The sequence below is a fragment of the Manis pentadactyla genome, chromosome 14, assembly GCF_030020395.1.
Source record: "Manis pentadactyla isolate mManPen7 chromosome 14, mManPen7.hap1, whole genome shotgun sequence".
NCBI lineage: Eukaryota > Metazoa > Chordata > Mammalia > Pholidota > Manidae > Manis > Manis pentadactyla.
The window spans coordinates 40948221-41070116 of NC_080032.1; the positions used below are offsets into that span (position 1 = coordinate 40948221).

Here is a 121896-nt window from a genome sequence, read left to right on the forward strand (position 1 = left end):
TTTTGATGCCTGTTACTTCTTTAAGGAAAAGCAACTCTAAATTAATTACAAAGTTGGATTTGCTTTAGGGGATGTAACCAGCAATTAAAACAAAAAATGATTATCCACCCATGCTCTGTGACTAGTTCCAAATAAATAATTGAGGTAAGATACTTTCATGAACACTAAAAAGTGATTTGTAAATATGAGCAGACACTATGGGTAAACATTGATACTATCTTGAGTGGTGGTGTTCACTGAAAGTTCTTCATTTGTATTCTGCTGTTCTGTTTGTAGAGGCACCTGGGTTAATCATTTAGGCTGCAAGGTAAAAGACTCCTACACAGACCGTTTTGTCTGACTCATATAAACCTGATCACATTTTCCCTCAGGAATGTCCTTTTTGAACTGAAAAAAATACTGTATGGGCTGCAAGCTCTTCTCTTGTGAAGCCAATGCATTTTCAGAATGACCAATTATTCTGTCATTTATCTGGAAGAGTAAGTACAAAAAGAAAACCATTAACCACAAAGTTGTCATCTTCTTCAAATAAAATTTTGAGCTCTGGCTTGAATGTGAGGCAAAAGATTCATTGTTTCTTGTGTGAATAGGTGAAGTGAAATGATTTTTTTTTCTTTGCTGTCAGTTTGCGAAAACAGTTTATTCCATTCATTGACAAAATGTTAAGAAAGACAACTGGTTAGGTTTCTCTGGACTTTGTGATTGAAATTCTAGTGCCCAGAGTAGTGGTGTCAGAGTGATGAGATGGGCAGATAATGATCTCAGAAACCTTCCCAAACAATGTGATTGTTTCATTAGAAGGGGGAAGAGGTAAAAAGGACCTACTTAACTCTTCAGCAGGCTCCTAAGAGGCCATCTATCCTGTCTTGAAGAAACAAAGTACTTTACTGTGGGGTGCACTCTGGTGCATTGGCACAACTATTATAGAAAGATTAGAATTATTTTTAAATATTAAGTTTTAGGCACTCTGAGGAGAATGGAAGAAGTTGTACTTGTGATGACTGGCTCTTGGCAGTCAGCCAGTGGCACCGTTAAGACCCCCCTGGGATCGTTTGAGAACCTTGGCATTTGCCTGTCTTTAAGCTGTACAAAGGCTCTGTGTCTGGGTCTGTCAGCTGTTTAGCAAAAATGAGTGTCTTCTTCCTGGGCACTCAGCTGGACTACATTTCCTAGTCTCCCTTGTAATTAGTGCGGCCATGAGACCGAATTCTAACCAATGAAACACAGGCAGAAATGATTGATGCCATTTCTGAGCCAAGCCTTTTAAGAAATAGGCACGTGTTTTCCTTGTTCTGTTTCTTCCTTTACTGATTGGATGCTGAGGAATGGGAGGCCTGGGGTAGAGGGAGACACACCATAAAACAGAACATTTTACAAAGGGACCTGAGGCTGGGGTGCCCCCCCCCACCGCCCAGGAATAACTTATGAGAGCAGGAAGTGAACTTTTAGTAGGCTTGGCTATTATATATTTTGAGATCTACTTATTACAGCATCTAGTATGACCCCAATAGGAGATTTTAGTAGCTGGCAATTAAAGGCCTTCAATGAAAGGAAGCTGCACCAAGAGATGATGTGCCTTCCCTAAATGCATCAGAAACACCATTTCAGCAATACAATCCTTTCACCTTTTGGTTCTCATTTTCTATTTATCATCGGCTCACTTCCTATTTTGATGTTTTAATTAATTAATTGGTAGGGAATATCTTTCTTTAAGTTTCCCCTCCACTTCCAAATATGACTAGATTTGGAAAAAGTTACCAGGGAAGATTTTCATAAATTCTCCAAGGATAAGCATGGGAATGATGATATGGGAGCGAGGTGAGATGTCTGATGTTTAATGGGAGGGCCTAGGGAGCATTTTGGGCATTTGAATGGTTTCCGTCATGATGATGATAAGAAAGAAACAGCTGCCATAAAGGATGATGGTGGAGATTATTTTCAGGTACGTAAATTTTGAAATCCTCATTCAACAAAGTGAACATTGTTTATATTCCATCTATCTTTTCAATTATCAACAAGTAGATGTATGTATCACATGAATAGCCAGCTAGATTACATGAGCCATCTTACTTATCAAGTCTTTCTTTCTGGATGATCCTTAGGGATTTTGATTTTATGAAATATGGTAATTGATGGTAACTTAGGGAGGGTTCAGGGAAAGAAACTAATCCAGAGGGCATGCTAGATGAAATTGATCTGATAATTTCTGCACTTAATTTATTTTAAATTGTGTTGGTTACCTGGATATAGATTAAAATGTGAACAGTCTCATTAAAAATACACTTATGTGCAATTAAAAATCTTTGAAGCACTGAATTATAAGACAAGTGCAAATCATATTTTATTGTAAGAAAACTGAGTCAAAGAGTCAGGAAGTATTTGTTGAGCTCCTCCCACCTATCAGGTGCTGTTACATTTGTTTTTTATGGTTCAGCCAAATCTATGCACCTTATTTTTCCATGCATTTTTAGTTGTAGAATATACAAATATATACTGACACCTGCCAAGTTCCTGTGACACCATCTTAGACATGTTAGACAGAGGGCATTGATGATAGTAAATGTAAATGAACACACTTTTATCCCTCTTGATCTTCTGATTTCATTTGGAAGTGTCAGGTCAGGTTCCTGGGAAACAGACTCTGAGATTTCGAGATTTGGGGGGAGAAGTTTCACTCAGGGATGCTCTTGGGAACAATACTTGTGAAGAGGAAGGAAAGCAAGCTGGGGCAAAGGAGAAGGTGACTCTCTTGCCAATGGGTTTCAGCCCCAGGCAAGTTCACTATGGATTCAATGTGACCAAAGAAATGACAGCAGAACATTCTTGGGGTGAAAGGGTTATAAACAACTTTATTTCCATGGTGGCAGGTCAATCACTAGAATCCTGTCCACTCAGAGCGAGTCTGCATTCAGCAAGCCGGTCTCTGCCTCTGGGCCTCTCTGTCCACACAGCTGTTCTCAGCGCTGCCACCACTCCAGCCTCTGCTCTGCTCTCCAGCCTTGCCACTGTGTCTCGCAGACCACTGGGCGGAGCTCTTTATATAGCGTCAATAACAACATATTGCCCACACGTGTGTAGTGAGCTAGCCAACCAGGGCCAGGTGAGAATCTTGGACACAGGAACCTTCATTTCATTCACAGTGAGCCACAAAGCAATCATAGGAGAGGCCCAGCGAATCCTCCACAGAGCTCTGGAGCTGGGATGGGCCTGCAGAGTTGTTCCTGAGACACAGAGTTTGGGCCTTTGTGGATGCTGGCTGTCCAGGAAGGTGTATGACCCTGAGCAACATGGTTTCCTTCAGTGGAGGGCTATTCCTGAAGAGCCAGTATGGCTCAGCATGGGGAGCAAGGTCCTTGATCCAAGAAGGATCTGGTGGGTACGTAGCATCTGCTGTCTGCGTGTTCTGTGGGACCGTATCATTTTGTCATTAAAAAGAACAGTGACAGGATAGAAATGAACAGGGGGATAAAAAGGGAAGAGAAGAAAAATAATAAATCAGCATTTGAGGAATAGGGAAGATTAAGAATGGTGAAAAAATACTGAAAAATCAAATGTATGTGTACCGGCCACTCTGATCTCTCAACACAGCACATTCCAGTTGAATATAGACATTAAATGGCCAAGGCCACTTGGTGCATCAGAATTAGAGTTACCGAAAACTCCTGTGAATTGTGATTCAGGGGCTTGTGCCATAACCTTCGAAGCACATTAAAATGATTGGAAACACATTCTGTTAAACGATTTACCAGCAAAGGTCATTCAGTCAGAGGAACACTTTCAGAGCACCAAGAAGCAAGTGTGATGAATACTGATGCTGCAAGTGAAGGAGCTTTAAGTGTAGCAGATTTGAGTCATCATTCTATAGATGACTCAAAAATTATGTACGCTGTATATGGCTTTAAAATCTATTGTAAGAATTGTGGGAGGAGCCCACTGACCATCCTCGTTTGCATTTCCCCAGAAGCTGCCCCTGAGACAAAAACTCCAGGGCTAGAAGAGTTGATTTGGGAGTGGCAGGAAATGTTAGCCACTGGTAACAGGTGGTGTGTGAGCAGGGGGCATATTCAGGGATGGAGAATGAAGCTAAGCAAAGGAATGTTAGGAACTTAACCCTACTGTAAAACATAAACACACCCTTCAGAATTATCTCAGCTGAGGTGGGGAAAGCTGGGGCATCAGTCACTAGTAATGGCTGCTCCTGGGCATACTGATTCTCCCAAACTGCAGGAGGTATTTATAGGTAACACACCTTTCTGGGTTTAAGGAAATGGCCTCAGGGACAGAGGCAGATGCTGAGTGGAAGCCTGCAAATAAAGCCAGGAGGATATATTCAGGGACTTGTCAGTGTGGCCTCAGTCACAACGATGGTCCCAGACATTTTTCCTGCTGTGATATTACTATTGGCTTCCAACCCCAAGAATGTACCAAGTTGAGACTCATGTGTGAGCTGAGAAACCAGAGGAAACCATCCTGAGATCAGACATTTGAGTGTGGGCTAGGCATGGAGGGAAACAGAGCTGTCAGTAGCTTAACCATGCACCCGATGCTCTTGTGTGTGAGGACCCACAGAGGCAGTTTCCACCATTTATCCTTCTGATCATAAGACTCCTGAACTGGAGCAAAACAGCGGAGTGGAAAATTTCCAGGTGGCAGTTACGTTGGTCCTGTGCCAGGTGTATTATTCACTGCTCTCAAAGCCCCAGCTGGTTATTTACCACCCAACAAAAGGGGAAGAAAAGAGAAAAGTTCTGCTGATTTAATGTCACATTGTGCATGAGGTGTGAAAGATGAGACGATGTGATGGGGAAGAATGAGAAAAATTTCCCATGGTCCTTGTTTATTTTTATCACAAGACATCAATTATTTCTACCACTTTAGGGAAACAAGAATCTAAAGTGTTTTGATTCTTCCACGAAATATTGTTTGTTAAGCTCATATCTGAGGAAATAACATTTAATTGGCTCACTTCCTGAAGGGCTGGTTTCATATCCTTGACTCAGATTAGTGTTGTGATCGGGGACGGCTTTACTCCTTCCTCCCACAGAGAGCTGAAGGGCAGTCCTGGACTTCCATCACACACAACAAATACAAAAACAAGAAATGTCCTGACTCCAAAGTCCCCTTACGTTTTTACTAAGAAAATCCCCCTAAAAACAATCTGCGGAAAAAAATTCAGCCAAATCATATTGCTAAAGAGGAAGATGTTTATTTAATTCATTCGTTTAAGAAATCTTTATTACTGTGTGTAGTGTACAGGGTGCTGAAAGGGACATAGAAATGTGTAGACCGTATTTCTAGTCTTGTAGAACTTACTAGGTATTCAACACAGAAGGCACGAAAGTGATCAATTATAACCCAACTCAAAATGAACTGGTGCTCTGATGTCCTCTGAGGACATTAATAGTGCTGATAGCCCTTGTTTCATTAAATTTTATGCCCTTTATATTTCATGCCACAATATTTAGCAGGTTTAAAAAATTCTGCCTTCAATGGTTTTTATGACTTTCCCAACTCAAATGACAACTTTCTTATGGTCAGGAAGGGGATCTGAAGAGCTGTGCTTCCTAAACTTTAAGTGTGTATGACTGTCCACGATTCTGCATGTCCAAAAAGCTCTTCAGACCAGCTCTTGTATCCTCTATAGCCGGAGCTAAGGTGCTCAGCCAATCAGATTCATGATTGCCAAATTACCTTTGAAACTATCCTTCACATCTATTGCACCTGAAAGACAAGCTAGAGACTCATGCAGTACGGTCACACTTCATGTACTCAGAAAGTTGTAGGGTAAATGGAATGTGTTAGGATACCATCTCCCCAACATTTACCAGCCCATGACACCATTCTACATGCACAGGCTGAAAGATGAAACATAGGCATATGACCTGTGCTTTTTAAAGGGGATGAAACATGTGTGTTCAGAACTGATCCCTGGGCCATTCGTGCAATTGCTCATTAACATTTCCTCAGGGTTATGTTTGCTTTGTGGAATTAAAGTTCTTTTGTAAGGAAGGGTGTGGAACTGGCGCTCTGATCATGGACTCCAGAACCACTCTCAGGTCTCAAAGCTCTGTTAACAATTTCAGAACAATGAGTGGTGAGAGGCTGCTGCCAATCTGGTCTAGGCCAGCATGCTCAAAGCAGGCTTCAGCCTGCTCTGTTTGGTGCCTCTGGTCCCCATCTACCAGACGAATGTTGAAATGAACTCTACATGCCTCAGTCTGTGGTATCCCAGGTCTTTTTGTCCCACTGTGAGCCCCTCTGGTTGTCTGGTGCTTCCCATGCATGCCCAAACCACCCTCTGCATTCTCTCCTTTGACCCTGTCTTCTCTCCCTACCACATGTCCCACCCTTTGGAACTTTTCTTCCTCCCATTGCAACTCAAGTGATTTTACACGACACAGGTCTGTTCAAGTCACTCTCTGTCTTAAATGCCTCTAAATGGCTCCCTATTGCCCCCAGACAATATTGAAACTCCCTAACATAATGGAGAAAGCTCCCACTCCCCGCCTCCCAGCGCTGAAATGTGCATTCCCACTCCAGCCAGCCCCAGGGCTTGGAATGCTCCATGCTCTCCACCCCCAGTTCTTTGAGTGCTGTTTCCTCTGTCTGCACCCCAACTCTGGTTTTCTATCTCCTATACATTAGGTCTCACTTAGCAGTCTCTGTGTTTGGGACTCCTTCTTTGACCCCAGGACTGAAGCCACCAGGCTCTGCCTCTACTCGTCAACGTTCTCATACACTGCACATTAATCTCTCCTTGTTGGCTCTCCCTGTTAGAAAGAAGGGTCCATGGGGCTGGCACTGCCCTGTTTGTCCCATTCTCACAGCACACTCCCAACCCAGCACAGTGTGCTCTCAGTAGGGCTAGCTTCAGGAACATCTGGGAGACTGCCATGCATTTGGAGTTTAATATTTACCAATTGCTGTCTTGAGTTGCTTAGCCATTGGTGTTTTATGCATGAGGTCCAAGAACAATGGAGCATGCACCAGGGCTCGGAGGCCTGGCTCCCACCTGGTCCCACATCTTGGTATCCTCCTTCACCTCCACCGAGTGACCACCACTCCCTTCCACAGCCCCCTCCCCGACTTGGGTGCAGGAGCAAGGCGGGGTCAGGCAGGTTCTTGTGTGTGCCCACGTGTGGAGTCCTGCTCAGGAGCTGTAGTGCCTGTGAATCCCTGCACTCTCTCTGCGAGTACCCATGTGCCCAGGGGAGCACAGGGCTGCGTAGCAAGTTAAGACACAATGACAGGTTGAGAAGGAGACTGCAGAAGAAAGGAAAACACTTCTTTCCTGCTTTTTGACCAAGAGACCCTACATTTTCATTTTGCACTGGACTTTACAGGTGATGTACCTATCCCTAGCTGTCAGTGGGTATTTGTTGAATACCCATTCAAAGAAATGACTCAAAGAAATCTGATGAACCAAATGCATGTTTCTTCAAAGCAATCACTGAGAGAGATTTTCAAACAGTGTCATCATTTCCTAAATCATTTTTGGAACTTCTTTTTGAGAAAGTCACTCATTTGTTCAACAGTATTTTTTGCACACTTACTATGGGCCAGGTTCTGTTATGTTGCAGTGAGCTACTCAGACAAGGCTGTGGAAAATCTCTAATCCTTGGAAATGTCATGGGCTGGGTTTACTTTTCAGAAGAATTCAAAAGTCTGTGGGACCCACATCTGGTGCATAAAGTGGACCATAAAGTGAAATAATATTAACAGTACCACTTGGGACTAAAATAAATTTTATAACTATGGATCCATACATTTAAACATTGGGTTTTCTATGTGAGTAAACTGGTTCCGAAGGTAATTTCCAAATACATATTTTAAAAAGATTTTGAATTATTTTTAATGAAGCAAGAGTATGCCAAAGGGACTATGTTGGAGCAGAAATTACAATTTAAATGTAGACACTTTGGAGTAAATACATTTTTTTAAGAAAGCATTTTTTTTGGTAATCTCTATTTTCTTTTTTTGATTTCCTTACATACTGTTTTTCCCGTCTAACCCATACCATACACAAATATAATCCACACCTGATCAGAATGTGGTTATTAACAATAACCTTCCCTGATCACACTGGTCTTATGATCTTCACCATGATTTGTTTGCTGTTCTAGTACAGATTCCAAATTACAATTCTGTTCATCATTTTTGAAAACCAGTGATCACCTATTTATGTTACAGTACTTCTCCTATCTAGGCGGGCCCTCACTGGCTGTGTTATCTTAAGCTCTTTGTACTTTACTTTCCTCATAGGATTGTAGAGTGGACTGAATAGGTTAGCATCTGCAAAGACCTTAGAATACTACCTAGCATATGCTAAATGCCACATGAGAATTTTATTACAACAATTATTTTTATCTGGCCCTATGCATCTAGGCTAGGAGTAGGCAAACTTTTTCTCTAATGGGCCAGACAGTGGATATTTAAGGCTTTGTGAGTCAGATGACCTCTGTCACCACTACTCAAGCCTGCTGTTGTACTGCCAAAATCAGCCATAGACCATAAACAAATGAATGGGCATGCTATGTTCCAATAAAACTCTGTTTACAAAAATAGGTGGCTGATCAGCTTTGGCCTCTAGGCAATTCATTTGCTAACCCCAAGCTAGGCCTTTTTGATGAGCTGAGTGTGAATGGCTGGTGAAGTCTTAGCCAGGTCTCAAGAGTGGGGAGCAACCGTGACTTCAGGCATATGATATCCACATCCCAGTAGGAACTGTCTTGGAACAGGTTTCTTAAGTGAATAAACTGGCCCAAAGTGAGGGCAGAAGGGGCATCTCCATGGACTGTGCAGCTGGGGTTGGTGGAGGTAGTAGAGTAGATAGTCTACAACTAAAGAACTCCATGTATTTCACTCTCCAGAATTAGTATGGCCTGACAAAATGATTCAGTGATCATTTTATAGACACCTACCTGCTCAGTGCCTATGTATGTAAAGGTTTACTGTAATTCCACAGTAAGTTTATTGCATACTCCTATATACCTACACAAATGCCATATTTCAACCAGTTAATATTCAATAGTTATCTCTAATATAGTTACTTTTAAATAGAGAAAAGTTTAAGGGGGGAGTTGTACACCCCAGATTTCTATAACATTATTTGCCCTTATAGTTCTTGGTGAGCCTAAATATTAGGAGAAAGTAGAACCCTTTTCAGTCATACTGGCCCTTGACCTGCTTGACAATCACAACCCCCTGGACCTGGCCTCAAACGAGGCAAGAAGTTGTCTTGTATTCTTTTTCCTATATCAGATCAGCATGCCATATGCTTACTTAAGTAATAGATATTATCTATATAGATAGGTAGATATGGACAGAATATTTGTTTTCTTTATGAGTTTGATGTCTTAATGCGTTTGGCAGTCAGCATGTCCTCTTTTGTAATGTACTCTTCTCCTCAAGGTGACAAAAGGTCCCTGCCAGAGTACAATGCATTTTAGGTTCACATTATGCTTCCTTGATATGGGGTTTTTCCTACAATCCTGAGAATGATTCAGACTTAAACTGGACTCTTATCAGATACAGCAAAACGAATTTTGATTCACTGATTGGTTGATTCAAAAAATAGCTACTCAGCTCCTAATCACATATGCCAGATACCATTCCAGTCCCTGGAGGGGCAGAAATAAATTGACACTATCTCTGCTGTCATAGAACTTACTGGTTGGTATTAGAGGCAGACATTAAACAAGTCATCCAACAGGTAAGGATAGCATGTAATTAGAACTAACAGGAAGTGCTAGAAAGGAAATGAGAGTTTATAATAAAATTTCTCAAACTTGCTGGTCATAAAACTCATCCAGGCCCCTTGTTAAAATGATGAATTCCTTGGCCCCATCCCATATCTGCTGAATCATAATCTCTAAGGAAATCCATATATTCCATAAGTACCCCAGAGAATACTATGAACAAGCAGATTTGGGAAACCCTGGTCTAAGAGCATTTAAAACAGAGACAAAAACTCCAGCTTCCAACCAGGCAGTAATCTTAGAGGCTTTCATTCCAAAGAAGGATTATTTGGCAAGTCTTTGAAGATCTGTAATAATAATTGGTAGAAAGCTTCCAATTCAGATTAGTGTTTGCTGATGCTGATGACCTATGGACTTAAATAACCACCTTTATGAACCCCTCATTAGGTTACTAGGCAATGAACTACCCTACCAACTGGGTTTAGTTTCCTAGACATGAGACTCTCTGAAGCTTCTGTAGTTTTCTTCATTAAAATACATATTTTTTTCTTAGCCAGAAAAGATATCATTGAGAATATTTACTCTAATAACTTGATAGTCTTCTCCTTTCGGAGCCCTGTAGTATCCTCAGCCGACCGCTTGGCAGGCCTTTGTTTAACCCATTCAGTTTTAACTTGGCCTCAATGAGAGAAGCAGTGCCTCTTAAAAGGTTATGATTATCCATTTACTGCAGTCACACTAGTTTTAGCTACCATGAACGTATTTGGCTTTGTAAAACTGCTGTTTAACTGTGAAATATTCCTATTGTAAAACATTGTAAGTTTTCCATTAGCATTTTAACGTTTTCCCTTAACAACACTGTCTACAAAAGGAATTTCTTCATTGTGGAAATTTGTAGAAACCTATAAAAAGTAAAACTAAAAAGTCACTTGTAATCCTACTACCTAGCAATAGTAACGGTTAACATTTTAGTCTGTTTCCTTTTAATTGTCTTATTGTTATTTTTTAATTTGTTACTTTCAACTGATCATTCATTGATAATTAGTTATTATACTCTGTATCAAGTTTGTTTCCAGATATTTTAACAAAACTTGATACCATGAGTATTTTCTTATTAAAATTCAGAATGTCTTTTTGTTGAGTACTTTATATTCCATCACATGGATATGTAAACATTTATTTAATAATTTTTCATTGCTTCACTTTTATATGGTCTTTAATTTTTCACTTTCATATATAACATTGGCATAAACCTCTTTGTATATAAATCTATGCTCATGTCTATGACTCATCTTGCAGAACAGTCCTAGTCAAGAAATTACTGAGTTGAAGGACATGCTTTTTTTTTTGACTGTTAATACATGTTGTCAAATTGTTTATTAGGAAGATTGTACCAATTTAGGTCCAAAGAGTGTCTTTAGAGGGAGAAGCTAGAGATTATTCTTGACTAGATGGATCCACTGGGACCAGGAAGCAGTAGGAAATGAATGTGACTTATGGATATAGGAATTAGCTTCCTTGTGTTCTGTGATTCCAGCCTTGTATTCCTCACAATATATTTTCACAAATGAATATCACAGATAGAACATGGAAAGAACCATATCAACCTGTCTCTGACAGTGCAGCAGAGCCTTGAGGAACATGTGCTACCGATGTTACTCATGGTTACCAGTCATGCCATCTTTATAGACAAAGGGTAGCTTATGCCTGGAGCCATGGTCTGTATCTCCACTCATATTTTAAGCACTATTACTTGGCATTTAAAAGGGAGATAAACTGGTGTGTCATTGGTGAATAATAATAGTGGTATTTGCAGGGGATATATTCTTAGTCTTCAAATGGAAACATTCCCAAATTCTCTGTGCTTTTTCTGGTTAATGGTCTTTAAGAAAAGATGAAATGCTGGTGTGTGTATTTTCATACTTTGTAAAATAACTTTTTCATCATTCCCTCTCCACTCTCAACTTCCAGTTGTGCATAATGTCTCATTGGACATCAGTTATGAAAAGCAAGGAAAAGGAAAGCTTACCACTTCTCAATCCTAGTTAACCCTAAGTTTTAAGGAGTTGTCAGCATGCCCAGTAACCTGTGAAGAATTTGCTATTCCATCAAATGAATCAGTTAGTATAAGAAAGGAACCAGAATTTAAGTGAATAAACATATTTATTTGAATAAGCTTGTGTTGCCTGTTTGTGTATGTGTATGAGAGAGAGAGAGAGAGAGAGAGAGAGAGAGAGAGAGAGAGAGAGAGAGAGAGAGAAAGTAGGCATTCTGTTTCACACACAAGCACAGGTTACTTGCTTGAATCCTCTTGGAATATTCATAATCATCCCATTTTTAAGATAATCTAAAAACTAACAGGAAAAAGGAGACTTCAGTTCTGAATTACATATGCACAAACTTGGCTTCAAGCAGTGAAAATGACAGTCATCTGCAGGATGCCTACAGAGCATTCAGAAGCACCCCAAGGGCTTAAGTGCTCTCTTGATCTGATTTCTCTCCACTGTCTGTTGGCAATTCATTACCAGCCTGAGTTTAACAAAGCTACAGAACAAAAGATATTCCAACTGGTGTAGGTTGGGAAGGACCCCTAATTATAGGGAGCAGTCTTTAAGAGAGGTCCTTCAGGAGAGGTACAGCATAGGTGTGGGGCTGGAGTAGAAGCTGTAAGACAGGTAGAAGCTGCTTCTAGCACAGGAGGAGGCCTCCACACAGCAAGAGCCCTAGAAAGCACCATCTCCAGGGCTTCCTGTGGTTAAAGAAGGCATAGCATCAATTTTGTCAAGGTTTTTTTTTCAGTCTATTACCTTATTTGGCCTTTGCAACAGCTTTGAAATAAACAGAACAAATAGCATAGGCCTATGATCCTTTATTCAAAACCCTTAGAGCCAGATATTTTAGATTTCAGAATATTTCAAAATTTAAACAAGTGATATAATGCCAATTATCTATGTCATAAACACCCTCAAGAGGGTCTGGGACAACATCCTGTTATCAGACAAATTGATATTTCAGTAATAAGACATTTGGGTATTCACAATAAGGAAGTAAAGACTATAAACAGCCTCATGTCAGTTTAGGGTAGATTTTTGCAGCCAAGTGATTTACGAAAAACTACTAATTTTTCAGAGATATATGGAGTTTGCAGTTGAGAATAAGAGATTACGGCCTCAATTAGCCCATTTTACAGATGAGGAAACAAGTCCAGAGGCATTAAATGGCATGCTCAATGTCCTGTAAGTAAAGTTTTTATTTGCTTATTTATTTATTTTATTTATTTTACATCCCATTTTAGATTATCTTAAAATGGGATGACTGAGAATATTCCAAGATGATCTAAACCAAACCAAGTGCTTATTTTAACATTAATGCAGAGTAACATTTTAAGAAATTTACTTCCATGACAAGAAATGTTTTCTTCCATCTCTGCCTTCCTAAAAGTCTATTATATCTTTATCTATGTTTCTCAGAATGGGACCTTGGGATTTTAGATTTCCCCCCTTGGTTCAGATGAGTTCTTCTCCAAAATTCATTGTAGTCTCAGTCATGGACCTGGTTGAAAGGATTATTTCCATAAATGAGGTATTCATTGAAATTTAACTGTATATAAAGAGTGGTCCTGAGAAGAAGAAAAAAAAGAGCAACTAGGATCTTTTAAACACTTCTCAAGCCCAAGTGTTAAGAGGAACAGTCTTTGGAAAACAACCAAAATTTAAACCACACCCAGGTGTACTTAAGGTGTGACCAAAAATGACTCTGACTTCTAAAGAACTCTGCCTAAATCAAATGTGTAACAATGTTTTAAAGAAGTTTGCTGGCACATCTCAAAGTGACAAAGTACATTATTCTGTATGCACTTGTACCTGTTACTCAATGGTAGATTAGTTTTCCAGCCAATGTCTGAGCAAACTAAATGATGACCAATGACTTGAACTGATTCAGAAAAAAATCAGTGTTAGTAAAGAAACAGTGAACTGAGTGGTAGCCAGTCTAGAATTCAGTTCCAGGAGCCTTACTAATTTGCAGTTATTTGACCATGATAGTGCTTATAGTCTTTGGTTTCCATAATTGTAGTTTCCCTATGAATATATATGTGCATCAAAGAATTCAGGAACATACAAATAGTTTTGCATGCATTACTAAGAAACCAAAATAATTGAAAAGGATCCATTGAAGCACTAAAATTATTATTCTATTATGGATGCTGGGATATATGGTGTTTAAGCGCAACAACACAGAACTACTGTATAATCATAAGTATGTAAAAACCATCCACTAATTTCAGATTACAAAATCTGTGGGTGTGTAGTATACATATTTATTGTTTTATGCCAAGTTTATTGAGGTATTGCACATTACACAAAATACATCCTTTTTAGTGTAGAGTATTAAGTTTTGACAGATGCGTACACACAATTGTGCAACTACCATCATGATAGAGAAATACAACAGTTTCATCACTGCAGAAAGTTCCCTCTTGTCCCTCTGCAGTGAATACCCAGTCCCTAGCCCTAAATCCTGGCAACCAGTGATTTGTTTTCTGTTTCTTGTTTTCCTTGAGAATGTCACATAAATGGATTCAGACAGAATGTAGCCTTTTGAAGCTGGCTTCTTTAAGTTTAGCACAATTCATTTTCTATTAATCTATATTGTTTTGTCAGTAGTTTTTTCTTTTTGTTGCAGATTGGTATTCCATTGTTCGGATGTACCACAATTTATCCATTCACTCTCATTTGTCCATAATTCATATTAAAGGGCATTGGCATTATTTCCAGTTTATTCATTCCATTATGAATAAATTTTCTATAAACATTTATGTATAGGTTTTTCCCTATGAAAATAATTGTATTTCTCTTGGGTAAATACTTGGGAGTAGGACTGTATTTCTTTTTTCAACATCCCTTGACTAATTTAACAATTTAAAGACGTTGTATCTTTCCATACAAGTAATGGGGAAAGACTGACACAATTATCTGTGAAATTTAAACCAAAGAAAGTACTTTGCCTAAATTATATTGATATTTGAAGTTAAGGTGATATTAAGGGAACTTCTGAAATACCAATTCAGGATTCTTCCAAGTAGATTATCCCTAAAGACATGTTTATAAGAATAAACCAAATCCCATTGCCTACATAAAGTTTAAAAATATGTAACATTTAAAATTAGATTTTTTAAATATAGAGAAATATAAAGAAACAAAATATGACCCTTGTTTTTATTGCTCACATAGCTCTCATTGATATTAAAATACGAAGAATAAAGCAATAAAGACAGGTACTTTTACATTGTCCATTGACATCTATTAGTAGCAGTGGCTTAACTTCCAGAGGTAACAGATATACTGATGTAAACATAAAATTTTTCTTTTTACTTACAAAAAGAATCATAGTATACCAACTGTTACTCAGTTTACCTTTTTTGGGGGGAGGGCAGGAGGGAGGAACTTAATAATATTGATAATGTATCTTGAAACACTTTCCTTATCAGCACTTACCTAACTCATTCTTTTGATGCTGAAGAACTTTATTTCATCATTTGAAGTACCAAAATATATTTAACTGATCCTCCTTATTGACATACTGCCAGTTTTTCTACCACAAATGTTTCAGTGAACATATCTGAATACACACTGTACCCACCACTTTTAATTAGCGAAAGCAGATTAAAATGCCTTTTTTAAATTTCCTGAGGCATCGACTTAAGCTTTTTTCCTTTGGCTACTTTTTATTAAGACTTTATTTCTTAAAAGCAACTTTAGGTTCACAGGAAAATTGAGGGGAAGGTACCGAGATCTGTTTCCTTTATACCCCCTGCCTCTACACATGCATGGCCTCCCCATTATCAACATTCTCCATCAGAACGGTGTTTTTGTTACAATAGACGAATCTACATTCTACATCATTGTCACTGAAAGTTCATAATTTACAGGTTCACTCTTGGTGTACATTCTGCGGGCTTAGGCAAATGTACAATGTTATGTCTCCATCATTATGGTATACAGAGTAGTTAGGTGTGCTAGATGCTCTCATTTAATCTTCGTTGCAAATCCATGAGGAGAGTACCACTATTACTTTCAAAGAGGGTTGGAGAGGTGAGGTAATTTGCCTAAAGACAATTAGCATGAACGGAATCAGCCCCAGGCAGTTTGTCTCAGGAGCAGGAATGCTTCACCTTTGGGCATCCTGCTTCTACAGATCAATGCCCTTTATCTTGCCGTTACCTCTGCCTGTATTTCCTTCCCCCACCCTACCCCTTATTTGGTGAAGTTATACCATTATCATTCATGACTCAGTTCAAATCTACTTGATTTCTCTGCAGATTTTCAGCTTTTTCCCACAGCTGGCAGCCCCCATCTCCTTCTGCCTCTAGCAAAAGTCATCTCATTCTCTTACAGTGAAATCCCCATGACTGTATCAGAGCTGAACACATAGTATTGCTGGCAGTGGTTTGTATATTCATATATTCTCCTCTGAACTTCATCAGATCAGGGACCAGGGCTGGTTTTTGTTTTAAATTTATCTGTGGGCTTAGCCTACAGAAGTAAGGAGCAACATTTTTTTTTTTTTCAACAATTTACCTTCTGTCTTTCCCCTGGTGAGGCTGCCCTGGTGCTCTTACTAAACCCTATTCCAAGGACTTTAGCTTTCCTTATAGGAGCAAATGATTGGGAACATTTAAATTTCAGCTATGACCAAGAAGAGGCAATGAAGAAACACATAGTTGTTAAAGAATCCTCTGCGAAAGGTCAAGGATGGTTCCAGGTTTTCCAAAGGACAAAGAAGCTGCTATTTGACTTTAGAAAATATGCCCTGCCTCATAGAGAACTGTTGGAGGAAGATTACTGGATGATTATTTGCTCCTCAGGATGAAGATCTTGCCAAGAGGTTGTATCCAAGTCCCTGTTAGTATTACCTACTGCTCCAGAAACTGAGGAAGTTCCTGAACTTGGGATATAGCAAAATGTCATTAATTTTAGGTGCTGCAAGTTCATTATTAGCAACGTATTTAGGTTCACATTCACCTTTGTTTAGCAAATGTTCCCCCATGCTACATTTTGGATGAATATTTAAAATACTGAAGAGGACAATTTGCTTTTCAGCACCTTGGAACATTTTATAGCTATCTCTATTTGCACAAAAGCAATTTTCACACATTATTTTCTTTACTCAATACACCCATCACCTCAGGATGAACTCTGGCTGAGTCTGAATTAAGTGGGTAATTAAGAGTAATAATAAATTCTATAATTCAGGTCTTTCCTACATTATCTTTTTAGTAGTTGGGATGAAGTGAGGAGTGGAAAAAGTGTATGGCAACACAGAAGTCACTCAAAAAAGGATTGTGGACTAAATAAACTTGGGGCTTACTTATTTTTCGTAAGATGGAGGAGGAGAAACTCATTTTCTAGCATGGTCTCCTGAGTGTGTATTTGTGAGGCCTTCAAGGGTCTTGGCTCCTGCTTTGTTCCCATTGCTCCTTTGGCCACATCCTCAGCTGTCACATAGGATGCTCTTAGATCTTAAAGGATGTTAGGTCCCCACTCGCCATATTCATTCAATTAACACATGTGCTGAGAGCTTACAAGGGCCAAGCACTCTTCTAGCACACTAGGAATGTAACAGCAAACAAAGTAGACAAAAAAATTGCTGCTTGTGTGTTTACATGGAGGACACACACACCTGTGTGTGTGTGCGTGCGTGTGTATACAGACAAGAAGCCATAATTAAGCATAAACTATATAGAATGTTGTAAAAGAATAAGTGCAATGCAGAAAGGGGATAGACCAATTATGTACACCAATTGCAATTTTATGGTAGGGGAGGTTCAGAACTAATTCTTCAATATAAATCATATTTACTGTAGAGAGTGATGGTATGGGCACAAGTGACTGGTGCCTAAAACAATTTTAGGAGGCTTTTTTTTTTTTTTTTAATTCCAGCTCTCCTCTTTCTTCCAATTCTTTACTTTTCATTCTGGTTTCATCTTGTATTCCTTTTATTGTTGTTCATTTGTCCTTAATGAGGCACTAGAATGGTGCAATAGAAAGAGTAGTTACATTAACCAGGACCTAAAACCAGTTATCTTGGTAAGCCTCAGCTTCCACATTTGTAAAATGGAGATAGTAAAACATTTTGTAGTGTGTGAGGATTAGAGATGAAGCATGTTTGCAAAACGTCACAGTCTCTAATTTCAGGCCCCTTTAAATGGTAGATATTATTAATAGCAGCACATACTCTGCTCTTTTGCAAGTTAAGTGTATAGTGTTCGCCAGCCTCAACGCAACTCTCTGGGAAAGTTAGAACAGGAGGGGACTAGAAGCCGAGCCAGGAACGAGTCATCCAGCATCCTTAACTTTCTGACAAAGACTTTACTAATATCCTCTAGGAGATGGGGAGGATATGCGCCCCAGACCTACCGTGAAACTGTTTCCTTCCACTTCTCAACTAATTCTTTTGTCATCTTTAAAACTTTGCACGGTAACTCTGAACAAGAATGTTTTTAACAAGCATGCTATGTGTCAGACACGTTCACGGAAATGCACTGGATCCTTGACCGAGCCTATGCGGCAGGTAGCGTTACCCCCCAGATGAGCTGTGGGTATTTGACGGTGGACTTCGGGGTGTGGCGCCCGTCGAGGGCGCAAGCGCACGAGGAGGTCTGGTCAGGAGTGCCCCTCTTTCCAGGCCCCAACTGGCGTTCAATCCTACTGAATTGAGAAAGAAAACCTTGCGGAGTCGCGAAGACCCGTTAGTTCCGTGAGGGTTCCAGTGAGCGTCCATGAAGAGTGGCGACCGCCTTCCCTCTGCCTCTAAAGTATATAGTTTGTAGCAAGAGGCGGGGGTGACCGTCACCCCGCTTCCGAACCCCAGAGGAACCTCCGACGCCAAAAACGAGTTAATTAGTTTCGGCCGGCTAAGATTTTACAAAGAGGGGCGGGGCCTCCTGAGGAGCTGCCGGGGGCGGGGCGCCTGCGGGGCTCAGAGAGCCGCCGACTGGGTGGGACACACGCCCGTTCCGCCTCCTCCCGCCCCGCCTCCGGGAGGCCTAGCGGAGGAGCCCGCGGGGCCACACGGCAGGGTGGGCGTGACGCGGAGGCGGGGTGGGGGCGTGCCGGGGCGGGACCGGTGCTGCACGCGTCACGGCCTGCGGCCCCGCCCCCGAGCCCTACGCGGCGGCCTCCTTTGCCCCCGCCTCGTCTCCCGCTCACTCGGTTATCTCTCCACGTTCCACGCTCCGGCCTCTCCGCGCGGCGAGAGCCAGCCCCGCAGCCGCCGTGCGCACACGCGCGTTCCGCGTTTCGCGCGCCCCGCTCTCCCCGCTCTCCCCACGCACGCGCGCCTCTAGCCCGGACGCACGTTCGTTTCCCCGCGCGCGTCGGGTCTCGAAGGCGGCGGGCGGACCGCGCGGGGAAGTAGCGTAGCGGCCGCCGCGGGCTGACCGGCGGGCCATGGAGGCGGATGGGGCCGGCGAGCAGATGAGACCGCTACTCACCCGGGTAAAGAGCAGGGTGAGGGCGCCGCGGGCGGCGGGGGCGCGGAGCTAGGCAGACAAAGGCGGGGGCGCGGCGGGCGTCGCGGTCCGGCCACCTCGTCCCGGGCCCCGCGCCCTGCTGCCTTCCCGCAGCCGGCACGCCTCGCCAGCCCCTTTGTGTGGCCGCCCGGGGCGCGGGTGCGAGGGTCGGGCGGCCGCTACGCCGACGAGGCCCGGCCGGGGGTGGCTGGCAGCGCGCCGCCGGCATCCTCGCACCCGCATCCTCGGCCCGGCGCGGCCGCGACCCCGACCATCCCTCCCCCTTCTCTCCGCAGTGCTCGCTTCCCTCCCCCGCCCGGGGCAGGATTCCGGTTGCTTTGCGCTGGAGTTCAGATTAGCCCCGCGAACCCATCCTTCCGCTCCCTCTGAGGAGGAGCGCGGCTCCACCTGTCTCTAGCCCCGGGCGGTGGTGACGGGCCGGGGTGGATCTTCCCTCTTTCTTCCCGGCTCCCAGCCCGGCCCGCGCGGTGTGCTTTGTTCGGGGAGTTCTCCCGCCGCGTGGACGACCCGCCTTCCGTAGGGCCGAGGCTTCTTGTCGCTGCTGACTCTGCCTGGTCCGCCGCCGCCTCTTTTGGCGAGAACCGGAGGAGTGCCCTCCCTCCCCAGGCCAAGTAGAGGAGGAAGGCGTCCGGAGCCCTCTGTGCCGCTCCTCCTTACATCAGCCGAGCAGCGCCGCGGATCCCGGGAGGCAGGCTTCGGCTTCGGGGTTGGAGGGGAGCGGGGGCGGGCTTTCCAAAGGCTGGTGTCGCGGTTTGCCGTTTTGGACGGTGGCCTCTGCTCGAGAAACTGACTTCCTGCTTTCCTGTAGAACACACGTGTCCCCACAGTTGATTCTCTTCTCCCTTCGTAGTTCCTGACTCACAGGGCATGGAGGTGTTAGAAATTTTCCGGCTTCCAACTCTTACTCTGTGACCAGCGAAGGAGGGAAAGGAAGGGTACGGTGAAAAAATTTACAGGCTTTCGCAACTAACAGGGAAATTGCTTTTCACGTGTTTTTATTAAAAAGTTTTCCTTAAACTAGACCCTTCCCCCACCTTTTTAAAGATTATTGTAAGGCCCTGGAGAGTAGTCATTCATTGTTTCAGTGTGTTCACTTACAAATTCTCAAAACATGGAGAAAAACTGAGTCTCCAGACAGTGAAGTCATTTAGCAGTGGTTTTTGGGAAAATCAGTCACAGTGACAGTAATGGAATACGGAAAGCTCGTCCTAAGGAATCTCCTGTAGTTAGTTCTTTGTGTGGCCTTTGAATGACCTATGTTTTGGTGTGTTTTTTAGTACCTTCTGTAATAGTGTGTGTCAGATATGGTGACGTCTGTGCTTACCTTTATTATTTGCAGATTTTCAGTGCAGCGCAGTAAATTAGAGCATCTGAATTGTCATAAATCTGGATAGAATCTATTCTGTCTTCTCAAATATTGCCTATTTAGCTAGCAGAAGAAGCATATATCCCATTGCCTTCCAAATCATTCATTCATTGCAATAACTCTTAGAAAATATTCTGTAGTGTCCAGCAAGACAGAACCAGGCAGTTCTGCTCTAACAGAACATACATTCAAATGAGGGAGACAAATGACAAAGGAATTATCAAACACTGTTATTTTTAACGGCATGAAAAGGGAGCACTTTGGAAGGGTATATGTATACCTCCTAAATCTTTGGGAATGTAAGACATGGCTGCTGCAAACATAAATCAGTAATAGAAATCAAATGCAATACGCTATTACATAGTCTAAAAATAGAATGAGAGAAGTGTTGATTGAAGTAGGGAACACTGACTCAAAAACTGGAAAGAGGAACTGTTTGCATTGATAAAGTTACATCTTTGCTCACTGATTTTTCCCTTGGTAAGCGAAAGTCATAAAAATGGAGGATTATATATTCATCAATCATTGCTTCTCAATTTTACAACTAGTTGCTTAGCATAGTCAAAAAAGTAAAATGTAATTAATATTCAAAATACCGTGTTGGTTATGTAATCGTGCAAAAAATCTTGAATAAATTGGTGGCAGTTTATATTACTCAGAAACTGGAGCCCATCTGTTTTATATTTTAGTCTCTTAAGGTTTCTTCTGCTCTTAAAATTCTTTAAGTTTCATTGGTTATGGTTTTGGGGTAGAAAGAAAAGTCATCTATCTTATAAAAAAAATGCAACCTTTGTTTTGTTTCAAAAACTCATCATTATAGACCTCCCTTCAGAGCTGATTTGAACTGTCAGTCTTATTCTGTGGTATAGGTTAAATCCTGTTACAGCAAATAGCACTATTTAGACGTTTCCCAAGTTTTAGCAAACGTTCTTTCTTCCAGGCATTAACACAGTTCCATTACCACTGAAGTTTGGGGGCTGTTCTGCGAATTTTGGTGTTATACGATTTCATTTTATGGGTGTTTATTAAGTGTCTCCTAGGTGCCAGGCCCTGGGGATGTAGGTAAGCAAGGTAGACACAGTCCTAACCTCATTGAGTTTATTTTGGCATGTATAGCAAACACAGTCACAGCATTTGCATTCCTGCTAATTCCATTTGTGAGCACTAGTTAAAACATTTTCATGAGTCTGTTAGCAATACTTTAAAAGAAGCAGTCATCAGAATAAATAAAAGATATTAACAACCCAGTATGAATTCAGTGGTGATTGGCAAGTAGAAGGTTTTTTGGTAGGCCTTTAAATAACCATTTCTCTCTTTGGGTATCTGTGGTTGGGGTATTGACAGCTCTAGAGATAATATGCACATTATTAGGATTTTAGTTATTTTGTTTTTGCCTTATAGTTGGTATATCTGGGCCACAGTACACAGAGTTGTAATAAAGGGAAAGACAGCAAATCTGCCATCTGTCCAAATGAAATTGGGATATTTGAGTTGAAGAATTGTTTTATTTGGTCACTGAGACTGGGAAGTAGACAGGTTTTCATATATGAGAGGCTTAGGGTATAGAAGTTTGAGTATTTTTTTACATGAGACTCGTTACTTGAGTAGGTTAAAATCGAAAGCCAAAGTAACCTGGTATTGAAGGAACCTGGTGTATATTATTTTAGTGGTATGTGGTGTGCTAACCAGTATATTCTAAAACCTTGTGTTTAGACTTGTCAACATCCTGTAATGGGTTGTGTTTCTTCCTCTTTACTTCCTCTTCTTTCATACTGTATTTTGCCACAAATATGATCTTAAAGTGGATCTGCAACTGACAAAATGGGCCATTTATATAAAGGAGCATAGAGGTGATTCATGGGGTTCATGCTATAGGCAGTGTGACTTTTGATTTACTATAGCTTCCTCTTATTGATAATAGATTCTTCCATAGTGTCACTTTTTTATGGGCACAGTATTTTCAGTTTTGCAGTGAGCATGTGTAGTACTAAGGATCAGTGCATACACATGAAAAGGTGCAATTGGCCTTTTAGCCACCTGCTTTTAGCCTCTTGAAGGAGAGAATTGATTCCTGTACAAAAGCAAGTGGCTATTCCAACATTCTAGTGTACAATGAAGTTTGCCTCTGTTTTTGTTTAGCAGACGTCATGTATTTTGTTGATTGATACTCACTGGATTTTACAACTTGGGGAGACTTTCAGGATTGTATGTAATTGTAATGATAATGAACCATGAAGGGGTCCCTGGTTAGCATAGTGTTAGGATCTTATGACGGTGTTTGGCAGTGCTGCTGTTAAGGCTTCCTGAGGGCAGAGGACTAGTAGACTGGAGTAGTGCGAGATTTCTAAATTAGTGACTCCTTGCTTCTATGGACTAGACATTTTTTAAATGACTGGTGAAAGATGAGAATGGCCAAACACTTTTTCAGTGCTTTTTAGAAGGCTAATGGGATTATGGTGTAGATTTGCATTTTTGTCTGGAGTTGACATAGCTGTATAGAAAGGCTCTAGTTTGGCTATTTTAAACAGATTGTCAAATTTCCTCCAAAGGATATTTTAAAATATATTTTTCTTAAGTCATAGTCTGGATTTTAATGAGTTTACTTAAGCTGGTGTTTGGGGATAGTATCCAAGTGAAGGGTAAAGCATAATGTACCTTTCATAATGCAACAGAAGAGAGAGGTGCTTTAATATTTAAATATTCTTTCTTTTTCTACTGTAGAGAATGTTATGTGTACTGGCATCATTCGATTGTTATTCTGTTCACATGTTGGGCAGTATAGAATCATCCTCTCTGGACCAGGACTGTATTGCTTTTTTGTCAGATTGCTTGATTTGGAGAAGCTGTTATGTGTCATCTCTGGTTAGGAATTTGGGAAGTGGATATTCCTTTGAAAATGTGCAAGATGCTTATACTTTATTTTATTGTGGAAGGGAGTGTGGAATGGTTTCTTGAGAGAGCATGACAAGGGAAAAGATGATAACTTGCAACTTTTCTCATCATTTGCCATAACATATAATTAACACTTGGTGCTTTATGCTTGGTGCATGTTCTTTTGTATATAGAATATTTTCAGTGTTCTGGAAAAATACTGACAGTAGTTACACAGAACTACTCTTACCTCAGGAATTGGTGTATTCAACAAAAATAGATTAAAGCTAATTTATGTATAGTAGACTCTCTCTTCCCATTGAATTCCGTGGTAATATTGGAGATGTTTGTATTTTTTAAAAAAAAGTCCTCTTAAGAAACAAATTTTTGATAAGAATTTAAATTAGAAATTTCCATTCCATTATACTTTGGCCACTAGGATGTTATCTTGATCTAGGAAAACATACTTCCTTTTTCAAAAATTGAGCACGTTTTAATATTTACTGTGGGTGGGCTTTTGAGGGGAGGAAGTGTCATGGAAGGGAGGGAAGAAGGATGTTGCAGGACTGCATTTGTTGGAATTTCCAAAGATGCCCCTTTTAAGTAGATTCAGACTCGCACAAGGCTTGAGAGGAGTTGGTGCTGGGCTTCAGCCCCTCCCGGCCCTCTCTTCTGAGTGCCCTTCTGTAGGGTACCACCCCCAAAACTACATGTGGTATCCCTGCATTTATCACATTTTAAATTTAATACCCCTTTTCTTCTAATATTTCACCTATGAGACTATGATTATACTTGGGGATTCTTTGATCTACATTTAAAACTCTCATAAAATTTTCCTTCTCGGCACTCACATTCATTAAAATCTGCAGCAGAATTATATTTTTAGTAGATATTATTGTCTAATGTGAAATGTACTACATTTGAAAAATTCTGGGTATTAAGATTTCATATTGTGTAATGTGAATTAAAGGCCACCTTTTTTAATCCTGTAAGAATCTGATTTTATTTATTTGGAATGAGAGACACCTGTGTGAAAATCAGACTACAACCCTTTGTTATAGTTCCCACAGTTATTTACTAGGATTTACGTTGCTTGACATCATGAACTGTTAAACCTAATTCCTGTGAGTATGCACCAAGGTGTACTTCATGGGGAATTCCCTACTCTTCTTTTGTTAGCTTTGCCTGGAGGGTGCTCTGGGTTCTGTCCTAGCATTTGGAGTATTAATGTGCCATAGACAGTTCAGCACTGTGATTTAAGATTACTTCTAAAATAGAAAATGACCATGGGGACTGTGGATGGGCCTTGGGTCTGTGAATCCCTAGAAACTGAAAAATTTTATGTTTGCATGCATTCTTTCCAGGAGAGGGTCAAATAGCTTTACATTCGAATCTCGAAGGGGTTTATAATCCAAAAAAACAGCTAAGGAATGTCTAGTCTAACAGCTCAGTTTGGTTTCCTGCCATCCTTAAAAATAGAAGTTCTTACATTTAGCTTAAATGAATGACGATAATTATTGCATCTACCCAGCATTAGCTAAAGTTTATTTTACAGAATACTACATCTATAGGAGGTTTGTCAAAGAACCATTTTGTAGCCAGATAAGTTTGGCAAATGCCACATATTACACTTTTTGGAGATTCACAATGCACAATGCTCTGAGAGATCCTATAATAAATTCATTAAACTCTGATGGGGAAAGAATGTAGCCATATGAGGTAGAAGTTTCTGATGGTTCTTATAAATATGAACAGTAGGTTACTAATACATTGTATTATTATAGGTCTAAGACAGCAAATCCTCTGATATTGATAATTCACTTTGTTACATTAACAAAAGAGACTTGAAAAACGTGTCACTTAAGAAGATGCTTTGGAAGCAACCTGATAGGGCACTAGTTGAATAAATTACGTTGTATCCACACAGTGAGATACTACAGCTATAAAAAAAGAGTAAGGAAGATCTCTTTGTACTGATGTGGAGAGATGTCTAGGATAATTTGATTAAGAAAGGCAAGGTGTGGGGCAAAGGATACCACATAGTGCCTTTTCTCTAAAGTGGGGAAATAAAAATTTATTTCAATTTACTAGTATTTGTACAAATACACTGGAAAGAAACAACTAGTAAAAATGGTTGCCATGGAGGGTGCGGAGGAACAGGAATTGAGAACGGTGTGGGAGCAAAAGTTCAGTGTATACTTTTCTATGTAGTTTTGAATTTCGAACCATGTGAATATATCTATCAGTAAAATAGGTTATGTGTACTGGCATCATTTAATATTGCTTTATGTCATGTGTTAACGTTGCCAGCTGTGTTATGAGAGAGATGTGCGACTGTTGATGTAGTCTGATTCTATTATGAACTACTTAATTTTTCATGTTCTAAAGGTACCACATAATGCCAAAGTTACCCATTAGTAAAATCACATACTACATGCCTAATTATGATGTTAAATGCACGACTCTTTTGGAAATGTTGCGTTTGCATGTTGCTGATGTCCTGACTCTCCTTTCACTTGCAACTCCTTTCTATCCAGGGTTTAGTGTAGTGAGGAGGAAATAGAAGGTAGGGTGTGGGAAGAGACTGAGGTGCTGTGGTTGAAAGTGAAGTGCCTTAGGCCTAAGGAAATAACCGCTTGGTAGTTAGATGTATGTTTTTAAACATAGAATTTTCCTTTGTGATTTTTATACTTCGACTGAGGATCATAAATATTGTTAAAAAGCTATCCAGATTGATGACAGTTGTTGAGATTATGGTGGATGGTTGCAGGGGGCACCTTTTACAGTTTTCCTGTTTTTGCTCCGGGAGGCCCCATTTACCTGGAGTGCAGTGTGAGTGGGATCTCCTGGAGTTGAGAGCACAGCAGAACCGTGGGGAGACGTCACTGTAACTGCAGATACCATATGAAATGTCTATCCCTGCATTTAAAACAACAGTTAGTTAGAGAGCAAGTCTAAGAAATGGTCTCCATTTAGCCAATTTTTAGAAGCCAATAAATTTGGAAAAAATAGATAATCATTTTGTTTCTCTCTTGAAAGTGTTTTTGCATTTATATTTGAGGGTAAACCTCAGTGTATTCTGAGATTGTCTGGAACTTCAGATCAACTAATGAATCTCCATGGAAGATTCTGTTGCACTCCTTGAGTCTAGCACTGGGTGGGAGGGGATGTTTCTCACGGTGATGCACTTTACTTATCTAGGATTTGTGGTTTTGCCCTTTGCTGTCGGGCAGATTAGTGAACAGGTAGCTATTTAGAGAAAGCCTGCTTTGAGCAGTGCATTCTTAATTAAGCACCTTTTAATAACTCACAGGCGGAGAGGTTTTTCTAAGGTTTTCCAGGCCATACTGTCAGTACGAGGCTGAGATTTGATCCCATCATTGCTGTCAAATCACTGCTCATCCTCTCATTTCTCACTAGACTGGAGTGATCAAAAATCCCTGTTCCCCAGTACCATTTAACATAAGCATAGTAGATAATTTTACTTGTACGGTACTTGAAAGCTGTATTTGCCTCAGATAATTGAGTTAACTGTAGTTTTCTTCTATATTTAAAAGCTTTTATTACTATAATTTCTGTGAATTTGTTGCTAGTTTTATAGAAATTAAATGTTTCCGTGGAATTTGCCTCTGTCTCCAGATTCCCTGAGGGCTGAGATAGAATTTTCTTGATCATTGCTAAATCCTCAGTTGGGTCCATTCTTTCTATTCATAGAAAGCATTCAGTAGTATTTGTTCAATGAATGAGTGTTAAGATAATAATATCATGAAGTCTTAAGATTTGAAGTTGAACATACTTCTAATTAATTGTATAATCAATCAGTTAATAAATCATACAGCTTTTATTTGTGGTGTTACCATTAGGAAAGATTCCTACTTTGCTTGATGTAATTGCCAGTAGAGGAGAATGTTTCTTTCCTTGGTTCTGTTGATGGAGAATATTGAAATACAGTTTGGAACAATCCCAAAGTAAAAGTACTTAACGTTTTTTTAACCTGAGGTACAATTTTAGGCAAATGAGTATTAAGCACCATTAAATGAAAATTTTATAACTCTTAAGATATTTTTACATGTCTTAAATACATTTAAATTGATTGTTGGAAAACAATGGGTATTTTATTTATATATTAATACTCGTGGAATATTTGCTTTATGAAAATCAGTGACTTTTAATGTATATTATTATAAAAGGATCAGTGGCAAGAAAGGGATCTCAAACCCCAGATGACAATGTCAGCTATTACATATATTAGGTAGGACTTTTTTCTGTTCATCTGCTTTTAATTTTATGATTTTGGGGTTCCTGGACCCTGCCTCCTTATGTCCCAGTCCAGGCATCAGTGTTTGTACAGGTGCTATAATATAACTAGCTAGTGTGCTGATTCAGTGCAGTTCTTTCAGTAATATTCTGCACTTATTTTTATTTTGCTTATAATTGTTTCCAGATGCCCTCATAATATGTTCAGGAGGAACTTCCTTACCCATTTTTGCACTTGCCATTAGCTGTATCCTCAGGAGAAGTTTCTGTTGTTTATGAGCCTGCTTATATCTGGCCAAGTTGGTCTCCCTTTCTTAAGAATAAGAGATTCATTCAGACTAAAACTGACCTTCATTTGGCCTTTCATTTTATTTTATTGAACTGTTTTATTCAGTAATAGGAAATCCACTAAATAACCACAAGTCCAAAAACCTCATTTTCAAAACAAGGTAAAATTTGGAGATAACTTAACCTTAGCCCCTGGGGTAACAAGTACATGTTTGGGTTTCATACACACCTGGGTTTCCTAGCCCTGATCTGCCACCAGGTGGCCTTGGGCCACTAACATCTTTGAATTTCATTTTTCTAACCTATAAAATTATAATTACAATGCTTGTAGGGTTTCTTCAGGACCAGAGAAAAGAATATACTGTGTATCAAATGTTAAATGTGCCCCTGGAACCTTGTTATTAATAACCATTCTGTGTTCTTATGAAATATCTCATGTAACAAAATTCTGCACTGAAGAAATTGAAAATAATAAGTCTTTACTATCCTCAAACCCTAGCATTGAGATATTCTGGATGGCTTTTAGAGGGTGAGTAATGTATTAGGAAAGACTGTCTTGCTTCTGTGTTTCTCTGTCACTGTCATACTGCTACCACACTTGGCACTTCTGACACCAGATGTGTAGGGGTTTTCTTCACACCAGACAATTCTCTGACACCAGCTGGGATCTTACGTTTAACTCAATTCTGACACTTCCTTCCTGGAGATGGCATCAGATCTCACAGGTTAAGGGCTCAGTCTCACAAGGGTTCCCCCACTTCAGATGCCAGTTATAAAAGTTCAGGCTGTCACCTGTGCTTTTGACTAATCAGCTGTAGACCAGAGGTGATCAGTTGTAAATTGGAGGTTCCCACAACCCCCTCCTTGGCTTCAAGTAATTTGTGAAAGTGGCTCACAGACCTCAGGAAAACAGTTTGCTTTGCTGTTTGCCAGTTTATTCAAAAAGAATATGACAGAGGATACAGATGAACATCCAGGTTGAAGAGATGAGTAGGGCAGGCATGCGGCAGGGGACAAGGATCTTGCACACCTTCTCCAGGAGCGCTGCTACCTTGCCAACATCTCTGTGTTCAGCCACTCCAAAGCATGTGTTTTGGGGATTTTATGGAGGCCTCATCAGTAGGCATGATGATTGTTAATTCCATCTCCAGCCCTTCTCTCCTCTCTGGGGGATGGGGAATCGGCTGAAAGTTCCAAGCTTCTAATCATGGCTTAGTCTTTCTGGTGGTCAGCCTCCATCCAGAAGCCCACCTGGAGTAATCTTTTAGAACAAAAGATCCTGCTATCACCTAGGAAATCCCAAGGGATTTAGGAGCTCTGTATCAGGAGCCTGGGACACAGACCAACATACATTGTTTTCTGTTATCTCACAGGTTAGATAGCGATTTATTGCCCTAAGTATCAAATTTAAAAGAATATAATTTTGACAAAACGTTGAGAAGTTTAGAGCATAATAAGATTATTTTCATTTAAATAATTTTAACTCTTTTACAAAACACTTAGAATGTGACAGGTCTTTTTAAAAATAGAATACTGATCACTGGCTTTACACTATTGTGAGTTTTTAAAAATCTTCCATTATGTTTGTCATTGAATTCCTTATCTGTTTGTTACAGGTTTGTTATAGGTAGCAAATGAATTCACAAGTTATTAAGTGGGACTGGGGGGAGGAATCTTCTGTTACATCACTCTGAGACGACAGATTTTACCTCCGAAGGTGGTCTTTGGATTCTTGGCTGGTTACAGACAGCTGAGGTTGCTGGAAGCTTGGTTCTGTTTCAGTGAGATCTGACTTTATCTTGTTACTTTTGGGCTCTCAGAATTCAGTCTGCAGGGTATTGAGTTCAGCACACAGCTTGGTAGAGTAGGTAGATACTCCTAGTTCTGCTGATCATGCTGATAAATTATACTTTATAAAGAGTTCATAGTTTCATCTTCAATTTAATAGTCAATTATATAATTTTTTTTTTTCATCTGAAATAATAGGAATTACCATGTATTTTAAGATTAAAGTCAGGCCTCTGAATTTTGTTTTGCATTCACATAAGCACACACATATCTCTACATATATATGCACTCTAATAGTTATGTATATGATTATATATTTATTTGAATCACTGGATCATTAAACAACTTAGAGACATTTAGGAATTTTCAAATTATGTAAGATTGAATTTTAATGAGTTATAATAGTCAAGCTGCCATTCTATTTTACAAAAATGTGATTGCCCAAAGAAGTCATCATTGTTGGAATTTTAAGGTACTGTGATTTGTTTTAAGGCAGCCCTTAAATATGGACTTTATTAAGTTAACTGCTTTTTTGAGTTTGATGTGTTCTTAACCTCCTTTTTTATAACTACCTCAAATCTTTTTTTAAAAACAATTCTGATAGAGGTAAGATATAAATAAAAGTAATTTTATTGGTTAGAAATCAAAACAGTATTTTAGTATAATGATCTCATGACAAAGAATGGAGCCCCCAGAATTGGAATTCATATGGGCGGTGTGGTTGGGGAGAGGTGGGAGATAGGATCGTAAGGGGGTGAGGGAAAGGATTTTTAGATAAATTTCACCATTTCAGATCACAGTTGAAAAATGCCACTTGCATGTTTTACATACTTGCATTTACTCAGTTTTTGTGTTAACTTATTTTGCTGTCATCTCCTTTCATTGATTTAGTAATAAATTGGGTTTAAAAGGTTAAGTGGTGAATATTGAGTGGATTAGCCATGAGGGATTGTTTTATACTTAACAGGGCCAATGCTTCCTCAGCTATGGTTGTGTACTTCAAATAGGGCAGTTCAAGATAATAATTTGGTGGCAGTAAATTTCAGATCATTGGGGATTGCTGTATCTCTCTGCATCTACAATAGAAGTAATTCATGTTCACTGAGAAAATTTTTACAGAAAGCCAAATGATAACATTTCAGCTTTATTTTTCAATCCACACAAAAGAATGGCACATACATCATAGTAAATCTGCATTGGTAGATTAATTTTCATTGAGCCTGCGTTTAATGTCTTGAATCACTCTGGAGTCACAGCTTTTGCTGTAGTTTGTAGACTGAAATTAGTGAACTTGACCTTTGGTTTAGGGAGTGTAGGTCTAGGGCCTTTAATCAAGACTACTCACTGTGTTGATTGTGAATTAAAGTTTTAACTTTGCCCTTTTCACCTTGTCCTCCATTATTCAAAGTAGCTATGGAGCTAAAACCCTTACTAGTCTCTGCTTGTCCAGCTTTTGAAGTAGTTATTGTTAAAATTTAAGATAGGTTACCACAAACACTCATTCTCTGATTTTTTTCCTGTTTTCTAAACTGTAGGTTATGACTTACTAGGGATTTGCAAAAACAGTTTACGGGATTATTACAAGCCTTAAAGAAAAAATAACACCAAACAATATGCTGCAGGTGGTAAGAATAAATATTGTTTTGTGATACTTTTGTATGTTTTGTATATACATGGAGACAAATGTAAACAGGTATGTGCATACTGTATTTCCAGGGGCTGCTATTAAAAAACAAAACACTGGAGGTGCATTTCTATAGATTAACATTTGATTGTATTATTTCGGGAATAATACACATATATGTATGTATGTACATGCGTTTTTTGTCATTAAAAATTTTAACATACCCAATTGAGTATTTAAATGCTGCCATTTGGTGTCTAAGTTAATGCTACATCAATGAGTGTTTATATCGGAGAACTGAACTTCGGGTTTCATTAACAGCAGCTTATTGGTTCCATATTTAGCAAATGAAGTGTAATGAGGGAAGAACTGCCAACACATTTCCCTCTCTTAAGTTTTAAACTCTGAACTGTTTAAACCTTCAGTCTCATAGAAAACAAAACAAAACAAAAAAACAACAAATTTGCTGATTAAGTATCTTAAAGTGAAAAAAGAATATGTTCCTGTATGATTCCATTTTTTTTCTCTCGTGTATTTAATGGAAAGATTTAATATTGAATATTATTAATATTGAATGTTGAAGTAGACTAGAGGTTAATATAGAGTATCTGTCTCTTGGAGGTGGGATTTAGGGGTAAATAGATTATTATATTTCTGCTTTCAGAATTTTTACAATGAACATGCATTATTTTTGTAAGAAATATTTTCAGGTGTCTGAAGTTTCTCTTATAGCCACTTCCTCCACAGATCAGTAGAATGATTGATTATCCCTGAAAAGGTTAAGTCATTTTTCAGGGGTTGGACAACATGGTCGTTTTTTCCCTGAAACTGTCAACTTGGATCATCATCTTAGCATCTTAGCAATGTCTTTAATTACTGATCTGTGTGTTTAGTTTTCAACTGGAGAGATGGTCAAAGTGAAAACCATTTCCACACAGTGGAGGCTTATGCTCTGGGTGATCATCTTACTGGAAGTCCTCTAAATTACTGAAGTCCATGTAGAACTGAGTCCTGTTAAGATGTTTTCAAGCCTATCAATGTTTGAGCTTTGGATGCCTGTTAGAGAAGTCTTCAATGGAAACCACATAGGAGTTGATGCCTCTTTTGATTTATGGTGTCGTTATCCTACCAGTATACTCTCATAATTCTTCAAACTTCGAGGCTTTCTAGTTGCTTATTCTTTTTTTATTTTTCTTCTTTCCTCTGCTTATACTTCTTTAGAAAAAAATCTGTGGCCCATGTATATTTCATTAAAACAACTAAGCTGTTACCTATTTTTATCAAAATCTTTTTTTGAAAGGCATTATTCAAAATCTTTTTTTGAAAGGCAGATACTTATCAAGGCTTTTAAAAATAAAAACATTGAGAAGATGGTTTCTCTTCCTTTTTCTGTGTTCTTAACTGCCTGCCTGGGAACCCCTCCCTCACTGACTTGCCCCACTGTGAACAGTAGTTTACTACCTTTCTCATTCTTTGTATTTAAACATTCACTGTGAAATGCTGTATGTTAAGTTGTTTTGAGAGAGACATTTCATGAAGATTTACTCTTTATTGGTTGCAGTTAGTTCACAAGATAGTTGTAAACAGTTAAAAAGTATCATTTGTGTAGAGGTATCTGAAAGTGTTAGTCACTTTGAAAACTAAATTGATTTCATAATTTTCCATTTTTACTGTAAATGAGGGTGATATGCACATTTCTGATACTGCCAATAGTTTAAATGAATATTTATTCTTGTGAGTAATGTTGAGAACATAACATAACATAATGGGTTAGAATGTAACCCTGTCAGTCATGTGTGGTATTACAGCATTATTCCTATGAGGAACATGAGTCTCAGAAAGATGAGGCCTATGTTGGAGACCACACAGCTAGTGAGCGGAAGAATCAGAGTTCAGACCCATGCTGTCTGGCCCTGGAGCTGGTGCACTGAGTGCCCTTTATATCCCTCTGTTAGTGATAACATAGCAGAAAATGCTCACAGAGCAAACAAAGAATACCTTTTATTTTGTGCTCACTACTATAATTTTCTTAATGTGGATGTGAATGTTTATTTGACTGTGCTGATACGGCCTATGTCTTTCTAAAAGGTAAGAGAGAAAGTTTTTCTTGGTTTTCCTTGTTGGTATTCAGCCATTTTTTCCCCTCTTCCTGATGAGAGAACTGATTAAAAGAACATATTTATTACCTTAGACTATATATCAAACATAAAATCCTGTCCTTCTGAGGCTTCTGCTGTGTAGCTGTATCTCTCTGTATTTTCCTTCCCTGTTACCTGCTTTGTTTACTGCAGATCATGTTTTGAAAATGTTGACACCCTCCTGTACTACGTCTCTGAGGTTAAGGCCTGTCATCATAGGTTATTTGAGAGTGCAAATGGGGTGACCCACTTGACTTTGTTGAGTTTCTCATCTACCAAGACTGCTTCCATTCTCTAGTGTTCACGGCCTTATCTCCTGGAGCTCCTCTGTAATGTGAATCCCCAATTAGATATTCAAGTCCTGCCACAATCTCCCTTTTTCCCTAGCATTCTTACTCTACTACTCCCATAATTCTTAATTCTTTGGACCGTGAGGCTCTCCAGTCACTTACCCTGCCTTTTTTTTTTTTTCGGTTCGTTGCCTCCATTTTCCTATTCAGTTTGGAGTCCATGACCCATAACTTCAGCCTCTCTCTTTGAGGGCATTTATCATCATGTCTGTTGGTATTGGATCCCTAATCCTTGATCAGTTCATGGTGCTGAGGGTGCTCAGATGAGCTGGAAACATTGTTAAACAGCCTTACAGACGGGTACCCTTAGCATTCAAGTTTCCCTCTAGATCCTGAAACAAAATATTCCCACGTCCTGTTTTCTGTTCTCTACAATGAGCATGTTAAACATTTTCTATTCTCATTGGACTGTATCCTCTTTCCCATCAATCCCAGAAAATACTGCTATTTCCTCCCAGAGTAGAAGATACCAGAAGATAACTCCATCCGCTGGCTATTTTCATTTGGATAATTCAGCTGAAACTTGACATAGCTTAAGTAGAACTCGTCAAAACTTTTGTCCTTTCTGCATTTATCTCAGTGAATGATGCCAGTGTCTGTTGCAAATTTGAGAAATGTGAACATTATCCATGATTTTTCTTTCCCTCTATCCTAACATCAAATCCAGTAGCTTCAGCATCCTAAGTATCTTGAATCTATCAACTTGTCTGTGAACTTCCTTTGACTGCTGCAGTTCAGGCCTCTATCTTCTTTTGACTGGAATAATTAAGTTCCTTTCTAGTTAGGTTCCAATGCTTAAAGTAAAGAAAATACTATTCTAACTTAAAAAATTATTCAGTGACACTTGTTAAGGAACAGTAAAGCACACTGTATATGAAGGAGGCCATCCTGATGGGTGTAAAGATAACTATAGTGGGAGAGAGAGATTGGATTCAGCTCCAACTCTAACAAGTGGCCATTTATATCCCAAAAAACAGGTTGGGGTCAGTAGATGGAAAATTACCAAGAGGAAACAGCAGATTAGTAAGGGGGATTCTTTTTAGACCAGCTCAGCAGAATTGCTGAAGGCAGGACAGGGTGATAAAATGTTCAGTGTGGTCAGATAGCAGGGATGAGGGCTTGTTCTTAAAAGATATAGTAGGATTCTTGCTCAGACTGGATTCTACAAAGACACGAAAGCCCAAGGTTGGTTCAGAGGAGCCTGAATAAAGTTTGGTCAAAGGAGAGAGTATCACTAGTTCCTGCATACAGTTCTCTACAGTATTGCCTTGCTGAAGCAATCTTTGTGCCAGTGTTTATACTCCTTTGTTTAAAGGTCCTTGTGCTCAGGATGAACCTAAAACTTACCTAGGTCCTGAGAGAGGTCTGGCCCATTTACTCTTCTCCATTTTTTTTCTGTCTTGGCTGCTCTTCCTTCCTAGTTTACCTTTCAACAATGGTCAACTTATTTTAGTTACTTGAACATACTAGAATTTTCTTCAACTTAGGTTCTAGGCATATTATATGCCTGCTCCTAGCATAGTGCCTGGTACATAAGTAGGCACTTGATAAGTATGTGTTAAATTATCAAGTGAATAAAGGAACAAATGAAAGTGTCTTGCAGTGGAAAAGGTATGCAAACATAGTATCCAAATGATTCAGGCAGCAAGAAAATATACTTAATCTATTCAGTTGAAAAATTAGTTGACAATGCTATGGCAATTTGGGTACTTAGAACAGTACATACTGTATGTTTAGGAAGATACAAATTTACATAAAATGAGTGGAAAATCAATTGCATTGAGGAAGCCTTTGATACAAAGGTTGGTGTGCTGCTCAAGTTTGAATGCTATTTCATGGCTGCGTTCTTGATTGCCTGCTCTGCTAGAATTCATGAAGGGGTGACTTAAAAGCCTATGAAACCATTACCACACCTGGAAAGGCAAGTGACAATATGTGTCTTACTTGTGCCAAGACCAATTTTTTTTAGCTTTTCAAAATATTTATGTTTTCAGGTGAATGCAGATAAAAGTTGTATGTGACTTGCTTGGAACCTGTCTAGCATGGAATATTGTATTTTGTTTTTACCACTAAGAATCCATTGTATATACACAGAATTAATAAAATTCTGCATAAAGAAAATCATACCTTCATGGAGCTTGAAATGAGTTGGAAGTGGTGGTAAACATGTAAAGAATAAATTCAATTTCATTTAAATATAAAATTAACATTGTATGACCGGTAAAGATGATCTTGTAGTAGGATGGTATTAATAGCTAATGTTTAATTGTTTATTTTGTGTCAGGAACTTTTCTTAAGCTCAGTACATTTATCATCTTTAATTTTTATAACCTATTAGGTCCTGTTATTATCCACATTCTACAGATAAGGATATGAGACCCAGTGAGATGAAGTAATTTGCCCAGCTGGTTAGTGGTAGAGCTAGGATTTGATTTCAGGCACTCTAACTCTAGAATCTATATTCAATAGAGTAAAATAAACTTGTTGACAGATTGCATTGTGTGTGTGTGTGTGTGTGTATATTGTTTTCATTGGTGTCTAGTCTTAATTTTATCCTAACATAATTCATAAGTAATTTGTTGGATTAGGTAGTTAAATCAGAAGCTGTATCTCAAATACATATATATTAATTATCTTGATCACTTAGTAACATTTTATGCAAGGTTTCCTTATTAAGCATGATTTAGCTTTGTGAGTCCTACTTTATTCCATAGCCACCTATCTTAAGATTGATGGTTATTTTTCAAATGAGATAACCATTCCTATGTCCACTTGACATCTCCCAAAGATTTATGATGTTCCTCATTTGTTGTAATTTCTTCTAGTCTCATTATTCTTGTTGGTTTATCCTTTTAAAAATTCCTTTACCATCATGTTGGTGAATCCTAGAGGAAGAGAGAGAATTCTAAACCCAGATCTTGATTTATCATATTCCTTGATGACCTCAGAGTTATTTTTCTTTTCTTTACTGCCTTTATGAGCATAGTGTTACTATTTTAAGGAAACCTTATTTTTATTCACATAAGTGTGTCTTCTATTGGAGAGGAAATATAGAAAATTTTGGGATAATATGAAATAAAATGTCTGACCAATTTTGTTTGCTTGAATTCAATTGAATTAGTTACTAACTTAGATTATATGCTATTGAGCATGAGGATAATTGCCTGATGAATTAATTTTCACTTAAATTTGAGTAGTTTGAGTGAAATATTATCTTGAATCTTTAAAAAGAACTAGTATCAAAGAATAAATGGCAGCAGACATTTGTTGTGACTGGTAAAGACCTGCCAGTTGACCCGCATAAAAGTTAACTTTGGCAATGCTTTAATCTTAAATTCTTAATCTATTTCTATTTTATGAAGGACAGCTTTTACTTTTGTAAGTAAAAACAAATAAGAATTGTGTGAGTTGTCCAGGCAGGGTTCTTTTGGTTGCTTGGAGACAGAAATGTATTTAAACTTGATGTAGTTAAAGACGTATTTGTTGTAAGTATATAGAACTTTTGCTGGGATCCGGGAGAAGCTGAATGAAAGATTCAGAAAGAGAAATGTGGCTTCAATGAGCAGTTACCTCTAATCTTCATCTTTTTAATCTGACATACGGCTTTTCAGGTGCTACTTGAAACCACTCTTACCTTTTATCTGCATCTGCTTCAATTTCTCCTAATTTTTTTACTGTCAGGCTGACAGAATTTCTAGTCTGGATCCTTCCAACAAGTTTAGGACTATGAGGTTTAATTTAGCAGATTAACCAAACAACTGCATTGTGGTGAAATGCACACAGTGACAAGTTACAGTGATTTCTAGCTTTTTCAGTTCGTCCAGATGAGTTAATGTAGAGGTGCTCTGCATTTCAAAAGCACTTTGAAACAGGAAGGTTTAGTGAATAAACAAGGCCTGAGGACTTGTTTTGTAATGTTTTATAAGTATGCATATATAAAAAACTTTCCACCCTGATTTTATTTATGTAAAAATGTTAAACTACAATGGAAGTATTTAATAGACTAAAATTATCCATATCACATCATTGTGATTCCTGTACACTGAGAACAGGTAACTTTCAGCAAAACGTTCTAACTGCAAGTGCAAGATGCATTTCTGCCTGTAGAGTTCCTGGCCAAATGCAGCTTTTATGGAAGGATGAAGGCTTTATGTTTGCTTATGTGCACGTTCATGCTACTTTGAGGAAGAACCTGTAGTTTTTCTTTTTTTTTTTTTTTAACAGGTTCTGAAGGTACAGGGAATCTGTAGTAGCTCCCACGCATTTCTGAATCTGTGGTTCTCAGTGGGTTTGTATGTTGGAGTGTGATTTTGCATCTGGAGACAGTTTATTTTTTCACAGTTGGTATTAGAGGGTATGTGTGCTACTGTCATCTAGTAGGTAGAGACCAGATAACGCTACTGAGCATCCCGCAATGCCCTGGACCTCCTACTACAGCGAAGAAGTGTTCAGCCCAAGGTATCAGCAGTGCTGGAGTTAAGAAGCTTGTGCTGTAGAATCAGGGGTCACAGAAGGGTTTAGAGAAGACTGAGTTTTGGAAGTTAGAGAGGTTACACTTTCGCTGATTGTGAATGCCGGATGTGAGAGAGGAGCTTGCTTCTACTCTAAGCCTAACTTAACAAATATCTGAATTCCGTATATTGCTGTTGGTAATTGCATATTTAAACCAGTTTCAGTGATATTTTAATTCTTAACCAATCAAGTTATTTTTTAATTTATCAGATAAGCTTTCCTAGCTAATGGTAGTCCAAGATGAGAACTACAAGAATGAAAAGTTCTTTGTAATTAACATTTAGGAATGCTGTAATTAAATTGTTTTTTTCTCAGTGCAAATTTAAATTGAACCACTCTTTGTCCCGAGCATTTAAATGTGCAGTATTATTCTTAAGAATAGGAGATATACTTTGCCAAGTACAATTGTTACCTTTTATAATGATGTATTTGTTTCTGGAAGTTTTTGATAAAACATAATTTTACCCTGTGAGTATTATATTTGTCAATTAGATTCTTCCCAGCTATTTAATTTTCAAGAAATTATAGATACACCTCAAAATATGTTTAAAAACAAAATTTCGAAAATGCAATGGTATTTGAAACAAATTTTAAAAAAATGGCTGTACATCTGCTTCACTGTAACACATTGATTATTCAGTGGTACATGTAAAAATGCCCATATGAAAAATATAGCTCTGTTATAGCCTAAGTATCCTAATATATAAATGGAATGTTTATTCAGTATTCTTTACCTTCTTAATATTTAAGTTTTTCTGAATGAAATTGAACACCCAGGTTTCCTAAGGAAGCTGCCTGAGAAGTTTTTCAGACCCGATTTCTTTGCCTGAAACGCATTTTGTCATTCTTTTCCCCATGAGCATAGCAGCTGGAACAAGTCCACGTCTAATGATAGCCACCAGATGGCGATCTTACAGACAGATGAAGACCGGTAGCAAGTGGTGAAATTGAATCGGTTGCCCAAATGAAGTAATTGTGAACTCAGCAGTGATACTTAGCAATGGTGAAAAGTATAGACTTGCAGTACTTTCTTCTGGAACATGTTTTAAAAATGATATAGTTTTTAATGTGTTTTACAGGAGTTCTTCCTTCTTAGCTATTTGCTTCAAATTTATTTCTCAAAACTATAAGTATCTCCATATATTATATTGATGCTGATTTATTGTGTTAAAGTTTTTGATTTTTATGGTAGTTATCGTATTAGCTCTTAGTGAATTTCTAATAGATTTAAAATAATTTGGTGAACATTATTGTGATTGAAAAATTTATATATAACTTAGAGTTCCCTAAATAAGGCATGTGAGCACATAAAATGAAATGTAGAGCAAATAAAATGATGTGGAGTCTCACTTAGGGGAAGGTATGTGGCTTGGTGGGAAGAGCATACGCTTGAAGTCAGATGGCCTTGGGTTGATCAGCTGTTACCTTCCAGAGTTCTTGTGAGAATTAAAAATAGTTCGTAAGTGGCACACTGAAAAGTTCATTGTCCCTGGAGGCAGGCAGACATGGTTTTAAATTTTACATTTTAGCTTCTCCAAGTACAAGGCTTGGTTCTCTGGGAAAATTACTTAACTTTTTAGAGCCTAAATTTCTTCTATGTATTTGAGATAGTAATACCTATTCCCAAATTGGTTAGGGGAGTTAATGAAAGAATGTATGTAAAACATACAGGAGGTTTTAATAAATGATATGTTATTTGCATCCTCTGAAATCATAAAAGCTAGTAATTATAGCGTATATCTGTGTGGTAAGAAATACAACTAACATCCTTGCTCATTGTTAATAAAGGAGATTGTTCTTCCTACACCTATTCCTAAAGCGTTCAGGAAAATGTGAGCAAAGTAGCAATTCCAAATTAAAGAATTTTAAACATTTTTTCTTAATACAAAAAATAATGCATGTGAATGTACCCCCCACTCCTTTTTTTGTCATAGAGAAACTTTTATGGGTCCTTTGGTTTTTGTGTCAAAGCAGCACCATTTATTTACATCATTAGCATTTACACCCTGTGAATGTACTGTGTCCCTGTACAGCGGTGCCCCCACATCTGCAGTTTCACTCTCTGCGGTTTCAGTTACCCTTGGTCAACTGCAGATGATCCTCCTCTGTCCTATTGTTGGAAGATCAGTAACAGCCTGTCACACCATCACGGTGCCTATGTCAGTCACCTCACTTCCTCTCAGCACAGAGGCATTTACCATCTCACATCCTTACAAGAAGATAGTTTGAGAGAGGGACCACATTCGCATGACTTTTATTACAGTATAATTGTTCTATCTTATTTGTTACTGTTGTTAATCTATCACTGTACCTAATTTATAGATTAAACTTTCTCATAAGTATGTATGTATAAGAAAAAGCAGAGTATAGATAGGGTTTAGGACTATCCCTGGTTTCAGGTATCCAGTGGAACCTTGGAACATATGTCCCGCAGAAAAGGGGGGCTTTTGTACTGAGAAAAGTGACTTCAGTTGTAAACAAATGTAAGTGGATACTATATATATACTTTCTTAAGCATTTTAATTCCTGTACAATTGTCGACCTACTTGAATTTCTAGATTTTTTTCCCCTTTGGCTGAATGAAATTCATAATTAGAATTCTAAGTTATTTTGATATTTTCTTCCTGAGGTTAAGATTTAAAATAATCAGTTTTGTGACTACATAATTTTCTAACTGTGAAGCTGAGGAAATGTTTCTTTTCTTTGTGCCTATAAATTCATTTTTAGAAAATGAGAATGTGTTGAGGAAAATTTTGAACCATCTTCTGATCATGTGAAATGCACTTCAAAAATGTTGTTTTATCTTGTTAGCAAAGTTGTATCTGTTAAAACATGAATTGATCATAGGTTTGAGGAATTGAGTGAAACGATAACTTCACCTTTAATGACTTCTTGCTTTGATATTAAATCTTATACTATAATTGAATTAATAGATCTTTAACATCTTTAGAGAAGCATGATCTTCATTGAAATATAGACCAGCTTATTTATCTTGCAATACTTTGTGTATGTTAATATAAACAGACTCAAATGTTTTATCCATTGTATAACAAAAATGTGATCATATTCAACATAACTGTACAACTGTTTTCTTCTTAACAATATAGTACTGATATCTATTTAATGAGACCTCAAGTTCTGTTACATATCTTTATATCTTCATTACCAATATTCCATGGTAATCAGCCATTCCTCTATTTATTTGCTTTCAGGTTGTTTTCTGTTTGCCAGGTTGAACAGTAAACATTCTTGACCTTATCATCATATTTTAGTGTTCTTATTTCTGTGGAGTACGTACCCAAAAGTGATATTACTGCACAAAGGATATTCTTAAAAGTTAAAAAAAATGAATTCTCACTAGCTTACTCTCCTCACTAAAAAGTATGGCAGTGTTTGTGTCTCCCTACTTTTACTGGATTTCAGTGTTTATTATTATTATTGTTTACTGGTCATGATGGGTAAAATTTGCTGACCCAGTACTGAGAGTGTCTATGTTTCATATGGTTATTGGCCATGTATATTTTCTCTTTAGGAATTACATAGTTCATAGTCTTTGTCCATTTTTCTATTCCTTTTATTTCTTTTTTAAATGAAGTGGTTTCTTGTATTAGAAATATTTAATGCTGTATCATACTGCATATATTCTGTGTTTCTACCTCATCTCTTTATGGTGCTCTTTGCTTTAGAGAAATGTTTGAGCTTTTTTTAATAGAGTAAAATAAATCTGTAGCAGTCTTTATTTTTGGCTTCTAGGTTTGTTATCTTGCCTAAGAATATATCCACACTCTGATAATATAAAATATTATGCTAAGTTTTAAGTAACTTTCTTGTTACCTTTAATCCATCCAGAATTTACTTTTAACCTTTGGTTTGACATAGACAATTTCATTTCATCAAATTGGAGAGTACAAACAAGTCCTTTCGTTTAGTAAATAAATCACCTCCTTGCAAAATTTATTTCTTTTTTGATTCTATTTTGTTTGTAAAATACTGAATGTATTTAACTGTTTCTGTGTTGGTATCATGCTGCTTTGCTTACCATAGTTTTATAGTATATTGGGATATTTATTAGAGTGTCTCCTTATTTATTTTTTATGATTTTATTGGGAATTCTAGTTTTTATGGAAAATTCAGAACCATTTAGTTCAGTTAAAAAGTAAACATAATTCTTTGGGATTCTGATTCACTTTATAAATTTTACATTAATTTGTAAAGCATTGTTAATCATTTTTCTTGGTGTATGTGAAGTTAATCCACTCAGGAGACTAGTCTGTCTTTACATTATTTAGTGTTCTTCAATAACTTTTCATAGTTTTTTTAAAGATTACATTTATTCCAGTGTAGTTTATCATTTTGTCCTTACTGTATAAGATTTTGTTTCCTGCCTTTATCTCTGTTACTGCTAATTTAAAGACAAGCTATTGGTTATTTATCTTGTAACTGTCATCAAATGAATCTTTTTTTTTGTGCACCATTTAGTTGAATCTGTCATATTCTAGGTACACTGTCATATCATCTGCAAATAAAGATAATTTTTTCCTATGTATTGTATCAATTGCAGCATACACACTGATGGATTATCTTAAAGATAGAATCCTATGACTTGGACTTGGGTGAAGAGTGAAGTCTTTAGTATTTTGCACTTCAATATGTTTGTTTGCTTTTGGTATCTAGTTATTTTACATTTTTAGGCAGGCTGTTTTTATTCCCATTATACTTAAGTCGCATTGACTTTAATGTTTGAAAGAGTCTCTCTTGAGCAACAGGGATTTAATGACATATTTTAATGGTTCAATCATAAATCTTAATTCTGAACTGGATAGTATTTAAAGTAGTCCTAGTACTCCAAATGCTTTTAATGTGGATTTTAAAAGTTTAGAATTATCCAGGGGACACAGGTTAGAAAGTTTCATTACACATATAGAACAGAATGTAAATGTTATTAACCTTGATATATAAAAAAAATCTGATCAAAACTGAGATGTGGGAGATTTTAAGTGAAAAGGGTGTATGTGGGTGAAAAAAATCTTACATTTCAATTATAGTTACAGTGGTAGCTGTAGCTACTAAGAACAATTATGAAGCAGAAACAAAGTAGTGTGTCTGGTGAGTGGAAGTGGAATGGGAGAAATGCTTATTTGGGAGATGTTTGTAAGATTAATAAATTATTTTAAATATACTTTCCATGTACTGATACAGAAAAGTTTTAGGATGTATTTTTAAGTGGGAAAAATAAGTTGCATATACAACATGGATTTGTAGTGTAGCTACCTTTTTTTGTAGGAATGTATATACTTCAATTTGCATTATAAAAATGGAGAAAAGGTTGAAAATGGGTGAGGAGACCAAGGGAATAATGAATCTTTTTTGATTCATGTAAATGTATTGTTAAATGAAATAACCAGACAGAGAATAACAAATACTGTATGATCTCACGTGTCTGTGAAATCTAAAATAGTCAAACTCAGTAAAGTGGAGAGTAGAATCAGTGGCTGCCAGTGGTTGCAGGGAGGGGGAAACAGGAGGTGATGGACAAAGGGTACAGTGTTTCAGTTATGCAAGACAGGTAAGTTCTGGAGGTCTGTTACATATCATAGTGCCCATAGGTAACAACACTGTATTGTGTACTTAAATATTTTTTAGCAGAGTAGATCTTATGTTAAGTGTTTTTACCTCCCCCCTGCCCAACATAATAATAAAGGGGTGGGAGGAAACTTTTGAGAGGAGACAGTATGTCTGTGACCTTGGTGGCAATGATTTCATATTTATCCCTAAATCCATTGAGTTATATATATTAAATATGTACAGCTTTTTGCATGCCAATCATAACTCAATAGATTAATTTTTTAAAAAAAGTATTGCTATTGAATAAAATCAAGCAGAAATTTTTTAAGAACTAGATTAAAATTCCTGAGCTTATATGTTAATATCTTTATTTTGTCAAGACAATAGTAGACTAAAATTTACTTTACCTTTCTATTTAATCTATAAAACTTGATTTTAAGAATGTCCTTTGAATATTGGTTTCGTAGTGCCTGGGATAGTGTCACAGTAGGTAACGTTGGAGAAATGTTTCTTTTGTGCTTCGAGGAAGAATAACATACTGTTATACAATTTGGGAAATTAAAATTATATATGCACCTAATTCCTTTTCCCTATGGGCCTTTCCCCCTTAACCATTCTTTCCTCTTTTTATCCCTCCCACACTCCCTTTCTTCTGCCCAAATCTCTATGCAGGGTTTTAATAATCCAGAGGGGGTGAGACACATGCCTAACCAGGAGGTTAAGCTCTTAAAATACTAGTGGGAGGGCCAAGATTTTCTTGTAATAAGGTCTAGTTGTATTTGAAGGCTAAGGCATGTCTTTTGTCTGGTAGCTATAGTCTCATATAGAGTGGGAGATTAAAACAAAGTGTTTTTTTCTATTTGATACATTATTTCAGTTTTAAATTTCTTTTTTATCTGGTATATGTCATCAGTCAAATCTACAGGATTAGCTGGTAGTAAGACTTTAATTTTGGGGTATAGATATTTCTGTTGGATGTTTCTATATAGATATTTCCATATCCAGATATCTGTTGGAAATATCACTTATTTGCTTTGTTAAAATACAGACTTTGATGGTAGCAAATTGGTCTTTTTAATAGTTTTTAGCTTAATTTAGATTACATTTTATGTGAATTTGGTAGATATCTGATTAATATTCATTTAGAATTTTGTTTTAATGAACTATAATTGGAAATATTTTTCTTATATTTCATTATACATAGTTGGAATAGAGGAAGAGCATGGACTGAGACTAGGTTTGAACCCTAAACGTACTGCTTAACAGCTCTGTTGACTTTGGAGAAGTGATTTAATTTCTCTGGGCTTTAGTTAGAGTGGGGAGGATTAAAGTATGTGAAGATCAAATGTGCTATATAATAATATATATGATGGTGTTTAGCATAGTTTTGGCACATAATAGGTGCTCAATAAATGTTTTCTCAAAACCCAGCATAACAAAATAATACTTTAATCTCTCTTTATTATACATTAAAATGTTCATTAAACAAACAACATAACAGAAAATAAAAACCCACAATGCTAATTCATTATTTTAAACCTATAGTTTTTTACAGTAGTTCTCAAAGTGTTATCCATGGGTCCCTAACAGTCCCCAAGATCAGGGATATGCAAGGTCAAAACTATTTTTGTCATAGTGCTAAGACATTATTTGCCTGTCTCACTGTATTGGAATTTGTACTGATGGTACAGAAACAGTGATGGGTCAGAGTGCTGGTGCCTTAGCACAAAATATGGCAGAGGCACCACATAGCACTAGTAGGCACTCTTCAATTTAAAAAACAAAACAAAAATGTTCACTTATGAATGTCCTTGGTAAGAGAAAAGCTATTTTATTAAACCTGAGACTGAGTACATACTGCTTCAATATTTAGAATGACAAAATAGGAAGCACACATGAAAACACTTCTGTGTACTGCAGTAGCGTGGCTGTCTGGGGAAGAAGCATCTATGTGGTTGCTTGAATTGTGAGTTCAGAGACCTGCTGTGTCTGGAACACCGTTCCCAAATGAAACAACTCAAAGAGTGGGTGTTCAGACTTGACATTTGACAGGCATTTCCTCAGAAAGAAATGAAGTGAGCTTGTCAATTCAAGAAAAAAAAATGGTAGTATTAGTTGCCAATGATAATGAAGTCTAGCTTTCATGAGAAGAATCGAAGTTTTGGGAAACGTGTATTTGCCAGCCTGACCTTGACAGTTGCCTTAGCATTTGAACTTATCTGATGAGATTATTGATGATGTTAACATACGTGATTTTTGAAATATTGTATAATGAAATGTGAACTTTGGAAAAGCTTTAACACTCTGTGAACACGTATTTTACAAGTGTATGTGAGACCCATTCAAAGTGCATGGTAGACCAATGCATTTCAGTATAACACTGTACAAAACATTTATTTGAAATGGTTTTAGATTCCACTTAGCACATTTACAAGAAATGACTACTTGTTGAGTTTGGTGAAGGATCAAAGAAGAACATCCCCAGTTACCCAACAAGAGTATTTGTGTGAGCCTGGGTTTTTTCATATAATTCAACCAAGTAACAAAGAATACCAGACTGATTACAGAATTATGTAAAAATCCAGTTGACTTCTATTAAATCAGATTAGAAATTTGCAAAAATGCAAAAGGCAGCCTACTTACTAAATCTTTCATGTTGAAAATGGTTATTTTTCGTTAAACTACTATTTATGTTAACACGCAATGGCTTTATTATTTTATAAATTGAATTTAAATATTTTAACACTTTCTCAGTTTGACTTCCAATGTGTTAAATACAGATGTTAAACTTGTGTAGACAAAGGCCCTTTGAGGTCTGCAGTATTTCAAAAACTGTAAAGATGTCTTGAGTCTGAACTTTGGAAAACTGCCGCTTGTTTCCTTTTCCCTTTTAGCTGCTGTCCATGTGAATACTTAATATTGGTTAAAATGATAATATAAACCATATATACTATGATTTATTAATCTTGTTAATATAGTTACAATAAGTTGGTATAAATACAGTAATAAAAAGCCAGAACTCTCTGTAGATGAAAACTTTGAATTTTTGTGAAATTAACTGAAAGGGCTAGATATAACCAACTATGTTGTTAAAAATGTATTCTCTAAGATACACACAAACACACAGTCACACAAACTTACACGTCCATCCTTAGAGTGTTGTCCTTTGAACCAATGTTAAAGAAAGGATCAGTTGAAAACTGGTGCTATAGTCCTCTTTTGGTATTTTTAGTTCCAGCTAAATGAATATATTACTTTTCAGATCTCTTATGCTGTGACCCTGTATAAGTTGTAGATATTAGCTTGGAAGATTAGGTAACTTAGAAGACAGTGATTGGCTGTACCATAAAAGCAACTTAGAAGAGTTCATCTGTGTAAAGCACAGTGACCTAAATCAGGTATGTACTCACTGTCAGTGGAATCTTCACGGGATTTACTGAATTTCCTTATCAAAATCAAGATATTTGTATATCACTATGGAAAGATTTCTTCTGGAGAAGAAGTTGCCTGTATGTACCTACTTATGATCTTGTGTTTTATTTACAAACAAATACAAATCTTTCAGAGTTTAATAGGGAAGCTTGAAGAAATGTCAGGCTTATTAGCACTGGCTTAGAATAGAATCATCCTGTGTCCTTGGCTGTGGAAGTCATCTGCTCAGAAGCGTAAATCATTCTGTAAAGTTAGCAGTATTTGTAGCATCTTTATTCTATCAAATTAGTTTTTTGGTGAGTTAATATTGAATGAGGCTTAAAAAAATCTGTTTTGCTAAGATCGAGGAAAGAAATCACTTTGTCTTAATGGTCAAGTATGTTTTGAAGCTAAACTGAAGTATTTGATAACTGAAATTGTTCCACAAGGTTAATCATAATTTATGGGAGGTGTTACTTTTGGGCTATAGCCATATCTCTTATGTAAAGAAGAAATTTTTTTGTGATGGGGTCTTCTGATGCTGTTTTAATAACAGATTTTATAAACCTTAGGTATCAAAGAAGGATATTAGACCAGGTTTATGAATATATTGTTAAATAATCTTTTAACACTTTTTTTTCTTAATACGCCTTTGCAGTGTGAAAGTCTAATTTTTGATCATTTGTCCAAGAACATACAAATTATAGATTTTGCTTTCCCAGACAGAATAAATGACTATGAGAGAAATGAGTAAAATGTGGTGTATAGTTAAAAACCTTTTTCAAACAAAGCTAGATTTGTTTGGTTTTGCTGGGAATTCCCACTTGTGAATTGAAGTTTGATTTTATCATATTGATGCTGGGCCTTTTAATTTGTAAACTGATTTATTAAATTTCAAAATAACCAATACCTTTCTATATTTGAGCTTTAATTGTATTCATAGGAGGTCCTAAAGTAGGTCTAATATACATTTTTAGCTGAGTGTCTTGTCTTTTGAAACATAGTTAACATTGAATAAGTATTTATTAGCTTACCAAGGGCCAGGCCCTGCTTAAAGCTGAGGATACAATGTGAACAAAATATAGTATTCCCCTTTTCTTAGAACGTATTGTTCAGGCTGGGAGACAGTTAAAGAAATAGTTACGTAAATATGTAATTATAAATTTTAATAAATACTATACAGAACAAGTACTGTGTGTTCTTAGCATGTATGCCTGTTATATAGTGACTTTGGTCTGTTGCCTAAAAGATAAAGAACCCATCTACCTGGGACTCTAGAGACCTGGCTTTTTCATTTTAGTTCTTTCACCAACTAGCAGTGTAATCAAGTTAAACTTAGCATGTGTGTGTGTGTGTGTAGTGAGCAAACTGAGCTGGAAAAATAAAATCCATCCATACGTATGAGTCTGCAAGGTCTTGTTTATTCATTAGGAGTGGGAAAGAGAATTCATTTACTTCTGGATGTCTTTCCAGGGGAAGTCCTTTTTAGCTGTAAATTAACTGATCAGCTGGACAATTGATTTTATTACTGTTTTTCATTCAGTGATATATCCCAGGTACCCCAAATAATACTCAGCACATAGTATGCTCAGTAAATATTTGTTGAATGAATGGATGAGTTCTTTAATTCCTAGTCTTTAAGGAAAAAGACTTATTTCATGATCCATCGGACTCATAGGGAGTCAAGGGTATGGTCCAGGGAAAAATGAGCAAACACTCCATGTTACTGAGGGATATCCTGGCTCTGCCCTGTTGGTTTTCCATAGAAAAATGCAGTGGAACCATAAAAATGCCCAGCTAACCATAATCCCTTGCTGACTGAAGATGGGGAGCCTTGACAGCAACACCTACTGGACTTGCTTTTGCTGAAAAACTACCAGTAGGTGTGTGTGTGTGTGTTCCCATTTGTGTGGAATGCCTGTGGTTTTCTATACATTTTAATTACTAATAATACATACTAGGAAATACATTTTATTATTGTTTTTGTTAATAGATTTATACCTGCTTGATAACCTTAAAATAAATGATTGCCATGTATTTTTTGGTGTGTGTACTGGATGAGAATGTATAATGAATGCATCTCCTCATGGAAATGGTGTAATAACTACCTGTGGTTTGTAATTTCAGGTAGAGCCCTGAGGAGGCTTTGCATTCGTGTCTTCTCTGCTTTGTAATGAAGCATGTATCATGCAGTGTGTCCCTAACAGTCCTGTTACTGGAGGCTGTTATTCCTTGGCAGGTTTATGCCTTATACCTCTTTGACTTCTCTTCCTATTAACATCCTTTGATTTCTTCATTTTTTTTCCTTTGAAACTTTTCCCGAAAATTCAAATTGTCTTTAGTTTTAATAACAGTATTTGAAATAAAGGTTTTTGAAGCTTTTCATTACAATGTCTTAATCTCTCCAGTATCCTTCTATCTGGTGATCAAGCATTTTTCCCAAGGCTTTTGAATTTTTTCGGTGGGAATCATATGATTACCTGAGTTTAAAGTTTGCAGTTCTAAATTTGCAGTGGCTTTCCATATATCTTTTGTGTCTCTTCTACTTACTTTAGAGTAACGAGTGGATCAAAATTCATTAGAAACTGAATATCATTCCTTTTTTTTACGAAATAGTAGTCAGCCATTACTGTTCTCTTTAACTGGATTAGAGTTTGCCTTACTCTTGAGTTTTTAAAGTTTTTAAAATTTTCTAATATAAAAGTTTAACTCTGGGTGGTAGGTGGTGGGATAAGATTGGGAATTGGGTTTGGGGGAAACTTGTATTTTTAGAAGACATTGTAATTTATATATGCCTGTTAGATTTGACCTAGGCATCTTGGGAAAATATTCTGACTTACAAATCAACTTTCAGAACACTATTTATAGATTTAGAATTGCTTGTATTACAGTAAAAGTGTATAGTAACTTTATAGTATTTTCTTGTGAATTGGAATGTACTTTTCATCTTCTGAAGGATTAAAACAATGTAAATGAAGTGAGAGTGGTCCCAGGGTGGCCTACTAAAATGAATAAGCAGCCTCTGTTGCAGAGCAACTTAATTATGTAGGACTTAAGGGTTTAACAAAATCCAAGGATGTGGTATTCAAACTTTGGTGTGCACCAGAATCACAGAGGTTATTAAAAGTACAGATACTTGGGCTCCACCTTAACCTACTGAATCAGCATCTCTAGTATATGCTGGGCAAGGGAATCTTTTAACAAGCTCTTTAGGTGTGTCTGAATTTACAATGTATCATAAAATCTCTTAAAGTAATACAATTTTAGATCCTTACGAAATTTTGTTGCAGTATCCTGGCATTTCATCCTAGATTCTTACGTATGCATTTCTCATGAACGGTTTGCTTATACAGCCATAGTACTATTTTAGGATACATTTTAAATCTTCATATCAGTTTTAATTAGGGAATTAACCGGTATTTGTTTCTGTACTCATAAGGCTTCTCTAACCTAGTAGATGAAAAAGCATTTTATAGCAAAATGGAATAGTGTCCTTACTCAGATTCAATACAAGTGTGGGCATCTTCTGTGGTTTTCCACATAGTGCCTCATTCCACAGCTCTTCCAGATGGGTGTTACACTCTTTGTAGATGAGGTGAGGGTAGGTGACGTGCCTTTTAGGGGATTGCATACTTAAGCCTACCCCTGTGTTCACATGGTTAAAATAAGTGAAAGCAATAAAAGAAGTAATAAATTCATAAGTCAGCTTTACTGTTAGAGGTAACCAGTTTTACTATTTTCTTGTATGTCCTGCCACTGTTTCATTATGCAAATTCAAATATTCCTATTCTGGAGATTTTCCCCTTTTAGTGGAAAAAAGGTATATATATATATATATATGGTTTCAGATGTACAATATAGTGGCTCAATAATTATATATATTACTAGGTGCTTGCCATGATAAGGGTAGTTACTCCATTACCATACCAAGATAATACAATATTATTGGTTATATTTTCTCTTGTACTTCCATTCCTATGTCTAACTTACTTTACAATTTGCAGTTTGTATCTCTCTATCCCCTTCACGTATTTCACCCATCACCCCATTCTCCTCCCTATGGTAACCAACAGACTGTTATCTATATTTGTAGGTCTATTTCTTTTTTGTTTATTTTGTTTTTCAGAACCCACATATAAGTGAAACCATATGGTATTTATATTTCTCTGCCTGGCTAATTTCACTTAGCATGATATCTCTGGGGATTTCTTAAATAAAAGGTAGCATCTTGTATATGTGGTTTTCTACTTTGTGTGTGTTTCATTTTATAATAGGTTTTAGATTATTCATGCAAGTACTGTGCCTTCGTTTTCGTCAGTATCTGGGTATTTCCGTGGGCGCATAGCCATTCTTCTGTTAAGGGACCCTTGGACTGTTTCCAGTCTTTTCCTGTTCCAAGTTGCAGTAAATAAACTTGTTATGTGTCATTTCATATACAAAGAATATAAACTTTATGTTCTTATATGGATCATTCTTAAAGCTGTTATCTTTATAATTGAACAGTTGTAATTTGAATAGCTACCTTATTTTATAAACACAAATTTGAAACTGAGGCAAAATAGTTTACTTAAGATTAGAGTGATTCAATCTTCTATCGAAATACTTTGGGTGCCTTTTTATTCTTCGTTTTCCCAGTGCCTTGGCTTTGCTCCATTTTAGGTAGGCTTTATAAGTACTAGCTTATGACTCATCAGAGGTTAAGAATGAGGACACTTTGATGTCAGGGGTTGTTCTTTGCTGTTGCTATTTTTAGTTTTTCACTGTATTCTTGAAATTAAAAAAGGAGGAAGAGTTTTTTCTAGATGTAAATTAAAAAAACCCTGACATAGTAACAAATTGAAACTTGAATTCTATTTAAAAATGACTAATATTAAAGTGTTTTTGTAACAAATAAAGTACAATATGATTGTGTTTTCTCCAGTGTTTTTATAATCATCAGAGTGAGACAGTTAGCAGTTTGATGTTTAGCTTTCCAAATGTAAAATATGTACATTATTTTTGTATATACTTTCAAAAAGAACACAAAGATGTACTCTATATAGTTTATTAACATACTATATTTGGGATTATGGCTTAAAGCATTATCCTAAAATGGTAGCATTTATAATCCAGTATTTGCTTCAGAAATGTGTTGTCTCCTGAAATATCAATGGCTTGATCCTAAGGGATTTTCAATATATAGCCATATGTACCCTACATACTTTGTTGAATACTTGTGACATGTCAGGATACTCAATTTGTGAGGCCTACTTACCATTTGCATTTATAGCAGACTGCCTTTCTGATTCATGTTTCACAGTCATTAAAAAGCTAGGTAATGTTTTTAAGAGAAGAGAGAAATGCAGGTGCTCCCCCAAATTTTTTTAGTGTTAGTGTTGTAAATTTTTAGGTTAAAAATTTTTTACTTTAGTTTGTTCTACAGGTTACACATGAAAACATTTTCATTGAAAACTCAGTCAATAACAGTAAAATAATATTCTCACTTAGCTTTCAGTTCAATGACTTAAGACTTCAGATAGTATTTAATGGGAGCAAACTGGGTGGGCATTCAGAGGATGTGCTGATGGACAAACTTTTCTCTTCACATGCCGTTTTTGCACATAATATAAGTGTTTTTCTTGGACAGATGTTTAGAAGTCAAAGAGTATGTGTACTTTGCCCAACTGAAGCTATTTTTGAGTGTTAGCTGATTAGTGTTAGTACATGTGAGAAAATCTGCATAGAAATAGAGGTTTTTTTGTTGTTCAGGTGTGAGAGATAAGTATATTGTTTTGCTTCCTATCTTGGCAATTGTTCCCTCTAAATGAAAGCTTAGAATGGGAACAGTTATTACCTTTTAGAATATACAATATGCTGCCTCTTGGGATAATACAACTTCTGTGTCTTTTATTTAGGAGACAGTTGGTCTTTTGTACCTGTATGTGCTTAGGGAGCTAAATGGCATGAAATCATTGGAGGAATGCTAAGGGTTTTAGAGTATGATGTTCTGAGTGGATGGTAATTATTAATTATTCATTCTTACACTTTGTGTGTGTGTGTGTGTGTTTTATTTACTACTTCAGCCTTTGCTTATTACCAAGGGTGCATGGTGCTCTAGGCAGTTTGATTAACTGTGCATACTGTTATCTGTCTGCTTTCTTAGTCCATTATTATGGAAATGTCTCAGTCTATACACAGCCTGCTTTCTACTCGTTTAGACAGGGAGCCTTAGCAAGTCACTTAATTACCATGAGTTTCCCATACTGAGTTGAACACCAATCCTTCGAAAGCATATACCAGTACCTCTTATGTTCAGATCTGTTTGATTTTGTGGTTTGTATATGTAACCTTCAGAAAGTAAGCTTGTCTATCCGCCTTTCCTTAATATGCTATTATTGGTTCTGAGTTTTGGGTAGCAAATAAAGTTTGGGTAACAGGGAATTTATTTCAAAATTCAACCAAATTGGTTCAGTTCCAGAGTTTTAAGATAGGAGACTCTGGATGCTGAGAGTGTGGATAGCAAGGAACAATTGTATGTGAATCTGCTTTGCATACACTGAAAAAAAGTTATACAGAAAAGTGTATTTTAGATCAAAAGCTGGAGGAGACCTTAAAAAATTATTTTACCAACCTCCTTTTTGATCCATTCTAAAACAAACTGGGCCTCCAGTTTATGCTTGGATATTGAAAGTGATAGGAAGAAATTACATTACATGTGTCATTCTGGGTTTATTCTCAATGCTAGCGGAGATGTTGGGCAATATGAGTGACCACAAAGAAAAAAAGAATGGTTGAAAGCTTGTCTTCTTGTGAAATTTGAAAAATACTACAAGTGGACAGATAAAAAATGAAATAAAAAATAGCGTAATGAGATAAAATTGTCCATTGTAAAAAATGATATTCAGTGGAGTGTTAACAGTGTTATAATTAACATTAATATGATTATTTTATTATTTAATTCTCTCATGTCCAGCTGTCTGTTGCCCACAAAGGCACCAGTTAAAGTATAAGGACCTTTGAAAAGAATGAATTAGATTTCTTCTTTTCTTTCTTGGAAGCTGTTCTTTTTCTCTCCTGCTTTGGAAGGCTGGTAGTGCAAGATTGTCCATTTCCTTTTGTCCATCTGTCTGCCTGCTCTAAATGACAGGTCATCCACCCCTTCATCAGGCTCCAGCGCCTTCTGGTTCGTTTCTGGTTCTTTGGCCTCTTCTTGGGCCATCCTTTCCTTGCATTCACCTTTTACTCTTACTCTTCAACAAAGGCAGTATAGGCCAGTTCCACTCAGGTATGAATGTCTTGCTGAGTAAAGTTCTGTATTCTGGTTTCCTCTGTATACTGTGCACACAGCAGACTCTGTGAGCTGATCTATTTCAGCCTTAAGGTTCGGATAGGCCTGGTTAATACCAGCCAGCCCTTCCTAGAACCTTTGTACATCTTTTCCAAACCTTGAATGTTCCTCTCCAGTGTGTCTCCTAGTCCTGGGCTTGGTTTAGCACAGCAGAATTCCTTGCTCACTGTTCCCTGCTTATTATACACTGATCTTTAGTTTTTGTCACTTAAAATGGAAATCCTGAGTCAGGACGCATCCATTGGGACATGTTACACAAGGTCTCATGTCGCCCGGCAATGGTAAAGGACGGCAAGGCCAGACGTTTCCTTGCACAGCTCTAGCAGATCCATGCTGGCCTGGGTCCAGAGTGAGCTACAGTTCAAAGTGAGGACTTTGAGGGAAGGGGCGAGTTCATCTAACTCTGTGTTACAGAATCTCATGTATGTTCCTGCTAGGTAGTTAATGATGATTATAATGTTCCTTTGAAGTTAAATTAGAAGTTGAGAAGGGAGGTTAAAGCTAAAATTTTATTCTTTTAAAAATAGTCTATGAAAAATTTTACAATATGTTTGTTTAATCTTTTTGTTGAGCTAAAGAAGGGAACAAAAGTATGAAGGTAGACTTTCACGACTAAAAACTAGAATCTCCTTAAAGGGCAAATTTTGGCATGACTTTTCCTTTATAGAGAAATGTAAAGTTCTTATAACTTTGACTGGCTCTTGGCTAGCTTAGGAGTGAAAGTCATATTACGTGTTAAGTATATAGACTCATATTTGACAATTCTGTTTAACTATAATCCAGTCCAGTACAGATGAGCTAAGTGTTTCCTTTTGAGTAGAGGACCTAAGAGCAAAGAACAAGACAGATAGCATTCTATATTGGTATCTCAAGATCCCCTGCCCCCAATTTTCTTAATTTCTGATCTGGAGGGACTTTCTGTTGAAGTGAGTATATATACCAGTTACTTAGTAACTTCTATAGGAGAACAATTATAAATCTTTGTCACCTTAATTCCTACTTACCATGAGATTTTTCTATGCCGTAACATGGATTTTTATGCCTATAAGCATGCTTTAAAAAGAATGCAGTTCACTATAATCAGTTCTTTGAGAGGAAGGCAATCAGTTACATATTTTTTAGCTGTCTCAAATAATACCTCTAGTAGTAGGTCTTCAGTGTGTGTTGATTTCATGAACAAATGAGAATATTTGCTTTTTAGGGTCCTGATGAAGAAGCTGTTGTGGATCTTGGCAAAACCAGCTCAACTGTGAACACCAAGTTTGAAAAAGAAGAACTAGAAAGTAAGTTGTTTAAAATAACTTAGGCTTAGCGGGATAAATTACTAATGAATGTTTGTTAGTGTCCTTTTTCTTTTAAGTTTTACTAATATTTGTTGAAACAGTTTGTTGTTGTGAGGGAGAGCATACATTAAAAGAATGTTTAACACTTTGCTGTATCTTTAGTCTTTAAACTGGATTTAGAAAAGTGTATACCAATACCCATATCTGCAAATAGAACATTCCCTGATGATTGACCCTTTGTTGAAAGTATTGGCATAGTACAGATTTCAGAATGCTTTTCAAACTTCACTGATGGTTACCATTACTTAAATTGGGAAATTAAAATACCACAGTTACAAAATCAGTTAATTCTTTTATTTTTTTCATTTCTAGCAGGCTGGGTAATTTGTATTATGAGCAAACCAGAGTGCCAGACTAATAAGCCACAGTTATCACTAGTTGTCATCTAAATGTTCATTTTATAGGTCTGTTACATCATTCTTTTAAAATGCCATAATAGCCTCTGCATAGAATTGTGGAGCAAATGGGTTATTTGCCAGTCTGTCTTCTATAAGCAGGAAGAAGTCATGGCAAATTGTTTCTTCTTTCCTTTCTTCTTCCCTTCCTTTCACCCTCCCTCTCTTCCTTCCCTCATTCATTCCTTTCTATTTACAGAAGACTTGCAAAGATAGTATAGAGTATTTCTGAATACCCTTTACTTAGCTTTTTCTTAATGTTAATATTTTATATAACCATCATAAGTTTATGAAAATGAAATTAACATTAGTACAATACTACTAACTAAACTGCAGGTTTTGTTCAGATTTCACCAGTTTTTCCACTGATGTCCTTTTTTCTGTTTCAGTTGAACAGTTCAGGATCCTACAGTACACTGAGTTGTCGTCTCCTCTAATCTATGAGTTTCTCAATCTTTCCTTGTTTTTTATGACCTTGAAATTTTTGAAGAGTAGTGACTAGATACTTTGTAGAATGTCTGTAGAATGTTTGGGTTTGTCCACTGTTACCATATGAACAGACCATGATGTTGGGTATTTGGGGAGCACGCCACAGAAGTGACAGTCTTTTCTCAGTGTGTCATGTCTGAGGACGTATGATATCAGTATGACTTTTGTTGATGTTAATTTTGAACACTTGGTTGAGATGGTGTTCAAGGCAATCGTTTTGATTTATTTTGGGTCTTTTTGAGAACTACATTCTTAAGTTAAAATCTTCTGTGAAAACTAGTATTATAAGGGGCCATTCATCTGTTGCTTTTAAAAAGGTATGGAGACACAAAAAACTGTTCTCCACATTTACTTTCTGAGATAGGAAAAAGAAAACCCATCTTTTAAAATTGATTTTCAAAGCAAGGCTTAATAGGGCTTCTAGAAAGAACCTCAGTTACCTAGAAGCTAGTGGTTAGATTCTGTGAATGACAGGGACCAAGGAAGTTAAGGTTTTTAGCAATAATTTTATTAATTCAAATGTACAGTGATATATTTTACCCATCACTTACCATTTAATTTCATTCCTCAAATACATGTGACCTAGAACATGAAGAAAGGCACTTGACTGTGTCGCTTGGCTTCCCTTGGTTGCCCCAAAGGCCTTTGCTGTGCATGCTCTGCATCCTTTGTTAAGTATCAAGTTTGCAACAGAGATTAAGTTTATTTCAGTTTGACTGAATAGGCCTTTGATGAAATGAGGTTTCTAGGGGAAAGAAGAAGTTCTAACAGAGAACACTAATGGCAATAATAAAGGCAGAGAAAGCAGTAAGGCTTGATTTCGTTAGGTGCTTTATCTAGCCTTGATAACTCATAGAATTTATTTTTATCTTAGTGCACTGGGGCTTATGTGCCAAAACCCATTAGTACTAATTGGAGTAACAACTTTGTAATTCCCACTGCATAGTGATGGGAATTTAACTCCTTAGTTTTCACGTTTCTTTGGTGTTCAGAAGCAAGTCGTTTCAGTAAAGCAAATTTGTAAGATTGCCGAGTTTTGTTACAGTTTTTTTATTTATTGAGAGATAATTCATGTAACATAAAATTCACCATTTTAAAGTGTGTAATTCTTTTTTTTTAAAGTATATTTGTTATGTTGAGCAGTTATCACCAATCTCTAATTCCAGAACATTTTCATCTCCCTAAAAAGAAACCCTATATAACTGGTTTTTAATTTTGGGATTTCCTGGTGAAAGTTCTTCAAATAATTGATACTTAATTTCTACAATTCTTTGTCTAGTACTTATCATATACTAGGCAGAGTGCTGGGTACTGGGAGATGTTTAAACAACTAGCTTTGGTTCATTGTGTTTCCATATTGTCCTCTGTTAATTTAAAAGGTGATTATTTTATTGACATTAAAATATTGGTAACTGGAACAAGAAGTTAGAATGTCACCTTTTTCAACCTTAGTTGGGAATGAGTGATTTGGGTAATTCAGACATTTTAGTATTTGCATGTTTGTAAATGACTGCAAAATCACCATGAGTATTGATTTTGGGGTAACAAATACATTTTAGCCAGTCAGCAAATTTGCAAATAAAGAATCCATGAAAAATGAAGATTGACTGTACTTTTATATCTTAACTAAAGGTGAATATCATGAGTTTCTTGAGGTATTTTTTTTTGATCATCTTATGGAATGTGTTAGAAGAAGAATGTCATTATATTTTATACTTTTGTATGTTGTAAACTACATGAAGTCAAAAGCTGCTCTATGTCAATGGTTTTGGTGTAGTTACAAATTAGTTAAACTTTTAGTTCTTGGTCCCTTTCTCTAAACAAAGCTTTGACAGGAACCTCATTTAAACTATTCAAGAAATCCAGTTCAAGCCTCTCAGTATTTGACATAGTGCTGTAGCTGTTTAGTTTCCTGACTCAGTTTCATTTAGTGGACAAGAGCAGAGACTGCCTTTCATAACCATTTTTTTGGTCAGAATACAAGCTGACATAATAGAGTGTTAAAGTAGCTCTTTTTGTTGTTCTAAAGATGTGTGATGGCCTTGTAGTTTCTTTCCCCCATCTGACAATTTCTGCTCTTTAATTGGATTATTTGGGCTGTTTACATTTAATGTAGTCCTCACTGATTTGGACTCTGCTGATTTGAGATTTTCAAAACTTTAAAACATAAGTAAATATTAGTAAAAACATCCATCTGTGAATATTTATTATAAGGTGTTTCATCATCATTTAAGTGTATTTCATAAACACTTATATTCATAAATGTAGATGGAATAAATTTATGTATAGATAGTATGATTTTTGGTGTGCCAAGTTCTTTCTCAACATTTTTTTACACTTGCAAACAAATGCTTACACCTGTAACCTGTTGATCTAGTGTATTTATCAGTCAGTGGTATTAGCCTTTGATGTCACATTGTTTGGTACTCATTAAAAAAGAAGTAACAGGAGATTAGCATTGTTAATTACATGAATTTTCATGTAATTCTTCTTTCTTAAAGTAAATTTTGGCGTACTTTTATGTATATTGCTTTTTTGCCTTTTGGAAAATCAGAAATTTGTCTGAACCTTTTGCTAGGTCATCGAGCAGTGTATATTGGTGTTCATGTCCCATTTAGTAAAGAGAGTCGGCGGCGGCACAGACATCGTGGACACAAACATCACCATCGGAGAAGAAAAGATAAAGAGTCAGATAAAGAAGATGGACGGGAATCTCCCTCTTACGGTAAGAGAAAGCAGTAGTTCTCTACTAACACTTTAGAGTTCTTTCCTGGAAAGTTTTTTTAAAGAATTTGAGTATTTCCTTTTTTAAATTGCATGGCTGTTATAGTGTAGGCACAATATGTGCCAGGGGGAATAACAATTGAAGTATTTCTATAAGAAAAATATTTAGTTGATAGTTTAAGAGCTATTTGGTGTAAGTGAATCAAGTAAGGAGTGTTATTTTCTTCATTATTTTCTGGCCTTGCCATTGTGTAAGTTGAATCTTGGCACTTAAACTTCAGTTTGATAGGGTGTTATTTCCTTCTCTCTGTATTTCATTATTTACATAGGCAATGATCTAGTATCTGGAATCCTCAGGCTCCTGGAAAAGACTGAAAGTTTTTTTTTCATTTTTATACACATTTTTTGGCCAGGAGATTTCATCCACTAAGCTAGGTTCCTTGGTAAATCTCTGCAAAAAAAGAATGCTTTGATATGATAGTATTTTCTGTAGAAGGACAACATTTTAGTTTGAAAGCAGAGAAATATAGAAGTACCAGTAGATGAAATCAGAAAGAAAAAAAGCATTTGGTAGAGGAAAGAGAGTGTTATCTGATAATGAACATTAGTTGCACTGATCTAAGTGGCCCTAAGAGGTGGAAAAGGCAAGAGAGCCAGAAAAAAATAGCTGTGTAGCCTGAGGAGACTCTTGACATTACACTTAATTGACATTCAGGTCATCACTGGTTCTTTTAGGACATCATGGACCCACATGGTCACCTCTACACCAGGGGTCCTAGTGTGTGCATTATAGCAAAGCTGCATGAGCTGCACCTCTATAGGCACCTGCGTGCTACACTAACGGAGAGTTTTTCTGAAGACATGAAGAGGGAAAGAGATTACTGTGTATAATACAGCTGCAACATAAACATAAAGAAAATACCAATGGCCTAGTAAAACATTAAGTGCCAATTCTGTGCTAAGCATGCCACTAAGCTCTTGACATAGGCTGTTTGATTTAATAGTCTCTACATTTCTTTTTTTTTAAAGATGGGCATTATTTTCACTGTATAAATAAACTTCAGCTTAGAGAGATAGGAATCTCATAACAACCTGTACTAAGAGATAATGATCACTTAATAAAATGTTAAGTGGTCATATAACTAACAAAGGTCATGCAGCTAGCAAAAGAAAAACCAACAAACACCAATTTTAAAAAGGGATCACTAGTGAACCTATGATATTAAGTGATTGAGAAGTAATTTGCTGTGCCCTATGACGCATCCATCCAGGTTAAAGTATCCTAGACTATTTGATGAGTGGCTCAGTATGTGTCTCTAATTCCTACTGAATAAAAAGGTACATAATATTATTATAGAAATGCTCTTTACTAAACTTTTCACTGAAGTATGTATATATGTTCACTGGGGTAGGTAAGTTGATGTTTTAAGCTAAGATGACAGTTGAAGACCAAATATAGTGGTTTGAAGAATAAATTTGGTGGAGAAAATATATGTGCCTTTTTAATGGAATAACTATCCCTAGAAAAGTTTTATGCCACTGAAGTGGGTTTATTTTGGTTTTAACTGCCAATATGTACCCTAGAAATTGCTATGAAAGAAGTCCCTTCTTTCCTCCCCCACCTCTCTAAAAATAGATTATACAGTACTTTTGCTTTTGGACATGATGGAATAACAGGGATTGAATTTGCTGTACTATCTAAATAGTTGGAAAAATGGAAAAAATACAAGAAACTGTAATTTTTACACATTGGACAACAGGCAGTATAAGATTCTGACCTCTGTGATTGGGAAACAAGTGAGGTGAATGCTATGATGGTTTGAGCTTCTTGCCTAGAGACAGTGTCCAGGCCACAGCACAGGTAGGGGAGCCTGAACTGAGCCTCACAGGCTTTCAAAGTTGAGGAGACAGAGATTGGAATTTGGGAAGGCCAAAGAGTCTAGAATTGAGGTGTAGAGTGCCAGAGAGTGAAGAGCTACACATAGAGAGGCCCAAAGGTCTGATGAAAGTCCTTCTCAATCTTTGGTTGAATACTGGTTTGAGCCAAAGAAAACTACTTGAGGCCTAGGAAATAACTACCAGAAAGTAGGCTAAACAGTTCTTGGATCTCACACAGGACTGGGAATAGGATGTGTTCCCATCAGTCAGAACAGGGTCTTTAGTTTTACACTAAAGGCTGCAGTGGATCTGCTCTAAAATTCTGTAAAGCAGGTCTTGAAAGAATTAAACTGATTTCAAGTATCTTTGTGTCACAACAAAGTATAACAATACAAAAAGAAATACAGTAAAACCCAGCACCAAACCATATAAATTGCACAATTTCTGACATCCAGGAATTGTTTGAAATATAAAAAGGTGGGGAAATATCAGTGATAACCAAGAGAAAAATAAATCAATAGAAACAGATCCAGAGTGACACAGCTGATGGAATCAGAAAACCTGCATGTTAGAGCAACTATAATAAACATGCCTTATATGTTTAAGAGGCTAGAGGAAAATATGACTGTGGTGAGGAGAGAAATTAAAAATATAAACAAGCTCCAAATGGAACTTCTAAGGATGAAAAATATAGTATGTGAAATGAAAAACACTAGGTAAGATTAACAGATGATTTCTCACTGCAGAAAAAAAAAACCCCAAAACCATAGACCCAATGACAGAAAGAATCCAAATGAAACAGAAAAAAGACTGAAAATGAATAAACAGAACATCAGTAATTTGTCACAATTATCAGGTAGTTTGACATATGCCAGGAAGGAGGATTGCAGAAAAAATATTTGAAGAAATAATAGTTGAAAGTTTTACAAATTTAATGAAAACTGAACTCACAGGTCCAAGGAGCTGAACAAAACCCAAGGGAAAAACAATGAAGAGAACCAAGCAAAGGCACATACAAATTGCTGAAACTAAGATGTAATAGTCCTAAATGTATATATGCATGTAAGAACAGCTTCACAGTACATGAAGCTAAAACTGATAGATAACATGGAAAAGAAAAAGATAAATTCACAACTGTAGTTGGAGATTTCAACTCTCCTTTCTCAGTAATGGATAGAACAAGTAAACAAACAAAAAAATCAGTAAGGATATAGAAGACCTGAATAACATTATCACTCAGATTGATATTTACAGTGATATCAGTACACCCAACAACAGCAGAGCAAACATTCTTTGCCAAGTGTGAATGGGACATTTACCAAGACAGCTAGATCATATTCTAAGCCGCAAAATAAGTCTTAAATACATTTAAAAGGATTGGAAGTATATTCTCTGACCACAATAGAATTAAAGTAGAAAGATACCAAGAAAAATCCACAGATATTTGGAAATTAAACAAGATGATTCTTAATAACTCATGAGCTAAAGAAGTAATCACAACAGAAATTAGGAAATATTTTGAACTCATGAAAATAAAAACACAGTACAGGCAATACTTGAGATAAAATCTTCCAAACTGAGGATGCACTTTTGATATGCATAGTTGCAAAGTGAGGACTTTCTACATATTGAAATTTGCTAGATTCAGCTAAAACAGTGCATATAGGAAAATTTACAGCGTTTAATCCTTGTATTGGAAAAGAAAAACGATCTCAAATCAGTGATTTAAGCTTCTACCTTAAGAAACTAAGGGAAAAAAATAAAGCAAATTGAACCAAAGTAAGGAAAAGAAATGAAGCAATAAAACCAAACAAGATATGAATAAAATAAAAATTAGAGAAACAATAACAAAATTCAACCAGATTGAAATCTGGCTCTTTTAAAAGATAAATTAAGAAACTTATAGCCAGACTGATCAGGGGGAAAAAAAGACATTAATTACCAATATCAGAAAATTTCAGTATAGATTCTACAGACATCTAAAACATTAGTGAGGGAATATTAATGATTTCATGCCAGAAAAATTGATAATTTAGATGAAATGGGGAAGTTCCTTAAGAATACAGCTACTAAACAAAAATGGATAACCAGAATTGCCCTTTATTTATAAGGATATTAAAAATGTAGTCTAAAACATTCTCATAATGAAAATTTACTCCCAAATAGTATGATGGATGAATTCAATCAAACATATAAGGAAGAAATTATGCAGACTGTGAGAAAATTGAAAATGAGGGAACAATTCCCAATTCATTTTTTTGTATCCAGCATTACCCCAATGCCAAATTAGATAAAGATGTTACATGAGAATAAAACAACAGATACATATTTCTCATGAATGTAGATTCAGAAATCCTTCACAAAATACATATCCAATATTTAAGAAAGATACCATATCATGACTGCCATAGGCTGAGTGATGCTCCGAAGATGTCCATTTTCCTAATGCCTAGAACCTGTGAATGTTACCTTTATATAACAACCTCAAATTTACAGTGGTTAAATTAAGGACTTTGAGATGGGGAGATTTTACTGAATTAGCAGGTGTGCCAGATGTAATCACATGGATCCTTAGTAAGAGAGAGTCAGAAGATTAGAGAGGAAAAACATGTGACAACAGAAGCAAGTGGTTGTCATGATACAAGGGAAAGATCCAGATCCCAAGAACGTGGGCAGCTTCCTGAAGCTGGAAAAGGTAAAGAAATGGATTTTCCCGTAGAGCCTCCAGAAGCAATCAGCTCCATGCTTTTAGCCCTGTAATGCCCATTTTGGACTGGTCTTCAGAGCTATAAAAGAATAAATTTGTGTTGTTTTAAGCCATCTAGTTTGTGGTAACTTGTTACAGCAGCAAAAGGAAATTAATAGGATAACCAAGCGGAAATGCAGGGTTGGTGTAAAATTGAAACGGCTAGCAGTATAAATAGCCACATTAACAGTTTATACTGTTTTACTGGAGAAAAACCATATAGTCATCTCAATAAGTGCAGAAAAAGCCTTTCATGATAAAACTCTAAACAAACAAGGAATAGAAGAAAACTTTGTCAGTGTGATAAATAGTGTCTACTTACTGGTGAAAGACTGAGTGCTTTCTCTCCTGAGATTTGGAAGAAGGCAAGGATGTCCTCTCCTGCCATTTCTATACAACTTGGTACTTGAGCACCTAGCCAGTATTAAAAAGCAAGAATGAAATTAAAGGTATATGGATTGTAAAAGAAAGTAGTAAAATTGTCTTTATTCACAGATAAAGAATCATACATATAGCACATCTTAAGTAATCTACAAAACTCCAGAACTGAATGAATTTAACAAGTTTCAGGGCACAAAATGAATTACATTTCTATATATTTTTATATTGTAGCAATGAACAAATTGAAATAGAAGAAAATTATACTTAAGAGTAGCACCAAAATTATTACTTGTGGATAAGTCTGAAAAAAAGACATGTAAGACATAAATACCAAAATTTTTAAAAACTTCAGGAAGCTCACAGAATGGTTTTGTTTGTCCTGCATAGTCTATCTTTGTCTTTCTCAAGGTATTCCTTCAATATGTAGACCCATGTCATATACGTACTGGGAAACTTTCAGGTGTTTTTTTTTTTAAATTCTTGCCCTTTTCTGTATTTCCTCTTTCTGGAGTTTTTCCTGTTTGACTTTCTTACTCTGTTCTCTGCATCTCTTATGTGTACATACATCTACATCCTTCTGTGTGTTCTTTTTATTTGTCACTGATGCTTATCTACTGTCCTCAGATCTATCTTTTCCTTTGATAATTCTTTCTAATCTACTCTTTAACCTGTTCTGAAATCCCTGCTGGTTACATCTCACTGCCTGGAGGTTTGTTTTTGAGTTTCGAGTGTGGCCTCATTTCTCAGATTCAGCAGTTTGATTTTGTTTTTAATTGATGCTTATGGTTGTTTGCTTGTGTGTTTATACTGGGATCTTGGGGATTTCATCTGTCATGGAATGAAATGTAGGCTAATTTCTCAGGTTGGGGATCTTGTATGGCATAGGTAGTTTGGATTCACATGCCATAAATGGGATATCTGATTCTTACAGTTGCTTGTCCTACTTCCCTAACCTCAGCTGACAAAGAGTTTTGCTTCTCCAGGATGGTAGGAAAAGTCTGTTTCTTTATACCCCTAGCCTTGAGTTTTCTCATCATTTTTTGAAACTTGTTGAAGTTTCTTTTTTCTCTCTTGAACTTAGGCACATATTAATTATATATTTGTAAGCATTCTATTTTGTCTAACATGTCCATATATTTTTAGTGAGGGAAAAATACTGTCTTTGAGCATAGCTTTCCATGTTTTGGATGTTGCTTATTTCTACTTGTTTTTACATTATTTGGTTATAAGATTAGTTTGACTTGTTGAACATAAAATTTTTCTTTTTTGTCTGTGGAGGTGATTTTTCTGTGATACTTTTTCCTGGATTGTTCATCCTTTCTGGAATTATATTTTAATATTAAAATAAATGTGTTTTAATGGGATATATTTATTTATAGCAAGAACATTTCACTTGTAAAACTGTGAATTTATCTTCAAATGAATTGAGGAAAATTTTAAGTATATGTAAATTCTAATTTTGTCAAGACACACCATCCCAGAGAGTTCAGTTCATCCTTGGTACTGAAGACGATGATGAAGAGCATATTCCCCATGATCTCTTCACGGAAATGGATGAGTTATGTTATAGAGATGGAGAAGAGTATGAATGGAAAGAAACTGCCAGGTAATAATACTGAGTCTCCATGTTTCATTGACTTTACTTGATTTCTTTTTGTAATGAGAATATAGAATTTAACTTACCTGGTGCTTTAAAACAATGAGCAGAGAATTTCCTCACGTCTGGACATTATAGCTTTAGTTTTTCCTTTTTATTCTCAAATACTATTTCCTTGTTAAATAATCCTTAATGTTTTAGTATAATACAAAAGGAATTATGTTACTGCAGGTTTTAATAAGTCATTAATTAGAAAAGCAAATTTGAAAAATCAAAATCTTGCATATTATAAAGTTTAAAAGGGAATTAGAAATAGAAACTATGAAGTTCCATAGTTTGTTTTTGTAGACTTATTAGTATGATAGCTAGAAGAGAATGAGGAATGACAAATGTGACTTCTGAGCATGGGTATCATAGACAATTAACCTAATTTGCAAAATGTGTTTTAGCTAAATTTGTTTTGGTGGTGGTTATCTTTGTTTCTCAGAAAAGTGTATATTTATCATTTTAAAATAAGCAAATCATCATTATTCATAAAATATTTTTATATATTACACTTTGCAGATGGCTGAAATTTGAAGAGGATGTTGAAGATGGTGGTGACCGGTGGAGTAAACCTTATGTGGCAACCCTTTCTTTGCATAGTCTTTTTGAACTAAGAAGTTGCATCCTAAATGGAACAGTCATGCTGGATATGAGAGCAAGCACTCTAGATGAAATAGCAGGTTACAGCACATTGACTTCTTTATATATACATTGCACAGAAATTAGAGATACTTAAAAAGGGAAAATAGTGTGGAATTTCAGAGCATTGATTTAACATCTATGTGTTGAGCATCCATTGTGTGCAGGACAGTATAGGAGTAGACATATGAATAACACTTTTTGTTATTGATAAGCTTAGAGTCCAAATAATTAAATTACACAGACAAAACTACAGTTTCAGCAAGAAATTGATTAGTGCCATAAGCAAGATATTGGGTCTATTCTCTGAAAATGCAGAAGAAAGGGCTTTTTGTTTCTTTGTTTTCTGGACCAACGTATCTAGGGAAGATCCACAGAGTACATTGATTGTACAACCTATTCATGGAATTGAACACAGGGAAATAAGGAGCAGGCGGTACAAGAGAAAAGAAAGTATCCCAAGGGGAGGAGGAAGAAAAGTCTAGAAGGTACAGACAGGTATGAATCTCAGGAAAGTCAATTCCATGTGAATATACAGATTTCTTGAATAGTAGGAGGGTATATGTTGGGAAAGCAAATTAAAGATTGGTTGTGACTAGCCTTGGGTTACTGGGTTAAGAAATTGGATTTTATTTGGTAGGCATTTTGGCTGTCAGTGATCTTTAAGTCAGAGAGGAGTGTGATCTAGATGTATTACATAGGTCATTCTGGTCAGAATATGCAGGATGGCTTTGGATTGGGAAGATGTTAGAAGCAAGGAGGCCAATTATATTTTTGGAATAGTAACCTAAGCAAGAAATGATGATGACCTGAACTGTGGTAGGTAGTAGCAGGGAAACGAATGAGAGAGAAACCTGAAGGAGGTTGTAGAGGTAGAATGTGGCAAAGATGGCTGTGATAAAGCTACTTGGCCATTAACTGAAGTTGCTCCCTGCCCTAATCCAGTTCAGTGGTAATGAATTTGATAGTGTGACTATCGTTATAGATTGTTCCTATGGAAAAACCAAAGATCTGTAGCATTTGATCTCTAAGAGAACGGTAAAATTTTCTAGAATTTCTCAGGCTAGAAATGCTTTGGTACTACCAGATTGTTAGATTTGTCCATGTGCTGCAAACCTTTAAATCATCAAAGTCGTATTTTCTTGTCTTATGTAAATGACTGAATAACTGAGTGAGCATTAGGAAATTGAATTTGGACGTATGGGTCTTACTTGGGTTTTGGGAATTATCACATAACATGTCATAGTAATTTAGTAAACATAATCCACCAGTCACTTGTGTGGTGACCTGTAGTCATTGTGTTAATGTTATAGTTTACGTGCTAGTTAATCCTTTCCAATTATTTGTTGTTTAAGAGTAATATTACAGGTTTGAAACTTGGTTCTCTTACCTCATTAGTGCCATTGTTTAAAATACATATATCACTGTTTCCATTGCCTACACCCCTCCCCAGCCTGATATATTTATATCCTAGAATTTATTCTTTCATGATGCTTTATTCATTTTCTCATCGGTTTTTCTGTGTCTGGAAGAGTGAGAGCAGAAACTTGATCTGCTTAGTTAACTGTTGTATACCCCACACATAATAGGTGCCAGTAAATAGTGAGTGAGTGAATGAAAGAGTCCAGATATTCATCAATAGTTTTGGGGAAAAATATGAGGTGAAGCAATAAAATGCGTTCCGTTCTTAAGAAGCTAATATTACTGAATATTTGGTTTAATAGAGCTGATTCTGGCCCTATCAGAAAAGGACTTTCAGCTGTAGTAAAGGTATTAGTGTATGACATCAATTAATTAATGCATATATAATTACTATTGTATAATAGCCTCTTTGTAAATAATAGTATTTATTAAAATAAGGATCTGTGTAATTTGTTCATGTCTGTTGGATAATATTCACATTCATCTCCATGGATATATTATTTAATATCAAAGAAAAATAATATTTTCTAGAGCTAATACCTTAAAAAGGTTTTATAATACCTTAAATAGGGTTTTATTTTTCTGGTAGGGTTTCCCTTACAATTTATACTGTGTTACAGTCATCCAAGTGATAGTTCATTTAATAAAAAACAACTGTTTTTTTCTTTGAATAGATATGGTATTGGACAACATGATAGCCTCTGGCCAGTTGGATGAATCCATAAGAGAGAATGTCAGAGAAGCTCTTCTGAAGAGACATCACCATCAAAATGAGAAAAGATTCACCAGTCGGATTCCCCTTGTTCGATCTTTTGCAGATATAGGCAAGAAACATTCTGACCCTCACTTGCTTGAAAGGAATGGTGAGATGAATTGTGGCATCCGATTTTTGCTAACATTCTACTCTAACAGCCTTCCAGTATGTTGCAATTAGCATCTGGGGAAAGAAAGATGTTTTTTCCAGATGAGTACATAGGTCACATTATTATCTTCTTTATTAAAAAAAATATATATAGTAGTGTTATTCGTGCATTTAAAAATACCATTTCTAAAATGTCTTTTTTTACAACATGACAGAATTATCTGTAGATATCATTTAGATGAAAAAATTAAACATTCACTCTGTTAAAATGGAACATTTAAGCACTGGTGATATTTAAGCACTACCACTGTACCTAACCCTGAGTCTCTTCCTGCTTTTTGTTTATCTTCAAGAGCTTTTGTATAATTGGTTAAAGAGGCATAGATTATGATATATATATTTAATCTTTTTAAAATTCTAAATCTTGAGTTTGGATCTTTATTACCTATATTGGATTTTTTCTGAGTGATTTTTTTGTCTCCTGAATATACTTTATCTGCTGGATATAACCAGTGTTTTGGGGTTGGTTTGCTGATTTCACTGCCCTTTATTTATACAATTTGTGAAAGACTTTTATGATTGGTTCTGTCTTATGCTGAGGATAACCTAGTTGATGTTTTCTAAGCCATTGAGAATGGCAGACCCACATACTCCAACTCTCTACTCTTCATTCTGGGTCTAGCAGTGGGTTATGTGGGACCTGGGGAGTCAGTTTTTGTAGCTATTTACTTACCTCTGTCACTGTTTCTAAGGCTGGCATGGTTGGAGATTTTGCTTTCCTCTTTCTGAAGCAGAGGAATCCATCATACATTCTGTTTTGACTCTGAAAGAGAGCTGCGGTGACAGTGACTCTGACAGTCCCAGAAGCAAAGGGTTGGGTTGCTTATGAGGGTCACTGTTGGCCTCTAGCTGTGACCATTTCTCAAGGCTTATGAGGATGGGCCACAGTGTCTTTCTGCTCATCTTTTCTGTCCCTGAAATAATAGTATGGCTTGTAAGTATTGTACAGGCAAACAGCCGTGGATGATAGGGCTTCATATATCTAAAGTTGATGGTAATTATCTTTTCAGCTCAGTATAAGATACTTAAGTCTGTTTCTTCTGAGACTTTGACCATTAAAAAATTTTTTAATCTGTTTAAAATTATGCCTTTGTATATTTAAAGAGCCTTAAGAATGAAATAAATCTCTTATGGACCTAAGTTAAATTTAAAAGCAAGTCATCTATGTCACATTTTTACCTCTCTTTTCCATCTCATATATTGTATATATGTCAATGAAAGTAGTTCATTTACCCAGAGACCTTATTAAATCTTTGTGTCTTCTTTGTTCCTGATTATTCTCTAGTTGTCACTTGGTTCCTTTGAATGAGACAAGAGCTATTTTTTAAAAATGCCGTTTTAGTTTAGCATGGGCCAAATTTTGTTGTATTATAGTTATAATTTAATAGTTTTCCTGCATGTAGCTTATTTTTAAATTAAATCTTGGTGGTTTATGGATTAAAGTTTAATCTTTATTTTTAATATTTCTGGGACTTCTTGAGCATGTAGCTTTGATTACTCAGACTTAGATAATATGGAGTTGGTTGTTAATATTTCTTATGTTTTTCCTAAAAAACAGTCAGTGTTATTCCAGTAAGCTATAATTCATTATGTCCCAGTGTTTGACATATATAAGCTTTACTTCATTATTGCCATTGCTGATGAGAAATACTTTATTCAAATTAAAGATTGTATGTGTTTGTTTAAATTAATCTGCTGTATTAGAAATGCAAGCATAATTTAGGACATTTATTAATATCTTTAGAAAGCCCAAGAATATGTATCCTTTAAAATTGACACATGTTTATCATTTTAAAAAAATTCTTATTTTTTAAAAAATTTTACTTAGGAATAATACCAGTAGGTGATGCCCTATTGACTTAATGTTATAAAGATTTTATATGATTTTTAAGTTAGGAATTATTAGATAATGTTAATGTTGACTTTTATTGAAAGAAATCATTGTCTGAGTGGTTTGGTACAATGTAGGAAAAATATACTAACTACAAACTGAGTGCTGGTAAGTTTTGGTTTGGGTTCTACTTAGATAATTTTCATGTTTTCATTTGCTATTATTTATTTAAGCAGCAACTTTGCATTGATGATGTTATTTTTTTAAAGAGACACACCATTGGGCATTCTAATTACTAACAGAATATTTTCTCCCACCGTCTATCATTAACATTGTTTTTATTTTTTGTTTTGTTTTTTGCGTGCATCTTCAGGGAACTAATTACAGTTTACACAACTTTTCAGTGACTTTCTAACATTTAAAAATCTGGTTGCCATGCTGACCCTGATAGCATGAATTTGAAATTTGAGGCCATTAAAGCCTGCAGTTGACAGTTTAAATTGATTTTTGTGTCTCTATTTTCCTTCTGCAATGAAACTTCATCATTTTTCATTTATTTGTTTTATCTTAGGGGAAGGCCTCTCAGCCTCCCGCCTCTCTTTGCGAACAGGTCTGTCTGCCTCAAACCTTTCATTGAGAGGAGAATCGCCTTTATCTCTTCTTCTCAGTCATCTTCTTCCTTCTTCAAGAGCTGGAACCCCTGCAGGCTCGAGGTGTACCACCCCAGTACCCACCCCTCAAAATAGTCCTCCTTCCAGCCCTAGCATCAGTCGTCTGACCTCCAGAAGTTCCCAACAGAGTCAGCTCCAGGCCCCAGAACTACTGGTTTCGCCTACTAGTGATGATATTCCCACAGTAGTAATTCATCCACCTGAGGAAGACTTAGAAGCACTGAAAGGACAGGAACAGAAGAAAGAGGAAAATGTTGACATAACTCCAGGCAACTATTCAAAGTCCTCCATGTGTGGTGCTTTCTGCCTCTTGATCACTTGCACTTGAAATGCCTTTCTCACCTGGCTTTAGCAGCATATGTAGATAATGCTTATAATTTATTTTGACTTCTGCATGTTTTTTTTCTTTATACTGTATTACACAAAAGAACATAATTATTAAACATTTTAAGTTATAAGAAGACAACAGATAAGACTACACATGATTTAAGCCCTTTCAAAATTTTTTCACTGAGATTTTATAGGTCAAGGCATTTTGAGAAAAAACATGGAAAGTTTTATAAGTAATCTTTAATTTGCCATGACTTTTTAAAATGGTGGCTTGTCTTCTCTGACATTTCATTCACAAGGTGAATGGACATACATTGTACACAAATGAAGTGATGTGCCTTTTATCTAGTATTTGATGTTTCTGTACAAAGAATGCAGTATGTTTTAACCCTTCTAACAAAAATAGGATCAAATGTTATTTTTTTTCACTCTGCCTCTGAGAAGATGGAGGTTTTCTAATAACTGCCTGGAATCATTATTTCAAGACTAGGATTACATTTTGGAATAGACTCTTGTCCATTATTTAATGCTATATTTATTTTTGATAGAAATTCACCTTGAAGTTTTTAGGACCACAGTTCTTACAGTTGTGGCTAGGATGTACTCTCATATGTGAACTAGAAAAATTATTTCTTAGTGGATAAAAGATTTGTAACTCATTTAAGGGTTATATATTATGATAATTTTAGCTCTTCTTTATATATTAATTATATGTACACTTAACTGTATATTTATCTTCCTGCCCAATTCATGTGATGAAGTATTGTTTAGTGACTACTTTTTATTGACAGCTAAACATCAGTGACACATATGAATGCTAGCTAGTGGTTTTAATCACATATTTTAATACTTAATCACATAAGTATTATCACATTTCTCCATAATGACAATTTTGAAAACTTCAGTGGTAGTTTATGGTTATTAAATTAGCCTGTTTAATGTGTATAAAAATTTATGTAAGTTAGATGGATACAGCCATTTTCAGAAACGCAGACTCAGAAAAGTTAAACAACTTCCCCTCAGTGATACCACTAGTAACTTATGGCCTACGTGCTCTGCCTGCAGCCCTCTCCCTCTTCATTGGCATTTGCCAGACATACCAAGTAGATTTAATCAAAGCTCATTGTAGTGTCCAAAATGGACATACTTTTTAGAAATTAAAAAATGGAAGTTTTGTGGCAAATCATTTTAACATTCAGGATCATCATTATAACTACCATCATTTTATAGTTTGTGTCACATGCAGTGATATGTGTTTTTCAAATATTCTTTCTAATTCTTCTAACAGTTGGAGGATGTTCATGTTATCCCCATTGTACAAATGAAGAAAACTAAGAGATGTTAAGATCATACTGTAAGTGACCAGAACAAAAAAAAAGCAGATCTACCTATAACAAAATCTATAGTATAGTATTTCATTGTAAATTTTACTACTTCTGAAAAAAAAATACAGTGTAATAATGAGATAACTGAATAAAAAGGAGAGAAAAATACCTACAAATAATTACTCAGGAATAATCAGCACTCTTCATTAAAAAAAACCAGCACGATTTACTGTTTGTGCTTGAACTGAGTGATTTCAACATTAATTCCTTACATTTGTTCTTACCTATGTGTATCAGTAATACCAAACATTTCTTGTTCTACCAAATTCTGTTATTAATAATAAGGGACTAAATTTTCTATAGGAAGGAAAGGAACATACAGCTATACAGTGCCTGCTAGGCTATTTTGTTAAGGGAGAAAAGGAGCAGTTATCTGAGATTGAGGAACACAATTAAGGTTTTTCATCCTCTTCTGTAAGTGTGCTGTGAATTTTTCAGCCTCTCTCAAAAGAAATGAGAATGGAGGAAAGAGGCAATTTCTAAAGATAAGAAAAACCTCATAATTAAGATTATAGGAGCAGCTATATATATTAACCATTGTTTATTACTTTTGGTGCTTAAGACACCAAAACTACCTGAGTTTCCTTGAGGTCTTGATGGTATGTTAGGGGAAGATGGTGGCCTCATTCTCATTTTAGAGAGACTAATGCCACTTTTTTGTGTTGTGGGCTCATGGTTTGTGCATACCCATAGTAAAAAAGATTGATGTTTCTCATTAGTTATTTTTTAAAGAATAATTATATGTACAGGAGGTAAACTTATTTTTAGTATTCATAGTTGTCTTTTGGCTCAGTGTTTCTCAACCTTTGCACTGTTGACATTTTGGGCTGGACACTTCTTTGTTGTGGGGGTTGTCCTGTGTGTTGTATGGTGTTTAGCAGCATCCAAGGCTGCTGTCCACTGTCTGCCAGTAATTGTAGTTGTAACAACCAAAAATGTCTCTAGATGTTGCCAAATGTCTCTGGGGTGACAGAATCTTCCCGGGTTGAGAACCGTTGCTCCAGATGTTCCTACTTTTCAGACTTTCAGCGATAGAAAACCTTGATATCTTTGATTTGTCTTTCTCTAGTTTGATTTATTTTGAGGAAAGAAAATACAAGGGCAAAGTAATAGATTTGCCAGAGTATGATTTTAAATCCTAGCACCGATTTGATACATACACATACTCATCTGTGTTTTTTTTTCCCGGAGGCAAAGATACATAGTCCTTCTGAGTTACCAGAGCTAATGATAATTTTAATTTGGGGGAATTTATTCATTTAATTCTGAGCACTAAGAATTTATTGTGGGAACAGGGAGAATTCCTTTACTAATTGAGAAAATAGCTTGCATTTAGCTGAGGTTGGGAAAGGCCACACAGAAGATAATGGTCAAAAACTCTGGTGTTTCTCTGGCATCCCAGTTTTAACAGATTCAGGATGACCAGGTTAGCCAAGTGACTTAAGGCCCTATCTTCTAGTTTTGTCAGTAGTGAGTCCCACATTATTTCTTCCCATTCCCACTACTTCCTTACTGTCCTTCCCTAGCCTTCTAATTCCACTCTTCTCCCCATAATCTAGTGGCTGGGACTATGCTTATTTATTCTTTTGACTGTACACCTACCGATTGGATACATTTAGTAGTGAGAAGTATATATATTGATGCTCAGCTGCAGTTGCCACCAGGGCCTTAATGATATTCATTTCCTTGTGTGGGAGTCAGTGGAAGCCACTGAAAAATGCTGGTTGACTTTTTTCTGCTTGGGCATATATTTTAATAAAGGAAATTATTCTGGAAGTTTAGGAAGAAAGGTCAAAGAAGAGGAATCAACATTTCTGTGCTAAGCTAAAATTGGTAAAGCATGAGTTACGTTTTAGGAAGTAGTTTTTATTCTGTTCCAGAGAATAAGCATGTGGCTAAATAGATTACATATGCTTTTTTATACTGAGATTTTTGGGTCACATCCCAAAAAAGTGACATCCTAGCTTAGGTATGTAACAGAGAAGTGGGTATCATAGAGGTCTTCCATCATTGAGTTTAAGCAATATACTCAAATGACTTAGGTTCCTTTATTAGTTATAGGATGTTGTACTCCAGAAAAAAAATGAAAACTCCCTCACGTATATGTAATGTCCTTAAAATCTTGTAACTTAATTGCCAATATTAACTTTAAAGTTTACAGGATCTAACCACAGAGTTTAATTGAGTTCCTGTGGGTCAGTAGATTGGCAGAATTAAAACTGAAAGTGAAGTCTTTTATGATTCAGTTTAATGCCTTTTCTCCTCTGATGATCAGTATTTGGGTTAATGTTAATCTATATTCCTGAACTAGGGAATCTTGGGTGTTTCGCAAAACTGAGATACATTTAATGTTAGAAATCTGTGTTACATACTTTAATCTTTTTGACATTTGAATTTTTACAAAATTATAGTGGTAACAGTTGGCCATATCCTACAAGGGTATTTTTAGTTTTTTTACTGTTGTGAAATGTTACCCCTGAATGTCACTTGAAAAGAGTATATGAATGCTTGAACATGTATCAATCATGTGTAATCCGACAAGCTGATTTTATAGAACACCTATCTGTCATTTCTCATCCAAACAAACACATTTTGTAGGTTTGTCTGAGGCTTAGAGGCTGAGTGAGTTAAAGTCACAGCTACAGAGTGGCAGAGAGAGTGCTTATTTCAACACAGATCTGTTTGATTATAAAACCCTTATTGTTTGCATATGTATTGTGAAAATGTTACCATTATATTTTAAAATTATATTTCTTAGGAATAATGACAGTGGGCAGCACATTAATACTCAAGAGCAATGAACACTCTTGAGGAAACTATTATGACTTATGGAAGATTGATACAATTTCACCTACACGTGGTTGATGCAGCTCTTAAATTTCCCGAGTTACACTTGGGGTTTATTAGAGAATTCCCATTGTCCCTGATGTAAGCATGCTGGCATCGTGTGTGTGTGGCGCCATGAGGCTCTGCGGCTCCAGTGCACTTTAGGTGTGTGGGCTGTGCTCCCTCATGTTGGTGGCTGTGAAGAGACTCAGGCCTCCTGTCCTCTGTTGTTCTTCACCTACTCACTTGTTTTCTATTTGCAAAAGGCCACCATTTTTGTAAATTGCAACTATAATGTTCTACATGTTAATATGTATGGCTTCATTATTGCTTGAAACGTTATTCTAGTCTTGTTTGTATGGTACTAACACCTGGCACTTTTTTTTTTTACCTATCACATTTTCTTTTAGTAAACCATCACTTTCAGGATATGAGCAGAGTCAGTTTACAAAGTGAATTTTCCCCCTTACTAATTTGGAATTTGTTCTTAAATACAGGTATTTTGGCCTCTCCACAGTCTGCACCTGGAAACCTGGACAATAGTAAAAGTGGAGAAATCAAAGGTAATGGAAGTGGAGGAAGCAGAGAAAATAGTACCGTTGACTTCAGCAAGGTAATTCCATCATTGACAATAAATTTCTATAATCATTCTTATTGAGAAAATCACTAGCAAGGTGGCTTTCTTAACATTGATTATAGTAATTTTTAAGGCTGGTGCTTACAAACCTGCATATGATACTTGTGGTATGTTAATTTAAGGTCAGAAATTGTGAGAAAGGTAAAAGTCTCAGAGCTCTTGAAGAACTTTGCATCTTAATAGTTTTTGAAATTCTGACAAAAGAATATGTGAATAATATGGCACTTGCATATACCTACCCATCAATCCCATGAATCTTCAGTACCTTTTGAATTATAGTAATTTGTTCTCGAGCTACCACCACTAGAAAGGTTAATTCTGAAAATGATGGTACAGCGCTAGGATTCAGCCTTTTTTTTTGCTGTAGTAAGATCCCAGAATTACTGTTCTACCATATCAGAACTTTCTGGAATGTCACTGGAAAACATATTGGTGCTTCCCCATGGGTAGGTAAAAGTATGGATTTAAAAACAAACTCACCTATCTCGGGTATGATCTTTATTTTGGTAGAAGAGTTTTTAGATGAAATAGAAAATGAAAACTTAACTTTAAAAGAACAGGGCGAAACCCCCACAAGTTCTGATTGCAATTGAAGTTAAAGTGTACTCTGTGAGTACTACTTTGGAATAATTGACTCTATGTGGCCATTGCAATGTTTGGATAACATTAGTTTGTTATAAGATACTCTCAATACTTTAATCAATATTTTTGTATCCAATGTAAGACTTAATTAAATGTGATTATTTCAGTTAAGAAGCATTTTTCTGACACCTGTCATGATCCAAAGTCTAAAAAATTGACGTTTTGCGGACGAGGAGTTTGCATGTTGGTTTGTGTTACAGCTTTGCTGAGCTTCATGCTCTACAGTAATAAAAAGCCTTGCATAAGAGACACTGAATGCACAGAAAGGCTGTTGTGTTGTAATTCTTCTACTCTGACCCGATCATACTTTTATTGTTGCTCCTATTTCAGATGAGTGAAAAGTATTGAGTAAATTACAGGTTATTCTTGTTAAATGAATAGATTAATGTAATTTGCCTTATAGATCTCCTCTAGACAAGGCAGATGCCGTTTATTCTTGTTCCTCTGTCACAGTTTTACTTTTTTTTACTTGGCCTCTCCTTGTGTACATCTCCCTGTCTCCTGTTGGGCAGGAGTCTGCCTCCTGGCACTGTAGTTGTGGCACACTGGGTGTGGGACTCAAGAGGCCCGCTGTAAGTGCTGGTTTTCTTTTTAATAGATAGCCCTGTAAGTGGTTGTTTAGTGACTTGTGTGAAACTACATATAAATGAAGTTCCCATACTTTGATACTATGTTTGTAACCTTTCTTTGTAATTATACACAGACAACTAAATTTGATTGTATAGCATATCATCTATCTATACCAATAATGCCTATTTATTTTAGTTTTAAAAAAATAAAAACATTTTTTCTACTTAATGAACATACTGAGGGATTCTCAGAGTTGTTTAAAGTAAAAGAAGACTTATAAAAATATGTAAAAATATACAGGGCTAATTCATTTCTAAGGTTTAAACAACAGATAATCCTGAAATGAATATTTTTTAGCACTGTGTATAATTTCATGAACCATCATTAGTTTGTGAACTATATTTTTGTCCTCAGTAGTTTTCAATGAATAGTGCTGTATAGCATTGAAAATTTTCTCTAGTTTGTATGTTTGATAATTTAGATCTCTGAATAATAAGGATTACAACAAGTAAGATTGGGAGTGCTGTTTGATAGATAGGTTTTGCCTGCTTTTTTTGTATGTGTCTACTCTCTTTTTTTATATTTGTGACAATTTTGGTGTTTATACATCTATTAGATCACCAGTTTTGATTAGCTAATAGTAATTTTAAAAACATCTTTCCTGTTTCCTCCTAAGTAGTCTTGTAAATTCCATGCAAACTTTATTTTAAATTATTATTTATTTGTCAATAGGTTGATATGAATTTCATGAGAAAAATTCCTTCGGGAGCTGAGGCATCCAACGTTCTCGTGGGAGAAGTAGACTTTTTGGAAAGACCTATAATCGCGTTTGTGAGACTGGCTCCTGCTGTTCTCCTCTCAGGGTTGACAGAAGTCCCTGTTCCTACGAGGTAAAGAATTAGTTCCAGTTGATACTGAAGGACCATGTTGCTTTATGTAGTAAAAGTTCATTTTAATTGTTCATATTGTCATTGCACCAAATGCTTTGATTGTAGAGCATAAATAATAATTATCTTTCTTTCTGGAACTAGAAATAAAAACAAAGCATCTTTTAAAAAATTACTTTGCATTTAATGCCTAACAAAGTTCGATACATTAGGAGCTTTGGTTTAAACAGCAATTAATCACCTTAGACATACTCTGTTCTGTGTAAGTGTTGGCATTAGAAAGAATTGAGTTGAATTCTTGCTGTGCCCCTTCTTGTGGGAGGGTCAAAGCTTGACTCAGATTTTGTTTTATTTGTGAAATAAGGATGATAATACCTCATAGGGTTGATTAAATGTAATAATGCTTCTGAATTAGGCAAAATGTTTTGTTCTGACTTGACCAAAACCTTCTGTTCAATATACATTATAAGTAAAAATTATAAAAGGGGTAATGCCCAAGAGAATCATTAGCAGGTTGTGCTATGAAGGGTAACCAGTTTGTTACCTTTTGACTGTACAAACTTCATTGTAAATGAAAATAACTGCAGCTTGATTGAAATGTACCTGTCTATCTTTAATATCCTTTATTGAGTTGCATTAGTGGTGTAGTATTAAGTCAAGAAAAATTATTCCATAGATTTATATTTAATTCCTCATAAAGCAGGAAGATAAATACTTGTAGTTTGGATGTGAATATTAATATTTTACTGTGGTTTATTAAAGATAAAACTAAGTAGGAAATTAAATGCTTTTTATGTAGTCACTATAAATAAAACAATCAAAAATATGAGGTTTGATGTTAAATTTAAGAGTTGTAAATAAAAATTGTTTTTCCTTCTGAAGTCTCTTATTTACCACATTAGAGTCTTTATCCAGACGGTTTTGTTTAGGCAGACCTTACTTTTAAGTACTTAATGGAATTGGTATTCACTTTATTTACTAATTTACTTTTCTTGTCAGCATGGATGCGATGAAATTGTTAATTCAATTCAAAAGGATATAGAAGATGGGAACTTAAATGTAAAACATTCAATCCCTTAATTACTGCTTTACCCTAAGAGATGGGAAGCAATAATTTGGTAGAAAGTTAATCATGAATTGCTTTTGTAGTTTTGTGATCTGCTTTAGCCTGAGTAGAGTTGCCGCCATCTTTTTAAAAATCTTTTTTACAGTGATTCGTGTGGAAGAATGGAAGTGAGGTCTGAGTGTTGTTTGGGTGTTTACATTTGAATGATTTCTTTATTATTGCCTGTGTGTCTGTTGTTTATGTTTAAATCTACGTACTTCAATGTTTCCTAGGTTTTTGTTTCTGTTGTTGGGTCCAGCAGGCAAGGCCCCGCAGTACCATGAAATTGGAAGATCCATAGCCACTCTCATGACAGATGAGGTAATTAAAATGCCCTCTGAGGTGGACACTGATTGTGAAGTGTGTAATGTATCAAGTCCCTTTGAAGTATAATTTCAAATCCCTTTGAAGTGGACGCTGAATAGGAAGCACATAAGACATATTAGATTATAGTTCTCCTTTCATAGCAAAGCTTAAAAAGCTATCCTTGCTTTATGTACTGTTTAATCTCATTCACTCTTCAACTATTTGCCCTTGGTAAGATCTTGAATACCTTGCTGTCAGGACCAGTGGGTACTTTTTGGTCTTTTCTTGTTTTCCCTCACATTTGAAATAATCAACTACCTTCTTGAAATTTTGAAATATGCTTTAACCTAGATCTCAGGGTGTCATTTCTTTTGGTTTTCCTCAGGACTCTTGTCTTCCGCCCTTCCCCCTACCCTCTTTCTTCTCTGTAACGTCCTTCTTTCATTTGCTGACCTCTCTTTGATCATGGCCTGTATTGATCAGCGCTTTTGTCTCAGGGACAGAGCTTTGAAATCAGGTGCTGTCATGTGTCCCTAAGGGATCTGAAACCCTCTGTCCAAGCCTGACCTCCTTTCTCCTTCCTGTCTCAAGCAGTCAGTCACCAGGTCTGCTAATTTTACGTCTACAGTATTATTTTATTCTATGATTACTGAGTATTTCCCATCAAAATGTTCTCTTTTAAAAAATTGTCTTAATGTATCACTGTTTTCTTTGGTTATTTGATTGTTATTATTAATTCATCTGATGATACTATAGGGGCTTACTTTTTATAGTTGTTACCTAGGGTGGGGTAAAGACCTGCCTGAGACAAGAGTTTAGATCATTATCTTTATTGTAGACTTACTTGTGATACCCAAAATGGATTTGCTATGTATGAACTTTTCTTTCAACTTTAAAATCCTTCTTTCAATGTTTTTTTCTGTAGATTTTTCATGATGTAGCTTATAAAGCAAAAGATAGAAATGACCTCTTATCTGGAATTGATGAGTTTTTAGATCAAGTAACTGTCCTACCTCCAGGAGAGTGGGATCCTTCTATACGCATAGAGCCGCCAAAAAGTGTTCCTTCTCAGGTAAGAATCCACACAATAAGTGAGTTTTTTTTTTTTAATTAAACAGTTTTTGAATAGGTTACATAATTTTTTGATTCAAAAATCAAAACTCTATACAAAGGCGCACTCAGAGAAGTTGTAACCTGCTTTGCCCCTTTTCTGTCTTACCCCTAAACCCATCTGCCATGGCACACGATTTGTTATTAGTTTTTTGTGAGGCTTTCTAGTTTTTATTCTGTACATATGAAATGTGAGCACATAGTCTTACTGCCTCTTCTTTCTTACCAAAAGGTAACATAATATATGTACTGTTCTGAATCTTGCTTTTTTCATAGAACAGTATATCCTGGACATCTGATCATAAGAAAGCATAGAGATATTCCTTATTCTTTTTCTCACAGTTTTGTGTATTCCATTTATAGATAGGCCATAGTTAATCTTATTTCTGGCCTCAGATTGTTTTCAGTCTTTTGCTGTTACAAAACATGTCAGAATATTTATATGCCATTTTAGTTTTGGACAGATGTATCTGTAGGATAGATTCCCAGAAATAGGATTGTTGGCTCACCAGACATTTTATTGTAATTTCAGTTTATTATCATTTTAATAGGTATTACCAGAGTCCCCTTTTATAGAGATGAAATATTTGGGACTCCCACAGTGATGAATGAGACTGCCTATTTCCCTATAGCTTCACTAAGTGTATTGTAAACCTTTTAGATGTTTGTCAGTCTGATAGGTATCTTCATCTTACTAAATATGTCAGATATTTTAATGTGGTTTAATTCACATTTCAGTAATTAGTGAGGTTGAGTGTTCCTGAATATTTTTCATTTATTGCTGTCCTCCCCCAACTTTACCTTTTTTTTAAACACTGTATCAGTTGTTGATCCTTTGGAGCCCGTCATGGTGTTTTATGTGGAGTATGCATCCAAGTTTACCTTTTTTCTAAATTGCTGCCTGGTTGTTCCAGTTTATTAAAAAGTTAAGGATTATCCCCTTGATTAGAGATGCTGCTTTTACCATTTACTAAATTTCCATATGCAGTCAGGTCTGTTTGTGAAATTACTCTTCCATTGGTCTGTCTGTTCATGGACCAATACCATACTAATTTCTGAGGCTTTTGGTATATTTTAATGTTTGGTAGGTATACATTCATTCTTAACCCCTCTATATCACTCTTGTTTTTATGAATTTTCTTGGCTGTCTTTGTGAACTATTTTTCTGTATAAGCTTTAAAACCAGCTTTCTATTTCCAGAAGTAAAACCTGATTTTAAAAAAATCATGATGACAGTTATATTTCTAAGTGAACTGAGGGACACTTGACATTTTTATAACATTGAGTCTTTTCAAGGACATGGTATATCTTTACCCAATTGTTTTCCTATTTCAAGTCAGTTTTAATGTCCTTAAGGAATATTGAAAACTTCTTCTTATCTATGCTTTACATGCTTTTTAGTGAGTGCATTCATAAGTATTTTATCTTTATTGTTTCTATTGTAAATGAGGTCTTTGTTCCATTATAGCACCTGTGTGTTTATTTTATATGAAGGCTATTTGTTATTGTATCTTTCTTTTTTATCCTGCTATGTTTCTTAATTATTTTGTTGTATGTAGTAGTTTTTCAGGTATAGCATCTGCAATAAGAGATCATTTTATCCTTCATTTTCCCATTCTTAGACTGGTAATATATTTTCTGTTGCTCTAATTGTATTGACTAAAATCTCTAATAGTGTTAAGTAGTAGTTGACTAAGTGGGCATTTCTTAATTTGTTCCTAACTGTAGTCAGTGTCCCTGATGTTTCTCTCATTAAGTTGCTCACACTGGGGCCAAAATACACATTTTTATCATGTTAAGAAAGTACCCTAATTTCTGTTTCACTGAAAATTTTAATATAAGTGGATGTTGAAATTTTGTCAAAGGATTTTTAGCATCTCTGGAGATGATCTCATGAATTTTATTTATCAGTTATTATAAATCATATATGTAGGTTCTTTAATATTAGGACATTCTTGCATTGTTGGAATAAACCCAACTTGGGATTTAAAGTGCTGTTGGTCTATGTCTAATATTTTATATGTTCTTTGCCTCACTGTTTGTAGGTAGATTGGTCTGTATTTTTTGCAGTCTTCACATTTTGGTATCATTATACTTGTTTAATAAAAACAAGTTTGTAAGCCCTCTTTTTTCTCTGTTCTGAAAACTTTAAATAGCTTGGAATAATTTTGTTCTAAGAGTTGGAAGAATTCCTCTGTAAAATTTCCTGACCTTTAATCTTTTGCTGTATGATAGACTTCAACAACTTGCTTATTTCTTCTGTAGAGATTGGTTTTTATAAGCTTTCCATGTTTTCTGGGATCAGTTTTGCTGTATTATATTTTCCTAGAAAATGACCTATTTCCCTTTCTGCTAGTGTCAGCTTTGGGAAATTGTGTTCCCAGTGTATTAGCCATTTCATCAAGGTTTTCAATTTATTTGCAAAGGGCTGTGCAATGCAGTGTCTCTCTCTTTCTCATTCTCTGCATATGTATATTTCTTATATATAAGATATTATATATTGTATACTAGCTAATGGTTTATCCTATTTTTCAAATAGAGCAGCTTTTAAAATTTATTTCTGTTCCCCTTTTTCAAAAATGTATTTTGTTTTCTAACTCAGCCTCTGCTTTTAGCTGTGTATTTCATTCCTTTCACTTTCCTTCAGGAAGGAATTGTGTTTTCACATTAACTGAATGAAATGTTTAGCTTAATTCACTTATTTTTGTTCTTTCACTTTTCTTAATATAAGTGCTTAATTTTCTTGAATGATGCTTTTGCTGTATCCCATAGATGGTGATATGTAGTACTTTCCTTTATTTTTCTTTTCTAAGAATTCCATAATTTTGTTTCTCTTTCCCCTTTGAGCTAAGATGTAAGTTAGTTTTAATTTTGACATTTTCAAATGGTAATCTTACGACGGTAGATAAGTCTTGATACTCTGTAAATACTGAACGTAAAAGCCAGGAAGTGTGTGCATCTAGGTAAGCCAGCGCCCTTGACCCAGGGCGTCGGTCTCCTGGGTTGAGCACCCCTCCCCTTGCCTCCAGTGTTTCTCCTCTTCCCTTTCTCCTCCTGTCTTTCCCAGCCCCTCATACATACATGTTCTTTTAGGCCCAGAACCTCTGACCCCTGGAGTTAACAAATAGAGTTTGCTCTTTTCTTTTTTTCAAGTAAGGGGGAGAAGATCTTTTATCATAAGAAGGGTACTCTTAAATTTATAATAAACTTTAATGGGAAATTGGTTTTTATGAAATGTGTTTAATAACACCTGTGCCACTTACATCTTAAGGAAAGTATCTTAATAAAAGAAAAATGGCATTTATTTTTTTCTTAGTGTAAAGTATATTTTTCAGTGGTTAACATGAGTATTATTTTTAAAATTCTGGTTAGAGAGATTCTCTTGGATATTTCCACTCCTATTGCTGAACAGTAATTTGAAAAGGTGTATATGAATGTGTTTGGTACTGTATTCATGTTAGACCATGACATACAAAAAGCTGATCATAAATATAAAATATTAATAGAGATAAATATTAGATTCTGTTCTAAAATGTAATTTTTTAAAAGTGGAAGTTTAAATTAGGAAGCTTTTTTTTTAGGAGCACTGATAGGATATTTAATCAGTATGAGGTCTTTTGTTCCTTCTAATTGAATGTGCATCTCAGCTTTCCTAAAAGAGAATTCTGAAAATGTGTTTTTTGTGAAATGCAGGAAAAGAGAAAAATTCCTGTATTTCCCAATGGCTCTGCTCCCAGCTCAGGTGAGACTTCTAATGAGGCCTCCCATCATGCTGGGCCTGAGCTACAGAGGACTGGACGGTGAGTATAGATACTGATACAGTGTGGGTGTCTTTTGGGAACTAGAGGTCAATTTGATGAAAAAGGCATAAACATTTTTTTCTTTGCAAGTATTTGGAACCTAATCTTGTACAGTATTTTTTTTCACATTAAAAAAATGGACATTATTGTATAGGTGTATGATGTTAAGAAAAAATAATATGCATTTAAAAATTATTTTTAGTAGGATATATTTGGGTTTTGTGTACAAGGCTTTAATTTCAAATGAAAGTATTATGGACCATATGTTAAGATATTACACAGTCACATAGCATATGGGTTAATTTATATTACCAGTAATGTAGGTTCCTGAAGCAAGTGTGGGGTCCTATTATAATTCTTCAGATGAAGTTATGGAGTTATGGGAAGAGAGAGGAATTATAACCAATGTTTTTTGTGTGTGTGCATAGACTTAAATCTCTTAGATGAGCATTATATCATGAAGTAATGTAAAATTAGACAAGCATAATTAAAACATGGTAATGATCTTGGGAAACCTACCTAGAAAAATTGATGAAGAAGTTAATTTTTGGAATAAAAAATAGCAATATTGCCAGATACAAACATTGCCTTAAAATATTTTGTAGAGGTAGAGATATGTTATGGTACAACCATACTGTAGAAGAGCATGTGGATATTGAAACTCTTGTCCACTGGTGGTTACTGTGGAACTAAAAGATCTTGAATCTTAAATGTTTAAAAAACTAGGATCTCTTCTAAAGATACACTATTAGGGATATTGATAACATACCTAAAGAATACTATATAGAAGTAAAATAGCAAGTAGCATACTAAAAATAAATTGTAGAGAAGCTTAAACTCATAGTTTATCAATTGAACAATATGTTCATCTCCATGGTTATAAAAGAGAATAGATTGTCCCTGGGTGAACAGTGCTGGTCTGGTACTGGCTGTCATTGCTGCTGCATACTGCAGACTGAGATAGGGTTAGTCACCGAGAAATACCAAGTCAGGTCCCCACTGACCTCATGGTCACCCAAGAGCTCATGTAAGCTGTTAAATAATCAATTGTTGATTTGATAAAGTAGCTTCATTTTCTAGGTTTTCACTGGCACTTTTTTATTGCAAGTTGATTCCCCTTGCTGTCAGATTATTTATAGAATAACTCATTCCACTTGTCAATATCTATTTAGGATTTATTTCAGTACTAACTTTAAAAAAAGCTGGGCTAGTAGAGCTTGATATATCCAAAGCATTCGGAAGCTTGCAATTAATATTTTGGTATATTTGCTACAGTAGGGATTTGAATGATTTGTCACCAGTTTACTGAGCACCTCCTGTGTCCCAGGCAGCGTTCTAGACAGTGGAGATAGTGGCAGTGAACAAGGAAAAGTCCCTGCCCCTCACAGAGCTTATATTTTAGTGGAACACTTGCAAGTTGGATATACCCAGAAGTCTGATTTATAAAACCATGGAAGTGATAAGTAAGGCTTTAATGTGCAAATACGTATTTTAAATTTACTAATTAAAACCTCTAAGTTTTATTAATATGCACACTAGCTTCGCTGCATATACAGTAAATTAAATACACTGAAGTAGTTTTAGGCTTTTTTCTGAACCAGAAATATTTATATGATTGAAGTACTAATTTTAAAATTAAAACGATTTAATTCACTACTGAGTGCATGTAAACACAGCTTACTATATTCCTATGAAGGGGTATTTAAGACTTAAGATTTATATTATAATTGCCTTCCTGGTTTTTTTGACACGTCTTTAAGATTTATAATGTAGATAATAACTAGTAGAATTGCTTATGCACATTTTCATGAATGGATGGTTAGGTTTTATTTATTTTTATTGCACATATCCTTGCACATAGGTGTCCAAAATTACATTTACTCACATAAAATCATTTGCCTGCAATCTTTTTGATATATAATTCCTAAAATACAGCTGTTTATGTCTCTTGTAAATTAATAAGATCTACCTTTCCTCTGTCAGTAGATTAGATTAAATGAGTGTATTTTCTATAATTTATACCATTATTTAAATAGAATATTCATTTTTGTTGACAAAACACTAGGCACCAGCAGTTTTACGTAGCCCATAGTTTTAGTTTGAACGAGCTAGAATCCTCTAGTGTACAGTTTGACGAGTTTCATCTCACCTATTTAGGCTTTTTGGTGGTTTGATACTTGACATCAAAAGGAAAGCACCTTTTTTCTTGAGTGACTTCAAGGATGCATTAAGTCTGCAGTGCCTGGCCTCGATTCTTTTCCTATACTGTGCCTGTATGTCTCCTGTAATCACTTTTGGAGGGCTGCTTGGAGAAGCTACAGAAGGCAGAATAGTGAGTACAAAGATTGGTAGTGGCCAGGCTCTTAGCTCTTCAGAGGCAAGTGTCTGTGTGCATTTGTCTCTCATTCATATTTGTATTTGAAGAGTCTACCCACAGCTTGATTAACCTGTCCCAAAGCAGACTTCCCCCAAAGGTAATTGCTATGGAAAACAAGGGGAAGCCATTTGAACAGGAGAAGATGCACAGTTGAGGTAAAAAAAAATAAAAAAGAAAAAAAAGAAAAAAAGAAAAAAGTTTATCTTGGCTTGCTGGATGAATGGTTTTATAAACTGAATAAAAGGCTTGTGTTGTCTTTGTGGTGGGGAAGGGTCAGGGGTGGGGGTGGAGGACCAAATGAACTGATTTTGGGTGGGTCACGGGCGGGAGAATATATCAGTGGGGCTACTTCATACCCTGTAGGGCATCAAAAGATTAGTTAGAGCTATGTGATTAATATTAATTCATCAGCCCTGGTGGGTAGGCCCAGACTAGACTTGGAAAGAAAAGAGCCTAATTGTCGACAAATGATGGATTTCTGAAGTGTTGTTTTTATTTTGATGTTATTAAATTTATGTAAAGTGGCCAAAGTTTTAATTGGAAAGTATAACTGAAAACTGCATCCATATTTTTATGTGATTAAAATGAAACTCTTTATGTATTTTGTTCTTGGTAATACTGCATTAGGGGATGTGGGGAGGCATGACACAGAGTACTTAGTGCCAGTCAAATCTAGAAAGACCTTGTTTTTGTTTATTTACATTTTAATGGTATTTTAGAGATGGTTTGAAATTCTTAAGTGTGTTTTATTTAATGATGTTTACTCTGAGGAGAAAACTCATGTTTTTACAGATAAAGGTTAAAAAATAGTCACAGCTAAGTAGCAATAATCAATGAACTAAAATAATTGTTTCATGAACTGACAATGAGGTAAACCCGAAAACTGAAATTTCCTTTCAACTCAGTTTATTCTGGGTCATTTAGATTATTTTACCTAGTCTGTGGTCATTGTATCGAAGGAATATGTTTTTAGTAAGTTGCCTTGTGTGCTGTCACCGGTGAGCCATACGTGTGACTCTGCCCCCTGTGGAAATGTGTTCTGTCCGCTACCATCATGGAAGGGCTCCTGCTCTGCTCTTGGGCTGCCCCTCACTGCCTGCTTGTCTCATCCAGCTGTTTAATGCCCTGTGCACATAGTCGTGCTTTAGGCGTTGGGGGAATATACACAAGTGTAAAACAAGCATGTGTCTTCGTCCTTGAGGAACCTAACCTAAGAGGAAAAGATAAGATAGTACATATGTAGTTCCTATGCCGTGGGGTGTTTCTTCACACATAAGTGAGAAGAAGGGCTGTGGGAATTGGAGTAATAGATGCAGAGAAATGAAGAGTATGGTGAAGGAAAATGATACACGGAGGTGCAGGTTTTTCAGGTGCTTTCTTGGAACTTCAAGTAGAAATGTCATCATAGGAAGTGCCGATTCAGAGTTCATTGAGTTGAAGGGAGGGAATAGAAAGACTGGGTCTGTTTCACATACATGTGAGGTTTGACCCTGGGAACAGGCAAGGTTAACAAGAGAAATCAGGATAATGTAATTTTGCAAAAAAGGGGTTCGAGAAGGAGGAAGGATTAGCAAGGTGTGCTCAAGTGAGAGAGGGCTTCTTTTGAGTCCAGTGTAGATGTCTGCATGTAGGGTTGCAAGGTGTGTGCAGGAGCTGTGATTTCCTTAGGGAAGATGCCTTTCAGTTTGGGAATGAACATACCATTTAAAAATTAGAAAGGAATAGCTCTGGGCAAAGGAACTGGTCAGCGTTGTAGTCAGGGCCTGGGGGCGGGTGGTGAAAGGAAGGTCTGACAGCTTCCACTTCATCATCACAAGTATGGGGCGGGAGGGCGCAATTTCATGCCCATCTGCCCCCTCAGCATTTCTTTATTGGCTGTCTCCTTGCTTCTCGGCTCAGTTTTTTGCTTTTATCTCTCAATTCTTAAGACATATTTTTCCTTTGACTTGAGCTCCACCTAAATTCATTTCATAAATTGCATATTCTAATAAACATGCTTTTATAATGGCTTAGCAGTGTCTTCTGGGACAAATTGTTGTTCAGAGACAAGAAACAAATTAATCTAATACAATTAACAAATAATAGTGTTAATATGGACACTTCTTCATTTGGCCAAAAGTCAAGTTAGTATGTGGATTTGATCCTATTTTTACACCAACAGTTGAATAACATGGCACAATGTCATTTTGTGAGTTTGGTTTTGGAAGGTGCTGCTATTGCAATGATGGGAATGGCTACCATTTATTGAGTACATTTTGTGTGCCAGACTGTAGGCTTGCTAGGTGTTTTCATAAACACTACTTGGTTGAGTTCTCCTGGCTACCATCCCTCCATTTAGAAATGACAAAGGCTGGGCTTGAAACGTGTGTGATGCAGCTGGCTGCGGCTTACCCACCTAGTAGTAAACAGTCTTCCGTGTCAGATCTCGCTGTACAGCCCTGCTCTTTGCTTGCTGCTCTGCCTCCCCCAGGCCCAGGACGGCTGCTTCTTGTAAGCTGCTTTTCCTTGCCATTATCAGTGATGGGCTTTTCCTTTCCTACAGTTGACTTTGATGTTTGTGAATTGTAAACTGTTCTTCCCCATTCTCTCCAGTCCCTCCCCTCTGTCTAGCGGCATAGCCTACGCTCTTGACCACCTAATCTAATCAGTTAGAATGGAATGTTGGCAGTGGTACAGAATTGGCCCTTCTAGTTTTGATTTAAAATTTTTCTGAATCTTTCATTCTCTTAATCTATCTTTTCTACCAAACTTTAATAATAAGATACTTCCTCATTTATGGTTGCCATACATTTTTAAAGAGATTTTTCACCTATTTTATGTTAAGAATTTCATTTTTGATATTTATTGGTTAAACCCGTCATCAGATTAATTCCTTTAAAATATGTGGAAAATTGCTCTTTAGAAATCTACTTGAGACCAACGGATTATGTGTTCATTTCTTATTCATTTACTTAAAGGAAACTTTTTTTGCAGCATACCATATTGAGTATTTAATATGTTTCCAGTTTTTTAAAATGGACTATTTCAGACATACAGAATACTCAAAATAATGTATAGACCTTTGTGCTCACCACAGGCTTAAGAAATAAAATATCTATAAAGATGAAACCTGTATGTCTGTCTCCCATTTATTCCTCTCTCCTTGCCTCCCACAATATAGAGTTTTGAATTAAGGTTGATTATAAAAGTTCACTTTTGTGCAAAAACAAAGCAATTTTCCTATGTATTTAAAACGTATTTTTAATTTTCTGTGTTTAAAATTGAAATCTGAGACAAAGAAAGTTGTGTTTGTGTATTTTAACTACTTGATTAGTGTTTTTCTTTTCCAGATGTCTTACTTATAGTAGGTTAGCAATATGCTTATGATGTATTACTTTTATTCATTTCTTTTTTCCTTAAACAGAGTGCAATAGAGTCTCTTTTTGGAGCATCATTAACTGGGATTGCCTATTCGTTGTTTGCTGGGCAACCTCTAACAATATTGGGAAGCACAGGTCCAGTTTTAGTGTTTGAAAAGATTTTATTTAAATTCTGCAGGTATGTATTAGTTACTATCTACTTGTCATGTGTGTTTACATATGTATAATTACATATTTTTTAACTTTACTAAAAAAGTGCATTATATATTTAGTAGCTGAAGAAGAGAACCTGATTACTGTATATGTTTTCACTATTTTTGGGCTCCTTTGTCATTTATCCTACTCTGGCCCCTGTCATCTTCCCTATGCCAGTCACCTTGAGTATAAAATCAGTGGATTTGAGTTCTGATAAGCAAGTCACGGGAGGGTCATTTAGAATCCTTTGTGTTAGCAGATTTCAACCTGGTAAGAAGGCATTAATCTGAATTGTTTACTAGATGATATGTTGGTCTTATAAGGGAAGTTTAGAAACAGGTGGATCTCGAAGGCTTGAACTGACTTTACCATTTGGGCCTGTTGAACAGAGAGGGGATTGCAGCAGTGGGAGGGGGCATCAGCTTCCACCTCCACTGGCAGGGGTATTCTTGGGGTGGGGGCACCTGGGTGAGTAGACTTGGATTGGATGTGGCCAGGGCTATTGTTTTCGTCAGATGAATGCAGCTGACTATTTTAGTCTGAAACACCTAATGCTATTAAATTATTTGATTTATCCACCCCCTCTTATGATTCTTTCTTTGCTGAGCAAGCTGATTCTGAGGCTAGTCTGGCATGCTGGAGAGTGCAGTGACCTGAAGTGTGTTAGACCCTCTGGTAGTGATTTCTTACTTGAAATTGAATTAAAACATGAAGTCACTTTCTGTGACAATACAGGTGGAGGAGGAGATGGTGCTTGGGGTGGTCATGACCAAGGGCAGGGGTGTGGCTTCCATGTCGACACTGACATGCCGGGTCTGCAGAGTCACATTCAGTTGTTCAGCAGACTGCACATCTGTCATTGGCTCCTCATAACTGATTTCCAAAGTGAGGTCTTTGTTTTTGAAATATTTATTGTCTAGTAGATTTTCACTGTAAGTCTCTTATAAGAAGTAAAATATAACCTTTAAGTCTGTTAATATGAAGTTAGTCATTAGCTGAGGCACATACAATTTGCTTTAGCCATTATTTTATTATTCTGTCATTTACCCTCTTTTTGGAAATCTTATGCATTTATACTGTTCTTATTGCTTAAGAAATTTTTCAGTACAAATACTGTTCTTCATATATATATATATGTTGGTCATGTCCACGTTTTTCTTTTTAAACAGAGATTATCACCTTTCCTATCTGTCTTTAAGGACCAGTATTGGTCTGTGGACTTCTTTCTTCTGCATTGTTTTGGTTGCAACAGATGCAAGCAGCCTTGTGTGTTACATTACTCGGTTTACAGAGGAGGCTTTTGCAGCTCTAATTTGCATCATATTCATCTATGAGGCTGTGGAGAAGCTCTTTCATTTAGGAGAAATATATGCATTTAATATGCACAACAGTTTAGATGAACTGACCAGCTACTCGTAAGTATTTCTGTTTCCCCTAATGTTAAAGTGTGTTTCTGCAGATACCTGAGCCTAACAGAATGGATTGTTTTGCAACGTGATGCTAACTGTCTCTCTAACTATAACTTCCAAACTAGTGACTTGCTTTTACAGATGAGATTTTACGAAAGCACTTGGAGGACATAAATGCAGGAGGACAAATTCATTCATTTTTATTCACTGAAGTAACTTATTCAATGAATGCATTTTTGGTGTCTGCCTTTTGAATTGGATTGGCCAATTTAAATTCAATTGTTTTGTCAACTGACCACCATACATTTGTTTGAATCAGGCAATTATATTGGATCTTACATTCTTTAATCAAATCCTGGGTGTAGGATATAATGTTGTTTATATTTATATTCCTCATGTTTTACATTTTCACCAACATTTTTGAAGCCTGATAATTTTTATTGGAAGTTATTTTAAAGTAAATTTCAGTACACCCTCGTGCTGTTTCATGGACAATTTTCTTTGTGATAGGAGAAGCATGACATGAGAATATTTTAAGACTCTACAGTAGAATAGGGTTTGAAAAGTAATTACAACAGTTATAAAAGGTTGACAGATATATTCAATAAAAAGTCAAATAGGTTATCACAATTAGACTCACGTGGATGGTGCTATAGTTTGCTGCTTTTGGCCGTCATGCTTGGTATGAATGGGACACTGCATTTGATTGACTTAGATGGAGAAAGGTGGCTACCAAATAACAAGGATACAGCTCCTCCACCCACCCAAGCCCCAGATCCCTGGACCCTCCCCCTGCCCTCCATGCCTCTCCTTGCCTTCTTCGCACACTCTCAACTTTGATGGACAGAGTATGGAGGAATATGAACATTCCTAGGAGACAATGACCTATCTGAAAGTATCAGTGACACTTTGATGCTGAATCTGTTTTGTTCTATCTTCTTTGCTCTTAAGCTAGTTAATTTTTTTAATGTTGTTGTTTGTATTCTCTCATTCCCTGTTCCTTTGACCTTTGTGAAGCATGACTTGTATAGCTAGTGACAGTCAGTAAGAGCAATGTTCCCTTCTGGTTAACTGAGTAAGATTTGGTGGAGTGTGACCTTGCTGCACATCATAGTATCTCCTCAGAATTTAAAAAAAAATAGCCAGGGAAATACCTAACCAGTTTTATTAAGATATTTGTTAAAATATCATTTTATTGATATGTTTTCAGTTATGTTTTATTTACATAAGCCAAACCTTACTCCATTCCAAAGTTTCTGATGTGTTTTCACTTTCTAGTCTCCATGCTTTGCAATGTGGGAGAAAAGTTAAAAGCTACCACATTGTGTGATTGATTTGTAAGTAATGAATTGCAAGAGCCTTAAAATATTATCCTATTCTTATTTCTCAGATGTGTATGTACTGAACCTCCTAACCCTAGCAATGAAACTCTAAAGGTATGGAAGGAAAAGAATAAAACAGCACATGATATTTCCTGGGGGAATCTCACTGTTTCTGTGAGTATATTATTAAAAAAAGAGGAATTTTGCAAAAATTAACCTAGTTCTTTAGTTTTTTCTGAGTAGACTTAGATTTTCTTCCTGAGTGATGGATATAGTATGTTTTCAGAATGTAGTGTTGTGTTGACCAAATAGGAGTCACCAAATTTTTGTGTATCATGAACTAACAAGTATAGGCTAGAAAGAAAGAAGCTGATAAAGAGATGATGGATTGTATTTGACTTCTAAGATATAATTATTAAAAAGATGTAAATATATTTCTGGTTACTACTTCCACTTAGATGGATAAATTCAGAGGAAATGTTTTCTGGGGTGATGCCTGCAGGTACTAGAGTTGACACCAATAGCTGCTCATTCCTCCTGTTGGACTTGTTCATTCATCTGCTCCTTTAACAGCAAATTGAGAAGGTCACGAGTGCACTGCCAGTGTCCTGAATGTCAAACTGAACCTTGTTTAATGTGTAGAGACTAGTCTGATTTAAGCAGAAAGGACAAACACATGTGATGGGTACCTGCTGTGTACTGAACATAATCACATACATACTCTTGTATTCTGTTGGGAAACGTCTTTGCCTCAGAGTATCTGTTTTGAACACTCCCCAGGTTGGGATTTAGGAATAAAGAAGTAAAGTGATACTAACAGTATCAATTAAACCAAGATTGAGCTACTCTGGTACTTTTCATATCATGTAAGCATCTCACTAAAGATGATAGTTAAGTAGTAAATATAGTATTGGAAGTATGTCATCTAAAATTCTATTCCATTGATAATTTAGGTATGTGCTGTCCAATACAGTAGCACTGGTCACATGTGTCTATTTACACTTAAATAAAATTAATTAGAAGTTGAGTCTCTCACTTACACCAGCCACGTTTCAGGCACTCGCTTGGTTGCCTCGTGTGTGTGGAAGCTGTGTTGGGCAGTGCAGAGGTATCATGTTTCCATTACCCCAGAAAACTGCCAGGACGGTGCTGACTGACTTAAAGAATTAGATATCAGTGATCACCTTAGAGGAATGCTTTACTGTTTTATATTTTAAAAGTCACTCTTGTTATGAAAGAGTAGAGTTAATAGAGGTGCTCAAATGAAAGTGATGCATAAAAAAACTCATTTCATGATGAATAGGATGTCTTAGTAGTTTTAGATACAGGTCTCTCAGTGTGTTTTCTTGATACCCAGAAGGGCCATGTCAGGTTTTTGTTTGTTTTTTTTTTGTAGTTGTTGCTTTTATTTCTGTGATCTGTGTTGTAAATTTGTGGTTGTACTAATCTCAGCACATAGAAATAGAGAATAATAGAATCTTTGACAATTTTTCCTTTGGTAAAACTGAGTTGATATTTTGTTAAAATGAGTCTCATTAGAATATAAGGGAAAAAATGGCATTACTGGCACGTGCCTTTGTTAATTAATCTATGGTTACCCTTCAGCTCTTTTTTCCCCTGAAAGGAAAAGTAGATTTCTGTAGTTGCATTATTATGCTGTATCATTGCTTATATTACTCATTTTTTAAAATGGAAATACTATTTTAATGGTCACTTTACCTCTCATAATCCCATGCTTTAATCCCATGGTCTTGAGTCAAGTCAGAAAGGCCAGCCACAGTTTTTATTATTTGAGTTTAGTACTATAGCCATCTCTCATTCAGTGTTGTACAAAGGCACAGTTGTTATTTTTCTGTTTCTTGCTTTTGTTTTAAGCAGTTTGTTCAGAAGTAAAGGAAAGAGTAAAACTGTGGATCAGTGAGAATGTAGGCAAAATGTTGAGGAATTAATACTCACTATAAGGCTTTCTCTAAAGGGAACACAGAGTTGGAAGAAAGGTGAGGGGTGTCTGATAATTGGCAAATACTACATTTCAGTTCAGTGATTGAAGATGCACATATTTTTTAAATCATAATATCTCTGAACTCAGGATGTGTCTCGTAATTGGTGGTGTGTTAATGTTGACTTGGCAGTGTTTTGTTTAAATGAGATATAAAATAATGATGTGTCTTACAATCAGTAACATCTTAGAACCAATGAAATTCCTTAGTAATTTATTGGATATCTAAGAATCCCTTCATTCCCTCCTTTTTCTATTTTTTTCCCAGGAATGTAAAACATTTCATGGTGTATTTGTAGGACCGGCCTGTAGTCTTCATGGACCTTATATTCCAGATGTCCTGTTTTGGTGTGTCATCTTATTTTTCACAACATTTTTTCTGTCTGCATTCCTCAAGCAATTTAAGACCAAGCGCTATTTTCCTACCAAGGTAACTGGGATATAATTTTGGAGTTCTGGTAATCATGTTTTTAGTTTTCATTTCTTTGGTTTATTTCAAAAGAGTAATATATTTTTGGAGGCTAATACTTTATGTCAAATAGTTATAAAGGAATTATTCATAGTGAAAAATGTATATTATGTGTCTGAGCTAACAGTAGGAAGGTATCAGTGCTATGAGAGATGGTAGGTTAGTTATGAAATGTGTTTCTGAATCTTTTGGAAAAAATACTAGATATAAATATTTCACCCAATACATTATCACTAAATTAAAAGCTTTGTTCACACTTCCTAGTGGCATATTTTAATCTGTGAAAAATCTGTATTATTTAGAAAAGACACATAGTTTTTCTGTGTTTATATTAACATAATCCCTTTAACATAGGTGCGATCGACAATCAGTGACTTTGCTGTATTTCTCACAATAGTAATAATGGTTGCAATTGACTACCTTGTAGGAGTTCCATCTCCTAAACTTCAAGTTCCTGAAAAATTCGAGGTAAGGATTAAAACACTTGGCTATTTATTACTGGTTAATACCAAACTATTTTGAAGTGAGACATTGCCTCCTAATTAGTGATTTTTAAATATGCAGTCTCTCTGAAGAGCTAATGTTTTGAAAAGAGAAATTACATATATACATTTCTCACATATATAAAAAAAAATGGCACGATGAGAAGAGACAAGCAAACCTATTTAGGAAATAAATAAGAAGGTATCAAACCTAGCCTATCAGGGAAAATGAAGGACCTTATCCTTGGTGAAAGATTCCAAGTCATTTAAATAATTTAACCCTGCTCTTTTAGCTGGAGTTCATGATGTACTTCCCAGGTGAAAGAAGCATTCTTTATTTATTTATAAAGAAGTGACTCAAAACTTGAATTTATAAGGGTAGCAAGGAGATTTCCATTTAAATTTCTAGAAGGATAGTGTATCTGACAGGAATTGGAAAGCTCCATGTATCATTTTCCAGCAGAATCGGGAGAGAATCCAAAGTGTTTTCCACAAGAAATTTGATACTTAACCTGGGCATCCATGAACCCTTTGCTTTTATTAGCAGACTAGTTCTTTTGTGTAAGATACACCACATGGATAATATAGCATCCAATAATCATTTTGCCTTCTAAATTGGAGGCTTTTGAATAGTTTCTGAAATTTTCTTCACAGTCAAATATTTGTGAAGCTGCTTATATTTACAATTAACAAATTATATTTTTATGATTTTGGTAGCAGAAAGTTTAAAGGGGATTAGAAATAGGGATATAATGAAGATGATTTTAGTCTGTTTTATCTTTCACTGGGATAAAAAAAATAACATTTTAAAAGTCAGTGGCCTCCAAAGTAGGGTGCATGAATGGAAAATTATCCACCATAATTATTTTAAAAGGTCTCTATATATTTACAGAAAAATGAAGCTTTGTAATATTTACTATGTGAATTTTACTTATATAGATAACTACTGGTACCATTACACAAAAATGACTCTAGGGCCATTGAGTATATATGCTCAATTTTATTTAAAATTAAAAAAAATTTTTTTGCTGCTAAGAGTATATGATAAAGTTTGGAGACCTTTGTTTGAAAGCATAGATATTGAGCCATTAAAGATTTGTAGGCCATTAGAGATGACTATATGAAAGTCATTCTGCTTTTACCACATTGTACAAATAAATGAAACTAGAAATTAGTATACTTGTTCAAAATATTTATGTAATTTCCTATACTCCTGGCCCAAGTTCCTTATTCTAGGTCCTAAATATATCCTTATTATTCATTTATTTTTCTAACTTTTAAGTAGCAAACTGATTTCATAGGCCATCAAATACAAATGGGGAAAAAAATCAAGGAACCCTCAAAGGTATATGCATTGTATAGATAAAAATATTCTGATTCATTTGCAGTATTGATTATGAAGCAGTTTAGTGGCTATCAATGTGGGAAAATTGGAATACCTGGATTTGAAAATACGGAATTTCCTTTTGTATTGACAGATATTTTTATGAAGGAAAAACAGGCTGAATATGAAGTTGAGGATTTCAATATGTCCACTATCCTCTAAGAATACTAAACTCTCTTAGGATCTTTAAAAATTTTTTGCTATAAAACAAATTTTATGTTCCAGCATTGAAATATGTTAGTATCCAATAAAGTGCCAGATTTTTGTCAGTAGATACTTTGGAAAAATAGTGTCTTGAGGCCCAGTTCTGATTTAGTACTGACCCTGGTTTGGGATCTTCTACATGGCTGTAGTCATCTGTTGCCTCAACAGCAGCAGTGTGGCCTCATTTGTATGCCCTGGACCTCAGTTTGAATGCTGAAATAGCTGGGGTGGCTCCTCCCCTCCCTCTCTCATCACATCGTGTCACATCCTTGGGAAAGCTTATCCAGGCTTACTCAACAGCTTAATCTCAGGGTTCCAAGAGGGTTAGAGAAGAAGCTGCAAGGTCCCTTGTGATCCAAGACTCAGAAATCACACAGTGCCACTTTGGTCTTATTCTGTTGGCTAAAATAAACCAAAAGGTCAGCCCAGGTTCAAAGGGGAAGAAATACACTCCACCTGTAGATGGGAAGATTGACTAAGTCACATGGACAAGGATCTGCATTTAGGGATGGGAAGAATTCCTGTGGCTATCTTTGCAAATAAGTTACATACATCCCAAGATTTAATACAATTCTTTCTGATCCTGTGGCATTTCTTAGAATAGACACAGTCCATGCTGTAGAAATTTTATGCAGTAGGAGAAGGAAACTTTTTTCTTTATTTTTATCTTTAATTTTTTAACAGCCTACTAATGCAAATAGAGGCTGGATCATAAGCCCATTGGGAGAAAATCCTTGGTGGACTTTATTGATAGCTGCTATTCCAGCTCTACTTTGTACCATTCTCATCTTTATGGATCAACAAATTACAGCTGTAATCATAAACAGAAAGGAGCACAAATTGAAGGTAAGTTTTAAATTTTGTCTCAAGTATTATAATTTCTTCAAGAGTTTGAGGGGTTTTCATGACTAGAACATTAAAAGATGTAAGATGAAAATTAATTTCTTCTCTCTTAGTAAATAGTGTAAGAATTTTAGCCTAAAAAAATACAGACTTATAAATACTCATGTTCATTTCACTTTTCAGAAAGGAGCAGGCTATCATCTTGATTTGCTCATGGTTGGTGTTATGTTGGGAGTCTGCTCTGTCATGGGACTTCCATGGTTTGTGGCTGCAACAGTGTTGTCAATAAGTCATGTCAACAGCTTAAAAGTTGAGTCTGAATGTTCTGCTCCAGGCGAACAGCCCAAGTTTTTGGGAATTCGTGAACAGCGGGTCACAGGGCTGATGATTTTTATTCTGATGGGCCTATCAGTGTTTATGACTTCAGTACTAAAGGTAAAATCTCTTTATCATCAAATTTATACTTGGTTGTTTGACAGTGAAACATAAAAATGTCTAAAATTAGTTTTATTGCCTAGAATTTACTCGGAAATAATATTTTGGTGTGGTGCTTAGTGTAGGAGGCACTTAGGTGTTAGTTGTATCAAAGGACTAGTTAGTGTTAATGACTACAGAGTTTTGGAAGGAGTTAATCCATGGCTTAGATATGATCCAAAAGAAGAATCTTTTCCAGAGCATTTTATGGGCACATGAAGGGAAGTGATCCTGAAAGATGGATACAACTTATTTGGGCAAAATGTGAAAATAATATTGCTATTAATTAAGTTATTGCATTCTTCCAGATAAATTAAAAAGAACAAAGGTTGTAGCACTCATTAGAAAAACAAAAATAGCTAATATTATAAAAGAAGCATGTAAGAAATTATACTTTATGTTAAATATCTTTTAGTTGCATCTGATTTTTACTATACACATCCTGCTAAATCTTGTGGTTGAAAAAAAAAACATAGCAAATGTAACTGAATAGCTTATTTGAAATTTTCTATTCCTTTGGAGAGCTCAACCCCATGTTTCCCCCTGGTGTTTTCATTATAAAGAAAGTTGTTAAGTAGAGAGTTGTATACCATTTGTAAATCAGGAGAAAAACTTGACGTGTACATGTATGTTATATAGTAACTTAAAAATTTATGTTAAATACTGGAATTCTTTGACCTCCTTTTGTGGACTTCCTAGCAGCCAATTCACCAAATATTTGTTGGGTACTTACTGAGCTGTTAAGTACTGGGAAGCAATAATAAATTGGATCCATTATCATCTAGTTTTAAGAACTTGGCAATCCAGTTGGTGGAACAGATAGGTATACGGGTAATTACCACACAGTGGTGAGCGTATTTGTTAGAAGTACTTGGGACAAAAGAAGAAATATTTAGTATGGTGTGCTGTCCCTTGCTGCTGAAGGATGCCTTTCAGATTTTTTTAAGTAATTAAGTTTTTAAGTATTAACTGCATATAGGCCAAAAAATTCAGTTAAGCTCTAGAATGAAAATTTAGTTTCTTTATTTCCTTCCTTTTACTAAAGCAACTCTCCAGGGGTAAACTCTCTTTTAACTTACTGGTTTTTTAAGTTATTTTGGTTGTTACCATCATTGTAGTTTTACATACTTACATAGTTTTGTCACCTTAACATCTTTAGACTGAATCTCTTTACTTAAGATGGTGACTGAGGGTCTAGTTCAGGGACCTCTAAAACCCTGAACACTGTCTGGGTCTGCCAGATCCTTCCCTTTCCAACTGTATATGTGAGGCTGGATTTTCTTCATATACTTCAACCAAAGCAGTATATTGCATGCCTATGCAGATAATGAGAACTCAGATAGATGTCTTCTGTTAAGCTACCCACTAAAGAGATTAACAGAAATACAAAACAGTGCTATACTCACTTTTTTTTGAAATTACAGGTTTCCATGAAAAATATGTTGTTCATATTAACTTATAATACATTTACTATTTTAAAATAGAGTTTTAAATAACTATCTAAAATTTTTCTCTTAATTTCCGTTATGGTGACTATCTATTGCCCACATGCCTCTCTATCTCAATATCAATACATATTAGTAAATACGTGGAATTCACAGAAGCAGGGCAGGGTCTTTAGTACTTTTTTTAAGAGCATAAGGGATCCTAAGAACAAAAGTTTGAGACCCTCTGACCTAAGACTGTCTTTCATGAGGTGTTAGCATGCTTAAGTGCCCACCACCCTGCTTTCCCTTCCATCATGTGCCTTCTGTTGGCTGCAATTTTCATTTTATTATTATTGTAATGGTTACTACTGTAATTATAGGTAAAACTTACATGCTTTCTCTGTAAGTTAAATTATGAAAATATAAGCCCTCTGGGAGCACGAGATCAGTATTATGATGATACATTTATTTACTGAGGTCTAAGCAGTGCTATCAGCTGTGGAGGCAGAAATATACCCACTTCAGTAAGATTAATAGCCCAAGCCTGAAGACCCAATAAATGTTCATAATATCTATTAATTTCCCTTAATTAAAAAACTGTATATAGTGGTTCCATTTTTTTCTTGCATTTCTTTTTTGTATTGCTAGAGGGATTCCTTGAGTAATTCCTTTTTCATATATGGTACCATGGGTGGTTTAAGAATTTCTTAAATTAAGAAATGTTTCAAAATTACTCTCACTTTGATTGATAGTTGGATATTTTTCATAGACAGATTGTTTTGAGGATTATATCTTTAATTTCCAAAAGCTTTTTTCATTCTGATTATTGATTTTTTCCCAGCATTCTGAAGTTGCTTTATGGAGAAAAGATTTTCTTGAATTTCCCTGAGGATATTGATTAGATTTTTAACATGTTTTCTTCTATTCCTGAAGTATTTCTTTTTCTCAGGATTCTTAGGAAGGACCCACTAGGTTTTTTTTTTTTTAGTAGAGAGCAAATGTGGCTTTCCTTTTATCATTAGGGGGTTTTTCCTTAAAAGTCACTCGGGTGAAAGTTTTTGAGTAAGGGGATGGGGCTTTCCTGTAGGACGAGGCATGGTGAAGGAAGGCAGTTTGAGGTCCCTCCAGTTGCCCCAGTAATAAGGGCTTTCTTTGGGGGATGGAGTTCCTCGACTCTATTTAGTAAATGGTATGATATAATAGTCACTGTAGGGGTTGTGATGGTAATAATGACTAACTCTTTTTGAGTCACTGTTATGTACCATGTGTTTTTGTGAGTATTTTATGTATTTGAATCCTTTCATGACAATCTGATTTAAAAACTATGGCACAGACAGGCTAAGACTAAAGACATTAACTGGGGTTTTAAACCAGGTCGTCTGGAGTTCATGCTTTTAACCACTGGGCATACTCCCTTTTTAGGAAGGAACATGTGGAAGATCAATTGTTTTTCAAGGTTATTGAGGACTAGCATTTTTCTTAAAAAGTTAGGTCTCATCACTGAAAGATTATTTAATTCTGTCTCCATTGGTAATCACTGACTGTGTTTTTATGAATTTATTACTGTGAAATTGTTTTAGTAGGCTGGATTCTAATTGTCATTTTTACTTACAGTTTATTCCAATGCCTGTTTTATATGGTGTTTTCCTTTATATGGGAGCTTCCTCATTAAAAGGAATCCAGGCAAGTCTTAATTTAAATATTTAATAATTTTGTAGCAAAACCTAAAAATATTAAATTTGCGAAGTTCGTTTTTATGATGGTAGTGATTTATTCTCAAATCTGGTATTTTGGGAGCAGGTTAACTAATGACTTCAAATCTACATTTTCCGAGTGATTATTGCATCCTGCAACACCCTCTTCCCTCAGAATGAGGTCATGAACTGGTTTGTTATCTGTTTTTAATTGAAGCCAATGAAAAGCCCTGTAGCTATTGGTAATGACATGTGTAGTAAGAATGAGGAACAAAAGAATTGGAGTGGGAAAAAAGTGTTGTTTCTGACATGTAGAACAGCAATTTCAGTGCTTAAAAAGTAAAGGTCATTATTAGTTACCTATGAAAATAGTAATTACCTGCCATTGTATGGTGCAGTATAGTTGATAAGGCCTAGTACATGATTGATTTCTGTGCTCCTCAGGACAGCACTGGGAAGCAGGAAAGGAAGAAATATTGATCTTTTAAGTCAGGAAACAGAAATGGAGGGACTTCAGAAGACTCTTAACTAAGCAGTGGAGACAAGGCTAGAACCCAGTGATTTCACTATATTCTGTTTTGTCATATTTATAGTGCTTCCTGGAAAACAACCTGATAAGATTTGTTAAGATTTATCTGAATCCAATCTTCATGTAAAACATTTAGCTCAGAACACGGCACCATATGACCACCTCCTATTGTGGAAAGTGTGTTGTCTGAAGTTGCCAGCTACTGGCTGGCAAGGCTTCTCAGAGGCAGCATCTTTATTTTTCAGCACAGTCCTGGATGTCATTAACTCACTTGATATATATATATATATATATATTTTTTTTTTTTTAACAAAGTAGGTAGGGCTGATCTCATTTCCAGTTTATAAATGAGGAAATCAAAGCTCAAAAAGGCCAAGGAATTTGTTAATGGTTTCTTTTTCAGTGGGTGAAAAATTGGTAATTATTTACCTCAGGTTATTTTCACAGACTTGGTATTGTTAGACTTGGAAAGAACCTTAGAAGATTGGTACTCTTATTTTATGTACATATTAGAAAACAAGTTCAAAGATTAAATAACTCATACATTTGATTACAGCAGGAAAATTTATCTATCTTAACCCACCCAAATTACTACATCTTGACATGAGTTTTCTGATTAATTTCATTAGTTCAAACCTTTGCCTTGATTTTTTTTTCATCTTTGAACCCAGATGATCTGTACTAAAACATTCTCCTGTACTATCAGAACATATCAAGGAAGTTCAGTTTAAATCCCCAAACCCTGAAGTTGAATATAATTCCTTTTCCTTAGTAGCAGAAATGATATTTTTGTTAAAAACTTTTTCTTTTGTTGTTCTCCATTTGATGGTAGTTTTTTGACCGTATAAAACTATTCGGAATGCCTGCTAAGCATCAGCCCGATCTGATATACCTCCGGTACGTACCTCTCTGGAAGGTCCACATATTCACTGTCGTCCAGCTCACTTGTCTGGTTCTTTTGTGGGTGATAAAAGCTTCTGCTGCTGCAGTGGTTTTTCCCATGATGGTAAGTTTTTTTTTTTTCAGACTTTGTCACTAATAACACTTTTGTGTGTTTTTAAAGTAATTATTTTATTAATATTTATCATTGACTTTGAGAAAAACAATAACCCATTTTAAGCACCTTAGGTGTTTTGAAATGTGAATTAGCCCTTGCTAGCTATTAAACCACTCATTTCTAAAATTGAATTTGTTTTTCATTTTTTAAATGTCTGTTTTGTTTTTTTAGTCCTTAGGCTATAGAACACTGTTTTGCACTTTTAAACAACTTCAGAGTTAGGTTGTTTATAGAAAAAATGTGATAGCCAAATATAAAAAGCAAAGCAACCAGAACTACATGATTCTTTAATAGGTTATTTCAATAAATCTTTTTCAGAAATTACCTGACCTAGAAGTTAAAAAGTAATAAAGATTATAGATGCTATTAATAAGACAGTCAATATAATTCATTAAATTGTCACAGAATATTGCATTTTCTAAGTAGAGGGTATTTTAGAAGTATCCTGCAAAAATTGGTAATGTATATGGCCACAAAGTAAAATCTTAAAAAATTTAAAAGCTGTAAAAATGATACAGGTAATATTCTCTGATCACAAATAAATTACAAATGAATCATAAAAGGTTACTAAGCATATCTTAAGTATTTAATTAAAAGCTGAAATAATCCCTGGGTAGAAAACTAGGTTAAAAAAACCATTGTAGAAGTATTGAAATGGAGAACTTTTTAACAAAGTCTATGGGATACAGCTAAAATTATAATCTTGAGAAAATGTACACACTTCATTTCCTTTATTATTCAAGAAGACAAAATAAATGCAACCAAATTTTTCATTTGTGAAGATCTGTAATGCATGGACTCCCCTCCCAAGCCTGAGTAAAAGAAGAAGATGACAGAGCAAAATATGCATGAATAAGAGAGAAGATTCTATAACCACAGCTATGGAAGGGATTCATGGGGTTGTAAGAAAAGGTTACATGAATCTATAGCAATAAATTTGAATATCTAAAGCAGAGGTTGACACACTGTTTTCTATAAATGGTCAGATAGTATTTTAGGCTTTGTAGGCCACAGAAATATAAACACACAACAAGAGAGAAATTTCTAAAATTTCTTATTGATGAATTTCAAAAAGCAATTACATAGTTTTTTTTTAAGTGAAAGATTATTGATGACACAGTTATTTTTCAATTGGGATAATATTTCACTTAATGGTCATTTAAAGTTAATGTTCTCTATCATCAAATCAATTCCAAACGTTCATATGTGAAAACTATTCTTAGCTCATAGACCATACAAAATAAGTGGTGGAGCAGATTTAACCCCAGGGCCTGTGTTTTAATCTAGAGGAAATGGATTATTATCATACTATATACATATATTTCCAGAACTGACCAAAGAGAAGTATAAAACCTATGGATACATATAACTCAGTTGTATAGAAGAGACTGGAAAAATGGTTGAAGATATGCCCTTGGAGTATCAGCCCCAGATGAGTTAACAGTTAAGACAGTTAATTCTAATACTTCTTGAATTATTCTAGACCCAAGGGAAAGGTTGGTAACTCCTGTATTTTTTTCTCATGAAGCATGAGCAAGAGCTTAATACTAAAGTCTAATAATGTACAAAAGAACTCTGGTGACTTCTCAGTTACTATAAGTGTAAAAATCTTAAGATATTGACAAAAAATGTATAGTGTTTCTGTAGGTAATATGTCATAACTAAATAGTGATACTTAAGCATCAAGAATTACCAACATAACTAAAGATAAGAAGACTTTTTATAAAATTCAGTCATAGTGAATAAAAATTTATAAATGAGTTTAATATAGGGGAGCTCACTCTTACTACTGTTATTTGATATGAATTGAAGGTTCTGTGATGTAAGAATAATATAGTAATTAGCATTTGTTGACTATATGATTGTGTACCTATTAACCTAAATGACTCAAACAAAAAAGACTGAAAGCCCAGAAGAATAAGTAAGGATTTTGTTAGAGGGCTGGATGCAAGAAAACATGAGAATTAGTATGTAGGTTCTATCTTAGTCATAATACTAAATATGGACAGGGAAAAAAATCGTATTCATAATAGTGACCAAACTCTATAAAATACCTAACAAATTTAAAAGGAAAGAACCATTTAAAGAAAAAAAATCTTTGTAATAGTATTTGTATCAGTTTCTTAGGGCTGCCATACAAAGCACTACACTCATTGGCTTAAAGCAACAAATTTATTATCTCAGCTCTGGAGGCTAGAAGTCAGAAATCAAGATGTGGTGAGGGCTGTGCTCTTTCTGAAACCTGCAGGAGAATCCTTCTTTGCCTCTTCCTATCTTCTGGGGGTTTGTTGATGATCTTCAGCATTTCTTGACTTCCAGCTACATAACTCCATTAGCCTTCATCATATGGTCTTCCTGTGTGCCACTGTGTCTTCACATGACTGTTTTATGAGGACACCAAACATACTGTATGAGGAGTACACTCTATTCCAGTAAATAAGGTCATATTCTGAGGTCCTGGGGCTTAGGACTTAAATATCTCTTTCATCGGGGACACAATTTAACCCATAACAATATTGAAGGACATAAAATTAAGACCTGAAAAATGGAAAGATATACCATGTCCTTTGTCATGTATACTTAATATAAAAATGCCACTTCAAAGTATGAATTTTACTAGAGATTTATTTGCATGTGTGTGTGGTGGAGGGGTGGGTAGGGAGTTGGTGTCAGTGTGAACTGGATCATTTTAAAACTTACTGAGAAAAATAAATGCTAGTCATGGCAGCATGGCTGGTAGAAATATTCTGTTATTGTTTGGTGTGGGTTACTTGAGTATATACATTTGTCAAAAGCATCCAACTATACACATGATACTTTCTATTATACTATATGTAAGTCATACGTTTATGAAAAACTAAAGATACAATAATACCGGAGATAACAAAACAGATAATTATAATTTAAGAATTCCTGGCTGAGTTTGGGGATGAAGGACTTGACTGTTCTGATGCTGATACCATATTGTTCTGATAACTATTTAGAAATGGCTGTCAAGTCAGTGTAGCTAACTTGATATGAAATTGGCATAGGAAGAGATAAAGAGATCAGAAAAATAGACTAATGAGTCCAGAAATTCACCAAATTATATGAGAATTTACTTGAATACCATACTATTCATATATGTATATGTGAATGTATTAATATTCATAATGCAGTACTATGTATATTAATTATAATGTAATCCATAATAATTCATACTATATTCATATATGTATGTGAATTAAGTGGATTATTTCATTAAAGGTGATGTTTCTTTTATGTGGGAAAATTTAGTATATAGTGTTAGAAGATCTAACTATATACTGGGAACTAAATAAGGTTGCTCCCCTACCTGATACCGTATTCAGAAAGAAGCCATAAATGAATTCAGAATTAAACTAAATTGTAATAAAAAGTTTTGAAGAATATTTATATAAATTTGTGATTGAAGATAACTTTTCAAAAAAGATAGGGAAACAACTATAAAAGAAAGATATATTTGACCACATGATAATTAAATGTTTTATATGTGTATAGTAAAATCATATTGTGAACTGGGAGAAAATATTTTAACATATAAGGCAGATAAAGTGTTTCTATCCCAACTACTCAAATTTTGTGAACAGTCATAAAAAACAGTTGAAAAAATAGGCAAAGATTAAGAGATAGTGAGAACAGAAAAGGAAAGCCAGTGGCCAGTGAACACTTGAAAACATCTTCAACCTTGGTAGTAGTTAAAGAAAAGCAAGTTAAAGTAGTATGTCCTTACCACAAACATGATTGGAAGTTAAAACCTAATGTTGAAAAATGGGGTTGCTAATGGATTAAGTAATTGTTAGTATATTTATTTACATAATGTAGATAGTACAAAGTCATAAAAATTAATCTTATATTACTGTAAAGATACAGTGCTTAATCTGCTTTATGGTTTTATGCAGAGTGCAATGGATTTATATAGGAAAGGTTAAAAATGCCATATTCTTTATATGTTTTCTCTGAGTAGAAAATTCAAAAAGATGAATTAGGTGACTCAAATCCTTTGAAATAAAATATGAAATAATTTAAAAATAAAATATATGAAGTACTTTTTCATTACTTATATTTTTAATACTTTTTCTCTCTTCAAGTTGTACAATTTGTATATTTTTAGATGTTACTTAATATTCTCTCCTCCACTTTTTTAAGGTTCTTGCATTAGTCTTTGTACGCAAACTCATGGATCTGTGTTTCACAAAGAGAGAACTTAGTTGGCTTGATGATCTCATGCCAGAAAGTAAGAAAAAGAAAGAAGATGACAAAAAGAAAAAGGAGAAAGAGGTAAAAAGACAAGAATTTTGAATCTTCACCGTCCACTCGTTGTTGAATATTTTGTACCAAGTAGCAGGCACTATTACAAGCACTTTATTGGAATGAATCCTCCTAAGAACTTCATTATTGTAAGTGTAGGTACTTTTATAATCCCCAGTTTAAAAATAAGGAAATTGAGGCAGAGAGGGATTGGTAACTTGTCCCAAACATAGGCTTTTTACCAACTTGCTCCTCCATAGCCCAGATGCAAAAATACTTCTTAACAAGTACATATCATATATGTACTTAACAGTCAGAAGAATGTAGTAGTATTAAAACATAGTAACATGAAATAATTCCACATCATACTCTACTATCTAATTTAACCTTAAGTATGTAAATATATTTTAGTATACATTTTAATTTTAGCATTTTAATAATCTGGCATAGATTTGCATAACTGGTATGATAATCTGGCATGAAGGACTTTAAGTAAATATCTTTTTACAAAAAAACATGACAACTTCAGTCTTTATATACAATATTATGTACCATGAATTGACTTGTATACTGAAATTAACATGAGTATGTTATTCTGAATTTGACATTTTTCTTTTCCTTGTTAAATAATCAGCTCAGTACTGTATCACTTAGAAGGAAAAGCAGACACTGAATATATAGCATAGATGCTCTCGTTGTTTTTAGTGGCTCACCCAGTTTTCCTATTCAGAATATTTTTTGAAAACCAAAGTTAAGAAGAAAGAGACATATTTTTAAATGGTTGGTCCTTTTTGAAATAGAGTTCTTGAAATTACTGGGTTTTTCCCCTAATTTTTGAGAGAAAGCAGCCTAATTTACACCTTACATTGATTGCATAGTATTTATGAGACTATGGTTATTAAAGCATGGCAGACAAATGCACTTAGGGTTCAGCATTTTCTTATGGTTTGGGTTGATTATTTAGTGCTGATTTATGGCAAAATTACTGGTTATATGCTTACTTTTCAATAAAAATTATTTTGCATGCCAGTTGGAATACTAATTTGAATTGAGCCCCCAAATTTTTAAGATTTTTGTTTTATTCAGTTATATATGTAAGTGTGTCTGAGATTTTGATGACTTTTCCAATAGGATATAATTTATTTATAAAATGCTTAGATAAAATTGCCTGTTTATTACTTCCTGCCTCAGAATAAGGTTCAGTTGTATGTAACCGAAAACAAAAGTAAAAGTGGCTTAAATGCAAGAGTTTATTCTCTCGTGTAAAAGAAGTCTTGAAGGCAAAGAGTCTAATGTGATGGCTCCTCAGATGACCTGGAGCCCTGCTGCCCCTCTGCTCCCATCCTCCACACGGTCTCCCTCAGAATCTCTTCAGAGGCCACATGGCTGCTGAGCCATCACGTTAGCACTGGGAGACGGTGGGAAGGATGGAGGGGGTGGAGAGAAAACAAAGCGGGCTTTACTCTGTTGTCCTGTTTTAAGGAGTCTTTCCAGAAATATCCAGTGAGGTCCACTTGCACCACAGGTCCATGCTGTATTGCAAATTGCTGGGGAATTTAGTTTAGGTTTTATTTTGTTGTCTTGTAGCTTTTTTAAAGTTGGGCACATTGCCACCTCCAAATATTAGGATTTCTGTTGGTAAGAAAGAAGAGTGTGAATGCTTACTCTGTCTCTCCTATACTGCTCTGCCCCTACCCCCCAGTATTATTGTTATGATTTTGCTTCATGTCTCCTGTCTAATCATTCTTGCCCTTTTCTCCTCAGGGCACAGATTTCAATGCTTGAGACATTTTTAATTGTCAAAACTGGAGGGACTGCTACTGGCATCTAATGGATAGAGGCCTAAGATGCTGCTGAACATCCTCGGTTTATAGGGCTGACCCCTACAACAGAGCATTGTTTGGCCCTGGATGTCAGTCTTGCTGCCTCATGTAAATGAGGTTTTACTTAAATTGTATAGTAATGAGAGCTATGAGATTTCATAAAATTTTATATCATTATATACCCACATAATAATTGATAATAAAATGTATGTAGCTAAACTGATTTTAAAATAGTATTAGTAATTAACTTACAGAAATGAAAGTCAGAATCATTTAAAAATTACTCTATATAAGTGGTTGTTTTCCTTTTGTGCTAGAAGTAAATGTTCATAATAGGGAATTTTTCAGTCATGGCAGGTATATTTAAATAAAATATTGTCAGTTTGGGTTTCTCATTCTTTAAGATGTTATGTATTAACTGGTCTTCCTGGGAATACTCTGGGAAATGTAATCTCTTCCCATATGTGCTCTAAAGGAAGCTGAACGAATGCTTCAAGCCGAGGATGATAGTGTGCATCTTCCATTTGAACGGGGAAGTCTGCAAATTCCGGTTAAAGCCCTAAAATATAGGTGAGATAGAACTTTATCATGTAAAATGTATCTGATACACATGTCAAATGCATGAATAAGCCATGGAATGCTGCCTTAAGGTAGTGATAAGTATTTTTTAAAATGCTGCGCCTGGCATATCACCTAAAGGAGGGCTTCATGTGGCTCTGAAAGGACCACTGGTGGCCCTTCCCCTCCCCAGGGGAAAGGCCAGGAGAAGAGGAAAAGCTGGGCGGCCACCGCAGCCCACAACTGGCTCGCCTGCGAAGCGGACAAGATATAATTGTCTGTTATCATTCCTTCTGTTTCAGTGAAATTTAAAAATCGGTGCATGCGTCTCAGAATATTCCTGTTCTCTCAGTAGTACAGCTTCTTCTTTCCCGCCCTTCCTGCGGGCTGGGGTCAGTGTGTTCCATGAAATAAACATTTGTAATCCACTTTCTGATAACCTTTCAGTATACAACTCTGTTTAGAGACCCTGGAACTCACCCTCTTTTGAAAGGTGTGATTTGACCATTGACTGTGAGGACTCGTATTATGGAAAAATTAAGTTTCATATATGGTTTTTCATGTTTGATTTTGGTGATTTATACTTAAATTTAAGAACTAAAGATGGAGGTCTTTCAACTCTTTCAACTCCATCTGTAAACTTTTTTGTAGTTTAAAAGATTAAAAACCTGTATTATTTATGCACATATCTGATTCCTATTTTTAAACATTCCATTTCTGAGTAGCTATTTACAGAGAAAAATCTGTTTTAGAATGTATATATAGTTTCCTTCCCTGACCAGTTATTGAAAATGTTTGCTGATATTTAAGTAACTGGCTACAACCTTTTTTCAATTTAACACATCTTTATAATTTTTTCAGAGGTCACATTTAAACTTGTATATGTTAGTTTTGATAAATAAATTTATCAAGTAATGTTCCTCTATATTTGTTCACTATTAGGTTTCACCATTGGTGGTATTTTGTGTCATTTTTCATGATCTTCCCTCAAATTTTTAAATTAAAATCCAAGTATAGACATCTTAATATATTTAACTATAGTGCTCTGCTTCACTAGATTCTATAAATATTTGCTAAATAAATTAATATATTAACTTTGTTGGTTATTCTTCCAAAAAGAGTTTAGGAACTGCTATGATAATTATTAGTGACTCTCAACAATTTGCCAACATTATTAGCTACTTAATTTCTGTAGGTCTTGCATTATTATTTTTTCAGTATGATTACACATGGACCTGGACAAATTCAAGTGGGGTGTATACCTGTTTTTATGTATCTCATGAAATATTTTTCAGAGCTTTGTTTTCACTTTTAAAGTGTCACATTTTCCAGCATTCCTTTTAATGATTCTTTAAAACTATAAAAAACAAACTTTAAAATAAATTATAATGTTAATTTTTCCTTACAGACTTGGGATATTTATTTGATGAGGTTGAAATTTGTGCCAATTATCAGTTTTCTAACTGTCTTGAGGCTGTGTTATTTTTTTATATTTACAAACACATTGATATGTTATTTCAGCCAATCTGATCGTCTTTGGGCATCATTGCCAATTTAATTAATGTCACTCCTAGTTTTGATTATAAAGAAGGATGTAATTTCCCATGAGACTTTTATAACAAAATCCCAAAATTCTGTTGTTTTGCTAGACCTTGGTTTAAGTGCATGGCAAAGAGTTCTCTCAATTTTATGTTTATGGAAGAAAATATTACATAGGTAATGAGAATGACAGTGTTAATGCTTTTGCAAGTACTGAATACTAACCAAAAAGTGTATTTGTTCTTCAGTGTTGATCCCTCAGTGGTTAACATATCAGATGAAATGGCCAAAACTGCACAGTGGAAGGCACTTTCCATGAATACTGAGAATACCAAAGTAACCAGATCTAACCCGAGGTAGCTGTACCTATTTACATGTTTTCTGACAGTAGCCAGTCTTCAGTCTACTTATGGGTAGCTATTCAAGAAAACAATGAAATTTAATGCAACTCATATAATTTATATTCTCCTTACTTAACAAAACCAAACTTCTTTTCCATCTCTCTCCTTTTTTCTTCCTTTCATCTTTCCAACTATCCACCTTCCTACTGTATACTAGAATCAGATATATGTACCAATTGCTTTGTTATTTTTTAAATTAATAATTACCTATTTCAAAAAAAAGAATGATTTGTTTTCATAGTAAAAATGAATATATACATATGGCAGTATTGAATAAATATATAAAGGGATCAGAAACTATATAGATACTTATTAGGGATTAAATAAATACTGCAATCGAACACTACCTGATGGTCCAAGAAAAGGAAAAGCAGTATTTTCTTTCTTTCCTTTTGTTAAGGCTACCATTCCTTTAGGGGAGGTAGATGTTTTCCTAGAAGATATTTGGATGAAACACAATTCATGGATGTAAAGGCCACTCAGTTTTGCACTGGACCACATACTACATGACTATTTCATAGCCCCTTCTTTACATTTCATGTTATGTGATCCTTTTTTCTTTCTTTGGCTCTCACTTCAAGGCCTGAACCTCAGGGATTGTCTCTCTGTTGTTTGCATGAAATATCTTTTTCCATCCCTTGACTTTAAGTCTGTGCATGTCTTTGGGTTTGAGGTGAGTCTCTTGTAAGCAGCATATGGATGGGTCTTGCTTTTTTATCCATTCTATTATTCTGTGTCTTTTGATTGGTGCATTCAGTCCATTTACATTTAGGGTGATTATTGAAAGGTATGTGCTTATTGCCATTGCAGGCTTTAAGTTTGTGGTTACCAAAGGTTCAAGGTTAGCTTCTTTACTATCTTACTGTCTAACTTAACTTGCTTATTGAGCTATTATAAACACAGTCTGATGATTCTTTATTTCTCTCCCTTCTTATTCCTCCTCCTCCCTTCTTCATATGTTGGGTGTTTTGTTCTGTGCTCTTTTTAGGAGTGCTCCCATCTAGAGCAGTCCCTGTAGGATGCCCTGTAGTGGTGGTTTGTGGGAGGCAAATTCCCTCAACTTTTGCTTGTCTGGGAATTGTTTAATCCCTCCTTCATATTTAAATGATAATCGTGCTGGATACAGTATTCTTGGTTCGAGGCCCTTCTGTTTCATTGCATTAAGTATATCATGCCATTCTCTTCTGGCCTGTAGGGTTTCTGTTGAGAAGTCTGATGATAGCCTGATGGGTTTTCCTTTGTAGGTGACCTTTTTTTTTTCTCGGCTGCCTTTAATACTTAGTCCTTGTCTTTGATCTTTGCCATTTTAATTATTATGTGTCTTGTTGTTGCTCTCCTTGGATCCCTTGTCATGGGAGTTCTGTGTACCTCTGTGGTCTGAGAGGCCATTTCCTCCCCTAGTTTGGGGAAGTTTTCAGCAATTATTTCTTCAAAGACACTTTCTATCCCTTTTTCTCTCTTCTTCTTCTGGTACCCCTATAATGCGGATGTTTTTCTGTTTCGATTGGTCACTCAGTTCTCTTAAAATTTTTTCCTTCCTGGAGATCCTTTTATCTCTCTCTGCATCAGCTTCTCTGCGTTCCTGTTCTCTGTTTTCTAGTCCATTAATGGTCTCTTGCATCTCGTCCTTCCTGTTTTGAAGTCCTTCCAGAGCTTGTTTTATTTCTGTATTCTCCCTCCTTAGTTCTTGCATATTTCTCTGCAAGTCCATCAGCATGGTTATGACTTTTGTTTTGAATTCTTTTTCAGGAAGACTGGTTAAATCTATCTCCCTGGGTTCCTTTTCAGGGGAAGATGTAGCAGATGCCGAAGCTGTCTGGGTTAGTCTTGTCTGGATCAAATGTTTTTGCCTTTTCATGTTGATAGGTGCAGTGGTGAGCTATTGGCTTTCTGTTAGCTGGGAGAGCTAAGGCTTTCCACTTGCTCCTGGCCTCTTTACTGGGATAACTGCGACCCCTAGTGGCTTGTGTTGGGCAATTGCGTGTTGATTGGGTCTCTGTATCCTGCCCGGCTGATATGGAGGGAGCTCCCTTGCTGTGGGCGTGGCCAGCCTCAGGCTGCTGCTCTGCTATGGCAGGGCCCCGGAGGGGTAATGGACGGGGGGCTGTTTGGCTGTTTGCCTCCGTGAGGGGTCTCAGAGCTGTTGCCCAGGGGGTTAGTGTGCCCGGAGTTCCCTGGAATTTCCAGCTGCTGGACTGTGATCCAGAATGCTTCTGTCCAGCTGTGGCGTCCCTGTCCCTTTAAGACTTTCAAAAAGCACTCGCTTTTCTTTCTCACAGGGGTGCCGGCTTCAGGACCCGCTCAGAGATCTTGCTGCCCTGTTTCCCTAGTTTCCAGCACCCCGCGCATGCACTGTGTCTGCGCTCTGGTCTGGATGGCTGGGGCTGGGTGTTCAGCAGTCCTGGGCTCCCTCTCCCTCCCCGCTCTGACTCTTCTCCTCCCGCCGGGAGCTGGGGTGAGGGGCGCTTGGGTCCTGCCGGGCCGGGGCTTGTATCTTACCCCTTTCACCAGGTGCTGGGCTCTCGCAGGTGTGGATGTAGTCTGGTTGTCCTGTGTCTTCTGGTCTCTCTTTTAGGATTAGTTGTATTTGTTGTATTTTCAAAAATATATATGTTTTTGGGAGGAGATTCCCACTGTCCTACTCATGCCGCCATCTTGGCTCCGCTCCCAAACCTCAGGGATTGTTGTTGGGTATTAGTACTTTAATCTCTTAGGTCTTTGGAGAAATGAGGTATTATCCTGTAGGGTACTCAGCCATTCGTATACAGCAAACACTCACTTGTGTGCCCTTTGTGCGAGGCACGAGGAGGGTGTTGGTATTTCTGCCTGGACAGCAGATGAGAACTTGCAGGCGGCCGGTCACCAGAGCTGTTGCTGTTTGGTTGTGGATGTTGTGGCCCCTTTCTTTTGATAATGATTGGTTAGGTTTTGCTCATTCTTTCCCTGCCTCCTTTTAGAGCCTTACTTCTGCTTAATCTCTCTCCCTCTCTCTCTTTTTTTGGCTTTCCTATCATTTCTTGAGTTATCTAAGCTGGACATTCTTCACTTCTATCTTTGATTGTACAAGTTTCAAAGTTAAAACTGTCATTTTGGGTTATTCCATGTAGCCAGGATTTTACTAGAGACTTGTTTTACTCTTAGTAATTTTTCACACCTTGTTAGCACTTGGTCCAGATAGTTAGTATTATGATACAATATAAAGACCGTGTAATAATAATACTGTATCTTTTACTTTTTACTTCTGCTTTTCATTCAAGTTGCCCCCCTCAATTCAAAATCACATGGGAAGGAGACAGTGTTTGGGTCGTGTTTTAACAGAGTGATGTTTGGGGATCCTTCCTTCAGTTTTCTCTGGAGAAGGCAACAAACCATGTGTGTTTTTATACTTTGGGAAATATTTTCCCAAAATATAAAATATCCATGTGTTGCAATTAAATCAATAAGTTGATTAAATCTATAAATATGGAAACATTGTATCTGATATAAACTTGAAAATACAGGATATGTGTTTTGATCTTATATTTGTGGATCAAATTTGGGGAAAGAAAGCTTGTAACTTTATTACATTTTTCAGGAAAATATTTGTTGCTAATCTATATTAACAAAGATTAATTTTTGATGGATTTGTCAATGAAATAAATATGTAATGCTGCAACTGTTCACATATAAAGTAAAACTAATAAATCAAACACAGTCATATACTAACCAGTTTTAAGGAGCTCCTCTTTAATTGTAAGAGAAACATGAATTTCAGTGGCAAAGATATGCATTAAAAAATCCAGAGTTTTGAATATTTGTCTTCCCAGTTAAGTTTACTGATATGGAAAGAAACAGCAAAATAATAATAGCAAGTCATGTTTATGGTATTAATAGTCATTACAAAAGGCCTGTTGTGGATACTAATTGTTGGCCATGTTTGGAATGTGAGATTTGTCCATTTCAAAATCATTTATTCTCATTCTTTGTTTTAAATAGCCCTGAAAAACCTGTGAGTGTGAAGATAAATTTTGAAGATGAACCAACAAAGAAATATATGGATGCTGAAACTTCTTTATAGAATTGAACCAAGAGGAATTATATAGAGAGATATACAGATATATATATATATGTATATATACACATACACATATATATATGTATAATGTGTATATTTCATGTCACTATATATAATATTGTATGTCATGCTATTTATGTATGACTTACTGGTTTTTTTGAAGTAGTGTCTGAAGTTTGTTAGGAACATCATGGAGATTTTTTATATAATGAAATGGTCTTTTAGTAGTGAGGTACATTGTTCTTACTATTCAAATATTTATTTTGTTGGGAAAACTTTCTTCTGCAATAGAAAGGTGTAGGGAAGTGCATTCAATCTACTTGTCTTTAAATCTATTTGTTGTCAGTTGCAATTCATACCATCTTCAGGTGATTTGTACCCTGTCCATATGGTTATAATTTTTACTTGAGTTACTAAAAATATTCACGTATTATTTCATTTCTGTCAGTGTTTTCTGGGAAGAAAAGGGAGTCTTTAAGCCAGTGCTGAGGGACAAATGGTGACATGTTCTGGCTTCTCTGTGAGTGCGTTGTATTGATGTAGATGTCCATCATGTTTCACAAGCTATGAAATTTTTTGGCTACAGCAATAGATACATGTAAACGTTCTAGATAAGAACTACAGTTTTGGCCTTTATATTTTTAAAATTTATTTTAAATCTTAAAACCTTCACATCCAGGTTTCCATTCTGATAGACAAGTAGAATCACAGGTGTTTTATAATTTAACCCCTATACCAGCCATAACTTTATGAATTTTAGAATCTACATCATGCCAATTTATAGTAGTTAAATTTTGTTGCCTGTGTAGAAATTTTTTACAAATCCTAATAATACTTTATAAGAATCTAGAGTGCCCACTCTGTTCTTTGCCTTTGCTCTCTTTACTTAAAATGTGGTTTGGTTTGTATCAGGTTCAAGTTCTTGATTATTTTTCTGTTATAAATAGGATGATTAAATACTCATAAGTCAGAATTTTCTTAATGGGCTTATGATCAGTATTTCTTTATTAAGAATTACCTTTTCTGTTTTGTTATTCTTTCTCTGTATAGGTTATATTTAATAGATGGTTACCTGTGATTTCATTTTAAAATATTTATTTTAATTGATTTAATGCTTAAATATATAGACATTTGAAAAGGTAACAAATAGAGATTTAATTGTTAATGTAAAATAGCTGGTGCTCACTTGCATTTATGGTTTATTTTCTGAAATCAGTTGATAGATTTTACATCTTTGATATAAAGCACTGCCTTCTGTATTTGTATTTTAAAAGGAATTTAGACATTTTATGTATAGCTCAGATTGATGGCATTCTTCCTATTCTGTGTTAGCATTTTTGCTTTTCTGAGCTGTCTTTTTAACTTCCAGCAAATCTTTTTAGTCATTTTTATATATTCTTAGCTCCACATGAAATAAATAAATGTTATTGTTAAGCCTGTAGGACTGGATGAATGGGGTTATGAAACTGATTTGGCAAGAGGATGATTTGTAAAAAAACAAATGAGTATTGAGAAGCCACAAAAATATTGAAAACAGTGACATGAATATTAGGATAAAATGTTCCTGAAATTCCAGTTATTCCCTTTAATCATTTGTAATTCAAGTACAAATGCATGAGGAATCGATCTTACAGAAGATCATGAGGAATGCCAAAAGCTGATATTTTAGTAATTTTGAAGTGTTTTCATCCGTTCTAACCTACTTAATAACTAGTGTAATTTCCCCATCTGAGACCATATTGTCAGATTCTAGTTAAAATAACAAATTCAACTTCTGCCTCTATGGGGAGGTTGGAAATATAGCTACTTTTCTTTAGAGAATATAGCTGGCATCATTTGGTACTGCCTAGAAAGGAGTTAGACTCTACTGGCAGTTGATAATAGAGTATTACCCATGGTGCTTGTTACTGTTTATGAACTTCCATTGAAGTGATTCCTTTTGATTTATAGCAGCATAATCATTTCCAAAGACCCCAGTGTTTGCTGCTATATATTTTGTAAACTCTCCTGATGTTACCTGAACAAGAGGATTTCCTTACATCATTTCTTTGTGTCTGGACATCATAGGGTTAACAAATGTGCTTATTTTACAGGAAGTGTTTTTAAAATTTAAACTGAAAACTACCTGGGATCATAGTGTTTCTGTGATTTTATTTAATGATGTATAATAATTGTCCAGTGCCAGAAAAACCATGACTTGCAAAATACTTGGCACTCAAAATGGGAATGTGTGTTTTTACTATGTTTCTAATGTTAATGGTTTCTGTTTTCTTTTGACTACTTGACTTACAAAATGATCTGATATGACTACTCCATTGAAGAGCAAAGGTAACTCATTTTATTAAGTAATTAACTGCTTGTTTTACATGATTATGATATTTTTCCACTATATTTTTGAAAAAACAATCATGATAGCATTCATTGTAAGACAGTGAAAAATATGATTTACTACATGTATTGATTTTTAAAGGTTGCCTTAAATAGGTATAAATAAGCAGTAATAATTGCTATACTGATTTACCTCAAGGTGCAAAATATTTAAACCTGTACATACTTCATTTTCAAAGTAAGTTAGACAGCCCTGCACTTCCCTAGATGCCTTGGTTTCCAGGATGGAGCTTAGTGCTACTGAACACCCTGGCCACAGAGCCACCTCAGGATAGTCTTCTCTACCCTATTTTATTTATTTATAGGTATCTGTTTACAAAGACTATAATAAATCCTGATGTTGACCATCTGAAATTGACTTTTTCTGAATGCTATTTCACTCTAAAATAGCAGCTTTTGAGAAAACAATGAACTAAACTTCCTTATGATAAAGGATGATTCTATATATTCTCTAATAATATTAGAAATGCCTAAGTGAAGCACACAGTCTTTCAAATGTGTGTGTGTGTGTGTATGTGTGTGTGTGAATGATGTTATTGCTCTTAAATCTCTTGAGTTGTTTAAAAATGCTGTGGCATATCAGTGTTCATATTTGCCAAGTCTTCTGTAAAATGTATAGGACAAAATTTTGTATGTGTTAATGCATGTATTTATGAAGCAGATTTATTTACCACTCAAAATTTTAACTTTTATTTTCTCCAAAATACATTTCTGTTTCCTCCACATACTTCAAGTTCATGTATGTACATAATAGTTTTTATCTAACTTTATCTTTTCATAAAGACAGGTTTAAAACTCTGTAAAACAAAAATGGTTTCTGAAACTGAGGTATGATACCAGAGCTTGCTGTATTTAAAGGATTATTTCATGTACATCAGTTCTGTAACTGTGCTGAACAATATAACATGTGAATCCTGCTTTAAAGTGCTCAGATTTCGGATGTGTAAGCCATTGATACAACAATGTAATTCAAATATGTTTAAGTTAAATAATGTTTTAAATTTATTTATGTAGATCACATCTTTGTTATCACATGCAGTACAAGTATGTGAAATGTCTTTTGGCTTAGTCCAACAATTATTTATATTTTAGAAAGTAAATGTAAAGATTTTAAGTACATTTGAAGTTTAAAATAGTGTTCAAAATTCACAATATGACAACTTTAATGTAAAGTTGGTTCTTTAACTTTTCAAAAAAGTGTCAATAATAGGAAAACATAATGTTGGAAATGGAATCATCTAAAAATCATTAAAAAATTTAATTAGTGCTTATTGACTTACACAGTTAACTTGTTTTTTTAATCAGATTTTTGTGCATTGACTAAGTTTTGTGTTGTGGCTTTTCTTTAGTTGCTTTAATATTAAAAGTTTTGTTCTTTTGTTTTGTAGGGGGGATTATCTTCCAAAGTTTACTACTTTTAAATAAATAGAAATTGAATTTTATTGTTCATTTATATAATATTTAATAGCTTGGTATAATTTCACAGTACAGTTCTAATTTTTAAGACTTTTATAATAACAATGATAATATTTTCTTTTGTAATAAAATCCAAAGTAAATTGAACATTTAAAACATAGAACTGGTATTTTTCATTTATATGAACTATAGGTCTCTACCAAGTCTATAATGTGAATGATTCTGCCTTTCAAATTTGTTTGAAAATTGTTAGAAGACTATTTTTTGGAAATGTTATTGAAGTTTGAGAGAGCAATAAAAGTCTACTGAATGAGTTTTTGGATATTGTCTTTCTTTTGTACTTTGGATATTAGAAGAGCTGCATACTTTGCTCAGGAGGAGGGATAGGGGGTTTAAAAATAGGTGGTTTCCTAACATATGCTTCAGTAAGAAGGACAGAGGAAAGAGGAAACAGTGAGAAAAGAAGATGAAACAAAATATTGTATGTTTAGGAATATTGAAATTAAAGCTCCTTTAAGGTAGGCTGGTCCGTTATTTTCCCTATTTTTAAAGACACATCTATTGAGGATAGAATTTTGCGATGTGATGTAGAATGAACACACATTACATAATATGTTTATAATAAGCATGTCAATATTGAGCTCTCATAGAACTCAAGCCTTATTCTCTTTCATTTTTAAGGGCTAAATATGAATCTTTTAAAAATATTAGCTAAAGGACAGGCCTTGGTTTGCTTTCCAAAGTTACTTGACATGTTTGTACGACCCTCCTTCTGTGTGTTCTGTACTGGAAAGCTTTTGATGTCCCATCGTGAAT

General features: G+C 35.7%; 1 protein-coding gene across 6 annotated transcripts; it reads left to right on the plus strand.

Annotated features, from left to right (window-relative positions):
* The first annotated feature begins 14842 nt into the window (after window positions 1–14842).
* SLC4A7 (solute carrier family 4 member 7) lies at window positions 14843–121393 on the plus strand. Of its 6 annotated transcripts, XM_036886197.2 has the most exons (26): window positions 14845–19195; window positions 55929–56010; window positions 59533–59679; window positions 66151–66289; window positions 66845–67005; window positions 69061–69249; window positions 71711–72079; window positions 76849–76964; window positions 78933–79090; window positions 80426–80513; window positions 81424–81570; window positions 85302–85408; window positions 87566–87740; window positions 91189–91322; window positions 92509–92754; window positions 94139–94244; window positions 96338–96499; window positions 96893–97006; window positions 99293–99454; window positions 99635–99886; window positions 102967–103035; window positions 104408–104581; window positions 108800–108931; window positions 111200–111294; window positions 113070–113177; window positions 117198–121393. In XM_036886197.2, the coding sequence occupies exons 1-26, from the start codon at window positions 19148–19150 to the stop codon at window positions 117277–117279; spliced, it is 3762 nt and encodes a 1253-aa protein (XP_036742092.2). In that variant the 5' UTR covers window positions 14845–19147; the 3' UTR covers window positions 117280–121393. The 6 variants fall into 6 exon arrangements, with proteins under 6 accessions (XP_036742093.2, XP_036742094.2, XP_036742092.2 ...); XM_036886198.2 differs by lacking the exon at window positions 113070–113177 and having other exon boundaries at window positions 14843–19195; XM_036886201.2 differs by lacking the exon at window positions 71711–72079 and having other exon boundaries at window positions 14848–19195; window positions 69061–69210.
* Window positions 121394–121896: the final 503 nt, after the last annotated feature.

What these genes read in the sequence shown, in the direction of transcription:
- SLC4A7 (XM_036886197.2), top strand. Translation starts at nt 19,148, where the DNA reads ATGGAGGCGGATGGGGCCGGCGAGCAGATGAGACCGCTACTCACCCGG. An exon ending in GAGCTACAGAGGACTGGACG is followed by an intron (nt 85,409 to 87,565) that starts GTGAGTATAGAT and finishes TCACCTATTTAG; the next exon opens with GCTTTTTGGTGGTTTGATAC. An exon ending in ATTTTATTTAAATTCTGCAG is followed by an intron (nt 91,323 to 92,508) that starts GTATGTATTAGT and finishes CTTTTTAAACAG; the next exon opens with AGATTATCACCTTTCCTATC.